The sequence below is a fragment of the Eumetopias jubatus genome, unplaced genomic scaffold (genome assembly GCF_037043125.1).
Source record: "Eumetopias jubatus isolate StellerSeaLion01/CBP00866 unplaced genomic scaffold, mEumJub1_p1.0 scaffold_9, whole genome shotgun sequence".
NCBI lineage: Eukaryota > Metazoa > Chordata > Mammalia > Carnivora > Otariidae > Eumetopias > Eumetopias jubatus.
Window position 1 is genome coordinate 57,900,230 of NW_028274815.1, and position 144,179 is coordinate 58,044,408.

At 38.4% G+C, this 144,179-nt stretch overlaps 1 protein-coding gene and 1 long non-coding RNA gene across 2 annotated transcripts; both read left to right on the forward strand.

Annotated features, from left to right (window-relative positions):
* Window positions 1-48,368: 48,368 nt before the first annotated feature.
* PELI1 (pellino E3 ubiquitin protein ligase 1) lies at window positions 48,369-105,798 on the forward strand. The gene is made up of 7 exons (XM_028093862.2): window positions 48,369-48,690; window positions 91,953-92,092; window positions 95,108-95,237; window positions 98,491-98,592; window positions 102,327-102,524; window positions 102,619-102,807; window positions 103,367-105,798. Exons 2-7 carry the CDS (start codon window positions 92,022-92,024, stop codon window positions 103,931-103,933), a joined length of 1,257 nt encoding a protein of 418 aa, XP_027949663.1. The 5' UTR covers window positions 48,369-48,690; window positions 91,953-92,021; the 3' UTR covers window positions 103,934-105,798.
* Window positions 105,799-116,647: 10,849 nt separating this feature from the next.
* On the forward strand, window positions 116,648-129,147 carry LOC114201273 (uncharacterized). The gene is made up of 3 exons (XR_003607617.2): window positions 116,648-116,797; window positions 116,912-117,032; window positions 129,066-129,147. It is a non-coding gene; the product is annotated as an uncharacterized LOC114201273 (long non-coding RNA).
* The last annotated feature ends 15,032 nt before the right edge of the window (window positions 129,148-144,179 follow it).

The following is a 144,179-nucleotide window of genomic DNA, read 5'->3' on the forward strand; positions in this document are numbered from 1 at the left end:
TTCCAACATGGGTCTGAGAGTAATAAATAAACTAATAAAAAAGGAAAGCATGGAGCAACTTTGATGGAAGTAAGCTGTTTGCCTTTGCCCTGGAAAGTTTATAATGTTTTAAACAATTGTAAACATGTCAGTATACATGGATACTGTTTCCATAGCAGCATAGCAACAGTTAAGAGTTTCTCCAAACATACCCAAAAGGAAACTAAAAATAGCTTGTCTTCAATATCAAAATACATACATATACATATTCAGACAACAGTACACAGAATGATGTGTAATTAGAAGTTCTGCAGACACCAACCTTTCACAAAAGCATACTGCAGGTAGCTTTAAAAACCAATGAGTTCGATACCTTTAGAAATGGGGAGGAGACCAAAGAGTCCAAAGGAGAGAAAGGCAGATGCACACTTGAATTCTAAGATCAGAGGCTCTTGACCCTAAATGCCTCCAACCATTGCTTTGCTGGCTTCACCTGACATACCCCTTGCTGCCAAGGGCCCTCGCATCCTGTTCACCTCAGGCTCCTACCAAAATTGGAACTGAGGGTATGATACATGGTCTTACCTCCATGTATCACAGTGTTCTCTCATCTTCTTAAGTGTTCTAACCAATGTTCTCCATCCTCCTGATGGGAGGGCGAACAGTAGTTGCATTTTTAAAAATAACATAAACCCAAATGCCACACTTTCCCAAAGAACTTACCTCACCTGACAAACAGTGACAGAAATAGTGATTCTGAGATGAAGACAGCATGTCAGTACATTTTTGGGGCCTTCACCATTTGTGCTTTTTATTTATAGCCAAGTATTACAAGTAATTCAAAAACATCATCTAGTGGCGGGGCGCCTGGGTGGCTCAGTCAGTTAAGCATCTGCCTTTGGCTCAGGTCATGATTCCAGGGTCCTGGGATCGAGCCCCACATCAGGCTCCCTGCTCAGTGGGGAGCCTGCTTCTCCCTCTTCCCCTGCTTGTGCTCTCTCTCTCTTTCAAATAAATAAATAAAATCTTTAAAAAAAAAGCATCATCTAGTGGGAAATATTATTATAGGGTATATATAACTTATCACACAAACTTGGACACTTTTTAGAGGGGGGGGCTATTTATAATTACACTGGGGAAACAGATGTAAACTAAGACAGACCAGGCAGGTCCAGACGAACAGTCGGTCCTACAATGTCACATACAAGTATAAGTGTGTTGAGGGCAGGGATGATGTTTTAGTTACTTTTGTATCTTCAGCAGCAATTGTCGTGCTTTACACTTAGAAAGAATGCAATAAATGATTGTTAGATTAAGAAATTCTATAATTAGGTTATGTTTTTGTAAAACTTTTAGAAGTACTTACATGTAATACTACAGTAAAACATGAACATATTTCTTTTTTTCGGGCCACAGACCATGTGTTGAGGTTAAATAAAATCCCACAGAGTGCTACAGTGTGAATCTTACTTCATCATCTAATCTTCTCCTTAAAAGTAAAGAGGATAAAAATGGGGAAGCAAAATATATCTCTGAGTCACAAAGAAAATAATTCTATCAGTCTGGGGTGGTGTATGAAAGCACTAGAAAAGGGTTGGAGTATGAATGCAGATAAGAAGCAATTTCATAATTTCTATAATGGTTATTATCCTGGTTTCATTTTCTCTGCCAGGAATGTTGATCCCTGGGGAGAAATGGAGATCAAGTATTGGATGAGTACACTCCAGCTGGGAAGAATGCTATTTGTCTTTCATGATGAGGAGTTGAGAAGAGTACTAGCCATTGGTTAACTCCCAGGAGCGAAGGTAAGAGCCTCTTTATTTTGTGCCCAGATCTCCCAGCAGCACAGGGAATGTCTTACGCAAGTCCCTTTCCCATCTGATGGACTGCCAGTTCTTGGTTTATAAGCTGCATCAAAGGATTGCCATGGGAAGTAACCATTACATTCAAGAGAAGCACTTAGCAGTCCTCCTATGAGAAGCGCAATAAATCTCCCTACCCCTCCGTGGAGAGGCAGTAGAGTTTGGCAGGTGGTGTGGTCTGTCGGCATCTGATTCTGCAGCTCTGGTGTTTGTTTGGGTTTGCAAGACAAATCACCCTACAGGATGTTGCGTCAACTTTCTCGGCCCCGATTTCTTCATCTTTTAAAGAAGGAAAATAATAATTGTACCTGCGTAAAGGGTTGTTTGTGAGGATTAAATGATATGCATGTGAAACACCTAGAACATGAATGTGAGCTATTATTCTTTGTTAGGCAAGGGAACTATGGGAGACAAATTTTTAATTAAAGGCAAAAATTATGCTTTTATGTTTCCAATCCCAAATCAACCCAAATGGGTATACCTAATGGCAGAAGGAAGCTGCCTGGCCGAGGTATCTCTCATCCCCCTTCCCAGAATTTAATTGCTTGTCACTCTAACATCAAGGGGGCTTTGCATTTATTATTATTATTATTCATTAAATTTCATTAGATCCAAGCCAGTTTATGGGCTGGGCTGTAACTAGACACCCCATTTCAAGGAAAGCTGAAAACCTGCACTAAAGGAATAATATCTCTATTGAAATATCTAATTTAGAGGTTAGGAAAGCTCCAGAGAAGTGAGGGCTTTTTTTTTTTTTTTCACAGAATTATGTAAGGCTTTATGTTTAATGAATTTCTGGTGTCTGAGCGGGGGGAGGGGGTGGGAAATAGGCCCTCTATAAATATCAAATCATGTTGTTGTCTATGAAGAGTGTGCCAGTTGGTTACATAGAGCCAAATTCTGTTCAGTTTGATAATTACTGAATATGACACTCATAGAGGTTCTTTTTTAATTCTGGAAATAAGAAATCCAAAAACTCATTAAATTATGAAATGTTTCAACCCTATTATCCTAATATAATCACCCCATGGGCTACACTGCCATAGGAAGTCTTTGGGACAGCTCCTGGTGTTTAGAAAGTCTCAACAACAGGGATTCAATTCATATAAAAACCACCACAGTGTGGTTTTAAAAATGAAACACCTGACTTAGGGTTATAGTTAATGATTCTAAGGAAAGATATGGTTACTCACACCCAACACAGAGTCTTCTGTCCAACAAATCCACACTGGTGTTCAAAGAGAAGGGCCCCCAAAAAATCTGTTTAAGAATATTTGGGGGCAGGAGAATTGGCCACAACATCTGTCTGTTCCTTTTGAGTAGTAATAGTAATAACTCATTTGCCTAGTTATATTGCCATTTCTTCCTTAGCCACATCCAGGGAAATCTATTTCTCACAAAATAGGAGTCTCTAATGAAACTTTTATTATTCAGCACATTTAATAAACAGCAAAGGTCTACATAGTACCTAGATTTTGTCTTTAGGAACCCTGTCTTCATGTCCTGCTTGAAATGTTCCTGCACTAATGAATGGAACAAGCATGGTAGAGAGAAAGTACTTGGGACAGGGAGTCAGAATTCTGTGGCTTAGAGCTACATACTTGAGCAAGTCATTTTGGCAGTGAAATGTTGGATATTCACATGGTCTCAAAAAATCACCCCATAAAGTACTTTATTACAAGGGGAAAAGATACCTGCATAATGGACACCATCTTAGCCTAATGATCAAACGTCATGGTCAGTAATGGGCAAACTGACATTATGTGACCTCATCCCATGCCCATGGCAGATGGTTCTCAGCATGGTTTCCCAGGAAGCCAGGGCACAGCCTCACAATCTTTCTCAAGACTGATGGCATCCTCCTAGAGAAGGAGTTCGAGAACCTAACATGGTGATGATGTCATCCCACTTTGGCCTGCAAATAATAAACACAGCATAAAGTAGTACCACTTCTAACAGTCACGAGGGCCTCCAGGACATCTCCCAGTTGGCTCTGAGGTCCTCGGTAGAGGAAGCATTGTAGATCTCAGGGCCTTACAGATAATATAGTCAAGATGGCTTTACTGACTGAAGAGAAAAGAAACTGTGTGTGTTTGTTTTTAAGCCAAAAGCAAAACAAAAACACAAAAGGAAAAACAAAACAAAACAAACAACAAAAGCAAAAAAACGAGCTGCCAAGTGAGACACAATCTATTCAATATCACCTGTTATCATTTTTGAGGCCACTTTGCTGACAAGGATCATGTTCCCATATCCTACAGAAAGAAAATTTCCTGTGGGAAAAGTGGGTTCTGCTCAGTCCATTCAGGTTTCAAAATTGTCCTCCAAAATTAAAGCTTAAAACTTACTCATTTGAATACTCCCAATGGTGGCAAGTGGACACCCTTTAATGCTGAATTCGTGCTTAGGTGTCACTTTTCCCATCTAACAAACTGGTTTCTTCTTGTTACTTCTCAGCTCAGCTCCTTATCTGTTTCCGTTTTTCCATTTATTCCAACTGGCAAGTGTTTTTTAAATTTGTTTGTCAGCATGTTGTTATGGGGGTGGTTTTTGTCTGTCTTTCCAATCACATCAACTCCAACAGAGCAGGGACTGTTTCTGTCTTGTGCATCACTGAATCCTCAGCTTCTAATACACAGCCTGGCACATGGGGCAGTCAGTGGATATTTATTGAATAAATGAATCAATAGATGAATGAATAACTGAGCAGATCTGATTTTTTTTTAATATCTCAAGTTATTTGGCATTAAGTCTATGGAGGAGAAAAAGAAGTAATCAACTTTCTGTGAAATGGCTAAAAATTGAGGTGAAACACTAAATAGTTTTACATGATTCCCAAACCCTACCCCTGCTTCTAAAGGCAACGCTAAAATAAAAAGTTCCAAAATGCTTTGAGCAATAGTGTCGTTGCTAGAATAAGTATATGTCTCCCAGTGTGACTCCCTGAAGGATAATACTAATTTGAATGTATAAATTGTGTCATTTTTTTTTAGTTGTGTCTGTTTTTAAAGCAAGTTTTATTCATTGCCTCAGAGTCCTGCATGCCCCAAATATCTTACATAACACATGGAGAGGAATGTTCTCACTATAACCCTTACTTTAGAAAACTCTCTGGTTGTCAGCTGAAGCCCATGAACAAAGTGTTCTTTCAGTGCCGAGCAGGACCACAGCTGAATAGCAGATCAGATTAACCAATGCCACCAGAGATGTAATGACATCCTTAGAAACACGAGAGTCCTCGCTGAGAGAACAAAGATCAATATTTCGTTTCTTGCGTTCCTTCTGGGCATTCCATCACATTCATGGCCTCCTGTTCTGCCACTTCCCTCACTTCTAGCTCCACATTGCTCTTCTGGGAAAATGAAAAGGTCAGACTAGAAATAATAGTCATACAAATATAAAAGCACTTTCAACAAAACGTAAAGTTAGATCACACAATATTTGTGCTTTGTTAACACCAAGGTTTGCCTTTTTTTTTCCTAAGTACATTTTTTGCCGATATATTTTCAAACCTTTCAATGTACTTTCAGTACAAGCCAGGTGGACTTTACTCTTGATTAACTCTCAGGTGAAAGGAAGAAGCAAAAGTTATACCTAATTATTTTATATCCATTTTATTCACCGAACCCCGCAATCCTAAGCATTGCAATTAAACTCCTGGCCTCAACCATTCCCAGATATAGACTTCACACACTGCTGCCAAAGTTCCAACTCACACAATACACCACCAACCTCCTAACTTTCACACATTTAATTTTTTACATGGGCTGAAAACATTCTTATTATTGAAAAACTATATCCAGACATATAAAAACTGTGTATTTATTATTAACACCTTTCATTTGACTTTAAACTCCTTTCGTTTATGTGACTTTACATAGTGTAATCCATGAACAGTGCTGCAAACACATCTTTAAAAGAAATAACACTGCACTTATTCATATCCAATACTACCATCCTTATAAACATCTGGCATGAATATTTAGATAATGTTAATTTAATTTTTTAATAGAACAAAAAGCTAAGACTAGTTTTGGAATAATAGAGTTAAACCATCCATCAAAACATTTGAGTTTGGAACTGATGGTGCTGGCGGCCCAGGAGGTCAGAGGGGACTGAAATCTTTAACTCTCTAATCACGTGGTTGGCTCCACTGGCAACCAGCCTCCATCTTTAGGTAGGATCCAGAAGTCACATCATTAACATAACAAAAGACACCTTTGTTGTTCTCATCACTTAGGAAATCTAGGGGTTTTAGGAACTGTGAGCTAGAACCATGGGCAAAGACCAAATATATGTGACAAATATATTTTGGTCATCCAAATGACCAAATACATATTTCTTATAAATCACAATATTATACAACATTTCCACTAATATCACCAAGAGGCTGCCAGGGTAAAAATGGAAGTTATCTGCCAAACAGAATATATTTAATGAATGACCAGTATCACCTGAGCAAGTCCACAACCAGAGGATGATGAGACAGGGCCAACCAGATTTTCAAAAGACCTGAGTAGCACATAGCACTGAGTGTGACAAGACTTCCCATCCCACATTCCTGTGGCAGATGCAGTGGAGAGCATGGAGAACAGCAGAGCTAATGGTTGCAACCTACTGCCTTCTACAACTCAGTCAGACATCACCATGGGCCTTTTTTTCTCTGGGTTGTGAATAATCATTTTTATGCCTTCATTATTTTCCACAAATTTATCATTTGTGAAAATAAATTCCCTGGTCATGATAATGAGATAAACAAAAGTGACAGACTTTTTTTCAACCTACTGGAGCATATTTCATTTTTTTTTATGACACAATCCATTTTTATGTTTTTAAAGTACTCACCTCTCAGGAGCCTAACCATCCTGTTGAGCAAGAGAGAGATAGGGTACCTTGCCTGAGGTGCTCAGGCATTAGCTGATTAGGCCTCTGGGCAATGGTACCACTGTAGCTCTGTCACAAGGTTTCCTTTCCACCTCTTCCCACAATGCCCTGTCCCCACACACCAACCCAGCACGCCTGTCTCTGAGGGCCTTAGATCTCCAAAATTATCCTTTTTTTTTTTTTAAGCCTCATACAAAGAGGCCAGCCATGTGAAGGGTCCAGCCTCATGCAAAAACGAGAAGTTGAAATGTTCCTTTGTTTCTATCCCATCTGCCCCCTCTCATATCCCTCTCCTCTGACATACCAACAAGGAGGAGGAACAGGCAGAGGGAGGTGGTCCTGGATTTGCAGGAACATAGGAATCTTTATGGTATCATCTCTTTCTTTGGGCCTCAACCTACCTCTTCAGAGTCTGCCAAAAGTTTTCAGTTGGCAGGAGGAGTCAGATAGCTCCGTGGAGCCAGAAGGTGGTCCCACTGGTTTAATGATTTGTTATCCAATTTGTGTTTGGAAATTAATTTATTGGTTTGCAGTTTCACATGATTGTGAATTGTCAATTAATATTTAGTAAGACTTTTAATTCCATTAGAGTATTTCATGTTTAACCATACTTTAAAAGAATGTTTTATATCTTGTTCAGTGTTCCCCACTCTTCAGTTTTCCACACACTCAGTTCTTTCAATTTCAGAGTATATTAATTAGGGTAACGCTAATGCTATACTAGATAACTATCAAAATGTCAATGGGTTAGTACAATATACTGGGCAGCCTTTGCTAGGTTCTTCTTCCATGACAAACAATCCCCAAATCAACAGCAAAGGCTTATTTTTTGCTCATGGTGTATGTTGACCATGTGTTAGCTGCAGCCCTGCCCCATATGTCTTCTTCATCTGGAATCCAGACTGAAAGCCTGCAGCCTGAAGGAGCAGCTTCTACGTGAAGCTTGCTGTTCTCAGGGCAGTACAAAGAATAATAGTGGAGTCATGCCACAGCTCTTGACGCTTCTGCTCACATGTGGTCTATATCAATTCTGCTGACATTTCACTAGCCAAAGCAAGTCATATGGCCAAGTCCAATATCAATGAACAGGAAGTACAACCTTTCTCCGGGGAAACTCACCACCATAGACCCCTGCTGTACAGCAGCAGATAGTTGGGAACAGTAGTACAATCTATCAAACAATAGAATTTTGTTTCTCACTCACATGACAGTTCAGTACAAGTGTTCCCCCTTTGCAGGCAGCTTTCCTCCTTGAGATCATTCAGACTCGGACTATTTCCATCATGTGGTGCCACCATGTGTATCCAGCCAGCAGATAGGGAAGAAAGAATGGGAAGAAGCTCGACTCACTTTTTAAAAGCCTGGCCCTAGAAGAGATACATATCCCTTCTGTCACATTTATTGATGACCACCTGGATGCAAGGAGTCAGAAAGATGGTGCACTCTGAAAAATGTAGCCTCCGCCTGAATGGCCGCCTCCCACAACAACTCCACTAGGGAAGAAGGAGGATGAATTTTTGGGGGCGCCTGGGTGGCTCAGTTGGTTAAGTGACTGCCTTCGGCTCAGGTCATGATCCTGGAGTCCCAGAATCGAGTCCCGCTTCGGGCTCCCTGCTCAGTGGGGAGTCTGCTTCTCCCTCTGCCCCTCCCCCCTCTCATTCTCTCTCTCTCTCTCTCTCTCATTCTCTCTCTCTCTCTCTCTCTCCAAAGTAAATAAAATTAAAAAAAAAAAACGATGAATTTTTGGTGATCTCTTCACCATTCCTCCCACACAAAATTTCAAGCTCCCTATCCTGGACATGCTTAGGCTTTATTTCTAGACCCACTTATGCTGAAATTGGAATGGCCAAAAAATATTCAGAATCTCATGGTTTGGTTTTATTTTTGTTGTTGTTATTAATACAGATCTTACTCAAATAACAAAGCAACAGCTACTTAGAAAATTGCTGTGTTCCTTTTCTAAGATAGATGTTTATCCTATCTATCATGTTCCAAAGACCAGTATAGAATTTTATGTTTCGCTGGTTCAGAAGGAAAATATTAGTAATGATTTTCACAGGTTGCCTGCTAATTTCCATCATCACTTTGGGGTAACACAACCACTAACATAGTTGTGTTTGTCTCCAAACCCCTGAATTTGCACATGCAATCACTCAGTTGCTTACCTACCCAAGTGAAAAGAATACTGATTGGTTATTTACAAGACTGGTGAGTAGGAAGAGGGGCCTCACAAAATCGGGGATGCAAATATATAGACTAAATTGAAAATTGGCCTCAAAGACCACAAATAGCTAGTTAAGGTAGTTGCTTCTGCCATCAACCGATAATCTCTTTATCACTAAATCCCCCAACTAACTGCCACTCACTCTCTAATGAGCCCTCTACTTTGGCCTTCTCCAAACTTAATGGTAACCCAGATGCACACGATATTGGCCCAGAGTTCTTTGCAGACATAGCCCAGGACTCCCAGAGAACTTTGTTTTTACCTCTTTAACAGCATAGTCACATTCTGTCTTGTACCTTAATGGTTTGTATACAACCCTTCCATCTCCTTCTAGATAACAAGCTCCTTGAAAGCAGGATCCACTCATGTTTATCTTCCTGTTTCCCACAACACTTACCTGGCACATAATCAATCCTTAATTTTTATTTGTTGATGTGAATTAGGTCAAGTTACAGATTAATCCAGGCCCAAACCTGCAACCGAGGCCACATTCAGATGGTGTTTCCACTAAGCTGCTGGGCGCCCACATTGCATTTGCTAGGTTGAGTGCCTCCAGGCTGCTCATACCCTCCACTTCTGTCTTCCTTTTCAACAAAGGTGCTGATGTCACTGAATCTTGCCTCTACAGCTTCACGTGCTAAGAAGAGGATCTTGAGAAGGAAAGGGAAATCTTTATCCAGACCTCACCCTAGCTTCCTTTTTTCCTTTCTTCGTTTCCATTTTGGTCGTGTAACAAACATAGGAAAATGTCTTGGAGTTCTCAGTATAAGTCTTCTGAAAACGTAGAGAAGCCTCCTAAACCTCTGGGCCTCCTTTGTGGTCTCTCTTTACCCTTACATTCAGAAGCCGGAAAGGTCATCCTGTTTCCTTCAATTCTTTAGAAACTTGGAATTTAAATCCAAACAGACCTTTCAAACTTCTCTACTGTGAGACTTTACACATCTCACTAGTATCTGTGAAGAAACCAGAATCCAACGTTACAACAAAGGAAAGGTAAGGAACCATGGGAAGCAGCAATGACATGATGGAAAGAACCATCTAGGCAGGAATGAAGGGACTTCGGGTTTGATCTCCGGCTCTTTTCTTTTTCATCTGGCTGACCCTGGACAAACCAGGTCACCCTTCTGGATCTCACTCCTCAGTATATAATGAGCAAGCTCATTAGGGTACCTCTACAGTCCTTTCTGGGCTAGGAAGTAGGAGACACTAACTAGGCAGGTGATGGCCATTATACTGGACCCACCATCTCCAGTCTACCAGAGGTGTGGTTTTCAATCCAAGCATCTGCCATCTGCCTCTTTGCATGCTGGCTGCCAACCCATCACCTGGGCTAGATGTAAAATCGTATCCAGTGAATTAAGTGACATTTCTCCCATTTTTCCATTTAGAAGAAGCACAAAAATACACATCCCATCCCAATAAAACAGATTTTCATTTTTTAAAAAATGTGACTAGTGGAACAATACCTTCCCAGCACCACCACTTGATAATACCTCTCCAACTGTTTATTCCGGATGGAACGATAACAAGGCCTAAACTTCCTCTCTTCTGCATTGAGCTCAAAAGTAAATAAATGGTCCCAAATAAAGAAAAAGCTTTAATTTCTGAGCTCAAGTTGGAGCAGGGGGTTCTGTTGTTTGGCAAGATGTTCTAGTGAGCTTCTCACAATAGGAGTTAGGGCATTATCTGGCAACAGGAGAAAGGAACTGAAAGTGTTCTGCATAAAAAATGTAAAATTCTATCTCCCTTGTGGGCACAGGGATTTGGGCATATATGTTGTATTTAGAAAGGAAACAGGGTTGGGGATGGTTCTTGCTCTTAATTTGAATTTAGGCTACTCAGTCTCTGACAATTGCTGTGCCTGCACTTTTGTAACGTGTTTGTGGTGTGTGTGTGTGTTGTGGGGAGGAAGGGCAAAAAGGAGATGCTCTCCTGTTCATACACCCAGAATCTGCAGGCAGAATAGAAAACATCAGCACATCCCAGCAGCGAAGAAATTGTGGAGAGTCTTTCCTGGAGGGCCAGGGCCTGCTATTGACCGTCCCACGGAAGTTCCTACAGGGCTATTCTTAACTGAATAACTCACACCTTGGGAAATGCTGTTGTGCCATCATTAGACTACGTGGTCAGACAAAAGGAAGCATCTGGTAGTGAGTTTAAATTGAATTTCCCCCTTTGGCGGGAAGTTTCACCCCTGAGGCCAGCTGGTAGAGAAACTAAGAAGGAGAACATAGGATTATTGATTTCTTAGGCGGTGTTACTGTTTCTCTTTCCATCTCATACCTTTTAGACCTGAGGGGGAGAAATGGGAATGGGTTTTCCTAAAAAGAGGAGGGTCAGGGAAAAGCTGGACTAAGCACTGGCAAAACTGAAGAATGAGCCCCCCTCAGAGAGAGGAGACAAGAAGAGTCTTTGAAACACTAGAGCAAGGTGAAGAACTAAAGTATGCCTACAAAGAAAACTTATGGACAATTTAAATTGCTTCAGTGATTTTACCTTACTCTGCTAGAACACGCATTTTCAGCAGGGGTGATATCACCCCAAGGGGGCAAAATTGGTCCTTGGTAGATATAAAATCTTGGTATAAAATCTTAGATATCACAGTGGTTTGGGGCCCTCTAAAAGGCTACGGTAAATAAACAGATATACAGTGTATTGTGGTGTTTAAATTTCATGGGCAGGGATGAGGGATGGGGTGGGGTGTAAGTAAGAGGGGAAAAAAGGTCTAAAAAGTCTCCTTCGGGGGTGATAAAACGCTCAGGAACGGAGTACTAGAACAATCATACTTACCTTCAGTTTCACATTATCCACTTCTGTTTGTAATTCCCTCTAGTCACTTCTATCCTTCCATTAAAAAACACACAAGTCTTGTATTAGAGGGAATGTGGGGGAAATAGGCCCCCTTCACGTGGGCTCCCAGTAGGGGCCACATAGAGGGAGCAGCTAGAGACCCGGGATCCTGCTGGGGATAGGCAGTGATAGAAGCAATGGCCCAAGGCAGAGATAAACGCTGGTGGGGAGGGCGGGGGCAGAATATTATGGGACAATTCAGGAGCTGACAGGAGGCCAATTGCTTTTGTTGTTCTCAAAGTATGGTCCCAAGATGGGCAACATCAGTAATCACTCGCAACTTGTTAGAAATGCAAATTCAAATTCTCTACCCGTGAAACAGAAACTCTGGAGGTGGGGCCCAGCCATCTGTTTTAACAAGTCCTCCAAGTGATCTATAGTGAGTCAAATTTGAGAGCCCCTGAGCTAGAGGCAGGTGACCCAAGGGAGTGGAGCCTTCCTTCAGGTGATAGAAGGAAGTACAAAGTGGGGGCTCAGTAAATGAAAATGTTCTACACTCTACTTTTTAGTCATCTTTTAAAATTTTCTTTCAGATCTGATTAATATAAACATTGCTCATTTTCATAGGCAAGGAAAACAACTCTGCAGTCATATTTGCTGAGTACAAAATGGAGGGAAGTCTACACGAAGCTGGCTAATTAAGACCACGTAAGTAATCAAGGCAAGCAAGTCAAGGACAATAAATCTCAGATGTGGCTGGTTCCGCTATCTTCACTGATCACCCAAACTGAATAATCAGCAATCGCTTCTTTATTTTTTGCTATGTAGACATTGACAAAATGTTCATAAAGTATTCCTAATTCATAGCAGAAAGATTAAGGTATTTGCTCAAATCTCTACTTTGGGAAACTAAGTTGCCTATTCAGGATCACACCATCACTGATGGGCAAGATCCAAGCTCCAAGATTCTGATTCTAAACTTGCGAAGTATCAAGTTCAATTTTTTCTTTCCCTTTTAATTCTTTCCTTCTTTATAAACTATAGCAATTTAATGTATAACTTTATTTGCTCTATTTATGAAACATTCATAATATTTGTCCTGAAAACATATTGCCTTTTTAATAAGAGGTAAATTAAGGTTGAATGCAAATAATCTGGTAACAACAGACTTGAATTTGGCTCATTCTGCTCCTTAGGCCCCTGCATATTGTATGAGCTTGCAAAACCTTATATTAAAACCCAGGTTCCTGATGATGCTTTTTCTCAGAGTTAACTTCCATCAGGGACCTGCTAATCACAGACTGATTATAGAAGAAACTCTAAAGAATGAGGACTTTCCACCAGCCACTCCAGTATTAGTCCCTCCCCCAAGTTACACTATGAGGGTGGACTCCAGTGAAAATACACCAAGGATTTTTTTTCTTTAAAAATTTGTTTGCTGTGATTAATGTTTAGGATATAAAAATTATGCCTCCACGTTATCCCTGGTTTACATCTAAAATGACCTTGTATCAAGTGTTTTAATTCCCATGGTAAGGGGGTAGTGAGGATTAACCTAGAAGGTTATTGGCTTCCCCTGCACTCCAGGATTTAAATTTACATTTACACCCAGGATTTCTTTTTTATATTGTTATCCCCCTTTCTCCTACTGGGCCAGGTGACATATCACTTTTACAATAACTTCTCCCCCCATGTTTTTCAAAGGCTCATCCTGGCCTAGATCACACACTGAATTTCAGATCTGTGCAGTTATCTGAAAGCTCACAGCATCTCTCTTCTTGTGGGCTTTTAACCAGATACTGTTATACCTGGGTACAGAGGTCTGCCTCCAAGCCAGCGCTCACTCCCAAGCCCCAGATGCAGACTGACCAACAACCTAATGAGAATGTATTCCTGCAGAAGAAAAGAACCCCTCGTGCAATGTGCACTCTTTTGTGAGTTCTTTAATTGCCTTTTTTTGAACAAGTGAGACAGTGAGTCACTAAATGTTCTATTATGTTATCAAGTGAGTACAAGTGTAAGGAAAGCCTTTTTTTGCATTCTTTTTATTATTTGTAACACCGAATTAGCCAACTAATACACACTTAATAGCAGGTGTAATCCTCCTTAAGGACATTTCTTAAGGATCACCAACCTCATGGTGTACCTGATTTTATTCAAACTATGAAGTGATGATATCCAGTGGAACCTCTATGCTCCCACATAGGTACCTTGGTACAAACTGTAGATAAACGAGTCAAACCACATCATAAAAGCAAGTTTGAGCTACAGATAATAAGAGCTAATGTTTATTGACCTTTTTAGTTTTTGGTTTTTGTTTTTTTGGCCAGGTACAGACCTATATGTTTTCCATATATGAATTTGCACTTCTTAACATCCTGATGACATAGGTGCTCTCATTATCCCCACTTTACAAATGAGGACAGTGAAGCCCAGAAAGGTTAACTTATACAAGGTCACACTGCTGGGGGGTGGCCAAGCCAACTCACTAGAGCTCTAATATGCCGCTTGCAAAGATCTCTCCCTCCCTCACTCTTCCTTCACTGCCTCCCACTAGCCCTCCTTCTCACCCCCACCCCATGCATTTTTTACTGTGGGGTTAGCCTGGAGCCCCAGTTGCCTCCAAGCCCGTTTGTCTCCCCAAGTCCTGTGTTCCTAGCCACATCCCTGCCCCTGGCTGGAGTCACGCAGAAAGCCTGAACATCTGACACACATTGGTCATGCCTCCTCCCTTTGGGGACTGATTTCACACTGTGCTTAGTGAGGCATACAAGAGCATTATCTTCTGCTGCAAGCAGCAGCCCCTAGGGTATCGTGTACCCTGCCCATGGCTAAACTTGGGGAAACTGAGGCACGCTAACAGTGCAGGAGCAACTTAATTCCTCAAATGCTTGGCAGATGAGGCAAAGATGAGATGGATATATTTGGACTTACATTTCAGTCTGGTGGCTCATCTACCACACTGCCCCTCCCCTCAAGGCTTTCTCCCCTGAGGACTTCTGGGTGGAGAGTTGCCCAGCCCACATCCAAGCCAAAGTGGACTGGCAGAGCACTGCCAGGGCACCACACCATTTCTAATAAAGGCAGGTGACTACTGCTCCTTCCTCTCTCCCCTTATATGAGTGCTCAGTGGATACGGGGTATCTGACCTGTGTGTCCTATCTTAAGGACCCTGCAGTATTAATTATCGTTAGCTGACAAAGTCGACAGGATGAAAAAGAAAAGAGCCTGTCCATGAATAGTAAACATGTCATCCTCCTCTGCACCCCACCCCACCAAATACTTGTGTCAAAAGCAGCTGGAGACCACAATTGTTCCATTCAACGTTTGTCCACTTGAGACCATCTTGGGGTCTGCCTTATCTCTGCCAGCATCCGAACCCATGGGGAGTTTTAGGATGGGTCCATACTAGAACGGGTTTATCTTTGCCACATATGACTTGGACCATCTTGAGGTTATCCTCCAAAACTTATTTGAGGAATGTGTCCTCTAACATCCAGGAGTTTTAGAGCCTACTTAGGGAGAGCTTTAACAGTAGGAGGAAGCACAAAGCCAGGCTCCTGGTATGGCTGAACTCTGGCATGAATAATTTCTCTTCATTCCACAGTCAACACAGATTTATGGCACCTGCCAGGTGCCAGGCCCTGGGCCTTCAGAAGTGAGGGCCATAGACAACGTTTCCTGTCCTGATGAGACTTTACGATGGCTTGTTCTGGGAGGATTCTTGGACATCAACTATTTACTTTCAAAACATTCAGTGGGAATTATTTTAATTTAAGAAATACTCATGACAGCCGGTTCGGGGGCAACTTTTCCAAACATGCTGTAACAAAATTGGCAATTTTAGCTAAATCACACCCTGTTCTTCAGACACTTGACTTGCATTTTTCTTTACTACGGTAAATTTGTGTTCGGAACATGGAAACTTGTAGGGACCAGCCACTCCAGCTCAACCTTAAAGACAGCTTTTCAGGCTAGGCTTCATTTTCTAGAAGAACAAATCCTTTAAATATTTTCATTGAAAAAAGACAGTAACTGACAGGACTGACTGGACAGGTAGACCATTAGTGACCACTGGTGAAATGAAGGGAAGTCTGCTCCCCTAACCACCACTCTTCCCTGCCTCCCCCTCCACACACAGAAGCCTGTGCAATGGGAACTCCTTCATGTAAAAAAGGTAGGTCAGATAGAGTCAGTGTAGGGTAATAACAACCTAGGACTCCCCTCGAACCAATGCCTACCTCTGGGGAGAGAATGAGCACATATCCTGATGAAAGCAGTCAGTGTGGGCTTTATAGCAAATTGAAAACACAATCAATAAAGCTCAGGGGCTTCAGGATATCTGCAGACTTGAATTTTGAGGCAGTATCTCATCCCTCTGATCACTCATGAAGATCTTACCTATAGGCTCAGGGAGGGATATGTGTCAGTATTTGTAGGTGAGATAAAAACCCTCAATACTGCATGGACCCAGGAGTTCTCCATGGCTCCATATAACGCACATCCCCAGAATGCTCCATAAGTATGTTACGTAGTGATTTCTGTTAATTAAATGTGTTATAATTTTGATGAAGGCCTGCCCCTAGCCTAATTCAGATGCTCTCAGGCACATCGGGTAAAGGGTGGGGGGAAGGATAGAGCTCAGCCATCTGGCAGCATTCCATAAAACTGAACAGATTTACCATAAAATATGGCACTGGGGGAAGTGGTAGATACAACTTTACACGCTTTTGAGGATGTTAGAGTGTATTTCCCTTAGATTCTGCCTGGATATTTTACCAGGATCAGGGTGTTTTGAAGAGGCATTGCCACCCTGACTCCAAACCCCAAATTAAAATTACAGCAAGTAAAATTAGAGTGTCACATGCTACTTTAATTCTGAGCTGCACTTCTTTAGTGGCTCCTCATTTTAAGAGTCCATAATTATTTTCAAATTATCATTTATCCTTTCATGGTTAAATTAGATTATCAGCTAGAACTTTCAGGGAGATTGGAATTCTACATGCAAACTAGGTTCTTCTGATCACTATTTATGCTCCTTTTGCTTGGCTTTATTTCCTGAACCCTCAGATCATCTGTTTCACAGATAACCATCCCATGACACTGGGAAATATTCAAATGTAAATGATCAGTACTATTTCATATGGCATATATGTAAGAGACATAATTTGTCTATAACAGAAACTTAGCATTCAGTGAATTACATTTCACGTGACCTCTAACTTCTTAATTATACCCAGGTGTGTACATGAGTTTTTTTGTGTGTGTGTTTTCTACACGTTATTTTAATAAAAGAGAAAGGAGCTCTTCAGAGGGTCTCTGCCTTTGGAGCTCTGCCTTTATACATGGAGACAAAATGACTTAGAAACTCCCTGGATATCCTCTGATCAACTGTTCTCCTTGCAATTTTGACAGCTATAATGCTTCTTAAAACACCAGGCTCCTGATATTCTTCTTCTTTCTTTCTAAAGAGAAACAGTGATTTTATTTACACATACAGTCAGTATGATAATTTTCTAAATGTGTTTCCACTAACCCTGCTTGATCTCTGTAGTGTCAACTGACAAAATCTGTCCCTTTCATAGGGCCAAACAGCTTTCAGATCCTAGGTCAGTGGTCACTTCTTTGGGGGAAATCAGAAGACTTTAAAGAAGTGGAAAAGCCTGGGTTTCCTCACAGAAATTGGCCACAAGGGACTGTCTTACAACCTTCATGTTTTCCTAATTCCCACCAGCTGTGTGATCATTTGATTGGTGTTCATCTACTCCATGGGACATTATAAACTCCATGAGGGTAGAGTCTGGGTTAGTTTTGCACACCATTATACTCCTTGTGTCTGAAACAAAGAAAGAGCTCAAAAAATACTTGTAGAATTAATGAATGTAAAAATAGATATATATGTGTGTGCATTGATAAATAAGTGAAGTAACGAAATTGCTCAAAGAGGCTTTATCCGTAATACTTTATAACCTCACTCTCCATTCAGTAGCCACTAACCACACGTGGCTATTTAAATTTAACCTTAAATTAATTAAAATGAATAAAACTAAAAATCCAGTTCCTCAGTTCCACTAGCCACATTTCCAACACTCAACAGTCACACACAACTAGTGGCTATTGGATAGTACAGATTATATTTGACAGCGCAGATTACAGAGCATTTCCATCATTGTACAAAGTTCTAGTGGACAGCACAGCTCAAATAAAGCTAAAATTCTAGTCCAAAAGGAGTATTAATTCTTCCAGGCCCAATCAGCTCATTATTATTGCTGCTATCACTAATATTAACTGGGTGACTTAGACCCCTTTCCTATAAAACTGTTCTCCACTTGATGATTGAGCATGATCTTCACCTCTTTTTCTTTTGAATCATCAACAAACCATTTGGCTGCTTTGATTTGTGAGAGTCCAAGCACCTATGTGGTTCTATATACTTTCCCAAGTACCCAAAAGAATCCTTGAAATTGAGAAAATCCACTGTTCTGAAAGTGCATTTATTATACAGGGCAGGTCTCTATGTGCTATACTGAGAATAAGAATGGGAAAGATCTAATGTGCTCTAGAAGTCATCATTAGTCTACAAGGAATTTGGATTTGTATTAATTTACTTATGTTAAGTGCATGATTGCACACGTTCTGAAATTGTAATTATGTGTTAAACTGGTATAGCCTTCCAAATGAATAATATTCAATATGTTTACCGAGATTTTTTTTATTTCCCCAATTAAGCATTTTTAAAAACGTTACGACTGTACTTATAGCCATCTTATCCCATACACTATAAGCAGATATTTTGTCTCTGACACCAGAGACTAGAAAGTTGCCAGGGGGTAGGATAACAAAACTATAACATTTATAATTAATTAAAAGTAATAATTTGATTTAAGTACCCATACAAACAAAAGCATCTTTAGTGATGGTACAAGTGCCAGAAGGAAGGTAAGAGACTGGTGAAGATGATATGATGTTCAGATTCAGGGACACAAACCAGGAAACCGAGCACACTGGGAGAAGTACACAAATTTCTAGGAAGCTTTGTCTCTTGTAATAAAAAACCAGGTTCTATGCCTCCTTTTAGCAAGCTAGACTCTATATAGTCCCATTTTTCTCCATATCCCTATTAAACAGGTGGTCTCCAATAAATACCATGGTTACCTTAACTACACCCACATGTTTTAAATTATATATCACAAACTTTTGTCAATCTGCATCGTAAAATACAAAAACCAGCTTTTGAACCAAATACATTTTACCACACCATCATTATCATGTCCCAGGTTTCAGTGACAGTTAATACATTCAGTGAATACTAGCACTATTTTTGACAGACAACAACCTCAATGCCAAACATGCTTGTCAACATAGCTAAAACACTATCATTTATTGTATTCTGATAACTTCAAATTTTTGGAACCACAGGTGTTCCAAACCATAGGAAATCAAATATTTCCCTAATACCACACTTTAATGCTTCAAGCCCTACAAACTGAAAAGTACACAATTAACTTTTTCTTAGGCACATTTGTGGGGATTGCACCTGTGCCTACCTATGAACAGCCTCAGATTCTCTGCTTCACTCTTAGCCTTTATGTCTCAGGACTTTTTGTTGACAAAATGCATGTCACGTTTGGCAAAGACGAAATTGTTTGGTTCCACCACTGGGCTTTTAAGCAACTCAGATCTTGTTTCTTAGAAGGTACACCTAGGAGTTGTCAGAATGCCACACAGCAAGTTTATCAATAAAGAACTTTAAAGAATGGGTTTGGAGGTGAGAGGCCAGATGAGTAGAGAAAAGAACTGCGAGGATTCATGCCCCTCATCTCTTCTGATTTCCATGTGGACATCCGAGACCAGCCCACTCCTTAGAAATCTGTCTTAATAACTGTTATTTTGCAGGAATTAGACACTCAAATGTCTTCTAGTTTAAGGGATGTAATATTTGATGAGTGAAATAAGGCTACTTGACAGATAAGGAGGGATGAGTGGGAACTGTGATAAGCTCCACCCGAAAACATTTAAATTTTTTTTAAAGTATGTAAAAGATAGCACAAGCCCATTGAGTACAATCTATGGAGGTGCGTATTTGAAGTTTCTACTTGAGCTTAGGGTAGATACCAGAGTTCCTTGCTGGACTTTGCATTCCAATAAAAGTCACAAGGCCACGCTTTAAAAGGGGCCAGAGAGTCCCTTTAGAACAAGTTTTTCAAGTTTTAGGTTGTAAAATTATATCTAATTACAAACTAACTTTAACCTTTCTTCACCTTTTCTCCATCTCTCAAATCCCTCAACCTTCTGTTGGCTTGATCAAAGCTGCTTCACCCAACACAGCCACATCCCAAGTCCTTTCTGACCACTGGTGTTGTAATCCATATCATGGAGAGCAGATTTAGAGCTTGCCCCAATTTTGTGTGAAACAATAACAACAGAAAGGGAATTCTGAGATCCTTTGCAAGTTTTGAAGGTGCTGTATCCCTGAAGATGATCCTCTGACAGGTGGTATTCCCACTTCTAATGGGAACAGAGTATTTAAAATGGTTGGGCTTACACTATTCCACTGTAAACAAACAGGTACTGTGTTCAAATCCTGTGAGATTTGGGGCAAGAAAATAATCTTTCTACTTCAATTTCCTCAACTTTTAATGTGAATGATGATGGTACCGAGCTCATAGGGTTGTTGTCAGCATCCTATGTGTTGATGCATATAAAGGTGCAGTGCATGTCACCTGGTAAGTACTCAGTAAATAATATCTATTTTATTATAAGACTTCCCACACCATTTGCTAATAATCCTGAACATTGATGATACAATGCCAATGACAGTGAGAAAGCTGGTATAGGGGTTAGTTAGAAGATACAACATAAGAGGAAATGGATTGAAAACAAAGGAGAATTTATTTATTGGGTGTTCACAATGTGTCAGATACTATGATAAGTGCTTTCTTTATATGTATTAAGTCTCATCTACTTTTCACAACATCTCCATGGGGTATGAACTTTTAATAACTGCATTTTGAAAATGACTCATATGGTGATTTGTACTACAAAAACCTGGTTAGGTTAGACTTAGGTTTCCCAGAAGCCACTTCCTTGTATGGTTCTGGGTTTGATTTGGCCAAAAGTGCAATTCACATGAGATTTGGAATGCAGAAGTCAAGCAGCAGCCGTTACTCTCTGGAGGTCACCATGGTTTGATGCAGCAGTGGAGACCCAGGGATGCCAGTAGGTTCTCCTCCACTCCACATCCTGCTCTTTGGAGGACCTCTGGCCCTGCTGATGAAATGCAGCATCACCAGATGCTTGCATGCAAAACTTCCAAGGCAGCAGCTCCCCGTGGACTTCTTTACAGGTCCCTACTCACAAGCCCATTCCAGCAGGTGGTCATGCCTGTTATCTCAGAGGGACTGATCTTCACTTCCGCAGGGTCTCTCACACCAGCAGTTCTGTTTCCCTAATCAAACCTCGACTGATACAAGGTAGTGGCATCAGGGCAAGATTAAGTAGCTCACCCAAGGTCGCTCAGTGCATGTTGGAGCCAGAATTGGAAGCCATAATCTGCCTCCGGAGCCCACACTCTTAATCACCACTATGCAGCATTGCCTAGAAAGAGGAAGGAGAAGGAAGGGAGGAAAGAAAAGAGGATTATAAATTAGGAGGGAAGGAAACAGAGGTAACATGGCTAGAAGGGGTGAGAAGGAAGCAGGAGGGAACCGATGAGAACTAGATAGTTAGCAATGGGGAGGGGGGAGGAAAGTGCAGAGGAAACACATACAAAGGGGGGACAGGGTAGCAGCCTTCCCAGCTCTACTTGCTCTGCCAATATATCCTCCTCAGCACAAAGAGGGAATTTTAAGCACGGCTAATATATGCCAGAGAACTGCAGTTCTAGTGCTCAGTTGTTAAGGAAGCAAATGCCCTTTTGGTTTTATTCTTCTATTAGAAACTGAATCTAAAGTTTCATAAGGGTTTTTTTTCTTTTCCAACAGAGGACCTAATAATGTCTCAAATTACTCACTCTTTTCTTTCTTTTAATTTTTTACAACCTTGCATCAGTCATTGGTAAATATCAACTTGTAAGCCAGCAACCTTTGTTATAGACTTTGTCCATAAGTTGAGAAATCAATTGGTTTTATGCAACAGAACAATGACTAATAATTTAATTACAGATCATCATGTTCAACTGGGGTGATAATCAATTTAACTATGTGATATTCAACATGAGGGATGTGGCAAACTTTGCACATAATTCCAAAATAGAGGTGTGAAATATCATTTTCCCCTGTGACTACTTGGTTTACCCTAGACATTTACTATGTTTAATATTACAGCTGCCAAGGAGGCATAGAAATTAATTTAGAATCTTGTTGGACTTTATTTTCTACTTTGAAACAGCTAATACTTTTAAAATACCCTGTTCAGGGTACAGAACGTGCTCTCCAAGTGTCCTGATGTGCATAGAGGTGAGAGGACATTATGCCTGACTTTGAGAACAAATCATCTCGTCCTCGCCATCATCCCGCACGATTGCCCATGCATTGCTCCTGACTTGCATTTTAAACATTGGTCAGCATGCTTTTGGCAAGACTGTGCCAGGAGAACAGGTTTTATGAGAGGACAGTGATAGAAGATGTGATAATCTTGCCCTAAAACCATCCCTTCTCTCCTTGGGGCCTTGTCCTCCCCTAAGCTCCATGATGTCATAGTCCACTCAAGGGACCAGGTTATAAAGGGACAAGGGGATGCCAAACTTGCTTTTACAACTGGTTGCCCTCTTCCTGCCCCAAGATGAGGTTAAGAAGTGCAGGCTCGAATCAACATATTTTTTTAAAATTTTTTAAAATACCGGATTCATTTCACTGGATTTTGGTGAGTTTTGCCTCTTAAAATGTTATCACAACCTCAAAATGACATCAGAAGGCAAATTTCCATTTATTATTTATATAGTACTTATATTATAAACCACTAACATAGGAAGTAATTATCTTATAATTATCATTATCATAAATTGTTCATTATTTGCTATCACTGTGAAAAGAAGGGGCAAAGTTAGTCCCCTGGAGCTTCTGGGGCCGGGCCTGGAAACCACCTGAACCCATCCAGCGCACCCATTCAGCAGCCATCACCACGTGCAACTGTGCACATGGAGCCCTAACACCTTCAGCCTTTGTCCTATACCTTTTTGTATGCCTCCTCTCATATCTTTTCTCTTTACTTTTTCTCAGCCTTCCCAGATTCTAGCCTCCTGGGTTACTTCCTTGTCTATCGCCGCAGGCATAGTTCTGCTGACCACTTCCCTGGTGCTAACATCTGCCTCTCCCTCTGTTCACGATTTGGATACCCAGGGAGACCATGGGTTCCCACTCCTTACCTCAAACCCTTCCAAATAGCAACTTACCAATTCACCCAGCAGCAAGGGGGACTTGAACACAAAGGTAGAAAGCAGAGAGACATGGTGTTCCCTTAGGTAAGCCTCAGTTCTGGGGGTAGCTATTAATAGCTTGCTCTAGTCCCTGCACTGGGGCTCTGGGGGATAGTGGGGCCATTGTGGTGTCAACACTATACCTGCACTAAGGTTTCTTCTACCTGAACCCTGGAATACATGACAGGGCAGTGGGGGAGCAGTGGACAGAAAATATGGGGGGATTGCAAAGCAGGGAGATGGACATTCAGAGATCAAGCATGTTTGCCTTGCCAGAGCTTATGATCAGTAAAGTTTTCCTATACCAAGGAGGCAGGGCCCAATAAAGATCCAGCTCTGCTACCTCATTCATAGACTTCAGTCAGGACTTTTTCTTACTGGATTCAACTTGTACTCAGCTTCCACATTTGGTTTTGTTCAACTGGCAATGGTTCAAGCTGTACCTCTTGGGTTAGGGTTAGAAGGTGATGGTGATCCTCTATTACAGACATTGATTTGCCTTCTCAGGAACACTTCAAACATGCTTTGTAGAACACATTGCTGTGTAGCTGGGCAACAGCAATAATCCCTACACCCACTCTTGCATGGGACTCTAGCCCTCAGCCCAGTCCAGTTAGCTCCAATCCCCAAGAAAGGGATTTGAGCAACTTTAGAGCAAGTATAGTAAGAGAGAGAGGGAAGGAGTTACTAACATTTATTAAGCCCCTGTTATAAGCCAAGTATTCTTCTAGGCATTCTGTTCATAGTATCATGAACATAGCATCGTTTTGTTCCTAGTATTTCATGATCCATAGTAACTTCCATGAAGTCAGAGAAATTTGCTGTTCTATCTCCAGTGCCCAGAACAGTTCCAGGCTGATAGAAAATTCTCAGAAAATATTTGTTGAGCTCACATAGGACCCAGATTTGGGTTTCTAAATGCCATTCCCTAATAAAAGGAACCAGGGCTCTTCGGAGAGATGGCTGATTTTAGAACTGGAGCAGAGAAAATTTAAGATGAGCCTAGAGCAGCTTATAGTACCAGAAAGCAAAGAAGTGCTCAAAAACACAAAAGGGTCAAAATATGTCAAAGGGGCACAGGAAACACCCTGAAAGGGCTCCCCATGGACAAAACTGGAGCAATTTGAACAGCAAAATAAATAACATAGCATTAGATTATTACCTAAAATATAAAACATACATGAGCCCATACTAATATAAATGAATAATAATTAATTAAGAAGAAAAAACAACTCTTCCTTACAAAAGAACTCCAAATATTATATATGGACATTGCCCCTCCAGGAGGCAGAGCTTAATCCCCCACTCCACACTCCCATCTTGACTGTCTCCAACCTATGCCCAGCCTGGTTCCCACAGCTCCCCATTCTAGCTAGGCATTTACAGCTTGTCATGACCTTGTCACTATAGGTGTCCCAAGTTAAGACAATCTTAATAACTATTTGCTGCTTCATATAATCAAGTCAAATTCTGCCCCTAATATACACAATTTATATTAAAGCATTTGAGTATTTTATACAGTTATCCAAGGGCTCAGAAAATATTTTCTCTATTGTCTTAAGGTTTGAGTAATAACTTATATTTATTGAAGTCATATGTGTGGGCATATTGTTCACTATAATCCTATAAGTATTATTATCACTCATTTTCACAAATAAGGAAACTGAGAGTCAGTGAGGGTAAAGGACTTCCCTATACAACTAGTAAGTGGTAAAGCCAAAATTTGAACTTACTCTGATTCCTATGCCTATATTTTCCCACTGTGCCATGCTGCCTCACCAAAAACAAAAACAAAAACAAAAACAAAAGCACACAACAAAACAAAAAAACAAAAAACAAAACAAAACAAAACAAACTAAAAGTTCTATAGATACAGTATTCCATATGCAAAGCACTGTGAAAACAGGTAGAGCTAAAATTATGTCTACCAACTTTGTTTCAGATTCTACATGTGTGCTGAGCTTATTGTTTCTTGCCTGATGATTTACTTTCTATACTTGCCTGACAGAGAAGGTAACAGATGTAGTGTGAGAGCAAAAAAGAAACAAAATGTGTCCTGATGCCAAAGTCAAAATTAACTCTAACAAGAGGGAAAAGTTGAAAGAGAAAATTTTCTTTTTGATAGAGTTTAGTTTGGATCACCCATGCTTCTATAACAATTTATAAATCATAGAATATTTTGGTACTGTACCTTGTTGTTTTTAAATTGCTTCTTTAATGGAAAGGTTTGCAGATCTTTAAAAAATAGATAGTTTAATGGTTCTCAGTTATTTAGTTTCATGCCTTTCTTTCTCTCCCAGGTTCTATGATCTGTGGAGACCACCATGTCTTACTCATCTTTTTCATTCGCACTGCCTGACAAAAAGTAAGGACCCCCAAAATAACGACTGAGTGAAGGAATAAGTGAATAAAGGAGCAACAAGCAAATTATTATCAAGTCAAAAATAGTCCAAAGGAAGTTGGGCATTCACAGATGAAGTCTTTTCTCTCCAACCAGAGAGTTCTTTCCAGTCCTCTATCAATCCTTTTGATAGGACAGATTTTCTTTCCTCAAGGATACAGGGTGCTTAAAAAGCAGATTCAAATTCAGTTAACACCCACTGAGAACCTGCTATGTGTCAAGATAGTTCATGTACAATAGCTTATGTAAAACATCTAATAACCATGTAGCTATTATTATCCCCATCTTTCAGATGAGGATGCTTAGGCTCAAGGAAGTTAAATGCTTTGCCAAGGGTCTCACAGCTAATAAGGGGCACGACTGGAAGCTGAACCTGGTCTCAATTAAATTTCGGCACTCACTCCAGTCCCCTGCCATTTCCCCACAGTGTACTAACCCAATGCCATATTTTGGTAGAAATTATGGCACACCTTTTTCAGAGCTTAACATCTCTGAAATAGGAATGCATTTTATAAATGATAGCCTTTAAAATTCCTTGAAATGTAGTAATGGTGTCTCAAAAAATATTGAATTCACCATCTTTATCCTGTATCATTACCTCTGACCAAAAACTAGTATTAGAGTCCTCTAGTCTGTTTGTAGTATCACAAGAAAGCTGAAAGAGCCTAACTGCAATAATTTAAAGAACTGTAGGAAGACAGATCTGATCAAAATCCTTTTCTGCATTATTTGTATTTTGTCACTTAACTATCAGAAATTCTTAGCTTAGTTAGTAGCAGTTTAATTCGCTAATTTCCTCTTAACCTCAACTGAGATCACCTCAGAGGCAGTGAGGGTTTTGATTGGGAATGGAGTGGAGGGCAGTGAGGGAGTTGATACCATTTGAGAGCACAGTGGGGTACTGTGGGAAAGATAAGAAGGTTCCTCAGGGACCTTAAACAATAGGGACAGGTGAAGGAGTGGAGTTTAAAATGAAAGAAACATTTTAAAGAAGGTAAATAAATACACTCAAAATAGAGATTTTTTTTGTCCTGACCCAGAAGTCCCAGATCAATTTCCAGGTCAAGACCAATGCATTTGTGCAACCAGTTCAATGCCCTGTGGGCACAGGATGGAGTACTCTCCTCTCACTGGCTTAAAGTGTCTGTATCCCAGTTTATTGGGTAAGCCAAAATGGACTTCAACCCACAATTCCTTTTCTTTAAGCATGGGTGGCTATGTTTTGTATCTCATGACCCAACATCATGGTTGTTGCTAATTGGACCAGGGGAAGGCATCTAATTCAAGGAAAGCCTATTTGTAGACTACTCAGCAGCCTACGTATTCTGGTTCAAGAGCACTTTTTGATGGTTGCCGAACTTGGACCAACCAAGTTCTCTCTTTGAAAGATGAATGATTTAGGGGTGCCTCTAGATACAATGATGCAGAGAAAGACAAATGGTCATTGGAAGTGGGAGGAGAAGACAGACACAGAAGAGAGCATAATGAAAGGGAATAACTAAGTTACTCTAGCGTAGAACAGTAGAGTAGATGTGGGCAACAAGGATCGTGAACAACCTTCCAGTTCTATTTTCTGAGGCAGCGGGCCATGGTTCTTTTTCTTGAGATATTTTGCTTATTCATATTTATCCTGAGTACTCCTGAGCCCCAGTGCTTTGGTCAGAAATGGTTAAATTTTAACCAAATGGTTAAGGTAATGTAGAACATGAATACCTCAGCAGTTTAACACAATGAAAGTTTATTTCACTTTTTGCAGAATTTGCTCCAGATTTAAAAGACTGTTCAGGGCATATATATGTTCTTCAAAATCCCAGATTTCCAGCTGAGAACTGATCACTGACTCAAATACTTCTCCCTACATGTGATGTTAACACTTCTGCTCCCAGTAATTGGCCAAAGCTTATCACATGGTGCAGTTGATGACACAGACACTGAGAAATGTGATTTTCCAAGTAGTAGGAAGAAGAAAACTAGAAATACGAGTGAATCAGGTACCTAAATATGGGATACCTTGCTACCATATCTTTAACCTTTTCTTGGTGCTTTGTGTTAATCATTTTACCCTTCCTATGCTTCACTGAAACCCATCAGGTAGTGTTACATTCATGTCATTTAACTCACCTTTGAATCACTGTCAGACACACCTAGTCATGCCTCTCTATTCACTAGCAAATTTGATGCTTCACAATAAATCTAACAAAACTTGTAGCAAGCAGGGACTTGCATTGTCGAGTAGATGCTTTCAGATGCTTTCAGTAGATGCTTTCTTTCCTTCTAAAATAAGAACAGTAGCAGAGAATGATGGATTTTTGCCATGTGCTGGGGAAGGCAGGGGCGTGGGGTGAGAAGATAATGAGAGTTACTGAGATCATCTCAGTGGGACCAACTACTGTAATTTATTTCTTTGTAATTCTGTAATTTACTTCTTCTCTAAGAAGAGTAAGTTCAATCTGAAAAGGAAAAAAGGGGGGGATGGGGCTAAAATTTACTGAGTATCTACTATGTGCCATTATCTCATACAGATATTACCTAATTTATTTACCACCAAGCAGTATCTATGGGCTAGATATTACTATCATCCAGCTGATAAAATTGAGACATGAAGAGATTATATGATTTGCCCAAAGTCACACAGCTATGATGACTGAGAATTCAATCGAGGCTTCTAAATCCAGATCTTCAAATCCATGCTTCTCACAATTTCATGAAAACACAAGCAGCAGCAAACCTCAAATACATCCTGGAAGAAACAATCCAGATTTTGGGGGGCTATTGCTAGAGGAAATAAAGTTCAGGAAGGATTGAATTGATCTTAGAAAAATCCCAGAGGATTTTGAAGATGGTGATCTTATGCATTTATATACTCATTCATTTATTCAAAAAGATGTAATAAATGATGATTAAAAGGAAGTGAAGATAAAAAGACAAAATGGAAAATCCCTGTTCTCAAGTTGCTCACTGTACCTAGGCATAGCCTCACAAGTAAACAAACAATTATGATGATATAGTGAGATAAGAGTTATTGTAGAAATAAGCAAGTGGTGTTGAGGGTCCTAAGTCAGTGTTGCTACTTAGTTCCCTGTGAAATAGACTCTAAGATGGAGATTTATGCACAGGAGTCTTGCTTTCAGGGTTAATCACCTATAGGGGAAGTGAAAGAAACTGAACTGAACAGAAGAAGAAGTTGGACTATGATGCAGTCACAACAAGGTCCTTAGACCTTTCACAGGAGAATTATAGGGCTAGGATGGCCTGCAAATTGTTTCAACGGGGGCAATAGGACCAGGCCTCTATACTTCTGTATCAACTTGTCATTGCATATGGGCTGCCCATAGGAAGGAAGGCATGACCTTAATCAAGTGGCTCTCTTCAACCAAGGTCAATCTCCAAAATGAGACTTAGCTGAGATCTATCTGTTACTAACACTCTCAGCAGTTAGGGAATGAATGTTTCATTCCTGAGGCGGTAGAGGAATCCAAACAGCACACCACTGGACCCACCATAGCCACCTTTGTGGAAGGTTTTCCAGAGAGGATGGCCCTGGAGCTGAGTCTTAAAGGACAAGTAAGAGTTATCTAGGAGAACGGCACATATGAAGATATGACAGCCTGGGGAGAGTACATTCAGGACAGTTTATCATGCCCTTGGGAACAAATAATGCATAAGGGAAACCAGCAAATGCTGAGGTTTAGACGTAGAGGCCAGATTCTGCAGAACATGACATACTATGCTAAGGCGTTTGATCTTCTTCCTGAAGGCAATGGGAGGGCATTCAAAACTTTTATTCAGGGAGTGATATAATCAGATTTGCTTTGTAGAAAGATCATTCTGACAACAGGTGAAGAATATATCAGATGGGGATGAAACTGAAGGAAGAGAAGCAGACTCATTAGGAAGCTGTGACAGTGATCCCAGAGAGAAGAATACTTGAATTGACAGGTAGCAGTAGCAGTGAGGATAGATAAAAGTGAATATTAAGGATATTGCAGAGATATTAAGTGGGCAAAACTGAGAAAACTCAAGAAATCAATTATGTGTTGTGGGTAGGGAAAATTTTAAAGTCAAGAGTAACTCAGAGGATGGTTCCACGTATTATTGATATAAATCCAGAGGAAAACATGGTAAGTTCAGTTTTAAACATTTGTGGAGCATTCATGTGGGGATCTCTGCCCTCTGGAGCTCAGGAGAGAAGTCTAGGTTGATGACAGAGTCAGAGTCCACGTATGGATGACAATAGAAGGTATGGGAATGGAAAAGCGTGTTCTAAAATGTACATAGACACAGAAGAAAAACATTATTTAAGGTAAAGAGAAGCAAACAAAGAATTGCTAAGAACGTAGGAGGAAAATCAGGAGAGAGGGATGTCTTGGAATTGAAAAGACGGGAGAGTGTTAAGAAGTTCCAAGTGCAGTTGAATGCCACTGAAAGATTTAAAAAAAAGACAGTTTTCCAGAATATTGAGTAAGTTGGGGGTCACTGGAGACCTTGGCAAGGAACAGTTCAATCAGTTCAATGACATGGAAAAGACAAAACAAAGAGACTAAAAGAAACATGACTGACCTTAAGGATGTTGTGCTAAATGAAATGTCAGTCACCAAAGCATGAATACTCTATGATTCCCCTTATATGAAGTACACAGAGTTGTCAAACTCACAGAGACAGAAAGTAGAATGGTGATTACCAGGGGCTGCAAGCAAGGAAAAGGAATAGAGAATTATTGTTTAACAGGTATAGAAAGTTCAGTTTGGGAAGTGACAAAGTTCTGGAGATGGATGGTGGTGACAGTTGTAGAGCAATGTCAATGTACTTAATGCCACAGAGTTATGCATTTAAAAGTTAAAATGGCAAGTTTTATGTATATTTTACTAAAAGAAAAAGAGAGAATGAAAAGATTAAATGAGAGATGAGAAAATGTAGGGACTGAATATAGCCCTTTCTGAAGAAGTTTGGTTGGGAAGAGAAGGAGAGAGAGAAAGTAATAGCTAAAGGAGGGTTTAGGGTCCTGGGGGGCATTTTGAGGCGAGAGCCAGTAGAGAGGCTCTCTGGAGATATCAGAGGTGCATCAAAGAGAAGCAGTTCTGTGAGCTGAGCAAGACAGAAAGATGGTGAAATGGGGGCTGTGAGAGCAACAGTTGAATCTCATTCTGGTGAGCACTGAGAAAGGTGGAGTAACGTAACAGAAGAATGACTTTTGGCCCATGAAGGATAAAAAAAGGTCTTACTCTGCCAAGATGATGATCTTCAGTTGAGAAAATTCAGTAAACGATTAATGCTCTCTTGAGGTTTAAAAATCAATATCTAGTTCATTTGACTGTTTTAAGCAGCTAATAGTGGCCACACAGTCTTTTACAGATTAAATTGGTCAATCACAAAATATACTGTGTCATATGCAGTGAGTAGACACAATGATAGTATTGTGATATGTAAGTTTTCATTTTCCCATTACATGTTGGGTGATGTTTTATCCAATAAAGGGCAAGAACATACACAAACTTTGAAGCTCACTAAAATGTCAAAAAAGAGTATTGTCTAAATTTTAAGGAAGAGTATTGTCTGAACGTTACACTCTTAAATATTTCCCCTTTTCACTAAATTTGTAAGATACTATATACTTTTATAGTATGTTACTTTAAATACCTACAAGAAAAATATATTCAAGTCATGGGTTCACTTGAGTCACAAAGAAAAAAAATAGTAAAGTAAAACAGCAAATTGTTTTCTCCAGTGTGAAAAACAGAGGGGTCTTTTTAGAAGCACCACATTTAATTCGTAGATTTTTAGTCTGTCTAAATGGTCTGTGCCAATTATTCTCCTACACATCAGCGATAATGCTCAAACATTGCACTGTATTTGTTTCTGTCTAGACATAAATGTTTATAAATTACAAAGGTAGAAATCTTTGATATACCTTTTTGTGAACATACATATACACTTGCAAGTGCTTGGGGAAGATCTGGCTGTTGGCCGTGATTATGTGAATTTGCATCATTTCTTAGTTATTTGAAGACACAGCACCAGGAAATCGCATACAAGCAGAAATGCTCTCTCACTTCCAGTCCTCTGATGTGAATTGAGTTTTGCGCTTTCTGTGGCAGTTTTTAGATTTAATCTATATGAATATGTAGATGGTCATAAGAGCTCTCCTGTTGGGTACATGTGTATGAACTTGTCATTAAAAAAACACCTTCAGGGTCACAATATGAGGTGGTAATAATGACACTAAAATAGAACTTTCTGTGCCACTATATGCATTAATCTCAAAAAATAAAGTAAATTTAAAATCTTTATTTGCTAAGAAGTATGTCATAACCATCACAAAGCATGTGTAACACAAGTATGACACAAAAACAAGTATGTCTTAGGAGCTGCCAATATCACACCCATTGTGTGTGCATGGGCATTTGGATATTGAGGATACACCACATTAAAAATGAGAGATCACATTGTCCCCTGAGGTCTGGAACATGTGAACCAATTAAAAGCTGTAAAGAGAAAAAGGAAAGGAAATTAAAGGATTAGTCTTTTTTGAGAAGCTGTCAAGTAGGTCGAGATAAGATTCCCTTTCAACATTTTCTTTAATAAGCAAGGAATAGATACATCCTGTCTTTACACTATTGCTGCTAGAATGCTTCCTTTCCTTCAAAGGGGAAGAAAACAGGGCATTGTGTTCTTTTAATGAATCTGCTATCTGAGCCTCATCTAGGTGTGTAAAGGACTGTTCTAGGCCAATTGCTCAGTTATTGCTTTGACAAATCCTGTCATACTGATTCAATATTTAAATGATTCTTAGAAAATAAAATAAGAGAAATGTTTTTAAAAGTAGAAGTATATTCTCTTACATGGCTGAAATGCTGTCCTAATAATAGACGGACTCTTCCCAACTTACAGACTAATCAGTACATATGTGCTATTTGAAGCCTTAAACTGGAAGAAAGAATTTTCAGAGTATCTCTGGCATAATAAAACTTCATAAATAGATCTCTCTATGTTGTTATAAACTCAGATCATATTTCATAAAATATTTGAAGCCCATCAGAAGACCTATTCACAATCAGTTACTCTTTATTAATTAAATGCTCTAAGTCTTCAATGAGTGTGGGACCCACCTATAAAAACTCTCTGATATTCCTAAGTACCATTTAGAAACAAAGCCAAAGTAAGATTTTCGTAAAAATATTAGATCGTTACCCTCTATGGTGTCCAAACACTTGAAACAAAAATCAAAATGAATGGTTTAGCATGGTTTTTAAATGGAATATTAAAATTGGAACTGTCTTAAAAACTCTACAAAAAGTAGTCATAGCTACACATCCTCCATCTGTGAATTTGCCCAAGAAAATATTTTCCTTTTTCTTTAAACTACATCCATTTCTTTGATTTTTTTTAAAAAATTAGCAAAAGGGCTTGAACAAAACTAACTTTATGCACAATTATGTTTTTGTCATTGACATAAAGCACCACTTCTGAGTGAACAAATATATATGTCTAAATTAAGTAATTATCTCCCACACAAAGTTTTCTTGCAATGCAAATAAAATGTTAAAGCTATTCAGTAATGAATGGTATTTTTTGTTTTTTGAATGTTGTCTATGATCATTAACCAATTGAAAATTTCTTAATGGCTATTTTAAAATTATTAACATTTTTCATTAAAAATACATCAAACACCTAAGCGGGACATGGGAATTTAAAAGAACATGCATGTCAATAAAAGTAATGTACCGTAGATGAAAACATGATTTTCTTATATTTCTAGGAATACTTTTCATAAATAGTTTTTTCAAATGTTCCCGTGAATAGACTGGAGAGTGAAATTTTGTGATTAGTATTTGAGTCATCTGAAAGATACTAGCTAAGCAATAGTTGGCTCATTTTTTTAAAAGTGGTAATTGAATGTATTGCTCTCAAATTACATTGAATGTAGTTTTTAGCTTTTTTTGTCTTTTTGTAGCTCAGAGAGCACACTATGGATCATGATTATCATCATGAGACCAATCATCAATACAGCACTATAGGGTAAGTATAGGAAATCCAGTTCAACATTGTATGTAAGACATACTGCTCTTTAAAGTAAACCGTTGGTTTATTTGGTGCTGAATGCCTGAATTTTAAGTTCAGAGATCTTTAAAGAACATCTGGTGTCCTATTTTTCTCACAGAAGTATAGAATGGGGATAAATCCAATTATTTTACTTTCCTAATAGCTTGAATTCCTGATAAATTAAAATTTCTTATAACTTGTAGAAACACATTTTAGATACTGTATGATTCAGTATTAACACATAATCCAAGTTGGTATTAAGTGCTGGGACTATTTTTGTTGGGCCCTATGACACAAAATAGTGTTAACCTTTATTTAATATGTCTATTTGTACTGTTTCCCAAGATAGGAAACTTTATTTATCTGGTATCTTTAGAAAAGAGGTATTCCACATAGGAAAATTTTCCAGGTACTTGAAGCTCATCCCTTTGAATGCACATTTTATTTTAACCATATCTATTTTTGACTTTTTAAAATATGTAATACTTTCCCCTGTTTTCTTAAACAGAGAGTAATGAACATAATGTCACTAGTTCTTGATTATTGGGGTCTTAATTGTACATATTTTATTGTACCATTGTTACCTTCAACCACTTTATGTATTCAACAAAACCCTCACAGGCTGGTGTAGTGTTTTCAGGGCCCTTTCCTTTTATACAGAATTGTAGACAAAATGCTTTATAAGTTCCTGTGTTTCTGGGGTTTTGTTAGAGTAGTGAGGTGTAGGAGCAAGAAATTAAGCTTTCATGTCAGACAGACCTGGATTCAAATCCCAGGTCCACTATTTACTAACTACGCAATTCGGGGGAAATTTATTTAATGCTTAGTAACCTCAATTTCTTCATCTAAAAAGGGGCTGCTTCTAAGTTACAGCATGGTTGCAAAGAATGAATTCAATAATAACTGTAAAGAGTCTGGTGCTCCCAACCCTCAGCCCCCTGCTGTTGTGCTGTTGGCCTCAGCTCCTACCAGCTCACTCCTCTTACAGTTCCCTGGCCCTTGTAGACCTTGACAGCAGGAGCCTCCCCAACCTGTTCATTGCTGTATTCACAGTCCCTGATGTCTGCTTTTAATGCCTAAAAGTGTGGTCTCTGGTAAAACGCTTGTATTTGAATCCTGACCCTTCTGGTTTCTACTGCGTGATCTTGGGCAAATTTAACTACCTCTCTCTACTTCCGTTTCCGTGTCTGTGAAATGAGGGGAATCATAATACATACCTCCTAGGATTAAATTAGCTATTTATGTAACTATCCCTCACACATAGTAAACACACAATAAATGTTAGAGTCTATAATAACTGGGGGTTAAAAAATTTATTGCTTCTAATTTTCTGTGACTAGGGGAATGAAATATCAAGTTTATTTAGATGAGTTTAATATTAGAACATTTTCTACTAATAAAGTTTGTGATCTTTAGTATATAGCTTTTTAAACATTTTTTCCTTTTTTTTTTAAGCAGCTCAGAAGTTTTACCTTTGGGTTATTGGGTCCTATTTTGATTGCTGGATAAATGATCTCAAGATAATTCGGATTTTTACCCTATACCCTAAAAATACCCTATATTTTTACCCTATAGGACTATGAGATAACCTATCTTTTTATTTCTTTTTTTCCTCCAGTATCATTTGGTTCCATTTTCTCTGTTTCATTTATGAAGATAGATTTGAAGTTTCTTCTAAGCTAACCAGTTTGCCTGTGTTCAGGTATAGAAATGTTTGCCTTTTATTCACGTGTGGCCAACCATATCAATAGCCTAAGTCACAATTGGGTATGTCATCAGTAAAAATTCATAGCAGTTATATTTCTAAACCTTAACATCTAACTTATTTCAAAATGGGATGCTTACATTATGTATTCCATTTCTTTATGTTAAGTATCACCTATTTGTCTTCAACTCCTAGCTCAGGCTAATCCTCCAGTTGAATAATCTGTTGGAATTTGGAATTGGAGAGTGAAAGATGAGGGTAGAGAGCTGTGGTTAAGGAATGAATAGCAACAAATTGCTTTGGATACCAAAATAATCTCATGCATGTTATTATGTGGTTCTAATTGAACAATGAAATTTAGAAATTGAGTAAACAAAAGTTCAAACTGAACCTGCAATTATGAAAGGGTTTATTTTGTTTTATTTCTTATCAATCCTACTACTTTATATGTATAGGACAAGGATTTTACTGAATTTCCTGTTTATTCTTTTCAATCAGCAAGACCACTTCTGAGTGGCAGAGCTTTCCTGAATTCTAGTTTTCTGGGAGATAAGAATTACTTTTCATGATTTTCCTAAACATTATTAAGTCTGGTCAGTAAGAAACTAAAATGTAGGTGTCTGTCATAGTAATGATAATCTTCATATAAACCAAGTTGCTTTCTTTAAAAGTATATAATACTAATGGGTTTTTCCAGTACCATTTCCCCCTCTGCATCAAGGGATTTTTTTTTTCCCACTTCCTAGAGATGATCTTTGAAATTCTTAAAACCAGAGAGAAACTTGTGAGTGCAGGCAAGATGTTCAATAAGCAAAGGGAGACCCAGGCTAGTGACCCATGGTTTAGAATATGCTATTTATGAGAGCGTCTTAGGAGAGGGAATTATAGGAGAGTTTTATGGGAATCCTGGTTGGGTCTGGGAAGGAGGCTGGAGTTTCTCACCATAGGGATATAAGTGTTGTGGTCAAGCACTATAGAATGTCTCTGTGACTTGACTTCAAGAAGTATCTTCAGCCCGATATCTGACCTAGAGAGAAGTTTTAAGGGTAAGTCTGAAGGAAAATGTAGTGCTATATTTTCTGCTGTTGCCGCTCAAGAGAATAGTATCAGGGATAAGAGGTGGGAAAGTAATTATTATGGTATATTTGGAAAATATGGCCAGTATCCTATGTGTTGCCTCTAGTATCTCTGATAATTCTTTACACCAGCATTTGCTTAATATGTGGAGAGCCAAATGCATGACTATAATTTACCGAGGCCTTGGGGAACAGAAAATCTAACTCAATATGTAAATCACCAGGCATTTTCAGTTTTACTTATTCTACTGATCTGATGTCACTCAATTAATCAGACTCTTTATAAATTGTTCTCTGAGGTTCATACCTAGAATAAGACAATTTTTTTCCATATTCTGGACTCACTTGGTCTATTTTTACTATTTTTCCATATATTTTATTGGAATACTATTTTATGTATTTTCTTATACATATACCCTCAAGTCCAAGTAAGAACTTTTTTACTTTTCATTAGTGAGGCAAAGGCTTTTCTATTTCTATTACTTCTCAGCTTCCAGGTAAATTGATTCTTCATCACCACACATCTTCATTAGGTAGTATGTCTCTCACTCCCCATTCACTGAAACATGTTAGAACTATTCTTTGCATTTATTATGTACTAAGTCCTCAGTCTTTTCTTTCTTTCTAGTTAGATTTTAAGCTAGTTTTCTTAGACACTTTTATATTTATCTTTCTAGACCTCATGCTGTTTCCACGTCTACATATGATATTATTTTTCTCACCCAAGCAGGGTTCTTTCTTAGTAAAAATGTTAGCATATCTAAAACCTAATTTATCTACATCTCCTACCACAATGAGTTATGGTTACACTTAAATCTACACATATTTTGAGGCAGGATACCCCCATCAAGCCTAGCTCTAATGGGAATATAGTCCCATTGAGCTTGCTAAAAAGAATAAGTTTATTCTTCTTTTTAGTTGCCCAATTTCTGGGGGATTAGAAAGAGATGCTAACCCTGTTTTACATATAAAGTTGATTCTCATTCCTCATGGAGTATGTATTCGTGAATTTGCCTACTAGCTAAAATTTATTTGTAACCCCCAAATCAATGCTCATCGTGCTTTCGCAGGTCATTCATGGACACGGGAAGAGTAGCCAAAAATTTGAGTCACCTGGCACTCGCATACCTAGCTGAGGCTGAACAAGGCAATGCTCTGCCTTCTTGTCTCAGCTCTCATAGTATAAATAAGTGTCCTTTTTGTGGTCATTTAGCACCACATTGTTCAAATTTTTGTGACTTTTTTTTTTTTTTTTTTTTGGTGATTTCAATGTTTAAAATGGCCCACAAACATGGTGCTGAGGTGCTGTCTAGTGTTTCTAAGTATAAGAAGGCTGTGATGTTGCCCTCAGAGAAAATATGTGTGTTAGATAAACTTCATTTAGGTATGAGTTATAGTGCTGTTGACTGTGAGCTCAATACAATATATACTAAATAATTTGTCTTTCAACAGAAGTACACATAAAATATGGTTATCTATTGCTCAGTTGACTAAGATGTTGTGACCAGATGCTCACAGGATCTTAATCTTGTATTTCCTCTAGGAGGCATGGTTCAGTATTCACTAATTCAGTGTTCACAGCAGCTTTATAGATCATAACTACTACGAATAATGAGTTTCAACTGTGCGTGTGTGTATGTGTATTTATTTCTATGTAGCAAAATTACTGCAACTTGCTAATACCTCACTGAACAGCATATTATAGTTTATAATGCACCCCTGAAAATCCTGTAAGTTAAATCTAGTGAAATTATATATACATTTACCCTTTGATCCAACAATCTTATTTCTAGAAATCTATCCCAAAGTTATAGTGGCAAATAAAAGAACACCCATCACTGTGAATCTTCTAATGGAAACACACGACACCACCTTTGAAACAGTCTTGACAAAATTGAATTTGAATCTTTTATGCCTCTAGATCTAACTATCAATTTATGGAAAATTCAAGGGACAGAGGAATATGTAAAACACATGTGGATGCAAGCAGTGGAATCCAGATTAGACATTCTACTGGACAAATGACCTGAATTCCTCAACAACAACCAACCCCCTACACCCAGGCACCCACCCACCCACCCACATGCACAAACACCACTTAGACCACTGAGACCTTAAAAGAGACTTAAGCACTGGTAGTCTTACGGAAGAATGTTCATAGCAGCTTTATTCTCAATAACGAAAACTTCCATTAACCAAATTTCCATCAACAGGAGAAAGGATACACATATTGTAGTAGTGATAGCAATTATAAGAAGTAGACCAAATGAATCTCACAGACATTATACTAAGAAGAAGCTGGACATAAAAGAGGATAAAGGTCTAGAACAGGCACTAATCTAAGGTTAAAAAAAAATCAACATAGAAGTTTCCTGTGAAGGGGTAAGAGACACAAGGGGACCATCTAGTGAGATGTAAATTCCTATGTGATGATAGGGATATAGGTTATATTGATATATCCATTTGTCAAAACTATACAGCTAAGATTTGTATGTTTAAATATATGTATATATTTTACCTCAAAACACTGTTGAAAAAAATAATGGAATGGAAGTTGGAGAGTGAGTGGAGGTAGAGATGATACAAGGAGATGGACTGCTGGTCATGGTTGAAGCTGGGTGGTGCGCATATATATTATACTGCTTACTTTGTATATGTTTGAAAATTTCCATAATACGAAACTTTTTTAAAAAGAGAGAATTAAGAGATAATAACAACCAATTGCATTTTTGGCTCTCAATTCTTAAAAACTGTCTGGATATTTGAGGATATTAAGGAAATATTCAGGGGATTATTTTTAGGTGTGATAATCACATTATAGTTTTGTTTTTAAAATAAAGATACCCAGTTTTTAAGAGACACATATGGATATACAGATAAAACTATATGGAATCTGGGATTTGTTTTGAAATAAACCAGTGGGTGTGGTGGAGGTAGAGACAAAACAAGGTTGACCAGGAGTTGAAAATTCTTCAAGCTGGATGATGGATACATGGGATTCATTGGACTATTCTCTGTTCTTCTGTATATTTTGAAATTTCCTATAATAAAAAGATCTATAAATAATGCATTAAAAACATACTCCCATAAACTGAAAAACTCCAGGCAGCTAAGTCTGGTCAAATGGATGGAAATGTGTGACTCCTCTAATGTGCAATGCTGATTTTATCAGAGAAGAGACAGGCTGGGGGCAGGAGCCCCGGCTGGTAACAGTAGGACGGTGCATGTGGTGACTCAGGTTGGGAGGCTGGGAGTTTTATACAGTGACACAGCAGGGTGGGGTTGTGAAGAAACTGATCTCTGAGAGGTAACTGTGGAGGCAGGACCAGCAGGAGACAGATGCTTAAGGCAGGGAAACTGAATGGGGGAATTATCTGAGAAAAGATTAAAGCAGTACCAGTTCAGGAGACCTCGCTGGGAGGAATCAATCCTGAAAAAGGCAGAACGTAACTAGGAAAATTTTATTGGCAAAGTCCAGGATTCCTGTACGCAGGCCTACAAAGAGATGTTAAAACAAAACGAAACAAAACAAAAACTGATATAGAGAGTAGACTAGAGAAGACTACCAAGGAGGGTTTGGGTTATGGGGCACCAACATAGCTGGGAGGGCAAAACAAGGAGAATGAGAGTGAGCACCATGTACTGCCAACTTTAAATATGGCTGTTTACCCTAAACCCCCTCCATACCCCAGCCTGGCTCCCAGCATTCCCTAACCATGCCTCAAAAGTGTCTATACTACCACTCCAGTAGTATAGAGTGGTAATGCTTCACAGTTAGTATATTTCTTTTGTACTTGAATGCTAAGAAAGTAGTATTTTAAGAAAGTCAGGTATGTTCTTAAAGGTATCAGTAAAAGATTTTAGAAAAGGAGGAATATAGGTAGTTATGGCAAAGTGTTTGAAACCGTTTTCAAAAATGAATGAAAAATAGGCTCCCATAACATGGCAGACTGGGCTAATTGTAGCCACATTTTCTCATACAAATACATAGACATCCTGGGTAAATATAACAACATAGCTGAGCTTGAGAGAAATCAAGAGAAATCCTTATTGCCAGAGGGGGGAAAAACGTTGTATTAGGAGAAGGGGACTCAAAGCTAGAGACCTAAATCTCAGCCTTAAGGGCCTGGGGCCAGGATTTTAATGCCCATATAGGGACAGGAGATGTGTACTGGTATTGGCAGTGCAGAGATTAGAACTGGGATCCCTGCTAACACCAGGACTTTCAAATAGCTGAAAGCCAGTATCCAAGCTCAAGGCAGTCGGGCAGAAGGAAATTTCCTCATTTGTGGAAGGATCAGCCCTTTTGTTCTATTCAGTCTTTCAACTGATCAGATGAAGCCCACTCACATTAGAGAGTGCAATTCGCTTTACTGAGTTTAGTGATTCAAATGTTAGTATCATCCAAAAAACACCCTCAGAGACACACCTAGAACAATGTTTAAGGAAATATCTGGCCCAGTCAAGTTGACACATAAAATTAACAATCACTAGTATTTATCTCATAGAGTTGTGTCAAAGATTAAATGAGATAACATAGAGCAGGATGCTTGGTCAAAGTAAGATCTTAATAATGCAATAAATGTTAATGGTTGTTATCGTTATTACTCTACACACTCTCCCTGGTGGATCTTTTTTTTTAAGATTTATTTATTTATTTATTTATTTGAGAGAGAGTGGGGCAGGGGGCAAAGGGGGAGAGAGAGAGAGAGACAGAGAAGCCGACTCCCCGCTGAGCACAGAGCCCAAAGTGAGGCTCGATCTCACAACCCCGAGATCATGACTGGAGCCGAAACCAAGAGCTGGACACTCAACTGACTGAGCCACCCCTAGGCACCCCTGTCCCTGGGGGATCTTACCCACTCTCAGGTTCAGGATGGCATGAGTCCTCAATATTTATCTCATGCCTGCTAGATATCAACACATTCACTTCAAACTCTGTTGTCCAAAGCGAAATTCATTATTCTCTACAAAGTTGCTTCTCCTCTTGTGTTCACTATATTAATGAGTAACTTCAGTGTATAATGTCCAGTTATACAGCCAGAGACCTCAAAATTATCCTTCTCTCCTCTTTCCCTCACTTCCCACATCCAATCAGCAATTGAGTCCCATTCATTCTATCTCTTGAATGTCTTTGGTGTCTGTTCTCTTCTTTCCATTCCCACAGCTACTTAGTCTGTCCATCATCTCTCACCTGAATTATTACATATTCTTTTAACTGGTCGCCCTGGTCAAACACAAATATGATTTATATCACTCCTCTGTTTAAATTCTTCCAACAGTTTCTCATTGCCAAACTCCTTGGCATGGCATGGCATACAAAGACTTCTGTGATCTGATCCCAGAAAATTTACCTAACTTCATGATTCAGGGTGCCCCCATCACAGCCTATGATCTGGCCTGAATTGCTTATAGTTCTGCAAGTGGGCCATGCTATTTCAACTTCCATGTTTTCTCTTACAGTGCAAGCTCTGCTGAAATGTCCTTAGTCACCTGGTGAGTACCTCCTCATTTTTCAGGACTCAGCTCAACCACTACCTCCTCTTTGAAGTGTTTTCTGACTGTATTCTTGTGTAAAATTGATTATTCCCTTGTCTACATATCCACTATTTCCAAAATATACTTCTAGAAAAGTGATTATAAAATTTTGTTGTACTTATCTACTCCCTTGCTTATAAGCTTTTTGAGGGTTGGAAACATGACTAATTAATCTTTACATCAATAGCTTGGCATTATGCTCAATGAGTATTCAATGAAAGAATTAATGCATGAAATTTGAGGTATAAAAATACAAGTAATTATTCCATGAGCAGATTAATCAATAGGGATGGAAAGACAATCTAAATCTTCTCTCAATGAGTTTTCCACTTCTCTCATTATTTAGTATTTTTTTAAAGTTTCAAAATAACTGCTTGCATATGTGTTGGTTGACCTAATACTGAGAATATACAGGCTGCATTCTTCGGTATATAAGCACATTCCTTTAAAACATTAAAATCTTAACTAGCTTGTCTTTGACATTTTCCAAATATATCTAAAATGTCAGAGACAGCATTTGGGGCCTACAAATCTTTTGAGTGAAAGCCCAGGCCTTCAAATTGTGTGCCATTCACAGGTTTAAAATAGGAACATGTTCCATGTTGACTGTGAGCTATTTGGAGACTCTGAGAACATTAAAAGAGAATAATTTTATTTTAGGGAGGACTATCAGAAAGTAGAAGTTTTAAGAGATAACCTACATAATTTATAAATATTAAAATGCATGCCTCCCTCCCCCACCAACACACATTATTACTTTCAAATCCGAGAGTCTTAGCAAGAGTTCAATATGCAGTCTAGGTCTTCCTGATCCCAAAGAGAAGACTGCCTGTGTTTCTAGTAAAAAAAAACAACTTTTAACATACATGAACTAACAGGATATAATCGTTTGTCAGTATAAAATATGAGAAATTTGGACAAAATATGAAAAGGTATGTTCATATGCTGCAGATGAAACATTTGCAATAAAAGGAGAAAAATAAGTTTGTAAGTTTTTTCAAGTCATAAGAAAAGATTGGTATATCCAATTCCCTCTACATCATTTACTAGCAAATTAGATTAATTGCATGATGTTTTGGAGAAAGGTATCAATGTTGTGATCTTTTCCTTATATTCATATTCTAAATACCATTTTCATGTATGTTTGGAAGGAGGGTAGAAATACAGTTTTAGGTAACTTTTATATAGTCAGATGTGGAGGAAACATTGGAATTTACTGAGCAAAATCCCAAGATCAAGAATTTTTTAGAATTTAAGAGATCTAACAAAACCTAAGTTATTAATCCCCCAGGATCCACTTTCTTACTGAAATGACTAGATATTTGAATATACCAAATTTGAAAGTGCAGATAAGCAACAAAAGGATAGCTGTTTTGGTCAAGGAAATGTTCAGTATTAAACTAGATACATAGACTGAGTAGATGATGGTAAGTGAAGGTACACTCATTTCATTTCCTGTGACTGAAATTTCCTGAATTCAAAGCACTGCAGATTTTGAAGAACTATATAGGAGTGTATGGTGAACACAATTTCAAAAAAGAGAGTCACTGATTTTCATAGATAAATGAATGCCACATTGATTTTCTACCCAACTTTGGAGTATGAACCCCATAATATGTCTAAATTGGGTTGTCTCAACCTTATTATGGTGGCTTCTTCAAAGTAGTATATATTGACTGAGCATTTACTCTATCCCAAGGACTTTACATGTATTTCCTCTTTTAAGAAAAGTTGATTGAAGTAATAGTAAGGGATGTTCATACAAAAGATAAACTATTCCTGCAACTCCAGAAGTATGCAAACTCCAGAAGTATGTTGAAGTTGCTGCCAATGAGACCAAATTTTGAGCAATGTGTGTGTCTGCCTGATTGTGGGAAATATACTTTATTTCATGAAACTACTATAAGCATGTAGCTATTCTGATTATATTCAGCTGTACATACATAGAATACAAAATAATAATGCCTATAAATAAGAAAGAAGTTTATTTCTCTCTCACTTAAAAGAGGTGAAGGGGTGCCTGGGTGGCTCAGTTGTTGAGTGTCTGCCTTCAGCTCAGGTCATGATCCCAGGGTCCTGGGATTGAGCCCCGCGTCAGGCTCCCTGCTCCTCAGGAGGCCTGCTTCTCCCTCTCCCACTCCCCCTGCTTGTGTTCCCTCTCGCTGTGTCTCTCTCTGTCAAATAAATAAAATCTTAAAAAAAAAAAAAAGAGGTGAAGAGATAGAAAGTCCAGAACTTATGTCAGCTCTATGGTCATTAAGAATGCAGATTTCTTCATATTTCTATTTCTACATTCAAGCATACTTTTTTAGGATTTCATTTTATCTCCACTGTTGACTTATTAGCTATACCCGTTTGTTTTATTTTTGATGGGCATTCTAAGATTTAGAATGCACATTTTTAATTTATCACAACTGACCTTCAAATAATAGTACAATATTTCACATAATATAAATTCTAACAATATAATTCCATTTCCCCCTTCCATCCTTTGTACTATTATTGTCAAGCATTTTACTTCTACATATGTTATGAACCCATAAAACAGTGTTATATTTTTGTTTAAGTAGTCAATTATCATTTTTTTAAAATTTTTAAGTGGGGGGAAGCCTTTTGTATTTACTTATATAGTTACCATTTCCAGAATTCTTCATTCTTTAGTATAAATCCAAGCTTGTGTGTGTGTGTATGTGTGTGTTCAATGCTGAAAAAGTTGCTTTAACATTTCTTGTTGTGTAGCTCTGCTGGTAACATTCTCTCAGCTTTTGTTTTCTTTAGCTTTCCTTTTTGAAAGATATTTTCTCTAAATATAGGATTCTGTGTGACAGATTTTTCTTTCTTTCAGCACTTTTTAAAATGCCCTTTCATTGTCTTTTGCATAGTTTCTGATCAGAAGTTTATTGAATTTTTGTCTTTATTTATACATAATGTGCCTTTCTTCCCACTGGCTGCTTTTAATATTTTCTTATCACAAGTTTACAACAATTTAATGATGATGTCTTTTGCAGTGGTTTTGTGAGTGTGTGCGCTTACTCTGCTTAGGGCTCATTGAACTTCTTGAGTCTCTGGGTTTATAATTTTTATCAAATTTTTAGCTATATTACTTCAAATAATTTTTCTGTCATCCTTCTCACCTTTCTTTTATCTGGAACTCCAGTTGCACAAAAGTTAGAATACTTGGTATTATCCTACAGATCACTGAGGCTGTTTTTCTTTTTTTAGTTTTTGTTGTTTTAGTTTTTTTTTTTTCTTCATGTGCTTTACTTTGGCTAGACTCTACTGCTATGTCTTCAAGTTTACCAATCTTTTTTTCTGAGTGTCTAATCTGCTTGAGTGTCAATCCCACCCAGTGAAATTTTTATGTCCATTGAAATTCCGTATTTTTATATCTTTAATTTCTCTCAGTATATGGAGCATATTTATAATAATTTTTAATGTTGTTGACTGCTAAATCTACCATCTTTGTCATTTCTGGCTTTGTTTACACTGACTGACTTTTCTCCTGGTTATAGATTACATTTTCCTACTTCTTTGTACGTTCTAGTTCCCTTGCTAGTTCCCAGGCATTTTCATGATCTTCCTGACTACTCCTTAAGTGCTGGTGTTCCCCAGGATGCTATTATTGATTCTTCCTTTTCTGCTGTACATACTCCCCGTGGGGTTATTTCATCCATTCCCATAATTTTGACTACCATCTATATGATGGTATATTCCAATTATAACTTCTGCTGTTCAGATCTCTTTTCAGAGCGCGCGTGCGCACACGCACACACACACGCACACACACACACACGTATATATATATTCCACTTCTCCACAGAGATGTCCAGAATTATCTCAAACTCAACATATCCAAAGTGAATTCATCAAATTCCCCCTCAAAAGCTGTTCAATCTCCTATATTCCCTAACTCAGTGAATGGCATCACTAGCTCAAAAATCTGTGACTCATCCTTCTTCTTCCTTGTAATAGATATTGTGGCTCCCCCCTTGTCAGCCTTTGTTCTTCGTTTTCTGGGCAATCACCTCAGTTTTCATTGGAATATCCACACCTCCTCATCACAACTTGGGGGAATCTGACTCCTTTGGGTCTAGGGGCAGGGCATATGTCTTTATCCTAAGATAATTAGACTCATGTCATCCCCTGGCCATGTACAGACACATGAACCAATTCTTGAGGCTTCTGGGAAAGGTGTTTTCTCTCCTTTCTCAGAGAGTTTTCAAAAATTTTATTCTTTTTTTTCTTTTCATGTGCCTAGATGGTTAAACTTAAAACAACAGGAATTTTTAAAACCACTGTCATTTGACCATAGGCTAATACTAAGTAAGGAAAAGCAGTGAAACAAGAGAGAAACATGACATCTTTGAACTGTGGAATCATTCAGCTCTGTAGCCCACCTTTTCACTGGACTTTCTGTCTAGATAGGTAATATTGGTTTATTGGTTAAGCCGGTTAGAGTTGGGTTTTTGCTGCTTGCAACCAAAAGCATCATAATTGTAACTTTCCTTCACCTTTCACCCCCAAACACAGGCAATTGCTCACTAGGTTCTATTAATTCTCTCTTTTAAATAGTGTCTGAGTACCCTCAGTTCTGTCTCCTGCCACTGTGAATGCCTTAGTTCAGGCTCTCCTTTTTTTTTTAAATGCATAAAATGCATTTCTAAAATACATATCTTACCAAAATTTCATCTGCTTACATCCTAGCATGAGTTTCCATTGCTTCTAGAAAAGAGTCCACATTCCTTAACATATTGTATAAGAGTCTTCATGATCTAAGCAGTTCCCCTTAATTTTTCTGCGTCTCCTCTCACTACTCCCTCAACCCCGTTCTACCGACAATGCTGAACTCTTGGCATAACCAAAATACTATAGTCTCCTGCCTCTAGCACTTTGCTCCTGCTGCCCTCCACCTCCACCTGCAATGCTCCCACCCACTTCTCTCTTCCCCCTCCTCCACCAAAGTGCACAAACGCGCTGATAGGTAGTCATCTTCAAGCTCAAATGTTCCTGGAAGCATCTCCTGACCTTGCTTGAGTCTGGGGCAGCTAGGTACCAAAGCACCTGGTGTGCTTTCCTGTTACAGTATTTATCACACTGAGTCCCTTTATTTACAGGTCTCCTCTATGCACAGCAAGCACTTTGAAAACAAGGAATGTTTCTTTTACATTCTTGTATCTCTACTTCTGAGAACTAATAAAGGGACTGAGACATAGTATACTCAATAAATTTTTTTTGAATGAGTAATTATGTGCTCTACAAACATAAGGATTTCTGTTCTTGAGATTCTATTTGAAAACCTCTAATTTCTCTTCCGTGACATGTGTTTCTGATTTATAAACATTAATCTTTTTCTTCCAGGGTATGGGTTTCTAGCTAGGCAGAGAAGGAAAACAAAAGAGCTTGGGACAGGTTGCCTTTAGTCCTTTAGAGATCCAGTAACTGTATCCTGCCTTTCACCACCCTCCTCCAACACCAGTTCACACCTGGGTGCCCAATATGGGTGTAGACTTAGCTGACCAGCCCAACAGCATACTCAGACCTTGGTTCAGACTTCTGTTATTGCCAAATGAAAGTTTGCCAATATAAGTACAGTAAACAATTTTCAACCTCCCACGTATCGTTTGAATTTATGTATATTTCTTTAAAAACCGTAGACCCTAAAATAAACAAACCTGGATTATTTTACACTGGGCAAGTTAAAAAGACCAGTCCTAATCCTGAACTTTTACCTTTACTGGTCTTAAAGTTTGATGTGACTAAGTGAAAAAATTAACTATGGGATTCCGACAGTGTTCCTAATAGTTTTATCACTTAATTGTTAAGTTACTGGAAGGAACTACATTTCTACAAGTCTTAAGTAAAAAACAAAACAAAACAAAACAACCTTGAATTTAAAGCAGAGAGGATTCGTTTGAGGGAAGGGAAGGAAATGGGTATTCCTGATTCAGAATTTTGAAAGAAAATGAAGCCACAGGGAAGACCGAAATACCGACAGGAAGTCAGATTTCACCGGGCACTTGTAGTGGTGAAGCTAGGAGCTGGGGGTGGAGCGAAGTAGGAAGGACTCGCTGAGGGCGGGATCCCTAACAGCACCTTAAGACAAGAAGGGCCTTGTTCAGCCCGCAGCAGCAAAGAACACGTTTTCTTTCTCAGTGTGTCGGTGACCATAGTAACAGTGGGAGCCGACCCTCTCTCTCTCTCTCCCCTCTTTCTCTCACGCGCGCCCGCGCGCCCGAGCGCGCTCCCTCTCCGAGCATGCGCAGTGCAGAGAGAGCCGGGCAGCATCCTCAACGATGTTTCCCTTTTTTCTTCAGTCGGAAAACTACAACTCCCAAGAGACCACTCGGTGTCGCGTCACCGCCTCCCGCTGTGGCCCTGCCCGGTCCCCTCCCTCCTGTCCCGCCCTCCTCCTAGTCCCCTCCCCTCCCTCCGAGTGTGTGTCAGTGACCCAGAGGCGGTGTGAGGCGGAGGGACCGTCGGGGGGCGCCGCCGCGGCCGCCGCCTCCACCAGCAGCACCAGCCGCGCCGCGCGTTCGGATTTGCCTCGAGCCCTCCGAGAGCGCACCACAAAGCGGGCCCCGCGTCTTTCCGTCCGCCCGCGGCCCCTCAGCACTCGGCTCCGAGGCCAACTTCCCTCGCGGGGCTTGGTTGGCTGCCGAGGAAGGCGGCGGCAGAACGCTGGGCTCTCTGCTCGCGCTCCTCGCGTACGCACACTTCACCCCCTCGCTCCGGATCTCGGGGCCGTGCTGGGATTGCGGTCACCAGCAATTGTCCGGTGAGTGTGGCCGCGGCGCGCCGCGGGAGGGATGGTGACGGGGCTGGCGAGGGGTGCGGGCAAGGCGGGCGCGCAACTTCCTCGGCGGCTGCCCGGGGCGACCGGCCGGCTCTCCCCGCCCGCCTGCGCGCCCCCGCGCTAGAGGCGGCCGGGAGCGGAGTTTGCGGCGCCGGCATCCCGCGCCCTCGCAGGAGGAAGAGCCTTTGTCAGGAGCCGGCCCGACGCTCCCTCCCCCTCCGCCCGGGAGCCCGGCGCGCGGCGGCCAACTCCGAGCTCCGCGCCCCGCGCCCGGCCGCATACTGCGGGAGGGGAGCTCTGCGGGGGCGGGGAGGAAGAAATGAAAGAGAAACAAAGGGGGCTGTGGGCTTTTCTTTTGTTTGTGCGAATCTGCTAACTTATTTCTCCTTATATAACGCAGACTTCCAAGTTAGTCATTTCTTTTTATTGTTGTGATTATTGTCATCTTCTCTGCGTGTCTCTCGCATTTCCTTTCATCTCTGGATCTCAGAGCGTTTAAAAACACTAATTAATTACACCTCTGGGGTCCCTACGAAACAAGTTAATACGCCCGTTTTCCTAAGTGGGTAAACTGAGGTCCGGAAGAGCTCTCTAATTGATGGATACTCTTGATCTTCCGCCTCGCCTGGTGTCTGAGGACCTGAAAGCATTTATGAGTAAGAACTCGTTCCCCAATGCCCCGTGGAAAAGTTAAAGATGCTCATTTTAGTTACAGGTTAACTGAAGTCTAAAAGAAGTCTGGGTAATTGTTAGGTAGTTCAAACAATAATTCTTCTTGCATAGTATTTGAATCTTAACACCTCAAGGACTCTTGAAAAATGCTTCGAGTATGGAAAATGCTGTAAATCATAAACTCACCTCACCATCTACTTTTAATTTTGTACACTCGGGTCTCTTATGAGGCAAGATGGGGAGCAGGAGGGCAGAGATTTTTTTTTTTAATGTAGATTTGACAGATATTAATCACTACACACAAGGAAATTTGTCTTGGTTTTAACAGCATCAACAACCTTCCCATCGTGTAGTCATCAAAGACTATGTTAACAAATAATTGAGGGAGCATTTTATCCATAAGGTGCTGATTGTGCCATGGACTGAAGCTTCAAGTTTGAAAAGGTCATCTGTTTGTTTTGGTTCAAAGGCTGTGTACTTTTCCTCCTCTGCAAAATGTTACTTTGTTTTTGTAGCAGCTGATCTTTTGTTTCAGAACTGGCTTTGTCTTTTTCTACATTGAATATGTATTATAATTGAAGAGGGATATAAGATGCTGGGTTTTTTGTTTTGTTTTTTTTTTTTGCACTGTAGTGTGAATTTCAATTTTTGAATTGTGGAGAAGGTTCAGTCTCTTCATTTCTTCTGTTTCAGTTTATGATGTTTCCTTTAAAACAGGAAATGTTTTCTCAGAGTGATCAGATTTACATCTCTCAAAACATTGTCCTCATTGTATAAATATATGAATTCCTTTTGTTTTTTTATTCACACCAACAACCTCTTCTGGAGGAAAATGCTTAACTCTGAGAACAAGCTTATTTATTTTGGTAGTTGAACCAAACTGGAGGGTACCAAAAATTTAAATCAAGCATCATTTCTAGTAGTTATTTCCTGAGGTGAATGATGATCAGAACTATAGTAACAGTGAGTACTTTCACTTATCCTAATTACTCTTGAATTTAACTTTGTGTAATATAATTGCCCCCAGATTTTAGATTCTGGTCGTCCCGTCAGAAAAGGAAAGTGAGACATTTGCTATTTTCATATTTCTCTCCAATTCTCTAACCTGTCCCCTTCCTGTTTAAAGAGGTCTTGAGTTTAAAACAAACAATTGGAAATAGAATAGTTAAGTGTATGGAAAGTTGCATGTAGTGAAGTGGTTTTAATGCCTAATCTAATAAATTTACACCTTTTAAAGAGAATACTGTCACCTAGGTTTTCATTAATGTGTTAGAGGTGCTATAATGCAATAATGGTAGTATTTATTGACTTAAAAAAAAAAGCTAGACATTGTGTCTTAGTGACAGATTTGGGGTGAAGGGATAGAAGCTGTGCTCTCCTTAAAATTGTCATTTCAGTGACCTTGCAGTTAGTTGGTTATGTTGAACTTTTTCTGTAGCTTTTACAAACCAGATTTGCCAGAGGCATTTGTACTTTAAGGAAGCTACTGACACAACATCTTTGTTCAATCACTGGAGTCCAAAGGCGGAAGTTAGTGTTGACTGAAAAAGGCTTGCACTGCAGTGTCCTGGTATCTTTGGGAACCCTTAAAGAAATGACTGAAAAGCACAGGTCAGGGAACGGAGTCTGGTACCGCTGAATGCTAATCAGGCAAGTTTCAAGGGGAAGCCTCCAGTAGGTTGCTATTTGACTTTGTTTCAGCTTCTTTTCAGGTTGTCATAATGTCACAATGTTATTATTCAGAATCCTGTAATTCAAAACATGCCTTATGGTAGTTGTCCAGTGGGTCAGATGATAAGGACTATACTATAGTAATCCTGCTTTGTGAACAACTGTTTGCAGACAGAAACTTCTGGGGCTGATGAAGATTTTAAGCCCACACTTAGAATTGAAAACTATCTAACATTCTCACACACATACATTTTACCATTGCACATCAGTATAGACCTACCCTAGTATTTATTAAACCTGAAAGATTTATATGGATTATTTTTTTACATATATTTTAACTGTACAGTACATAATATGTTAAAATTTCAAAATGACAGGTATATGATGGTATTAAGATAGTTCCAGGAGTTTCTTTGGAAAAATCATGTTATTCCAAAAGTTACATTTATGTCATTTAATTAAAAAGAATGAAACAAATTTAAGAGCCAGTGGAAAGAAGGAAGAAGAAAAACAACAGAAAGAAGGAAACCTGATGAAGATGTTTTTAAAGAGTATAATATAAAAGATTCCTGGCAACATTATATAAGGGACAGAATTCTAGCTGAAATCTATAAACAGTGAATTCCACTTAGCACTTTCTGTTTATAGATTTCTAGCCATCTTTTCCAGATTCCCTCTAAATATATTACACAGGAAAAGTAAACAGAAATCATTCTTTCAAGGGATTTGGGTTGTTGGAGATTGTTTTTACACATGTGGTAAGGGGGAGGGTGGGCTATTATTGTTTTTCTTTAAGTTTGACCTCTGCCAGAGAAGGTTTTCCCCACACTAATGTGTGGGAATCTCAAAACAAGAAATATTGGTCACTGAAACAACTAGATATAATTTCAAGTTATGCCACTAGCTTTTTCTTACGTTATCTTGAAAGACCACTTTTAACTTTCCTTTCAGAGGTTGAAAATAATTGCCTAACATATTACACTTAGTAGGTCCTACATAATTTCTGTTGTTGGTGCTGAATTAATTTGCAGTTAATAAAGAAGCAGCAATGATTTTTTGAGAGAATATCAGGGAATTTGTGATTTTTTATCCTTTTTAAATAGAAATAAGTAATCGAAACATATGAATGTCTGATTGGAGCCTTTCAGTTAGCATAGCTTCCTTCAGAAATAAATTTAGAGGAAAAGCTTCATCAGGTAATTTAAGAGAAATGAATTGTAAATGAGTCTAAGAAAATGTGATTATTTTTTCAGAATGTGTAGACGATGTTTTAGATTTTTTTCTTTGCTGCAGTAAACTCTTGTTTCAAAGAACTAGAATTCGATATAATACTCCTTGTATTACTCCTGTAAGACTTTTATAAACCTCAAAATACCATTTACAGAAAAATAGAATGTGTTGCTGTTGCCTATAAATGGGAAAATCCGGACATTTGTCATTCCCGTTAATCTTGACCATTCATGTAGTTAAAAAAAAAAAAATTCTAAATTCAATACACTTGTAATTTACTTCCTTTTCAAAGAATTTATTATTGATTTTTCTTTTATAATGGACCCTTGGGATGTTGCTAATTCTAAAAATACGTAATACCCCTAGTTTCCCACCATCTTCTGCAGTTTCTTTTCCTATCATTTTTTGGCTACAATTTGCTTTCTCCCCTAAATTGTCTAAAATAAGCTAAGAAATGTTTACACATACTTGACAAGAAATACAGTTACTAATTATGTTCAACTTCAGCTAAATTTCATTGTACAGGGTGCATTGAATGTGTTTTGGAGATAAAAGTACGCTTACTTTGAAACGGGGAGAGGTAAAGCAGGGATAGCAAATAAATTTCACTTTAGGTACCAAACCGGTTTCTTGGTGGTGGCTCCCTGCACTATATTTAGAAAACTGGGAGTGCTGTGATCAGCAATTTCTGCTTTTGGGTGGGCAATGGACTTTTGAGATGAACGCCAAATATTCATTCAGTAAGTATTTATTGGATGTCTTTTATGTGTCAGGCACTGGTCTAGATGCTGATATCACTCACACAGACTAAAAGTAAAAGCTCTGCCTTATGGTGTTTACATTCTAAACCAAGACACAGGCAATAAAATAAAAAAGTAAAATATTTCATGTTTTAAGGATAAATGATCCCATTTCTTTTTTTTTTTAAGATTTTATTTATTTATTTATTTATTTATTTATTTATTTATTTGAGAGAGTGAGCGAGAGACCATGAAGGGCAGGGGTGGAGGGAGAAGGAGAAGCAGACTCCCTGCTGAGCAGGGAGCCCTGATGCAGGGCTCCATCCCAGGACCCCGGGATCATGACCTGAGCCAGAGGCAGATGCTTAACCAACTGAGCCACCCAGGTGCCCAAATGACCTCATTTCTTCAAGAAGTAAATAACAAGAAATAAGAAAGGGAGAGGAAGCTCTAAGATTAAAAGAGACTTCAGAGGCATAGCCACCAAATGCAATGTATGGACCTTTGATCCTGCTTTGAGCAAACTAACTGTAAAAAGATGTTTATGAAATATTTGAGAAATTTAGACATTAGATATTTGATTAAAAGGAATTGTTAGTTTTTGTAGGTGTGATAATGTATTACGGGATTTAAACAAGAGTCCTTTTAGAGATCTAATGTGTTTATGAATTAAAATATCATGTCTGGATTATTGCTCTAAAATAATTTGGAGGGGAGAGGAGCATAGATGAACCAAGATTGGCCATATATTGAAAGTTGTTGAAGGTCGGGGCGCCTGGGTGGCTCAGTCGTTAAGTGTCTGCCTTCGGCTCAGGTCATGATCCCAGGGTCCTGGGATCGAGCCCCGCATCGGGCTCCAGCCCCGCATCGGGGTCCCTGCTCCGCGGGAAGCCTGCTTCTCCCTCTCCCTCTCCCCCTGCTTGTGTTCCCTCTCTCGCTGGTGTCTCTCTCTGTCAAATAAAAAAATATATATATATATAAAAAGAAAAGTTGTTGAAGGTAGATGATGGATACCTGAGATTTTTCATATTCTCTCTACTTTTGTGTATGTTTGAAAATTTCTGTAATGAATAGTTTTATACACACACAAGAGAAAATAAAGCAGAGAAGGGGGGAAAAGGGATAGGTGGGGTGTGATAGGAGGAAGTTGCAGAACAGACGTCATTGAGAAGGTGATAGAAATTGGAGTAAAGACCTGAAGGAGGTGAGGGAGTAAACCTTGCAGATAATCCTTGGGCAGGACATAGGCAAAGAGCAAGTATGATGGCCCTGAGGTAGAGAATCTTGACTAGAATGCAGGAAACTACAAGAAGACCAGTGTGCCTGGGTTAGAGGGAGAGAGTAGAAGGTGATTGGGCAAGAAAGGTACAGGGAGGTGCCAGGGCCTGGTTGGCTACCCATCCTTGCTTTAAAGTAAGGACATTGATTTTATACACTTAACTAAAGTCAGTCTACTTTAGTCACCCTGAAAGCTATACACTTATTTCAAGAATACTAGCATTATTAAAAATATTTTTGGAACTACCTTTTTTTGGTAATTGCCTTCTAAGCCAGTTTAGGAGCCACACATGAAAATAGCTCAGTACTTTATATTTACTCCTTGTTTTTAAGGAAAAAGGGGGTATTAGCCACATGATATCTCATTTCATTTATCAGATATGACTCAAAGGATTTTGGACAGAAAGAAGATAGGAAATAACTCCAGGCTGTTTCTAAAATTCACATCCACTCTGAGAAGGCAATTACTATTTCTAAAAATCATATCTTCCCATAGACTGAAAGGGAGTTTTAATAATGTTGTGGACAATTGTAGCATCATTTAGAATAAGGATCTAACCTCTGAGAGTGACTAATATGGAAGAGACTGTTATACTCACTGAGATATTTAAGTTTTGTCTGATGCATTAAAACACATACACATATACACACAAGACTGTGCACACTTCTTAATAATTAAGTACTCAAAACAATCATTGCAGATAAGTGTCCGTGTTAGGTATTCAAGACTGAAGAGATGGCACGTATAATGTAATGAAGTTGTATAACTTTCTTGTTGCTATGGCATATACTTGGGGCATTGAAAGACTAGCACACGTTTAGTGTTAGAGACTAATCTGGCTCTTAAGTCTTATATTCATGCTTCAGTTCTCAGATTAGTAGTTGCTTCCGGAACATGATGATTTGCCATAATAAAGAACTGTGTTTAAATCTTTTATTATTATAGAAAAATTGATCTCATCCTCCAAATGTTTGAGAGGCCCCCTCAATAAAACCCTCCATAAATACGGATTTTTAAAATCATCTATTCATAGGACAATATACATGTGGAGATTACTAGTTTTGAATGATTGTACACTAAAAGATTTAAAATGACAAATGATTTTCATTTTTGTAGGGATAAGTTTTCCAACCTGAGAAACTAAACTTATTTCAATGATTTTTACTTTGTTGATAACATTGAATTTAAAAAACCATTTTTTCTAGTTAATTATGCATAATGGGGGGCACAGTGTTTTCTTTTGTATTTTTAATCAATAATCTGTAGGATTTAATGGGATTAAGTAGAATTTGTGAACTTTTATTTTATAATAAATTGCAGGGGCACCTGGCTGGCTCAGTCAGTAGAGCATGCACTCTTGATCTCAGGGTTGTGAGTTTGAGCCCCATGATGGGTATAGAGATTACTTTAAAAAAATAAAATCTTAAAAAAAATAATAACAAAATGAGTTGCATAAAGTGACTAAGAATATAAGTATGTAACAGTATAAGGAATACTTTAACAAAGCTCCCTATTTTAAACATTTTTCAGAAAAATCTTTAATTTCTTTAATTCAATCAGAGTTTTTGGTCCTTTTAGTGTGTATATATGCATAGGTGTATGTATATATAGATAGAACCTTTCTTCATATACTGTCTATACTCTCAGGATTTAGATGCTAGACGGGATTATTTAACGTATTTTAAACACTAGCCTACTGGCATGGAACACAGAGCCCATGTTTAATTCTTATGCTTTCCATTAACTCTGAAGGTCTTTACAAGCTATCTTTGATTCATCTGTAAAATACAATAAAAAGTAATAGTTTTTCAAGAAGGACTTTGAAATTCTGTGGTGGGACCATCATGATGTGTGGCTCATTTTAGAAATTGCTTTCAGTCTCTTGATTTGGTGGTAGGATTATGAATCTCTTTCTCATTTACATTTTTGTGGAATAAATAAATAACTTGTGGTGGAGGAGGAAGAGAAGGAGGGGGAGGGGAAGAGAAGGAAGGAAAGAAAAAAATTGGCTGTCACAAAATAGTAAACATGTCCATAGATAATTCTTGTAACTTGGATCTACTTAAGTGTCCATGACTTAATGAGCTCTAAGACTCAAAATTATAAATTAAGTAGAGAATAGTAATAATAATACAGTTTCCATTTCAAGGAAAAAAAGTTGCTTTGCAAAAAGGACATCTTAAATTTCGTGTTGGCTTAAACTTTGTGACCATGATAAAGCCTGTACTTATTTTGGGAAGTAATAACAATAATGAATTGATAAAAATGTTAATAATGATGGTGGTGATAATTAACAGTAATGAAGAATTATTTGAAAATTCACTCTGTTGGGGCACCTGGGTGGCTCAGTTGGTTAAGCATCCCGCTCTTGATTTTGTCTCAGGTCATGAGTTGAGTCAAGCTCCGTGCTCAGTGGGGAGTCTGCTTCTCTCTCTCTCTCTCTCCCTCCCACCCTCCCTCCCTCCCTCTGTGCCCCTGCTCTCTACTAGTGTATGTGCACTTGCACTTTCTCTCTCAAGTAAATAAACCTTTTGCAAAAAAAGAAAATTTACTCTATTACTTAAACTCTAGATTTTTGCAGCATCAGGTTCCAGGATGTTCTTTTCAACTTGTGATTTGCAGGGTATTAGTATTCCACATCCCTGCAGCTCTCACTTCATCTCTCTTACTTTCATCTCTTCCTCACTTTTTCACTGGCTCTGTTTATCTTCCTTTGCTTGCTTTAGTGCCCATTGCTCTTCCACCGTGTTTTCTACGTGTCTGCCATTTTTTATACTTACAAAGTGGGCTTGGAATGAATGAAGGGTCTTAAAGAAGTAACAGGTAGATGACAAATAAAACATTTGTCCTATTTGTGTCTTACCTACTTAGCTTCTTTTTATCTTTTCTTGCCCCCCTTTTTTGGTGTGTGTTCTAGTGGAGAGATAGTATATCCCATCAGCTAGGCACTAAGAGATAACTGGGTGACCCAGAGGATATAGTACTTTTTGAACTGAATAATGTAGGGAGTAGTAGTAAACTCATTAAATTGAAAGCCTCATGAGTTCTGCATCCATCCAGAACTATACCTAAACTAGCAAAATTTGGTAGAATTAACAGCCTAGTAGAATTTCAAAGGCCATTTTCAGCTCTTGGTGTATGTTGTCTTTTCCAAAAACATCAATCAGGGACTTCATCATTACTGTAGTAATAAATGGCCTTGGAAAAAAACTGTGTCTGGACTTCTGATAAGGCGCTTTTTGACAGTTAAGAGGAAAGGATAGAAAGACCAGTAATATGGTAAAGAAGTTTATAACTTCTCCATCCTTTCATGGAATAAATTATAAAGTGATTGGCCCTGATTTTTTTGCCAGTTAGATGCTTGTTGTAGTGTTCAACATATCAGTTGGCTTAATCCTTAGAAGGCATCATAAAGTTTAATTTTATTTTTTAAAAATAGGTTAAAACAATTGGAGGTGCTTTGTTGGTTCCTCAAAAACCTTAGTGTTGCATTCCTGGTTCTTGGCAGATTATATCCACAGTACTTCACGTTCCTCTGGGTCCATGCCAGATTTAATGAACTGCATGTACCGGAAGTGCTAAAAGCTGATTTTCTTTAATTTAGACTACAGATAACATAATAGATTTTTCTTTGAATTGTTTCTCACTACTATTCTTTAAATTTAACAAAGGACCAAAACATCCACATTCCAAAACTAGTTAAGTTTATCTTTCATGAGAAAATGTGTTTAAATGTGTGTTTGTTTCATAAAGTAGTGGTTGCTTCTAATAAGAAACCACAGTCATATAGACAAACTTCATGTATCTGAAAGCTTTTTAAATTTACTTACTGCTTTACTGTAATTTTCATTTAAAGTGGGATGATTCAGCCTCTGAACTAAGTCCTATTGGTTCACCAAAGGAGCAATGAATTTTCAGTTAGGCCCTTAAACTGTTCAACCTAGATCATGTCTGTAACTTCAGTGACACCAGACCTTTTTTTTTAAAATTCATCACTGATTGTTAACAAAAAGAAAGTCACATTTTGTTAAAACTTGTTGGTTGTGTCTCTTTTAGAAATGGTACACCAAATTATTTGTATATAGTTCAGCTCTTAAAGACCAGTCTTTAAAGGCTTTAGCCAGAATCTGCCTTCTGAAGCTGTCTGTAAAATGGCTTCCAAAAGGATTTGCTACATTTCAGAGTAGGTTGTTAATGATTCAATATGCCCCCTCGTTCTCCTCCTACTTCTTAAAGTGAAAGCTTCTTCATAGCATCTAGGTGCCTTGAGTCATCCTAGCTAAACTCTAAAGAATTGTCACATGGAAAAACTCACCATGAAGTAAAATTGTCAGAAAACAATCTGAGTCAGAGATCATTCACTGATCACAACCTAGAGATTGTGGGCTTCATTTAAATCTTTGAATGTACTTACAGTGTAAGTCTTTGTTATAGGACTTATAAATTATGAGGACTTGTTTATTCTCAGTTAAATTTTAATTGGCTTGATTTTTGCTATTACATGAAAAGGATTTTCTATTTTTATTGAATAAATGTATCAGGAGGAAAAGCAAGACGATTCTGGATAAAAACCAGTATATCAGGAGTCAAGAGACCTAAAGTTCTGGTCCATTTATTTGGTATGTGACTCAGATATTTCATTTAACCTCTCTAGGCCTTAGTTTCCTTATCTTTACAAGGTTAACAACTTTATGGTAGCCCTCTTTGGAACCATCCCATGGCAGATATACCTAATAGCTGACCCCACATCAGCTCATACTCCCTTTTTGGTACTACACTGTCAGCAACTAGATAGTTGGCATTCTAGATGAAATCTGTCACCTCAACGTTACAAGGTCTCTTCTAACTCCATGATTCCATGATTTTAAATGACTTGCCAATAGAAAGTCTTTTTCTTAGTCTTTACTGTTTTTTCACATTGAATGATCAGAGTTGAAACTTTGTGAATTAAGAATTCTTTGTAGTCAGAGATAGCATGTTTGTGTTTCATGTAACACTATCGAGTCAATGTTTGTATCTCCCCAAAATTCACATGAAACCAAATCCCTAATATGATGGTATTTGGAGGTAAGGACTTTGGGACAGGATTAGGTCATGAGGGCACAGCCTTCATGAATGAGATTAGTGATCTTATAAAAGAACTCAGATATCCCTCACTCCTTCTGTCAATGTGAGGACAGTAAAAAGATGACCATCTATGAACCAGGAAGCGGGCCCTCCCCAGATACCTAATCTGCTAGTTTTGATCTTGGATATCCCAGTCTCCAGTACTGTGAGGAATAAATCTCTTGTTGTTTATAAGCCATCCATTCTGTGGTATTCTGTTAGAACAGCCCAAATGGGCTAAGATATATTGTGATGTTAAAAACATATATTGAAGGGGGCACCTGGGTGGCTCAGTTGGTTAAGTGTCTGACTCTTGGTTTCGGCTCAGGTCATGATCTCTCAGGGTCATGAGATCTAGCCCCAGGTCAGCTCTGCAATCAACAGTCAGTCTGCTTCTTTCCCTTTCCCTCTGCCCCTCCCACTGCTCTCGCTCTCTCTCCCTCCCCCTTCCTCTAAAATAAATAAATAAATCTTAAAAACAAAACAAAACAAATACTGGAGAAAATTCATGGGAACATTTAAAATTACAAATGAAGTGGAAACATTCAAAATGGTTAGTGATGACTTGTTTTAAGCTCAGTTCAACTCCTAAATGTTTCAGTGGCAAAACTTCAAGTCAGTGAGGTTCAAAGTGATGTGTCTGTTTGAAGGGCACATAGTGAAGCAGAATGAATACTAGCCTGAGAGGCAAAAGGCCTGACTTCTAGCTCTGCAAACTATTTTTTAACCTGGTTAGTGTCTTCATCTATGTAATGGTATCAGACCATTGCTTCTCAGACATAAATGTATTATGCACATTATCTGGGGGTCATATTAAGATTCATTTTCTGGTTCCATAAGTCTGGATGAGCCTTGAGATTCTACATTTTTAACAAGCTCCCAAATGTGTTGCTGCTGTATACCATGGAACATATTTTATAAAACTATTATGATGGTTTGATGTTCTTCTGGCTGGGTCTTTAAATCTTAACTCTACTTCTTTTTCTCCGACTCCTTCACATGAAATTTTATTAAACTTGTTTTTGAAGCCTCATTTGTCTAGGTTCATTCCCTATTTTCTCAGTCTGATAGCTCCTTTAGTTTGCTGTTTTTCCCTTCCCAGAGCCAACTTCATAGGTGGTCATTCAAGTTATAAGTAAGGTAGTGTATAAAAAGAGGCTTTACTATAAAGAAAACTGGATTTTTTTTTTAAAGATTTTATTTATTTATTTGTTTGACAGAGAGAGAGGGAACACATGCAGGGGGAGTGGGAGAGGGAGAAGCAGGCTCCCCGCTGAGCAGGGAGCTTGACGCTGGGCTCGATCTCAGGACCCTGGGATCATGACCTGAGCCGAAGGCAGATGCTTAATGACTGAGCCACCCAGGCGCCCCTAGAAAACTGGATTTAAATCCTGCCATTGATTAACAGCTCTTTTGCCTTGGGCAGTTGACTTAGTTTACTTAACCTCTCAAAGCTTTGAATACCTTCTTAATAGGGTTGTTGAAAGGAATAGAAATAATATATAAAGTCCTCAGCACAATGTCAAGCATAATGTAGGTGATCAAAAATTGGAAGCTGTTTTTATTCCTCCTGGCATCTTGATTTGTAGAGGTGGAAGAAGAGAGGAAAAGATCTGTTCCCCAACCCAGGACCTCTCTCCTGTGTGCCACATTTAAATTTTCAGCTGCCTAACAGACCTACTAATCCAAATTCTTCAAACTTACCATTGTCAAGGAGATCTCTTCATTCTTCTTTCAGTATCTGTTCTGCCTCCTTCAGTCCTGATGGAAGTTAAGGTTTCACTCTGTACATGCCCAAGCCAGGAATTTGTCAGTTCTGCCTTGGTTTCCTCAAGTACTGCTTTTCTCTATCCTCATTTCCACATTCCCCTTTGCCTGGGCTCTTTATCCTTTCACCTGGGCTCTTTTTATCTATCTTGTTGGTTCTAGTCTCCTCATGTTTTCCACATCCTCCTTCTCCTCACACATCCTCCATAGTGCTTTCAAAATTATTTTCCTAAAAAAATTTTTTTTTCTTACAACCAGTATTTCTTAAAGGCTTACTATGTAGAAGGCACCGTGCAGGCATTGAGTATATGGTGAGAGAACAGAATGAGACAGTTCCTAATGAAAATTACAGACTAGGAAGGGCAGTAGATATTAAAAACAAGTAAATATACAGGTAAATACAGAACAGGGTGCTGAGAGAGAATAATAGGAGGGGACCTGTGTTACACTGTATATTGGATGGTCAGAGAACACTTTCTAAGGAATTAACATTTAAGCTGCTATCTCGAGAATGAGGAACCAGCTAGGCAAAGAGCAGGGAATATTGCTCCAGGCTGAGGGTACAGCATGAGCAAAGATGCTGAGTATGTTTTAAAAGTGAAATGGTAGGACATGGTGGTAGACAGAATATAGAAAATGAGGGAGAAGGAGTTACTAAGGACTTCCACATCTCCAGTGTGAGCAATTACTGGGTTAATAGTGGTGCCATTTACTGAAATAGATTAGGGATAGGATAGGTTAGAGCAGGGGGTAGGATCATGACTCCAGTTTGTCAGGTTTGAGAGTCTGAAAAAAATAAATATAGTTATGTCAGTCCATTCTCGTTCTCCAGTTAAGCATTTGACTCGTGGTTTCGGCTCAGGTCGTGATCTCAGGGTGGTGAGATCAAGCCCCGTGCTGGGGTGGAGTCTGCCTAAGACTCTCTCCCCTTCTCCCTCCGCCTGGCCCCTTCTCCCTCCGCCTAGCGCCTCCCTCCCTCCCCCAGTTTGTGTATGTGTGTGCATGCACTCCCTCTCTCTCAAATAAATAAATAAATCTCCAAATTCTGTCTTGGCTTACAAAGTCCTTAAATTGTTGACTCTCCTCTACCTCTAGCTTATCTCTCACTTCCCTTCATTACTGTGCATAAGTCATAATGAAATTTTCATTGTTCTCAAAACAGTTTTGAACCTTTGCACATGTTATTGCATAGAATAAACATCTCTGGCTGAGGCCTTTTCATCCTTCAAAGCCCATCTTGAATTTTACTCTTCTATAGAATTTTCTCCAACTTCTCCATGTTTAGGTTAGGGTCTCGGGCTTTTTTACTTTTTATTTTCATTTGGTTAACATTTGGTTAATACCACTGTTATAGCACTGATCACATTGTATTAGAATTTCTCTTTTGACATATCTGGACACGTTTCACTAAACCATGAGCTATGTGGATCCAGAGATCTAAGCTTATTGTTTTTGTGTTCCTGGGATCTAGTGCATAGGAGCTGCTCAAAATGAATGAGTGGATATGTATCTTATACAAAGCAGTCTGACCCTACCCCCTGAACTGGGATGAGTATTCTTTGCTTCCATGGGGCCCAGACACTTTTACCATATTACATTGACATTAAATTGTTTTACATACATTTCTTAAGGACAAGAACTAAGTCTTGGTTTTCCTTATTTATCCCGATACTGTGCTTAATGTGCAATCAGGAAAATTGCAGTAAACTATAGTTTCATTGTAGAATATCTCACCAATATAGCCTTCCTTGGATGGGCATTATGGGGGCTGGAGGTAGGAAGAAGGCAGACCCAATATAATTATCAACATATCTCAAATGTTTGCTTGCTGTTCTTGATAAAAAGATACATAAGTGTGTTTAAAATAAAATGAAATCCTATTATTCCTTTGAAATGGCTATGGAGATCACTTACTATCTCCATATTTTTAAATTCAATGATACTTTTTTCATTTATTTATCTTACTTGACCTCTCAGCAACATTTGACATTGCTGACTACTTCCTACTTTGTGAAGCATTCTTCTTCACTTCCAGGATGCCATACACCATAGACCAGCACTTTGATGCTGTTGCTTTTTAAAATCTCTTTTAGGAGGTGCTACTGTTCTTTCAGATTCCTAAATTTTTGAACTTAATCTTAGGCTTTTTTCTTATACTCTATACTCATTCCCTAGGTAATTTCATTTGTACGTTGAAGATTTCCAGGCTTATATTTCCAGCCCAAGCTCCAGACCTGTATATATAATTGCTTCTAATGCTCCGTGGATGTCTCAAAGGCACCTCAGATTCCCATGCTCGAAGTCAAACTTATGGGAGCCTCCTGGCTACAAAAGTTGTTGAAGAGTGATTTATTACCCTTCATAAAAATTAATTTCCGGGGTTGTCTTTCTCCCCACCAAATTCTCTTTAACAAAAAATAGTTTCTATACTAAAATAATTATTTAATTGACAAAATAAATATCCAAGTAAATAGAAATTGACTATCAAAAGAACCATAACAATAAATCTTTATTGAACTACTACTATGTGCTAAACACTTGGTCTAATTCTCAAAACAACCCTTTGAGGTGGGTAATATTTTGTTGTTGAAAGGTAAATAGATTGTAGTGTTTATAAGTATTGACTCTTAACCAAGACTTCTCAGGTTAGCTGTATGACCTCTGGTAATTTACTGATCTGGACCTCAGTTTCCTCATCGATAAAACAGAGAAGATATTATTTATCTCCCAAGAACATAATTAGGAGTTAAAGAACTAATATGTAAAGCTCTTTCAAAAATACCTGGCACCTATTAAGATAAGCACTGCATACATGTTAATATTATTACTTATTATCTTGGACTTACAGGTGAGGGGATTGAGCTTCAGTAGGGTTGGCCCAAGACTTATAGCTTTTAAATGACAGTGCCACGAGTCAACATAGACAGTCTGACTCCAGAACTCCCTTAACCAGTCTGTTTTATATCATCTCAACTAATAATAATGTATCTCATCCTGTGGCACACAAGACTCCATATTAATGATCTCATTGTGATCATAGGAGTATTATAATTCACTCTAGTACTCATACCTGGTGTTTAAAATGTAAAAGATCTAAAATATGCAGTTAAGAGCTCACTTGAATATGTTATGAGAAACACAAGGATATACATCTTAATTCCATTTTATTCCACATGCATTGTTTTTCTCTTTTTCTTGTTAGCAGTTAAGTCACCAAAATCCCTAGAAAGTGGGAGTACTAATTTTATATATCACTCTAAAGTGTCTTTAGTTGTTGTGAATTACTTACTCTTTTAAATCTTCTTTTGCTGAATATTTTCAGAATGACTTGGAAGTCAATAGCATGTCATATTCACACAGTGTGCTTAAAATCAGTAATTTTTATGCTTATGATTAACTGTTATCTCTTTTGAAATCATGTAGTTATTTGCCTATTTTTAAAAGTCATAGACATTTCAATTTCCCAAGGAAAAGTTTTCCTATTAATTTTTTCAGCTGCTTTTGGAATAGGAACTTTAATTTTAGTATTTTGAGGTCTTTGTATTAGATTCTGTATGTAGTTGAATCTGCTTAATTGTATAAGTTTTAGTCCCTGACTCTCATCTAGGCCTTTAGTAAAAAAAAGTACATCTGGTTACAGTTTCTATAGATGACTTACTCCCCCACTTCCCGGTTGCCTGTTATTTCTTTTTTCCATTGTTGGTTTTTCATTCTTATTTTTTTGTGGCAAAAAAAGAAATTCCTTTGTGTTAAGACAATATAAAGGCAGAAGATAAAAAGTCTTCTATAGCCTTTAAACTTAGCAAGTAGGGGATCTTGAGAAGGAGAGTAGACTATGAAAAACAATCATTTATGAAGAAGAGTCTGTTTTACCATGTTTTTGGAACTGAATTCTGTGGCCTAGTGTGTTTACTCTTGGTGGGGAAACAAACTCTATTATGACAGAAAACTCCACTCAAACTGGCTTAAGAGGGGAAAAGTTTTACTGGTTTGTGTAAACTGGACCCGGATAGGTGTGGCTTCAGGACTGGCTCCACCCAAGGCTTTAATAATGTTAAAACTCAATTTCTGTGCTTTTTCCTGGCACTACTTCCTCCTTGTTGGCTGTATTCTCCAGCCTGATCTGAGTAGAAGATAACTTTAATCGCTTCAGCCCCTAAATCCCTGCAGGGTCATCTGTATCTGGAAAGAGTGACCATCTTTTTCCTAGAAGCCCTAGCAAAAGTCTCACTGCATCTTATTGGCTCAGACTGGCCCACTCTGTAGCCACAGGAATGTAAAGTTTGGATTGTCTAGGAGTGAGCCATATGCCCAGCCATCGAGTTTGAGGGCATAGTCAACTCCACCAGATATACATAAACTGTAATTTCCAAAAAAGGAAATGAGGATACCATTATATTACAGGAAGGATGAATGTGTGCTGGGCAACAGGAAATAGATGTCCTTAACTCTTGTTGTATCTTTTCCATTTTAAGAGTTAGGTCTCAACTAAAGAAGACCAGCCTGATTGGTTTTTTTTTCATTTGGTATTAAGTGCTAATTTGGAATTTGTATGACTTCCCTTCACATGACTGTTTTAAAGCAATATATAAATGGGAATTGCTAGGACTTCAACTTTGAAGAGCTTTGAGAATATCAAAATTTTAAAATTTGGTGCTACTTTAATAAATTCCATACTATTAATTTTCCTATTAGCTATAGTAATCACATTTGCTGATAACTAGTTCTTATGATATACAACAGTGTCTTTATGGATTCACATGTTTTTCTAGGTTAATACTTCTTTAATGCCTTAAGCAGGCTGGGCTTTTAGACCAAGAAGTTCATAAAGAACCATGAAATCTAAGGTTCTCTGCTAGACACTCAGGGCCTTGGGGAGAGGAGGAGCAGTGAGGGGTGATGAGGGACACTAAAAAGGCTTTCTGTATTCATTACTGTAACTGATTTTAGTCTGAAAATGGAAACTCAAGTTATTACTGAAAAGGAAAATAAAGTTTTGTACTTGTATTGTACTTTTATTCTTTTTAACATCAAAAGTGTGAAATGAAGTGGAAAATTATATTTACATTTCAGTCTCTAATATAATCATTTAGATAGCTCCTTTCATTTCTTTTTTTTTTTTAAGCTCTTATTTATTTTGTCAGAGAGAGAGAGAGAACGCACAAGCAAGGGGACCAGCAGTCAGAGGGAGAAGCACGCTCCCCTCTGAGCAGCGAGCCTGATGTGGGATTCGATCCCAGGACCTTGGGATCATGACCTGAGCTGAAGGCAGATGCTTAACCAACTAAGCTACCCAGATGTCCCACTTCTTCCATTTTTTACATTACATTCATATATATGTGAATGAGTACAAATATCCCATTAAGGCTCTACTATCCTATAGTATTTAGGAAATTTTAGGTTTTTTTCTTTTAGATTTTTTTTTTTAAGATTTTGTTTGTTTTAGAGAGAGAGAGCAGGGGGAGGGCCGGAGAGAATCCCAAGCCGACTCCACATTGAGCACAGAGCCTGACTCAGGGACTGATTCCAGGACCCTGAGATCATGACCTGAGACGAAGTCAAGAGTTGGACACTCAATCAGCTGAGCCACCCAGATGCCCCAAAATTTCTTGACACCATAGAAATATTTATGCTTTACTCACCAAATTAAAATGAAGACTTCAGGGGTGCCTGGGTGGCTCAGTCGGTTAAGCGTCTGTCTGCCTTTGGCTTGGGTCATGATCCCAGGGTCCTGGGATGGAGCCCCACATGGGGCTCCCTGCTCAGCTGGGAGCCTGCTTCTCCCCTCCCCCCTGCTCATGCACTCTCTCTCAAACAAATAAAATCTTAAAAAATAATAAAATAAAATGAAGACCTCATGAAATCTAACTTAAACATATATTTAACATTTTCTTTCCTTTTATTATTAAGGTCAGCAAAATGAGCAAAACAATTTTTTCAGTTTTATAGATGTTTTCAGCTTTAATAGGAGATGGTACAAGATCCATACCTACTGTAATGCAAAGCTGGATATAAGGATAAGTGTTTAGGAGGTAAGGAAAGACTTCCTCATTGGAAAAGGCATATCAAATGGGTCTTGAAACATTACAGGTAAATAGTGATAACATTAAAACAACTATTACTTACTGAGCATTTATTATATTCAGTTTCACTTTTTTGTCAAAAATATGTGATATATCATTTTAAATCTGGGGAAAAGTTAGAAGAATTTGAATTGTGGTGGATCCTAAAGAAACGTGGTTTAAAACTTAAAAACCAAAAGTAATAGAGCTTATTGGGACACATCATGTGAGAAGCTTTCTATTTCAGCCACCACAATAACTCTTTGTAGTATAAATAAAAGTTGAAAATCATTTCTAACAAAAATTACATTGTTTCTCAAGAGGTAATCAATGATTTGAATAAAAAATAGTACATACCTTGGCTTAGAAGGTTCTAGATTAATGTTCTAACATTAGTCATTAAAGAAATTCCTGTGATTATATATGGATCAGCAGTATTAGCAATTGTAGTCTGTACTCTCTACATCTTCTAGAATCAACAACATATCAATTTGCTTGGTTTTTATGCATGTATTAATGTGTTTTACAAATGTAAGATCATTCGTTTAAAGTGGACTTTCCAAAATACAGCGTGACTTTAAATGAGTGGTCTTGGAAAATTTATAAATACTCTAAATGTTTACTGAAGAACATTTTCATAACCACAAAGAGAATAATATATTTCATAGGTTATTAAGAAGTTAAGCCTTTTTTTGAAGTACTAAGAGGAATAATTAGACAAAACCTATTCAACTATTATTTTAATTGCAGTTTGAGTTACATAAAAAAGAGCCCAAATTAGTTTAAACAAATAAGATTTGAATCTGTCGTATTCTGAGCCTAGTATTTTTTCATTGAATGTTAAGGGTATGTTAAAGTTCCCACATTTATGTTTCTCTACAAAAGATTGTTCTGACAGTAAGTTTAAGTCATTTTCACAATTTATTGCTGTCTAAAAATTTCTCTTGACTTCACATTTTGTTCTGAATGTCTTGGTTTCTTTCTTCCACCTACACAATGTAGAAGGCAAGTGAAGCAGGAGTTGCAAAGTAACACAGTAAATTTAAGAACCCTGGCTTTTTTCCAAAACAAAATAAACCTTTATTATAAGAATGCTTTTTATTGATACCAAAAAGGGGGGGGGGGGCTTTTGGCAAGTGTTCAGTAAATGTGTGAATAACCTAATTGATTTAGCTGGAATGAATAGGAAGCTTTGCTGTTTGTCCTTGTAGATATTTGGCTCAGTAAACACAGTGATAGACCAAACACTTTATGGTCAAAGGTTAAGAAAAAAACAATCCAGTAAACTTTACTGATCCAAATATCAGCAATTTTATATCTGTGTCAGGGCCTTCAAAGAGAAAGAACAATATGTTAATTTCTATTATGAAAAATAACTGTTAACTTACATAAAACCCAATTTTTTGACAAATGTTAATATGTGAAAATATTAATAGAGGAGAGCCTTGCTGAGAATTGTAAGCTGTATGAAATTTAAAGATGTGTGTAGACATTTAAACAAACTGTCATATACTCTACAATAAAACTCCAGTAAAAGCAGGAATCATTATTAGGACAAATAATTAAAGATGACAATAGAAGCAAATTAAGAATTTTTTAAAAATTCATTATAGATGTCACATTAGTTTAGCTCAGTCTGTAACTCTTTAAAAATGTAAAATTTTAGGAAATTTTTGAGGTCCTGTAAAAATTTTTCTTAGAGGAAGAGAAGAAAGAAATGTTGATGGCAATTAAAATGCATACAGTACTTTTATTCATCCATCCATTCATTCATTCATTTATGTGAGCGAGAGAAAGAGAGAGAGTATACACAAGCCCAGGATGAGGGGGTGGAGGGGCAGAGGGAGGGAGAGAATCCCAAGCAGATTCCATGCTCAGTATGGAGTAGACACCAGGCTCAGTCTCACAACCCTGAAATCATGACCTGAGCCAAAATCAAGAGTCGGATGCCCAACCAACTGAACCACCCTAGCTCCCCTACGGTACTTTTAAAAAGTACATTTGCTAATCCATTTTTACAGTTTTAAAAGCATAGAAGTATATCGTGTATAACTTTATTTGCTTATAAGACTATTACATGATTTTAAAAGGATATCTCAGAAAAATTCTAGCTGCAAAAAAACATGTTTTTCCTAATTTTAATAGTTCCTTTAGGAGAGGAATATTTCTCATTTAATCTTTGAATCTGTAACTCCTTGCACAGTAGCTGAACCATAGTAGGCACCATGTAAATGTGTAATGAACTAACCTCAATTTTAGAAATTCCAAAATAGGACAGTGTTACCTTTCTGGGTTTTAAATCTATACTTCTCCCCTCCCCACACAACCCACTTTTGTATCTCAATTTTGGTACAGATAGGTTCTCAGTTTTGAGTGTGAAGAAAACTGGTTGATATTTTCATCTCCCCAATCTTAGCTTGAGCTGAAATTACTTAAAAGGGAACTAGATTTAACAGCATACCATCTTTTCAGGTGTCTATGGAATATAGTTTCTAAATTATATGAATGGGAAGAGTCTGTTTTTATCTGAGATGCCTGATGGAAAAAAGTCAATCAACCAAAGGTAGAGAAACTTTCTGCCAAAAGGATCTACTCCTATCTAGCGGTCAGTCCTAATAAATGTAGTTAAAGGTAAGCTAAATTCTGACTTTCAAATGTTAACTAAGGCAAAAGCCTAGATTTTCCAGGTTAGTTCCAATTTCAGGTACAGTAATCCTTTGACAACAAGGATTATGATTAGCAAAGTTGCAGTTGTTTCAGTCAAGCACTCATTGAAAATAGAGTTTGAGAAAAACAGTTAAAACAGCACTAAATGAATATAATATAGCACAGCAAAGTTCCAGAAGATACCCACTACCAATTCAAGCCTTATTCACCAATGTTAAAAACCCAACTCACTTAACATTGTTTAGGAAACATTGCTATGGTGTTGTAATCTACTAAAGCATAGTCTCCCAACAAGTGTATATGGAATCATGCCTCTGAAAAGTTTTCCAATCAACTCTTTTTTTTAAGATTTTATTTATTTGAGACAGAGGGATAGAGAAAGCGACTGATAGGGAGGAGAGGGAGAAGCAGGCTCCCATTGAGCAGGGCGCCTGATGCAGGGCTGGATCCCAGGACCCTGGGATCATGTCCTGAGCCGAAGGCAGAGGCTTAACCAACTGAGCCGCCCAGGTGCCCCTCAAATCAACTCTTAATAGCATGGAATTTGATGGGTTTTATGCTTTCATTCTACCTTGTTGTGTTGTTTTTGTTTAATAAGCATCGGCAAAAGGGTTATTAACAACCTGGGCTTTCGCAAATTAATATGGGAATGTTTTTTTCTGGTCTTGGTAGTCCATCATTGAAAAAATATGAGGTCAAGAATTTTCTCTCTTGTGAGGCTATAAAGGGGAATCAGTTGCTATCATACTTTTTGTTTGCACTGAACTGAATTTTTTAAAATGAAGTGTTTTATTTTGGTGTACAATACTAAAAGTCATAATTGGTGATTTCTTTGGTTTTCTTCCAACCTACCCCACCCAGCTTCTCATTCCTGTGAGTAAACTCAGACTTAGTCAAATTTGTCCTGGTTCTCAGTACCTAATATGAAGACCATGTCCAACACAGAACAGAGATTTTTTTTATCAGTTTTGACCTGGCTGGTTTCAGATAGTTTCATAAACATCTTCTAGCTGCATATACAGTTTCTTATTCCTTTTACATATTTGCATTGCAGAAGCATCTATGTAACTCATCTCACTTGGGGAGCCACATTACTGGCCTGTTCTTAATCCATTCACCCTGAGAAAAAATAAAGATATAAACCCATCCCTCTCCGGTAACCTTCTTTAGGAAAAGAGCCCTCCCTCTGAGAGATGTTGAACAACACACAGCAACACACAACAGTACACAAATGCTGAGGGATCTCACACCAGTCCCCTATATTCATCAATATAGATTTTCCTAAATAGTGGAAAATTGACAAGACATGTGAGGAGAATCAGTAACGTGCCTGTGCCTTTGGGGCTTTCCATTTTGTCTTAATGCATATGGCATATATTTCCCTCTCCATATTCAGATTAACTTCTCATTTTGGTTTACTGTATTCTGAAAGGTAACTTTCTTTGAGATGACTTCCCAAAAATCCCTAAAGTGAGTTTTATGTGTGCTACTGCAGCCTGTATTTTGGGTCATACTATCCCAAAATTCCACCTAAACTTGGCAAAAACCCATTTTTCCATAATGTGGTAATAATCCAGACTAAAAATATGAATTTGACATAATACATTATTTTTATCAGACATTTTTGGCAGACAGCTTCTGGCCCTGGTTTGATTGATTGATTGACCTTTGCTGTGTAGAATGGTGGAAAGGACGGGCTTAAGTTCAGATCATAACTTTTGCCAGTTAGTTTCAAAATGACCTTGAGCAAATTATTTAGCCTGTTTTCCTCATCTGTTATGAGACAGTTATAAAATTTGAGTTTAATGTGTATTAAGTTCTTAATACCTGCTACCCAGCAGATAACACGTTTGTTTTCTTCCCTCTCTGAAACCTTGTTTAAAGACTTTTGATTAACTCCAGAATAAAGTTCAGTCTCTTTACCTTACCCTGACCCTTAAGGCCCACTATATTGGGCACTTTTTACCTTTCAGCTGTATCTCATTCAGTTATTAGACATTTATTCAGTGCTTGCTGATAGTGACTGAGCTTACAGAGACATGCTCCTTGATTTCCACAGACTTACTGTTTATTGGTCTCCTAACCAGTCCCTTATTTCAGGGAACCTACTTACTTACCCTTTCTTGAGCACACACTATAGTTTTAACTCCTTGCCTTTTTTGTCTTGATGCATGTGTTTCTTCCATCTGAATTGCCATTTCTCTGCTTATCAAAATCTAGTTTGTCTCACGAGGCCCAACTCAAATACCCCTCCTATGAAGATTTCCCTGGATCCTCTTCCACTGAAGTGGTAATACTTTTCTTTGAGGTTTTACAGTACCTATGGTCTTTTGCTTTAATATGGTATCTGTCCTGTACTGATTTGGGTTGGGCTGATTGATTTATACCCCTTTTCCTAACAGTAAGGAAATAAATTTTGGTATAGGGAATCACACCTTTTGCATTCGTTTGAATACTCCTGTAGCTTCTGGTATTATAGTGAATGCTCACTGATAATTTGTTGGATTAGTAATTGCATTATTAGTTATTCTAGGTGCACAAAATTAAAAGTAAGGAGGGGGCGCCCCGGTGGCTCAGTAGTTAAGTATCCAACTCTTGATCTCCGCTCAGGTCTTGATCTCAGGTTGTGAATTCAACCCTTGCATTGGGCTCCACACTGGGTGTGGAGCCTACTTAAAAAAAAAAAAAAAAAAGTAAGGAGACCAGAGCCCTCAGTTTGAAAACTACTCAAACATCTAAGTTAATTAAATTGCAAGGGAAGCCTACAATTGCTGTTGTTAGTAGAAAAAATCATTAATAATCATTTAATGGAAAATACCAATCTAAGAATATTGGAAAAGGGATGGCTCTTTATAATCTTGTTGTGTAGAGATATCATTATCTGGTAACCTAGAAATAATAGTTTTTAAACTATTTTTAGTTATTTAACCAAATAGGACTGTAAGCTAATATTTGTAGCTAATATTTCCTTTTACAATAAGGTGGTAAATGTAAGTGAAGTGTATTCCTGAGTTGTGTGAGTCCTATTAATAAATTATGGAACATGTGGAGTGGGGCAAACCCCCAATTTATAGCCTGTTAGAAGTAGAGAGAGCCTGGGATTTGCAACTGGCATTAGAAATGGGATGGTCTTTTGGGACTGAGCTCTTTAACTTGTGGGAGCTGAGTGAACTCCAGATAGGTAGCATCAATTGAATTGAATTATTGGACACCCACTTGGTGTCAGAGAATTGATGAATTGATTGGTGTTAGAGGAAACACCATGCTCAGTTGCATTCACTGAAGGGTGATGTAAGATGTCAGCAAAACATAAACCAAAAAAACTCAGGTCTGCAATTAAAGCTAGATTGAAACAATGAGGTTAGAAATTCCAAGCCTAATTGTCAATTTTGTGATTTCTGATACAAAAAACATTTGGTTTGGGAAAGTCTTAAGCTCTGTGAAAACTTGTAGAATGTTCAAATAATTACTTCTCTCCAGTTCTCTGGTTCAACAAGTAATAGGAGTTAAAATATTTAGAATTTTTTTGTTAAGATTTTATTTATCTATTTGACGTAGAGAGACACAGAGAGGGACCACAAGCAGGGGGAGTGGGAGAGGGAGAAGCAGGCTCCCTGCAGAGCAAGGAGCCCGATGCGGGGCTCAATCCCAGGACCCTAGGATCATGACCTGAGCCGAAGGCAGATGCTTAACGACTGAGCCACCCAGGCGCCCAAAATATTTAGAATTTTTTAACTTTTGCAAGTTCTAAGGTTGCGTAAGTTCTGATCTTTTATTCTTCAGAACATTAGTATTTGAATTCCAGATGTATGCCAGCATTCAGTAATCTCAAGTATGGCAGGATTTTATTTTAATGTGGTAATATTTTGTTTCTTTGTTATTTATTGTAACAGCTTTATTGAGATATAATTTATATACCATACAGTTTACCCACTTTAAAGTGTATACTTCACTGGATTTTCGTATAGTCACAGAGTTGTGCAACCATCATCATGATCAATTTTAGAACATTTTCATCAGCTGAAAAAGACACCCCATAGCCTTTAGCCATCACTCCTCAAACCCCACTTACCTACCCTCACCCTGGTCAACCACCTATCTTTCTGTCTCTGGATTTGCCTATTCTAGACATTTCATATAAATGGAATCATATAATATGTTGTCCTTTGTGAGTGGCTTCTTTCATTTAACATGATGTTTTCAAAGTTCATCCATGTTGTAGCATCTGTCAGTACTGTCAAAAGTTCATAAAGAAAACAAGTAAAATCAGTCACTTAAGTAGAAATTAGTAAAAGTTTATTGAGTGCATATCAAAAAGACAGTTTGCAAACCAGGAGCACTCAAATCAAAACATGGAATGAGGCTCAGAGGTATATTGTTATAAAGTAGTTTATATAGTGTGAAGGCATGAATGTTTATTCTTTATGGTGGTTACTTGCAATATTGAAATTTTCTTAAAAGAAAGAGAACTGGTTACTGCTCACTCCTTATCAGTTTGGGGAACTATTTTGCTTATGATTTTTAGCAGTGACCCAGGTCAGGGTAACTTCACTTATCTTGCTTAATAAGCTAAATTAAACTTTGCTTGTATGACTGCTCAGGGAGTTTTCAAGTCTGGTCACCATCTGTGTTTGATTCTAACAGGTCTTTCCTTTTTATTGCCAAATATTCTATTGTATGGACACCACATTTTGTTTATTCATTCAACAGTTGATGGACTTTTGGGTTGTTCCACTCTGACCATATGAATAATGCTGCCCAATGCACATTCATCCACAAGTCTAAATATGGACATATGTTATCATTTCTCCTGGATATATACCTATGAGTAGAATTCCTGGGTTGTATGATAACTTAATGTTTAATCCTTTAAAGAACTGCCAGACTGTTTTCCAAAATGACTGCAGCATTTTACTTTCCTACCAGCAGTGATTGAGGATTCTACCTTTTCCACATCCTTGCCAATACTTATTATTATCATCTGTCTTTTACTATGGTCATCCTAGTGGCTGTGAAGTGCTATTTCTTTGTGGTTTTGATTTACATTTCCCTAAACGCTAGTGAGTTGAGCATTTTTTCATGTACTTATTGCTCACTTGTTTATCTGTTTTTAGAGAAATGTCTATTCAGATCCTTTATCAATTTTTAATTGGGTTTATATTTTTATCATTTAATTGCAAGAGTTCTTTATATATCTGTATTTAGATATAGATAGATCTATATCACATAAGTGATTTGCAAATATTTTTTCCCATTCTGTGGCTTATCTATGGCAGTACTTTTGATATCTAGGTTTCTTTGGTTTGTTTAAGGAGACTTCTAGGTTAGCAAAAGCCCACAGAGAGGGAGAGTGAACAGACAGTTCAGGGAGGCATAGCCCCTCTGATGAGCAAAAAGAAACCAATCTCCATGGTATGCCTGTCATCAAACTTTTATTTATCTAATTTTCAGCTTTCTCTTTATGATATAAATTATTATAACAACCAACACAGCAAATAATAAAGCTAAAGGTGAATACTTGGCTATGTCATATGATGATACTTGCACAGCACAGGTATGAGTTACTTGTTGGCTGACTGTTCTGTTCTTTAGTGCTTATAGTCTTGCCTCCAAAACTAATGAAACAGACTAACAGAAGTCAGAAGATCTGGGGGGAAAAAAGGAAGTCAAAGATCTGTTGTCTAGCTCCGCTACTTAGCCCTATAACTTCATCAAATGACCTAGCCTCTCTGGGTATAGATTTTTCTCATCTATAAAATGAGGGAATTGAAAAGAAAATTGTGCAAGTTGAATAGGAAGGATATATTTTAAGGTTCTTTCCAGCTTTAGAATGTGATTCTGTGGTGCAGTAATACCAGTGACTTTCTTCTCCTTCTCCTTCTTATTCCTTTTTCCTTCCCCCTCCCCTTGTTGAAAAATCTTAGGCCCCAATATATCTTTTTCTCAAAAGGATTGGAGATAGATGGATTTGGCAAGTAAAAAACCAGGTACATGTAGATACTCAGTAAAGACATTATAGGGTAGCCAATGCCATCTGTGTGAATTTGCTTATGTATTAGAAGAACATGACCTACACATCATCAGTGAGGCAGAACTAAAGGATGAAATAATTTACACACCTGCTGTGGGTGTGGCTAGAGGTAAAGGGACTATGAAGATTAAGTCCTTGATTCCTTCCGCGGAAGTTTTCAGAGATCATTAGAGAAGAAGCACGCTCTCAGAGGTTAGTTGTGTCCAGAGGGGAAATCAAAACCTAGACTACAACTAATAAGAAAAACAGGACCATAAGAAAAGAAACATCTGAAAAGGCCTAGAAATTGTGAGGTAAGTGTACTTTGTTTTGTTTAGCCTTTTTCCAGAATGATTTTTAAAAGTTTTCAGGGTACTAAAAGTTTATCATTGGTCCCAAAGCTCAACTGAGGTACTTGCCAGAAGTTCAGTCACTGTAGATAGAGACCAGGAAGTTTAAGACACCTGTAAACCAAGCTAGATATGGAAGAAGAGAGGGGGAAGGTCACTGAAATTCAGGTCCATTTGCCAACATTTGGGAACTTTGATTCCCACCAACCTAAGAAAAGTGCTTAAAGTTTTTGTTTTTGTATTTGACTGGTCTACATGATATTATTAATCAGACATTATTATAAATAAAGCACATGTGAAAAGCAAAAAGTAGGGACACCTGGCTGGCTCAGTAGGTAGAGCATCTGACCCTTGATCCTCGCGGTCATGAGTTCGAGCCTCACATTGTGTGTAGAGATCACTTAAATAGAACTTTAAAAAAAGGAAGAGGGGCGCCTGGGTGACTCAGTTGTTAAGCATCTGCCTTCGGCTCAGGTTATGATCCCATCCTGGGATCGAGCCCCGCATTGGGCTCCCTGCTCCGCGGGAAGCCTGCTCTCCCTCTCCCACTTCCCCTGCTTGTGTTCTCTCTCTCCCTGTGTCTCTCTCAGTCAAATAAATAAATAAAATCTTTATAAATGAATGAATGAATGAATGAATAGAAAAAAGTAGAATTCAGACTGGGAAAGAAGAGCTTGGAAATTTAATTCTAGCCTTCTCTCCCTTATGAATATGGGTCTTTGTCCCATTATAAAAATAACTCAACCATACTCAGAAAATACGGAGGTTTTGTCTTTAATGTTTTCTTAGAGTTCTTTGGGAAAATTATATTCCCTCAGGAGACTATATGGTATAAACACAGAGCTTGAAATACATAAGGAACTTTTATACTCTTAATGCTCTAATTTTAATCATTAAGGTAGTTCCTGAGCTACTGATATCTCAGTTACTTTAGTTTTTGAGCAAGAAACACACTCCGCAAATTTTAAGAGAGTTGTTATGTTGGTCTAAAGACTGTCAGATCCTCAGGTTTTGTTGTAGACTCAAGTTTAAGGAATAGTCACAACTACATTCTATTTAGTATGAGTATTGGACCTGTCATGTCCGGCTTCTTGAGCAGTTTCATCGGCCCAGAATCACATGACAAGGCAGGATTACCAAATAGCAAAATCTTAGAATATGCCCAGGTCATTTTTACAGATGTATTTCCTGAACTGGACATGCATCTACACTGGTTCCTGGAGCAGATTTACTTCACAGTAACCAGAGCGGGCCTGCTGCCAGCTGAATGGGCAGAGGAAACATTATGCAGATTTACTGAAGAACAGCTTCAGGGGATATGACACAGATATGGAATGCTGGGAAGCAACAGAAGTAAACTTGCAGCAATGACATGGGAGGGAGGGGGTATTTTATGCCAGGGTGTTAGGTGACAAGGTATTATTAGACTTAGGCCAATCAAAAGCATTTTTGTATAAGGGAGTATCTGGAGTAGGGCAAGAGTTTAATGGGTGGAGGGTATAGATGGTTTGCCTATGCGGCTCATTGATCAGGTATGAACCAGCCTTTACTCTTGTGACTTAATTAGCATGCTTTAAAAAAAAATAGATGAGTTCCATGCACAACCCTTTACCTTAAGAAAATACATTTCTTAAGAAGAGGAATGGGGGAATTTGGAGCTGCAGGGAGTTAACTCTTCAAATGAAGTTTACAAGTCAATAAGTAGGGTGCCCTCAGTAGCTCTTTGATGAATATTAAACAATCCCAGCTCACCACTGGGTATTGCTATCGATTGTCCCTGTTCATGAGCACCAAATGAATCTAATTTATTTTAAAATACAAAGCTAGAAATAAAAAAGCATGATCAATTGAAAATGTGATTGAATGTTCACCTGTTCTTATGCCTGTGATAATGTAGTGTTTTGTAACAAGACCAAAAAAATCTGATTCATTAGATAAAGCTAAATGGACACTATTTCTTTATATGTGAATTGCATTGATTCTTCTGGTTTTTTTTAATGGAATGTTCTTAACAGATTATTATACTAAATCTGTTAAAAATAGATATTACACTATCATGAGAAGGTAGTTCAATATCTTAGTTATACCTCTGACATTTCTAGAGCATTTATATAGTTACCTCAGTCAGCCATTTAAGAAATAGAGTATTGCCTTTTCAGGTACCTTATTCCATAACTTCAAATTAAGCCTGTGTTAAAAACTGTTCTGTGCTTCCCTCTTACTTCCGTTTCTTCCCTTTTGGGCTACAAGCTTCCTTAGGGAGGACGTGAGGGAGAACTGAGTTCTCACTTCAGCCAATAGAATTTAGAATTTTATAGTGTTTACCTATTTTGCGTAACGCAGGCCCACCCACACACATTATGAGGTGCTTAAGTGAAAGAACACTGAGCAGACAGCTATTCAGTATGTGATTCCAAGTGTGATTGGGAGATGCTTTAATACTGTCTGGATTTTTTCTACTGGTGAGAAGATTGTTTATCTAGCTAATGCTGATAGCAGTGGAATAAAGAGGTAGGTATTCTGTAGCTTATTTTAAGTGTCACATTGTCAGCGCTTCAGGTTAGAGGTAAGGTTGTAAGGGGAATGATTTGAATCATAATCAGATTGCTTATGTTTAATTTTTTCACATTCAGCTTTAGAAGTGTTATGTATGAATTACATTTCCTTCTGTCTTAGAGAAAGGGTTGAATAAATATTAGCTCTGAGGCTTCTGTGTTTTTAGGGAGGCTTTACACTGTTAATCTCACCTCCATCAGTCCTAAGAAAAATATCTACAGGTGTTTATTGCCTCTTGACTGCTGGTCAACAGAAACTTGAAAACTCTTCATGTGTAATATTTTCCCAATCCAAGCTAGTGTATGTAGGTGTTTTTTTTTTTTTTACATGCTTTAGAACTTAATGTTGTCCATTGTTTTCTTTTGAATTATTAAATTTGTGAATTATGTTGCTCTCTGAAGAAAATTGTTTGGAAGCCAGAATGATGGTGCTGTTGTTGTACTTTGGTTAGCTATTGACAGCTTATTCAGAATCTTGCTTTTTGACCATAAATCTCCTCTTGAGGTTCTCTCAAAGAGATCTAGGCCTTTGAGATAACTACAATTTACTATTTAGACATTTTCATAAGGTAGGGAAAAAGTAGAAAAAATTTTTTACAATATTGAGAGTCTTGCTTTATAAAGATTTTAAGTAATGTTCCTACCCTGAATGTTTTGTTGTTCTTCTTCTGATATGATGGGAAGAGATTTAATAATTTTAGATCTGATGTTTGATGAGATGGGACTCTTTCTGCTATAAAATCAACAATCATAAGTTCTCAGTATTCTTTTCTAAAGCATTGTGTTTTCATTAAAAGAAAGGGTTATAATTGAGTTTTATTTTTCTTTTTATAAGAAATTTATTAAAAATTGAATCTTTTTGCTAGAATATTGACATGCTACCCAGTAATGTGTGTGCATTTTTTGTCAAATTTTCTAATCTGTTTGTGAGGGGGAAGTATTCACTCTCTTGTACATGTATAAAATGGAAGTAACGAGAAAAGTTGCAAATTAGGAGGAAAAATTGATCATAGTAATTTTGCATAATTGGGGTATTTATAATGTGATAATATAACAATAACAGAGTAGAGAGAGGAAATTTGTAAAAATATCTCAGCTGTATGTATGTATCATTTTCCTAATGAAAAGAGTTAAGTAGGAATACCACACTGAGTGATTTAAAATAATCACTCTGCTAAAAAATAGATGTTCTTAGCCTCCCACACACAATGTCTCTAAATTATTGCTATAAAGATTTATGGGGAAAACATGATTTGGTCAAAGAAAGATCAGCTGCTACTTTTGAGAACTTTTTGTGAACCAAAGAGAAAACTAAAATTCTCATAAGATGAAACTTCTTTTCGTTAGATGATTAATAGTTGTCATCTTTTAATAATGATCTCTTTCTAACCTTACTGTTAGACACAGTATTGAAGATTCATTTGTAATTTGAATTTTCAACTACATTTTTCCCTTCCTTTTTTAATAGAATTTATAATGGAATTATGAAACTATAAAAGAGTTAAAGTTAACTTCCCTATAAGAGCAGGGAATACATATACTAACTCTGACTTGACTTAGGTGTATAGTTTTTCCCCATTTTGAAAATCAAACATTTATACAACATTCAACCTTGACACTAACTGCAGTGATTTTTGAGGCCTTTGATTGTATTTCAGGGCCTGTTACATATTATGAGTAGTAGAAAACTAGAACTTGTGTGGTGTCAAAGTTATCTACCAATAATAGATTATAAACATTTGTTTAGATACCAAAAAATAAAGATGAATCTCTGAGAAGATAAATCTAAAATGATGGAGCAGTATTATTAAGTATTAGTAAGACCTACTTTGTATGCCTAACTAAATACATAGTGGGTATTTAGCAAGTACTTTTAAAAAAAATTTTTTTATATTACATTAGGTCCTTGAGAATCCCTGGTTTAACCCTCACAGTTTGAAGAATTTTAAGAGACCCAAAAGTCTATGACTTACGTATATAGTGACTGAACCAAGCGGATTGTCCAACGTCCAAATCTCAAAGCCGCTTTGTTGTTTTCATTCAGCGCTGGTGACAAAATCTATGAAGTATGGAAAATATTGTCACCATAGGTAGAGAAAATCATGTGCTGCAGAATAGGTTTTGTAGATTCGAGAATTCATGAAGGACCCTGGATATTGCCCTCATGACTGTCAAGGGCCAGAATGCTCAGGTTTGGCCCTACACAGTCACAGCTTAGACTTTCACAGTGTCTTCTCTAGTCTGAAGAAAACACTATTGTAATGAAGTAATCTAGTGAATAACTCAGGAAAGTCCTTGACTTTCTAGCTTTTCAAGATTTTATTTTATTTTTATTTTTATTTATTTATTTGACAGAGACACAGCGACAGAGGGAACACAAGCAGGGGGAATGGGGGCGGGGAGAAGCAGTCTTCCCGCTGAGCAGGGAGCCCAATGGGGGGCCTCTATCCCAGGACCCTGGGACCATGACCTGAGCCGAAGGCAGACGCTTAACGCCTGAGCCACCCAGGCGCCCCTCAAGATTTTATTTTAGTGAAATGTATCAGAATTACAATTTGATGCTGCTTTTTCCTAATTCTTCTTCCTCCCAGCTCCCCTTCTATTCCTTTTCATAAACTATTTAAGACGAGGATTCATGTGTGTAGGTGGACAGAACTCAGATTCAAACACTGTTAAAGATTTCAGTTACATGTAAATGTACATATATTAACTGAATTTATACGTATTAACTGACTTAATCCTCAGAACAACCTAATGAGGTAGGCACTATTATAACCCTGACTTTATAGATAAGAAAAATAAATGTAAATACATTAATTCAGAAGCTATGATATTACTGCATATACAGAGTGTTTTCTAATAAAGCCACCTACAGTAGATTAATAATAAAGTTGCCCTTCTGTGTCATAACTTTTTTTTTCTTTTTCTTTTTTCTTAAAAATCCATGAAGCATGGTTCTGCAAATTCTAGTCAGTGTGGGAAATGGATCACTTTGGGTTTGGTATCACTCAGTCTGTTGAGTGGCCATACTTGTAGTAACAACCTTCTTGACCAACGGGCCGTGGATGGGCAGTTTCACATCAGAGAAAGGATGGGAGGCCTGGGTGGCTCTGTGACTTGATAGGACCAGCACAACGTGGAAATACTGTACCTTTAGGTTGTGAGAAGGCTGAAAGGAGGCCAACTTTGAATCCTGAATTCATTTTAATGCCTTTTATTAATTTAAGGGGCTATTTTTTGTATTTTGTTTTTATTGTCTCTTTTTTACTTTTGATTTTGAAGTAATTTTAGCTTATAGAAGTATTGGAAAACTAATTCAGCTAGTTTACATATATCCTTTACTCAGCCTCCTCTAGTGTCGACAATCTATATAATCAGATTATATTTATCAAAACCAGGAAATTAAGGTTGGTACAATACGATTAACTAAACTATAGACCATATTCAAATTTAGCCAGCTTTCCACTAATGTCCTTTTTCTGCTCTAGGATCCAGTTCATGATCCCATACCCCAGGCAGTTATTTCATCTCCTAATCTATTCCAGTCTGGGAGTTTTCCGGTCTTTGTCTCTTATGACTTTGGCACTTTGAAGAGTACTGATAGTTATTATGTAGAATGTCTGTCAGTTTGCATTGGTCTGACGTTTTCTGGTAATTAGATTGAGGTTATGCATTTTTTGGTAACATACCATGGAAGCAATGTCTTTTTTTTTTTTTAGATTTTATTTATTTATTTGAGAGAGAGAATGAGAGAGAGAGCACAAGAGGGAAGAGGGTCAGAGGGAGAAGCAGACTCCCTGCTGAGCAGGGACCCTGATGTGGGACTCCAGCCTGGGACTCCAGGATCATGACCTGAGCCGAAGGCAATCGCTTAACCAACTGAGCCACCCAGGCGCCCGGAAGCAATGTGTCTTTTGGTGCATCCTAATCACAGGATACTTGATATCAAAATGTTGTATTACAGATAATGTTATCCTTGATCAGTTGGTTAAAATGGTGTCTGCCTGCTTTTACACTGGGAAGTTTCTGTTTTCTCCTGTATAATTAATGTCTTGGGGAGATATTTTGAGACTATTATTATTGCCTTTTTTATTATTAATTTATTTGAGAGAGAGAGCATGCACACACAAGTAGTGGAGGGGAAGCAGAAGGAAAGGGACAAGCTCACTCCCCACTGTGTGCAGAGCCCGACTTAGGGCTCAGTCCCACAAGATCCTGAGGTGACGACCGGAGCTGAAATCAAGAGTCCGTTGCTGAACCAACTCAGCCACCCAGGCGCCCCTGTTGTTGCCTTTTTTAAAATGCATGTAATTTGGTCAGTGTTCCAATAAAAATAAGGACTAGAGAAAACCCAGGTTATTCTCTTTCTGGGAGTAATTTAACTTTCCAAAATAATTATTACATAATACTCTTTTTGGAAGGGCCCATAACCTACATAAGATTAATATTGTTTACTGCTGGAATATAAAAAGATGACGATAGGCTCAGTGTTCCATTTTTTTAATTTCATGGGTTAGTATACATTTAAAGTGGTTGGGGGCACCTGGGTGGCTCAGTCGTTAAGCATCTGCCTTTGGCTCAGGTCATGATCCCCAGGTCTTGGGATCGAGCCCTGCATGGGGAGCCTGCTTCTCCCTCTCCCACTCCCCCTGCTTGTGTTCCCTCTCTCGCTGTGTCTCTCTCTGTCAAATAAATAAATAAAATCTTTAAAAAAAAATAAAGTTTGGGAAAGAAACCATTTTATTCATTTTTCCATGTTTAAATTTTATCCAAGAGACTTTTAATTCAGCTTTAAACAATTAATTGAATTACTGAGAAAATTAAAATGGCTAGTCAGTATTACTTTATTCCCATTTTGGGACAATAGCATGTAACATGTAGCCTGTAATAGCGAGCTTGAGTTGGAACCTTAGTTTTCTTATCTATAAAGTAAAGGTTGTAATAGTTCCTACCTCATTAAGGTTGTTCTGGGGATTAAATCAGTCAATACGTGTAAAGTGCTTAGAACAGTGCTTGGCACAGGGACAGAACCCAGTAAGTTTTAGCCACTATGGAAAAAAAAAAAGGTAGCATAAGCATGAGTTGACTGCCAGTGTTGAGTGCTGACTTTAGAAAATGATAGACTTTTCCATGAATATACTCTTATCCAATGTTTTTGTTCCAAATAGCTGTCAAATCCCACTGAATTTGCTGCTTTCTGCAGACTTTTGTTTGGGATTTTAGTGGTTAAACCTAAGGGAATTTCTAGTCTTGCTTTTTGAGAAGCATATTCTCATTTTAGGAACTTTGGTAATCTGAAAGGGTTGCACACAGGCCAAGTATGGGCAGAGACAGTAAAAATGTTTGAGGCCTTATTTGTGTCTTTTAAAATACATTTCTGTGTGTAGGGAATTAAGTCATCATTTGAGGTCAGCCGATCAGGACCTGCAGTTTTTTCTTGATTGTTACTTTTTAGGGAGTACATGAAGGCTTCTGTCCATAAGCTGTTTTGACTCACTTTCCAATACATGTTTTTCTTTCCGATGGTACCAGGAATTTGCCTTAGTGAAATACCCTGCTTTTCATCTTGGCTTCCTTTCTCCCTTTACATTTTTTAAACAACCATGCAAAATCCACTTCATTTACTGAAGTTTTTATTGTTGGTCGCTACCAGGAAACAGGATTGACAAATACAGTGAGCAGTGAGGACGTGACAGTTTCCAACAATCTCAAAAAACACTAGTCATAGTTGCATAGTTGTTACTAGTCTATATTGGAGTGTAACTTGTTTAGTTTATTTTACCCAGGTATACTTTCTAGTCTCTCTCCTAAATGATCCCATAGTAGGGGCATCCTATTCTTATTTAGGAATTAGCCCCACCCAATCATGTATGGGATTTGATTTGTGGTATCAGAAAACCCAGGCTACTTAACTTCTAGGAGCCACAGTTTCTCCATTTATAAAATGGGGATAAATGAGTTAATATATGTTGAATTAATATATGGGTCTCAGTTCTAGCTTTGCCAGATATTACCTGTTTGGCCTTGAACCCAGTCAGTGGCCTTTCTGACTAACACGCTCAGTTCCCTTATCTGGAAAATGGAGTTAATAAGACTTTTCTAATTCACAGGGCTATTGTGAGGGTCAAATAAAATAACCTTATGTGAAAACTCTTTGCTAATTAACATTCTGTGCAAGTGCAAGATAGACTTTAATCCAAGGTTGATTCAAGTTGACACCCCTTTTGATTTAAAAAGATTCCCCTATGCTTTACAAAGCTTGCTTTTCATTTCTCCAGATACGGCCCCCCTAGGTCAAGAAGATACTTGCTTATCTGGCCTTCACGGATTAGCCTTTCTCTAAATGTCAGACTATCCAGCACTGGCCTATTAGACTACTGTGGCCACCCCAGCTCCAATCCCTTTCCTTCAACCACTTAAGAGAGGTTGCTACAATATTAAAATATTTTAAATGCACAGAAATATTAATAATTAATCACCATCAAGGTAAGATGATAGTTTGTCAATTTTCACTTCCAGCCACTCTTACCGATTCTAATAAAATGCTGAAACTGCAGCTACCTTCAAAGCCATTGCCTTCACTAACACAAGGCTTGGTAATAACCATTTAAGACATCAGTATGATGAGGTAAGCAAACATTTATTAAATATCTTACTATGTGCCAAGCACTATGCCAAAAATAGGGGAAATTCCCCTCCTGAGAACAAGCTGTCATCCTCAATTTGAGATTAGAACAGTTCTCACAGGGTGAAGGGTGGGAAGGTGGGACATTTTTGATCATCACAACTAGGGATGCTCCTGGCACCTCTGGGGTGTAAAGGCCAGGAGTGCTATTGAACCTCCTGCAGTGAACAGGCCAGCTACCCCACAATGTCAAAATATCAGTAGTGCCAAGGTTGAGAAACCCTAGTTTTGAGGAGCAAATACTGTCCGTGTGAAAGATGTTAACTGCTTTCCCATCAGGATGAAAATATGTTGTCCCTATAAGTAGTAGAATATCAGCATGTCTTTTGGGCTGTCCTGATGGGAAAGACTAGGTGTTCTAACAGGGGGTGCCCTGTATTTTGGGAAGGGGAACATGGACTTCGCTTCCTCCATTGCTGTATTAAAAAGTTTAAAGTCACTGACGGGCAGTATTATAACCTCATATTCCTGCAGGCTCCATTGTTTCTTCTATCCTTTCTTTTTATGGAAGAATGCTGCTTATTAATCCTGCTGATTGTGAAAAAAGGAAGAAGGTGATTAGATTTTCACTCTTATTTTCAAGAAACTGCTATAAATTCACCTCCCTTCAATCGTAGCTTAATTGGTTTCATAAAACGGCTCCACCACAAATATACCAAAACAGTTGTTTGAGTCATCCTTTTGAAATCAGCCAAAGGGAAACTCTAGTGTAGATGGGAATCTGTTTCATTAGAGATAATATATGCAGTCCACACCATTTTTCACCATAAAGAAGCATTTCATGTTTTAAAACATTTTCCTTTTTTTTTTTCCTCTGCAACCCTTTGTGCCTACTCACTTCCCCACCAAAATAGAAGTGTTCAAAAGATTATGTAAACATCTATGTAAGATCAGTTTTGTTCTTTGTTTAGTATTTGTTTTGCTTTTTATTTTTCAGGGCAGGAATTTTGTACTTGTGTTTAGTAGGTAGTAAGCAGAAGGCTGTGTGCAATGTAAATAAAAGAAAAAAACATGTTTGTTGAGGGAGCAATTTGAACAAAGATTGATTTCCCAGTTTTCCTTCTTTAAGTGAAACTGACAATTATATGTTACAGAAAGTCATTCCTTTGGGAAGAGTTGATACAATTGTTTTTGTATCAACTCTTCAATTAGAATCCTTTATCAGTCAAATTTAATGAGACTATTTCTAAGAAATATATATTTTGTGGCTCGTTTTTTATGTTTTCCAAGCCTACACCGAAAATAACAATATTCTTGAATGTGTTTCTTTAAAACAATTTGTTTAACTTGGGAAGGTCCCTGCTGATGAGAACATGCTTACTTTCTAAGGATCAAGCAGAGTTTTAAAATAATAGGTATTATAGAAAACAGCCTTATTATTAGCAGGATTTTTTTCTATCCTTTTTTTCCAGTCTCAGGTAGAATTAATGGTGCTATTTAATATTCTTTTTGTTAGATCATCACATTGGGATAGAACTGAATTTATGAGGTCAGACCAACTAACTCAATTGAGTATCAACAGATGGAGCCAGTAATTGAGGCATTAGAATATACTTTATATAGATACCCACTTCACGGTCTCAAGTGAATTTAGGAATGACTTTAGGAATTAATTTTGAAGAATTCTATATTTTATTCAGATTTTAAATATAGAGAATATACAAGGAGGGTGGGTACAGGAGCACCACCTAGTAACTTGGCTTTGTTAAAGATTCTAAACCACTGTAAAAATCATGACTCTTCAGAACATGTAAAGATTCTAACAGTTCTTTCTGACAAACACATGTAAACATGTATTAGAATTGCAATGAAAGGTTCCAGGAGAAGTAGCTGTCATAGCATATATTATTCATAGTTTAAGAATGCCAGTTATATATCACTGGTTATATGCCCATTTTGAATTTAAGAAAACTGTTTATCTTGGGTCATTTAAGTGTATAAACAGTACTACTAAAGTGTTTTATTACAGCTTTCAGATTATTAGATACAGAAATAAAAGCCAAGTTTGAGTGTGTTCCTGTATTGAGACTTTGATTTCACTGATAAAATATCCCAAAATCAGGCCTTCTAAGGAACCTAAGCAGAGTAAAAATAAGTGTAATTGGAAATCTATTGTTTTTCTTGGCTAATTTGGCCAAGGTCTGTATGGTGGATATATGCTAGCCCTATTCCAGTTACTTGTCAAAGCTAAAAATTGTTCCTTTTGCTATCGAGGTGATGGGACTAAATCTATAGTCCTAAATGTACATTACTTATAAATTCTTATGTTAGAACCAGATGGTCTCGTATTTTTTACAGCTCCAAAATTCTCTTCATTCTACTTTAGTCCCATCATTTTTAGAGATGAGGGAACATTGCTTTGTTCAAAGAGAGCCAGAACTAGAACATAAGCTAATATTTGCTAGCCCTGCTATACACGAGTATCAGCCAAATATGGGCATTCACATTTATCACTTTCAGATTTCACCCGTATCTGTGTACTTATTGATACTATTTAGTACTATTAAATTGACTTACCTCTTTAAATAAGTGTTTTTAAAAGGAACATTTTACTACTATAAATGGAAAATTATCACTTCCTAAAAATAGAAAGTAACTCTAAATGGGAGTACAAATCAAGACAAAGCCCCATTATTAAAATTTAATTTAAACTTTAATTCTTGTTATTACATTTTTAATTCTTGCTGTTCTTGGTCAGAAATGTATCAAAGCAATGTTTTTGTGTTTGATGACAGTACCTTAATTGAAGAAAAGCACAGTTAAAGCTTCTAATTAAGCTTTGCTTAGCTTTTTGTAATGGGATGCTTCTTTGAGGGGGGAATAAGAGGGTATGAATTCTTGTTTGTATAGTAAAATCTGATTTAATATAGATCAGAAGGTCTTGTAATATGGAACCAAAATTGTTCTTTGGTTAATTTGAATTAATTTGGGTTTTTTTTTTAAGAATTTATTTATTTATTTGACAGAGAGAGACACAGCGAGAGAGGGAACACAAGCAGGGGGAGTGGGAGAGGGAGAAGCAGGCTTCCCGCAGAGCAGGGAGACCGACTTGGGGCTCGATCCCAGGACCCTGGGATCATGACCTGAGCCAAAGGCAGACGCTTAACGACTGATCCACCCTGGTGCCCCTGAATTAATTTGTTTTAAAACTCTTAAATTTTTACATTGAAGGCTTTAGTTAGCTTCGTATTATTTCTTTTTCTAAATGGAAGATATGATCAGTATAGTTTATTTTCCTGAAATAAAAACATTTCTCTGGGGAGATGAGAGGATTTTATAGAGTATTTGAATGGAGGAAATGTGTTTTTTAAATAATTCTTAAGCATGTTTTGTTTATTTAAAATAAGTGTTTTTTAAATTTACTAACAAAAATTAGTGTGTCTGAATTGCTGGTTTAAATGTGTATGTCAGTTACAACGGATAAAAGAGGTCAAAATGGCTAAGCTTTTTCCTTTTACTTGTTCTTATTCATTGGGCTACAAATAGTCTGTGTTGCCTTCTCTCCAAAAGTGCTGCTATAGAGGCTGTATTTCGCTGTACTATAGAAAAATACAGATAGGCATTTTTCATTCATTGGTTTCCTATGGAACTTGTTGATGGAAGTATAAAATCAGGAGACTGTCATGGGTTAGCTAGTAAGAGTTTTGTTGTGAAAAACCTTTGTAACAGGTCTAACAGGAAGACGGTGGAGAGAACAGGTGTAGGAAATAACTGGTCCCATTAAGCTGCTGATGAAATAAACATGATAGTATTGTGGGGATTGTTTATTGTAGCATTTTTTCTGGCTTATCAGAAATATTTTGTTTTTCATATGTGTGTCAAATTTATATTTCTTAATTAAGCTTTTTAATTTGGGATCTTTGTAGATTCATATGTGGTCACAAGAAATAATACAGAGAGAGATTCTGTGTATCCTTTACACAGTTTCCCCCAATGGTAATATCTTGCAAAACTATAGTAAAATATCACAACCAGAATACTGACATTGGTAAAAATACAGAACATTTCCATCACCACAGGGATCCTTTCTGTTGTCTTTCTGTAGCCATGCCCACTTCCCTTTCACTCCCACCCCCTCCTTAACTCCTAGCAAGCATTTATCTGTTTCCCATTTCTATAATTCTGTCATTTCAAGAGTGTTACATAAATAAAATCATTTTCGTAACCTGTTGAGGTTGGCTTTTTTTACTCAACATCATTCTCTAGAGATTCAGCCATGTTATTTCGTATATACCAGTAGTGTGTTCCTTTTTATTGCTGAGTACTATTCCACAACATGGATGTACCACAGTTTAATCATTCACTCAGTAAAGAACATCTGGATTGTTTCCAGTTTTTGGCTATTATCAATAAGGCTGCTATAAACATTCATGTATAGGGTTTGTAACATAAGTCTTCATTTCTCTAGGATAAATGCCCAGGTGTGCCATATATAATTGGCTTAAATATTCCTTTACATATATTTGAAACCACATCAGACAGTGTTAATAATTTTTGCTTTGACTTTCAGACATCCTGTAGAAATTCAAGAAAAGGAAATCTTATTGTATTACCTGTATTTTTACTTACCATGTTCTTTCTTCTTTTCTGATGTTCCAGGGTTCTTTTTATCATTTTTCTTAGAGAATTTCTGCTAGCCATTCTGATAGAGTAGATCTATGGTGACAAGTTCTCTTTAATTTTCCCTCACCTGAAACTGTCTTGATTTCCCTTCCATTTTTGCTGGGTATAGGATTCTGGTTGACAGTTCTTTTCTTTCAGCACCTGAAAAATATATGCTACTTTCTTCTGGCTTCTATGATGTATCTTGGCATGGAATTCTTCAGGTTTATGCTCTGTGGGATTTGTTCAGTTTCTTGAATCTGTGGTTGTGTGGTTTCTCTTTCCAAATTTGGCAAGTTTCCAGCCATTATTTGAATACTTTTTCAGCTCTACTCTCTTTCCTCTCTTACTGGGTTCCAGTGATAAAAATGTTAGATCTTTTGCTGCGGTCCCACAGGTCCATGAGGCTCTGGTCTTTCTTCATTTTCTTTTTCTTCCTTTCCTTGCCTTGCCTTGCCTTGCCTTGCCTTGCCTTGCCTTGCCTTGCCTTGCCTTTCCTTTCCTTTCTTCTCTTCTCCTCCCCCTCCTTCCTCTTCTTTTAGTCTGTTTTCCCTCTGTCATTCAGATTAAGTAATTTCTCTCTTCTGGTTCACTGATTCTTTATAATGTCCCTTTTATTTTGCTGGTAAGCCCATCCTAAAAAGTGAGCTTTTAAATTTTTGTTTCTTTGTCCAGACTTTTTTTTTTTTTGGTCCTAAATATGTTTGCAGTTGTTCATTAAAGCATTTCACATTTTTATCATGATTGGTTTAAAATCCTTTTCAGGTAATTCTGATCTCTGCCATCTCAGCTTTTGTCTTTATTATCTTTTTGCATTGTCTTAAATCTTTGTAGTTCTTAATACAATGAATGGTTTTCTGTTGAAACCTGGACATTTTGGTGTTATGTTCTGAGACTCTGGATGTTATCTACACCTACTGTTTCCACTGTCTTTTTCTGTCACTGCCTTGGCTCGGGAATAGTGGCTGCCTCCTTATTACTGCCAGATAGACATAGAAGTCCAGTTTCCCTAGTCAGGCTTCATTGACACCCAAAGGGAAGGGAATCCTTGTTACTGCGAGTGTGGAAGTCCATGCTCCCCTGACACTGCTAGAGTAGAGGTGGGGGCATGTTACCAACCAGCAGGGTGGAAGTCTTGGCTCCCTACTTGGCTGCCCTGACAATACCCCGGTTGGGGGCAGGGGCTAGGCTTCTTCCTTACGGCCTCATGAGGTGGAAATCTAGGCTCCCCACTTGGCTCTTGCTTGTGTAGGCAGTGGTAGGGCCAGTGTTTTCTGTGGTGTTTGGCTACAGTAGAGTGGTTATTGTCAAAAGTTATTTCTCTTACTAAGGCAGCCCCTTCCTCATTCCTTTAACTAGAGAGAGCGACCTTTTGGGTGGATTTTTTTTTTTTTTTTTTTGTCTCTGCCGATTGACATTTCCAGGTTGCTGGATTCTTCAGCTCTTAATCTGGGATATATTAAGCATAAAGAAAACCCAGAGAAACTCAGCGCCGTGTCATTCCTTGTGCCCCAAGGTCCCTAGCTGGTCTATCTTCTCTCTACTTTTCAGAGTCTTCTTATGTTTTATATATAATATCCAGAGTTTGTAGTTGTAGTTAGTGGAAATAATAGGGAAAAATACTCCTACTGCATCTTCCTAGAAGTAGAAGTTACCAAATTTACATTTTTAAACTATTTAAACAGTTGGACCAAATATATAACCACTATTGGGGAAAATGTCATACACTTTGTATATTATATGATAACTTTGCATAATATTGTGCTTACAAGGACTGCTAGAAAATAACATCTTTATTTAAACTGAAATTCATTGTTCACATTATTAATGAAAACTTTTTCCCTCTAGGAGATAATGCAAAAGGTGTCCCAAGGCTCCTGACCAGTGAACAAAGATTTGAGAAAGACAGCCAAGCTCATGTTTTCTCCTGATCAAGAAAATCATCCATCCAAAGCACCAGTAAAATATGGTGAACTCATTGTCTTAGGGTAAGTTTTCTCCATCTGATGACACATAAAATTGAATAATATATAGTAACTTTGACATCTAGGTTAAAATTACTTTTTAGATTGTATATCCTATCTATGTCCAAAAATGATTTAAAGCTACAGGATAATATTACCTCAAAATAATATTGATAATGTTAAATCAAGAAACTCTTGGGGCGCCTGGGTGGCTCAGTCGTTAAGCGTCTGCCTTTGGCTCAGGTCATGATCCCACGGTCCTGGGATCGAGCCCTGCATCAGGCTCCCCGCTCCGTGGGAAGCCTGCTTCTCCCTCTCCCACTCCCCCTTCTTGTGTTTCCTCTCTTGCTGTGTTTCTCTCTGTCAAATAAATAAATCTTTAAAAAAAAAAATCAAACTCTTTTAATCCTCATTTTTATGCCGTCTCTTATAAGTGCTCACATATGCATAAACTTTGCCTCACCCTTATCCCCAGAAAGAATAAAGCTTCTTAAAGGTGAAAAATGTACAGTCTAAATGTCTAAAGTCATATAATTTTTCCATTTGTCTTCCCTATCCCATCTTTTAGAAAAGTTTGCCTCACCTGACTTTACCAAAATCCCTTCCCCGTTTAGGTCATTTCATGTAGGTTAGTATTTATTTGTTCCTTTGTCCTTCTGAGGTAGTTGTTGCTTTGTGCTTATGGTCCTATTCTTCGTGTGATAGAGTTGTACAGGCTAAAGATACGATGACCCTGAAGCCCAGAATCCCACTACTTGTTTGCTTCCAACGTATTCTCATCCATATAATTTAACACAGACACAATCTGAAGAATGAGGAACAGATAATTTCGTTTATTCAGTCTAAACTTGCATTAACTGTCAAAACAGAGACACAATATATATTAGCTAGAAATTTCAGAAACTAGAAATTGCAGATTTTACTTTCCCCTTGATGTTTCTTTTCTTCTGTCTAGAAAACAGCTCTAGGAACAATTATATGACTTTAGACATTTAAAACAACATGTTTTAGAGTTAGGTTGGTACAAGGTCTTGTTTAAGTGAGAATATGTCCCTTGTTTCAGAGCAGAGAGTAAGAGAAAGTCGGAAGATAATATGGAGTTAATGAGCTTAACTAGAAGTCAGGAATGCTAGATTCCAGTGCCTATTCCAACATTGCTAGTTATATGACCTTGGGCAAGTCACTTCACCATTCTGGGTCTTGGTTTCCTCTTTGGTAAAATGACAGACAAGATCATCTCAGGCCCTTTGAGAGCTAAAAATCTTTTTTCTCAAAAACAACTTAAAAGATTAGAAACTTATATAGTAACTACAATGTTACCAACTTCACATCACATAGATCTTAATGTATTAATGACAAACAGCTTTTAACTACCAAAAATTATTCAAAGTTAAATTCTTCTACCAGGAAATCTGAGTCATTTGAAGACTGGAATTTAAAATTTAGTATATGGTTTAAACTGCCTTTCTTAGCCCAGCAGTTTCTCAGTTAATCCTTGGCAATAGTGGTTGTCTCTGTGTCTAGCACTTGGTGTCTTAAAATACAAATAATACTTCTTTCCAGCCCCCTAGGAAAAATAAAGCTGGATAAGGTTGTCAGTTTGATGTTGTTGCTACTTTTTTAGAATAGAGTTTTGAGTTACAGAAACACAATGTTTGGGAATAGAGAGTATATCCCCAGGAGGGAAATAAGTCATATAACTAGGCAGACAGAACAGTCAGGACCCAAAGTGGGGCTGGTGGCAACACACAGTATTAGTACTGTATTAACTAAGGGGTGTGACTCTGAACTCTTACCAAAGCTAGCAAGATTGGCAAGGGCTTTCTCCAACAGAAATCAGTGTGTTTTATTTTTTATAAAGAATCAGTATAATTTCTGTATATGGCAGTGTGAGTAAAGTCCCTTCTTTTCCTTGTCAGCCATTGATGTAGGCCATTTTATAATCACATTCTCCTCCAACCTCAAAATTGTCCCTGGTCCGTGCCTCGTTTTCCCTCAGATTGACCAACTATAAATGAGAGACCAGGAAACAAACCAAAGATTTTGTCAGGGGGCAGGGAACAGTGAATGAGGAGAGATTATTATTAAGCCATTGCTTATGCCAAAATGAAGCAATAAAGAATTTTAAAAAGCATGACACAAACACCTGGATTCAAATTCTAGTTTTTCCATTGTCACTTGTGTGACCTTCAGAAAATGACTTAATTTCTCTGAGCTCTAAGGAATTTTATTCCCCTGGGGAATAACTTAAATTCCAAACTGTAAAAGCTGAGTGATGCCAATCTCAAGAGTTGTTATGAGGATGAATTAAATGAGGTGCTGTATGGTAGAGAACACAATAGTGCCTATTACATGGTAAACACCCAAATGTTTTGTTGTGAACTTCTTTCCTATCCACTCCTCGCTTACTTGCGTATTTTCAGCACATGTATATGGTATCATGGAGAAGTGGTCATAACATTTGAACAACAAAAATGTTTAGTCACTATTTAGCAGGCATCTCAGTTGGATAAGTTTTGCCAACATAATGTGAATGTGTATGTGCACATTCAAGTCCTAAGACTTATCAGACTTACCAAATGAGTCTAAAAATTTCAGAAGTTAAGCTATTTAAAGTATTTAGTTGACAATTAAAGGAGATTCTGTTTTAGACAATTCATACTGTACTTTTAAAGGTTGTATTAGCACATTCACCTTTAAAAAACATAGAATGAGTCATAAGGAATCAGATATGCCATTAATCAGCTCTTGATTATCTTGAATAAAAGAGGAAAGAAAAATACAGATAATTTAAGGCTATTTATAATCCAAAAAAATACTTCTTTGTGACTTGGAGTGTAACCAGAATCTCATTTTGTTTCATACTTAGACAGCTGGTCTAGGGATCAACAATTACTGAAGGGAATTTGAGATACTTACAGTATGCTAATAAGATGATTAATTGAAGATTGATCCATATTGTAAAGCGAAATAAAGCATTTATTTCAGAATTGTGTGGTTCTTACAAGATATCACCTAAACTTTTTTCCCTCCCATCAGGTATAATGGATCGCTCCCAAACGGAGATAGAGGAAGAAGGAAAAGTAGGTTTGCTTTGTTTAAAAGACCTAAGGCAAATGGGGTGAAGCCCAGCACTGTGCATATTGCTTGTACTCCTCAGGCTGCAAAGGTAAAAAGCAAACAAACCCAAATTAAACTAAATAAGTTAACTTGAGAAATTGAAAGACTTGTACATGTTGTTTCTGTTCTCTAGCATTCCCTTCACATTCTGTACCAGAAGTTTCCTTTTGTTTCAATAGGAGCAGACACTTTGGAGACAATATCTGAAGCACTGCCATATGGAAGGGCATCAAACTTTTTTTTTTTTAAATGACAAATCAGGATCAGTGGGTGGAAATTAGAAGGAAACATTCCCTTTTAATAAGAAATTTTAAAAATGTGGGTTGGGACCAGGGCTTTATCTAGTATTTAGAATTATACAACTGTCTACCCTGAGAAGTAGGGAGTTTCCAGTGTTACTAGAGGGGCCTTGCCTGGGCTGAGCAAGGAATGTAGTATATAATAAGAGTACTCAGGTACTAGAAGCATTGTTTGGATGAGGTGATTTTTTTAAACTAAGGGTTTAATTGTGTGGTTCTTATAAGAGATCCTTATCAAAGATTCTGTGTATGCTCTTATTTTTTGTTTGCTTGTTTTATGACCCTCAAAGCTTTTAACATAGTGCCTTGAACAAAATGGATCTCAGTTAACTATTAAATTGAACCAAAACTATAAAAGCAAATAGCCAACTGTATCTCCAGTATAACTTCTCAGTCTCCCAGTATATTTAATGCTTTTAGCTCCTTTTTCTCTCCCTACCAAAATCTCCAGAACCTGAGCCATCATTTCGGGACACTTGGGCTTTTCCTGGAATGAAAGACAATTTATAGGGAATTTTAAATCTTTCCATTTCTGTGAATTCCTCTACTTCCAATTTTGTAACACAAAATTTGTATTTGATATTGTGTTGAGTGAATAAAAATTACAAAGAGTCTCTCAGCTTCTGGAAGTAATTGTATCTTTAGCTAGGTAGCCCCAGGATGTGCATTAATATTTTACCATCTGAGGTATATCTTTGTAAGTTAAACAAGAAACAGAAAAATTGGCATATGGTGACTTGTTTTAGGTCATAGCTCCAGTCCCTGAAGTTAATTGAATTTGTTTTGTATCCAGCATGGTGACTAGAACAGTCCTCATGTCTTGATGAGGCCTCCTCTATTACTGTTTGAGACCCAGTGAATATAGGACAGTTTCTTTTTAAGTGTTTCTTTTTGCTCCATTGCAGAGAAGGGTTGTGCTAAGCAGGTGGTGAGAGTGAGTGCAAGCTAGTAACCCAGGCCAAGGAGCTCTGTGCCAGAACTGTCCCTGCAGCGTGCTCTTGCATTTGGGGTACGCCACTTCTCTGTGCAGGGTTGTCTCCCATGTTGTCCCCAACCGCTAATGCCATGTAAGCCTGCAAATCACAGCCAGAAAATGCAGCTACATATTTCCAAGTGCCCCTTTCACAGCTAATACTACCTCTGGTGAGAACCACTAGCAGAGGGAAAATAGTTATGATCCCTATTTCTAAAATACCCTATTCTGGCAGTCATCTGGGATAAGGTTAAACCCCGCCTTTCAGTCCAGTGAGAACTTAACTAGACATAGTTCTTATTCATAATCTAAGACTAGGTTTAATAGCTAAAAAGCCAGAGATTACAATCTCAAAGTACACAAAAACCTGTGTTTTTAAATCACTTTAGCCACTAAGAATACATTACTTCCGGGACACCTGGGTGGCTCAGTTGTTAAGTGTCTGCCTTTGGCTCAGGTCGTGATCCTGGGGTCCTGGGATTGAGCCCCGCGTCAGGCTCCCTGCTCAGTGGGAAGCCTGCTTCTCCTTCTCCCACTCCCTCCGCTGTGTTCCGTCTCTCCCTGTGTCTCTCTGTCAAATAAATAAATAAAAATTAAAAAAAAAATACATTACTTCCAAGGTTATGGGCAGTTATTTGATTAGAAAATCAATGCTTTATGCTAATTAAAGTAATTATAGTTTTTAAAATCTATAAAACAATTATATAATGTTTATTTTAAAAACATCAACAACGTGCATGGGAATGATCTACATTGTGTTAATGAGGTGTTGGATACCTCCATGAAGATAGGGGAGTGAGAGAAACATGTAAGCAGCCTTGACACTGCTGTTGAATTTAATTTCTTTTAAGAAACCAGAAGCAAAAATGGCATTGTTATGGTTTGATAAAGCTGGGTAGTTGGTACCCAGGTGTTTTATTTATTCTCTTTAAATATTTGAAAATTCCACAGCCTTAACTAATTTTAAAGCTATTATTTTAAGGCTTTATCTATTACAGATTACCTACAAATTAAAACCAAGTAAGGTTTTATAATGCCAGTGTTCTAATTAAGAAACATTTTTTTGCGGGCGCCTGGGTGGCTCAGTCGTTGAGCATCTGCCTCTGGCTCAGGTCATGATCCCAGGGTCCTGGGATCGAGCCCCACATCGGGCTCTCTGCTTGGTGAGGAGCCTGCTTCTCCCTCTCCCTCTGCCTGCTGCTAGCCTACTTGTACTCTCTCTCTGTCAAATAAATAAATAAAATCTTAAAAAAAAAAAAAGAAAGAAACCTATTTTGAATTTAGCTTCTTTGCTTTGTATAATCATTCTTTTGTGTCTTTGTATCTGTTTTGTATCTGTTTTCCTTTTACGCAACCTATTTCCATTTCCTTTGTGCAGGTTTCCCCCCTTTCTGATATTATCTTCAACTCATATACATAGAAAATGCCTGAAAACAAAACCGAAAAGTTCTTTTTAGCAATATTTTTAGTTTGGGATAAATCAAAAATACAGTCGTAAGCATTGTGTCCATTTCCTTTGGTAATGTTTAATCATTCTATGAATTTTTCTGTATTTGCCCAGCCTATGGCAAATGTTTGTCACCTATAGAGTCAGAATGATTAAGAAGACCATTTAACTCTGCTTGTTGGTAACTTGTTTATAACTCTTTGAGTTACTTTAAAAATAAGAATCGTCTTATCTTGCAAAATTCTGTATTTCCTCCTTATTAGAGCATGGTCGAGTACTATTTTCAGTTTCTGCATGGGCTTTGATTTTGATTACTTTATAATTTAAAATATTTGTAAGGGAGACCTAGATTTTACAGTGTTTTTATACAATGAAATTATGTTCTTACTGTATAACATCTTCAAGGTATTCTTGAAACCCCACTCAACCTGAGTAACTACTGTCACAGCTGAGGTTACAGAAGAGTTATTAGTGTCTACCTTAAATTTGGGAGGAAAATATGTCAGATGTGATAGATTACTTTTCTGAATTTGATTTGATTGGCCTACCAGCTAATTTTTGCTATTAATCTTTTCTTTCTTAGGCAATAAGCAACAAAGACCAGCACAGCATATCATATACCTTATCTCGGGCCCAGACGGTGGTGGTTGAATATACTCATGACAGCAACACTGATATGTTTCAGGTACTATAACATCTGAATTATTTTTTGTCTTAAAAAAAAAAACAAAAGTTGAAAACCTATTGTCAGTGACTTTTGCTGTGGTCAGTTTCGTGATTATCCTATTTTAGTCATGTATTACATTAAAATATATATTGATTTCCAAATCTCATATATAGAAGTCAGCGTAGCATGGTTAAGAAATGGGCTCTGGTAAACATTACTTAACCACTCTATGGCTCACTTTGCTCCTATGAAGTGCAGATAATAGAGCTTCCTTCATATGACATTTAGGAGGCTTAAATGTGTTGTTAGTACATGTAAAGTGCTCAAAGCTGGCCCAGGGAGCTGGTAAACACTTAGCTATTAATAATAGTGGTTATAATAATATCTCAGATAGCTATTATCCAAAAAAAAAAAGAACCAGGAAATACTCTGCATATATTTATGACCATTTTTGCCACTATTTCCCACCTTCCTCTATAAGTAGGAAAATGTACAGGCAGTCTCTAATTGTCTATATCATGTTTGTGATCAAACTTGTTTTTCAGCACACATTTGCTCCAAGCTACTAATGCGGTAAAAGGTTTTTTTTTTCTCTCCTTTTTGTACCAGTCCAGTGCTGATGTTTTTATAAACTTGATAGATAATAGAACAGTCAAACCCAAAGATGTAAACAGAATCCATGATGTCTTCTCCCTTGTTTGGTTTTGTAAAGCCCTGGATTTTTTGGAAACAAATAGGACATAAAGTACCTGATAATGTTGCTCTTATAATTACTGTCCCAGTGACTTTTCAATTTTTCTTTTTTTTATCAAGATTGAAATCTAAAGGCCTAGAGATGTCTTTAATTATAACCAATAGCAAAGTATTTCTCATTGAGGTCACTTATCACTCCCCCGAGCCCTTCTAGTAGAATACTGAATTTTTTAGAATAATGTCTCTATATCAGAATATGGAGGTATGTTTATCTTTCTTGCTGTTGCCAAAAAAATTTAAGATAAATAACACCCTTAATGAAGATGAAGGTTGGGATCTTAATGAGAACCTAACACAAGCTTTAGGATGATTTTCCACATTTTATTTCACTGACAACCAGTTAAAATCAAGATGCTACCTAGATGTTTGACCCCAGACTAGAATTTTAGTTTCAGAAAATACCTTGAATTAATTTGTTTACCCCTTATTTTTTGTCAGTAAAGTTATTGAAATCTTGTGAGTTAAAGGTTACAAAGTTAGTTGGGGGCAGAATAGGGATTAAACCAGGCATTCTGATTTATAGCACAGTGTCTTTACCATCTTATGAAGGTCCTTAAATAAGTTGCACCATTTTTGTTTTCTTCCTTTTCATAAAGGAATAGAGAGTTTTTCCTAAGTAGTAGTCATGATGCTCCTTCTATAAAGCATTATACCAATGGAAAATCCAAACATTTCTACATTAAAAACCATAGATATATCCAAAACTACCCTGATAAATTAGCCAGTCTTTGAGGAACTGGTTTTATAATCATTCTGGGATTGCCTGCCTTCCAAACTGAACAAGAACATTTATTGTTCAATTCATCAGCTGTTCAAACTCCAACTCTGCATTGGTTAACACTATGAAGTAAATAAAGACATTACAAGTTGATTGTATTCATAGGTGCTACACTGGCAGTCTAAATATGAAGTACAAGCTTCTGACTGGGTTGAAGAAGGGTGAGGGAAAGACTTCATAGCAGTGCCTTTTTTCCAGACTTTTTTTTTTTTAATCAAGTTGAGTAGGATTTTGTCAGTCCAGCCAGTAGAAAGGCATTCTGACAAAAGAGATGGCAAAGTACACAGTGTGGTAGAACATTGACAAGTGAGCTGCTTGTAGGTAGAATATACTTTTCGTGTGATTAACAATGATAGGAAATTAAGCTGGATCAGTGGGAAGCAAATTGTGAAGTCAGTTTCTAATTATTACAGAAATAAGAAACTAAGAAGTTTGGATAGTCTGTAAGGAACCATTAGGGTTTTTAATGAGAGTGGGAGGGAATGACATGATAAGATCTATATTTTTAAAGCTAATAGTAGCAGTTAGAAGAGGAATTACTAAAATTTATCTTAAGGCACAGTTATATTTTGGCATCTGATCATGATCACATAGGTTTTTTCTCTTTATAGATACTTAAGATTTCTTCCTTCTTACCTGTCTTGACCAATATTGCTTTGATGTCTTAAATCTCCTCTAAGACCCAGATCAAATCTCAACTCTTTTGGAATAATCTCTCCTTCCAAATAAGTCACTTCTGAATATCTTGATTCAAAAAATCAATCCTCAATCCATTCCTGGGCCTACATCTTTTGGATCTAAAATAGCCTTTTATTCTTAGAAATATTTTTAGTTTCAAAAGTCTGAGACCATTTTCTTTGGATATCATTATCTTAAAAAGCAGGAAAAGGGACATCCAGTCTTACGTTTGTTAACCAGCCAATTTTCTTCTGAAACTATCCAAACTAAAGAAAGACTTATACTTGATAGGACAAAAATGCTAAAAGGATTTTATCCGAAAGTGTGCAGTTATGAGGAATTCTTGAGGCTCAGCTATGCAAAGAATGACTTTGAAGTGTCGTCGTCATTGTAGAGGGTCAGTGTTTTTTCTCAGTATCCACTTTCTTCAATTTTATGATACTACTTTATAACAAATACATGAATGAACTCATCATTTTTAAATGTTTACTTTAAAACCCTGTGGCATTTGTCAGGTCTGTCATCTCTTCCACAGATTTCCTTTTTTCTTTTCATTTTTAAGTGTTTACTTTAAAACCCTGTGACAATCAGTTCTGTCACCTATTTCCTTTTTTCTTCTCAACTTTCATCTTTCAAAATGAAAATTAATATATTTCCTAGCTAGTACCTCTGAAGATGTTTTAATTTGCCAACCCATCCACCAGAACTCTTATCTGGGAACCTTTTTTCTCTAAAATATGGCCCAGAACCAGGAAGAAAATAAAAAGGACATCTAGGCCTATGAAATAAAGGCCACATAAGGCCACGCACTAAAATTCCTTTTCTTTGCTCCAGGGAGAATCCTTTAGGAACTTAACAAGAACTTTTGAAATACTGTTCTTTAAAGTTTAGTTTTTTTGATTTCTCAACCCACAGCAGAATAATAGTGACTAGTTAGAGGAGGGGTATGCTGCTAGAGTCAAGTATGCCCAACAGCAAGAAGTGATAGCTGACAACCTGACAGAACACATGAGAATATAAAGTATATATAAGACCTCAAAGAAAGCTATGTAAGCCCATAACGTAAGGATCAGCCTTCTTGTACACCTTTATAGCACCTGAAGACATCACTGCATTCAGTGTAATATAAATGGTACTTATAGTTTAATGTCCTGGAGACATCATAAAAGACTTACTTGTATGTTCACTATATTCTGTTAAAGAAGGCAGAGTAATACATGGTAGGCATATTTCTATCGAAAGGGGTTAAAATTAAAATCTGCAGCCATCTAGAAATCTCGGCCATCCTAAACTCTGTATTCCCTGAGGGTTTCATATATTCTGGATGGTAAGTTCCCATTTACTCCTATGCTCTAAATAATTATTATGTCAGAACAAGTTTGACAGATTAGTTTTCTAGGGTGTAGATGCTCTCAGAGTTAAGTATAAGTTTGAGCTTTAGAAATTTCAGAGGCTTAATGATTTCATCTTCTTGTACCTTTCTTGAATGAATTTTCCACTGTGTTCCTTTCAATAGGTTTATAGATATTTCTTTTTCCCTTAGATTGGTCGGTCGACTGAAAGTCCCATTGATTTTGTAGTAACTGACACAGTTCCTGGAAGCCAAAGTAATTCTGATACACAGTCAGTGCAAAGCACTATATCAAGATTTGCCTGTAGAATCATCTGTGAACGGAATCCCCCCTTTACAGCACGGATTTATGCTGCAGGATTTGACTCATCAAAAAACATCTTTCTTGGGGTAAAAAGCTTTTTTCCTAACTGGTGCATTATTTTTAACCACTTCTGTTTCCAAATTAAAAGAACTAGAAGCTCACTATTCTTATTGCTACTAGGAGAAGGCTGCCAAGTGGAAGACATCAGATGGGCAGATGGATGGTTTGACCACTAATGGCGTTCTTGTTATGCATCCACGCAATGGGTTCACAGAAGACTCCAAGCCTGGAATATGGAGAGAAATATCAGTGTGTGGAAATGTATTTAGCCTGCGGGAAACCAGATCAGCTCAGCAGAGAGGAAAAATGGTAAGTATTGAGATGTAGCCTCTTATTTAGCTCCAGTAAACACATTGGGTGAGTTGGACTGAATGAATTACATAATTCCAAAAACTCTCAAATGTTGACACAGAGTGCTTAAGTCTGACTATCAGAAACACTGATCGCTAAATATTATACTAGAGGGTAATATCTTAATGTTTCAATCAGGACACTTTAAAAATTTGTTCTTTCATATTATGTTAATATATTTTAAAACCTAAGCTTTCCTAAATTAAATAGCACTGTGTAGTTTCTATTTATATCTCTTTGACCATGATGTATATGGGAAATATTAGACTTACTGAGCAGCCAGATGTTTTAATCATAAATAGTCTTCACTATAAGGCTGAAAAGAAATATGTTCCTGCTCCATATTTTATCCTTGATTTTCAAACTTGTATTTTTCATGACTGCCATTAGAGTTTCTTATATTTAGTAACAATCATAGGAAATCTCGATTCTTGAGTAAGGAACGTGTAAGACCAAAACTCTCATGTAAAAATTGAAAACACAGTGTTGAATGTTTTTTGATCCTTGTTTCTTCTAGGTGGAAATTGAAACCAATCAGTTACAAGATGGCTCATTAATTGACCTCTGTGGTGCAACATTGCTGTGGCGTACTGCAGAAGGCCTTTCCCACACTCCTACAGTGAAGCATTTAGAAGCTTTAAGACAGGAAATCAATGCAGCACGACCTCAGTGCCCTGTAGGGTTCAACACCCTAGCATTTCCTAGTATGAAGAGGAAAGATGTTGTCGATGAAAAACAACCATGGGTGTATCTAAACTGCGGCCATGTGCATGGCTATCATAACTGGGGAAACAAAGAAGAACGTGATGGAAAAGATCGTGAATGTCCCATGTGTAGGTCTGTTGGTCCCTATGTCCCTCTGTGGCTTGGATGTGAAGCTGGATTTTATGTGGACGCCGGCCCTCCAACCCATGCGTTCAGCCCATGTGGGCATGTGTGTTCAGAAAAGACAACTGCCTATTGGTCCCAGATCCCGCTTCCTCATGGTACTCATACTTTTCATGCAGCCTGCCCCTTTTGTGCACATCAGTTGGCTGGTGAACAAGGCTACATCAGACTTATTTTCCAAGGACCTCTAGACTAACAGACAGTTGTCCTCCAGGACTACATTATAAATTTATAAGCTAAGTGAGTTGGGTTTTCCAACCTGTTGTCCATGTCACAGTTTCTCTGCTCTGGTCATTTGCATTAAGATGAAGAATTTTTTTAAACATTTATAATAAGTAGTAACAATTTCTGATCAAAAAATCTGGGAAACTCAAGAAAAAGAATTTCTGAAAGTACCAGACTTTGAATTCTGAGTTTTGAAAATATATTTTGAGGATAAAAAATGCAATCTATAATTTGTTGCCTTCCTTTTAGTGTTTTTGAATCACCCATCCTCAGTGTTGGAAAATTGTTTTTATATAACTGAGGGTACTGTTGGTTCAAACTATGTTAGTTTACAGTTTGTTGCAAACATTGTAAAATACAGCAACATGTATATTAACTTTTTTCTATTTATCTTTATTATAGAAAAATCTTAGAATGTTCTTGATAGAGTAGCATGGTAACGATGGTGTCACACTTTCGGTGTGAATGGTAGTTTAGCGAGCATAGCTCAAGGATTTACAAGCTTAGAAGGACAAGAGAGCCTCTCTCCCTGCCCCCTTCTAAATATGGAATTTGGTAAATTAAAATACTTTGTAAAACCAAATTCATATTAATTATTGTGTGAGAGCTGTTTGTTTTTAACCACATTGAATATAATCAGGAAAGTTTTTTTTCTTAATGTTCTCTCAAGTGTAGTATATAACAAAAACTTAATGCTAAGAAACATTTTATATGCTCCTTTGAATATGCAATTTAATCTAGATTATCTATTTTTCTCCCATGATAACTAATCTGTTTTTAGTACCAGCAACATTTGGCAAGTTTATTTTTTAGATATAAACTGTGGTTCATCTGTTCACTGTTTCTGGAAAAAAAAAATCATTCTCATGAGGAAAAGCATAAATTAACAAGGAGGAGAGTGACTTGATTTGCTTTTAGAAAAAGAAATACTTAATTGATCATTCTGTTTGTGGTCTTATCCAGGCATTAAGAAATGTGGAGAGATAAAGGATTCAGTGACAATAGTGCCCCCCCCCCCTTTTTTTTAACCTAACAGACCAGCCTTAACTTTGTGGGCTTTGAATCCTAAGGAGAGTTGCCACCATGTGACTCAAGGAAATGTTTGGTTGGCAGATGAGCACTAGTGACAGCCAAGTAGGGGAACATACTTGCATGGTATGTTTATTCTCTAATTCCAATAAGTTCTTTGCTTAAAGAAGCAAGAAAACGTTTCTTCACTCCCTCCCCTCCCCTTTTTTTAATGCACCACAAAGGAAGTATAGACAGTTGCACTACATCAAACCCTTTGTGACACTTGTAGAAATCAGTACACTTTTAGATTAGACAGAATCTTTTTTTTAATCTTTTGATTTGTTTTTCCTTTAGTTCACAAGTTGTATAATAATTGACTGTAGCAAATTTTTGTATGTGGTAGTATAGCTTTAATTTATCATAACTATTACTATACTGTTCTGAATTTTCTTTTGGTTTAAAAAAAAATAACAAAACCTGTTGCTTAGAAGCCATGAACTATTTTACTTTAATTCAACTTGTCAAAATTTCCTTGTTTTTAAAAATGATCATTTGGGTTCACTCAGGAAATGCATGTCAGGAAACTTGTATTATAAGTTTACTAGTTGTGATGTATCAGTAACTGCTGTTATCCCCTTTTCAAAGAAATATAATTGATTTTGAAGTTTTCTAGATAGTCACATGCTTTGTGACTAATGCAAGGAAATCAAGTCCTGTGTTGTATTTGTTCTAGTCATTTCTATTCAGGCTATATATTGTAGCTAATTTTTATTTGCAATTAATTTATTCAAACTAAGTAAATACTTTTCAAAATAGATACTTGAATTTGTCTCCGTGAGTTCGTTTTTGCATAACTGAGAATGGGAAACTAGAAATGAAAACTCTTGGACAAATCTACCCCCCCTCCACTTCAAAAATATTCACTTGAAATAGATGAAGAATTTGCATTTAATGTAACACTTTAAATCTCTGGTTCTCTTGAAAAAGCATCTCTTACCTCTTAATAAAGGAACTTTGTTTAGTGGTTGAATAATTGAAGCTTTGGTAAAGTCCTGCTAGGGAGTTGGCTCTCTGCAAGAGTGGGATACTAGACCGTTGAAACAGTGCTTCACTGACCATGAAAAGTTCATGTTCTTCCCAGAGTGCCTCAGTTCCCCTCTCCTCCCAACTATGAAAAGTCTGGTTCATTTTCTATCAAATTCAAGTTTTGAAAACTCAGGTAATTTAAATCATTAGGTGTTTTTCTGTTCAAGCATTTTGAATATTGGTTCTGTCATTTTGCTGATGCTTAATGGAACACTTTTAGTTACTCAGTTGTATTGAGGGAATATCAGTATTCTGGCCAAGGAGAAAAAGTTGTATTTAGGTCTCCCAAATGTACTCGAAAGAAAGATCATCTTTATGGCTTAACTCATTTATCAAAGTGATTTTACCATCTAAGTGTTCCTTAATTTGTATAGGGAATTTCCCTTCATCAAACACATTAGGGTCATGAAGTGAGACAGGGCAGAGACCCAGAAGGAGGAGTCCTACCAGACTATCTTCTTGAAGCTGTCTTCGCTCACTTCTACCATTTTAAGAATATTCTGGTATATGTAAAATAGGATAGGAATATATAAGAATGTAAATAAGTATATAATTACATCTAACATGAATACTCCTACTCTACTCTTCCTTCAGGATACCTCCAGAACCATGGGTGATGCATGATCTTCTGACACATAGACTGAGTGAGTGAGGGCACCAGTGAAAATCCATCCGTTACTTCTTAGGACTATATTTATCATATCAATTTAAACACTTGGGCCCCTCATCCTGATGGATCATCTTGTGCTATCCCACTTTAGAGACCACTGGCTAAGAGATCTATGATCCGTTCTTTCATATTTATGTTCCAAGCATTAACCCTGTGGCATATCAGATCACCAAAATACTGCTTAGTGAACTATACTATTCTGTCTCCCACTCCCACTTCCAGAAATAAGTATACTTTAAGACCATGCCCTCAAATTTTATCTACACATTCTTGCAACAGGTATTTGAATATCTGCTACACAACAAGCCACACTTGGTGATTTAACAGGAAAAAAATCCTTGCCCTCGTGGAGCTTATATTTTAGTGGGGAAGATAGAAGTGAGTAAGAAAAATAAAAGACACAGCATGATGGATAGTGAACAGCACTGAAGGTTCATATAAAGCAGGAAAGGGAGATACAAAATATCATGGGTGATGTGTGTGGAATGTTTGCAATATTAAAGAGGAGGGCAAGGGAAAGCCACACTTAGGAGAAGAACATTTAGGCAGAGGGAATCGCAATTGCAATAGTCTTGAAGTAAAAGTGTGCTTGGAATATTGCTGTAATGGCAAAACGGCAGTGTAGCTATGTAGTGTGAAAGGGAGGAGTTCATAGGTAAGACCAGAGAGGAAAAGGGATGAAACTAGATCATGGAGTGCCTCCTGAGGCTTGGCTTTTATTCTGGGTGAGATGGGAGCTATAGGAGGATTTTGAGCAGGGAAGTGACATGATCCAACTCATGTTTTTATAGATGAAAATAGACTGAACTGATAATGGGGGGACCAGTTAGACCCTTGCAGGAACCCTAAAAGGAAATGATGGAGACATGGGTCAAAGTGGTGGTGGTGGAGCTGGTTTGAAAAGTGGCCAGAACCTGGATATATTTGAAGACAGAGCTGGCAATATTTGCTGGCAGATAGATATGGGGTGTCAAAGGAGAGGAGTCAAGAATGACTTGGCCTGAGCAACTGGAAGAATAGAATTGCCATTTAAAGTGGAGATATGAGAAGAAAAGTTGAGGGGTAGGGCGCACTGCTTGTGGAATCAGGAACGTAGCCTTGGACATTAGGTTGAAACTCCCCTATTAGACAGGGTACTTGCCAAAGGTAAGCTGTCTCTGCTTTTTTTTTAAGCTGCTGTCAAAGTTCTTGACCGTCATAAACAAAGTTCTCCATACACGCTCTGTTGGCTTAGAAACAAGAAGTGTTCCTGATGAATGGCAAACTTCCTGTCATTAAATAGAGAGTTGGGACACCTCTCATGTTTCGCTCTTTGGTTTGGCTGCCCTCTGAGGAAATGAAGTTCTGATTTCAACTACAGTAACTTCCTTTAACCAATGTATTCTGATTCAGTTTTTCTCCCTTCTCTTCATGTACATCTTTTTCTGTAGCTCTTGCCTTTAAAAAAAAAAAAAAAGTCCTTTGAATCTTAATATTTTGCTGCTTCAAATTCTTTCTGGCAGTGGCAAAGCACAAGTTGTGTTTTATTTTTAAAAATTTTTTGAATATTCAGATGTTTATGGAAAACAAAGAATTCTTGAACCTGTAAGTCCAGATATCAATATTCAGCTTCCCTTAAAGAAATATGCCTGTATTTTTGATAATATTGTCAGCAGAAAATGGAGTAAATCTCAGAGTATCAGAGTTTTCCTAGTAATTGTTCTAAAGCATCATGTCCAAACATTCTGTTAGATGATAACGATGGGAATGCTGGTCTGTTTTGGTTGACATTAGATTGTAAACTCAGCTATGTATGTTAAAGTTAAACCACAGCATAAGATAAATTCCTCACAGCTAACATGACTACTTGTTATGTGTCAGGCACTGTTATAAATTCACAATTTTAAGTATATTATTTAAAGCTGAAACGTGCTCTGTGAGGTAGGAATTCTTGTCTCCGTTTCACGACAAAAACCAGGTAGGGCGTTATCTGGTAACTTGCCCAAGGTTCACATGCTCACGACTACAGGAGGTGGAATTTGAACCTTGGAAGTCTTGCTCCATTCCTGTGTATGCAGCCACCATGTTTGCTCCTTCCCCCTTTTTTATTGAGTGGGATTTGGAGTCTATTTCTTTAATAATTTTTAAAAAAATGATTTAAGGTAGCTAACCAAAATTATAATTAAGATTAAAACATCAATAGCAAAATTTTTTAAATGAACAACAACAAAACAAAGGTTTGGTATTATAACAAAGTAAGATAGAACCAGAAGTGGTGTGAGTACATGAATGGACTTAATGAAGACCTATAAACTTGCTAAATGTGAGTCACAAACAGTTTAGCACAAAGGTGTTTAGCAGGTTATTCAGTAAGGGGAACATGATCAGTTATAAGTTCCAGGCAGCTGCTTAGAAAGTAGCAGCAAATTCACTGATGCAAAAACTCATGATCATTTCTAGTCCTGCAACCAGAGAAGTTCACATCCAGGAAATAGAACCATTCCTTCATACAGGTGGATTCATGCAGGACTGTCTTTCTGTGACTGGCTTATTTCACTTAACATAATGTCCTTAAGGTTCATCCATATTGCATATTGCAAAATTTCCTTTTTTAAGGCTGAATTGTATTCCAGAGTATGTATATACCATATTTTCTTTATCGATTCACCTGTTAGACTTTTAGATTGTTTCCACATCTTGTTTCTTATGAATAGTGCTGCAGTGAACATGGGAGTACTGGTATCTCTTCAAGACCCTGATTTCATTTCTCTTGGGTAAATACCCAGAAATGGGATTGTGGGATCAAACAGTAGTTATATTTTTAATTTCTTGAGGAATTTTTTTTTTTTAATTTCTTGTGTTCCATAGTGGCTGCACCATTTTGCATTCCCACCAACGGTGTGCAAGGGTTCCAGTTTCTCTACATCCTTGCCAGTGCTTTGTTGTCTTGTTTTTTGAAACTAGCCGACCTGACTGGAGATCCTGGGTGGCTCAGTCGGTTAAGCATCTGCCTTCGGCTCAGGTCATGATCCCAGGGTCCTGGGATCGAACCCTGCGTTGGGCTCCCTGCTCAGTGGGGAGCTTGCTTCTCCCTCTTCCTCCGTCCCTCCCCACTGCTGTGCTCTTGCTCACCCCATCTCTCTCAAACAAAACATCTTAAAAAAAAAAAAGGCCAAACTGACAGATGTGAAATGACATCTCCCTGTGGTTTTGATTTGCATTTCCCTATGATTAATGACATTGAGCATGTCTCATGTACTTGTTGGCCATTTGTGTATCTTCTTAAGAGAAATAGCTATTCAAGTCCTTAGCCCATTTTCTAATCGACTTGTTTTTTTAACTATTGAATCATACAAGTTTCTTATGTATTTTGGAAATTAAGCCCTTATCAGATACGGTTTGCAAATAAATTCTCCCATTCCACAGGTTGCCTTTCCAGTCTGTTAATTTTTTTCCTTTGCTGTGCAAAAGCGTTTTGGTTTGATATAGTCCCACTTGTTTATTTTTGCTTTTGTTGTCTGTGCTCCTGGTGTCCTATCTGCTCCTTCCCCACTGTAATGATAGAACACACTGAAAGAATTCTTTCCCAAGTTGATGAGCTATCATGGTGCCTGGCCTGTGATAGATGCTCAAAAACTATTTCTTAGACAATTGTAGGAAACAGAACTCTGAACCATTAAGCTACCAAGACAGTTTCTAAGTAGGAGCATTAACAAAAACAGTCAAAAGAATGAAGGTTCCAGAAGCTATTTGATCAGAAAATGGTTTTTATTGGCTGAAAAGATAAAAATGGAAAACGTGGAGACATCACAAAAAGTGACAATAAGTAGGTGACTGGGCAACAAGAAGAAACCCAGGGGTGATGCCAGAAGAGAACAAAAAGGATTCTCCTGGAGAAAAGAGAAGGAATATTGATTACAGCCCAAAAGTATGTCATCCAGACTTGAGCGCCTGTCATTGGTAGGAAGGGCGCAAGAAGCAATTCAAGATTGAAAGGGAAAATTAATATCTGTCCACCTTGGAATTTCCTGAAGTTCCACTATATCATGTTACTGTGTAACTATTAATAAAAATACAGAATATGAAACTAGAAAGGATCTTGGCAGTCAAGTCATAGTTGAGAAACCAAAGCCTAGTCAGGCAAAGTCGCTCCTGACTGATAAATCTGATACTAGAACCTCTGTTTCCTATGTCCACATAATTCAGGGACTTAAGTCACCAAGATTCCGTTAAATTTCCAAGTTTTGTTTGTTGAAGCAGAGATAACGATGTTGCACTTTAATAGTTTCAACTATTTTTAAATTACAAGTGCCAATAGAGTCAGAACATCAACTATCGTTGTGTTATAAACACTGATTCCCAATTGTAGGGGATGATCTGCCTCAGAATTCTTTCAACAAGTTAGCACAGTTGTTCTGCCATACCACACCTCTGTGGGAATGCAGCACGTTCAGATACTCCTCATTTTCAGTTGGCTTCTTTGTCAAATGACCTTTGGAAAATGAGTTATTTGAAATGGTGATTGTAATATCTCATTAAAATGTTAAAATTACTATATTGCCAAGCAACTCAAAATCTTTTTTAATCCACGAGGGAACCTAAACTCTTAAGTGCCCGTAAAGTTGTCCAAAGCTTGAATCACAAAGGAGAGGTCCCTAGGTAGAGAAACGGGAGTTGACAGTAGTACCCAGCTGTACAAGGACAAAAGAAGGAATTTCCCACAAAATGGCTATCAAGGGTTTACAGCAGGTAAGAGCTCCCACAGCAGGGATGGACTCGGGTACAGGGGAAAAGGGGTAAGGGGAGGAATCCTTAGTAATATGTTAGGATCTTAGTAACATGATAGGATCCCTAAAGTGATTGCTTCCAGAGTTGAGTGTAAATAAGGGTTGGGGATGGGGTGGGGTGTCAGTATTTAGTGTGCATCCCTCATGAGAAGTCATAGTAATTATCCACATGTCCAGGTGTGGAAACCATAGGAAGGAGTCACAACATCAAGAGATTGGCACCTTCTTGGAGCCCTCTGTCCCTCTCTGTCACACACACACCAAACTGCTTCCGATGACTTTTTGAAAGAAACAGTGTTCAGTTGACTGTGTAAATTCTAACAAGTTTGTTAGTGTAATTTCTATATTAGTCACACTGCATGAATGCAAATGTTAATTATATTTTTGTTTGAATATATTCGAAGAACTACAGCAAGAATTCCTGAGTGAGGTGTACTATGCAAAGTTGGTATCTTGTTGCAGAGGTAACGAATATAGCTCTGAAATGATATCGGTGATGTGATGAAACGAAAGTCAGACACTACTCTTGAGACGTGGCCTTTTGCAGACAAGCACTAAAAGAACGTTTACTGCTTTGGCATGTGCTATAGGAGGTTAAAAGTTTGAGAGTTTATAATCAAGAGTTTGTTTAAAGGTGCTTTTATGGTTTCATTATTACTACTGACTTCAAATATGGCCATATTTATTTACCAGAGTGTTTTAATTCCTCTTTAAGTACAAAAGGACGATTGAAAATGTCTGGGTGGAATTTCACAAACACAAGGAATTCTTCAGACAAGGCATGAGTCCAAGCCTTAATCCAGTCTGGCCCCAGATACCAGTCCTTAGATGTTCTTTTATCAGAGTAGGTAACAATGAGCAGTTATTCGCTGTAAATAAACTAGAGACTGAGTGAGGGGAGTTCAAAAATACTGAGGTAAGCTGTCCGCTTTTGGAGAGGATCCCGTTTATACTGAAGCCAGCATTTCCTGCAATTTTGCAACATAGTTTTATGTTTAGCTTCTTGGCTCTACTGTGGTTAAGAATCTCATTACCTGCTAACCTATTGGAACAAGATAATCCGACTCTTTGGCATCAATGAATTAATACTCATTCTACTTCATCTTAATCCCTTAGGACTTTGGTGCTGGTCCTTTGTGTGGAATGAGACTTGTCAGAGCAGATGGTCCCAGACTAATAAAACTTAAGTTGAAGAGCTCAGTAGCCTCTTTGAAATATAACAGAACCAGAGAATCTTGAAGAAATTCTGAAATTATCTTCAGTTTAAGTATTTTTTAAGTCATTCAATGGCTAATGAAAAGGATATTTCAAATTATTCATAGCTGAAACACTTCTGAAAAGGGTCTATGTAGTTTGAGGGGACAGATTCAGTGCAGTGATGCAACATTTGAAATCCCCTAACAGATTCCAAGGAACTATCCCTATTAGCCTGTATTGCAATTTAGTTGTATGTTGATCTGTGACAACAGTTTGAATATCTTTTTGATCTGCAAAAATATTTGGTTGTGATGGGAATTTGAATAGACTGTTGATCTTAACCTTTTTATGTATTTCTTCATTATGATGCATTAAGCCTGCTCACCCATGAGATATACTACAAAATGGGAGACATGAATGAGAGAATGGGCAGGACATGAAGTAGTTTAAATTTTTACTAAGAATATTACATTAATTTGATATATGCCATTATCGTTGCTCATAATGGCTGACACTTTGAGCTACCAGTCAACCTGCTGGATTCTGAAATACCCTTGGTCTGATTTGGAAGTACACCAGTAATCACAGCACCCAGCATTCACTAGAGAAGATTTACACACAAACAAGTGAGAGAACCTTTCCAGAAAATGTTTTGTGACTTTGCTTTTTTTTTTTTTTTTTTACAGTTTCTCTTAATGTGGAAAGGTGATAGAAGTCTTTATTTGGAGAACTAGGTATAATTAAACAAAATGGAATCTTACACAGTGACATCATCTTCCTGGCTGGCAAACACTCCGTGACTTTTAAGGCCCTCTTTCATTTACTTCTGTTTGCATGCTTTATTTCCAGCTAACACAGCATTTCTGAAATGCCAACATTGGCTTTTTGTTTTCTGGTATTAATTCTAAGCAAACTCAACTTATATGGGTGCCAACAAAGTAATGCCATGTTTTTGGAGAATTCCAGGAGATGAGTTCTCTAAGTGAAGTTGGAGATAGTGGAATTGGTTTTTTAATAGCTCTAAATTTCTGGTCCTTTCTGAACCAGTTATCTTCTCATGAAGAAAATTATTTTAGAACCAGCAAACATGTATCAGGGGCTAATATATACAGATCTTCCTTGATTTACGATGGGGTTGCATTCCAATAAACCCATCATAAGTTGAAAATATCTTAAGTTGAAAATGCATTGAATACTACTGAACATCAAAGCTTAGCCTAGCCCAGCCTACCTTAGGTATTTAGTATTTAAATACCTTAAATGTGCTCAGAACACTTACATGAGCCTACAGTTGGGTGAAACAAAGCTTATTTTATAATAAAGTCTTGAATATCTTTTATTTATTGAATACTATACTATACTATACTGAAGGTGAAAAATAGAATGGTTGAATGGGTACAGAATGGTTGTAAGTATATTGGTTGTTTACCCTCTTAATTGCTGACTGGGATGGCTGACTGGGATGCTGTTGCCCAGCATCACAAGAGATCAAACTGTCCATCAATAGCCTGGAATAAGATCCAAACTTAAAATTCAAAGTACAGTTTCTACTGAATGCATATCGCTTTTGAACTATCATAAAGTCAAAGAATTGTTAAGTCAAACCATTGTAAGTTAGGGACCATCTGGAATGACTGGATCAGAGCGTGTAAGTAGTGCAATGCATCATGATCAATATGATTAGAAAAACAGCTCAGAGCAAAATTCTTTTTGGTGTCTTAACTCTGTAATGTGGTTTGGACTTGGATGACCGTGACTGAAACTATTTCTCTGATTTCATTCTGCTTCTTGAAGGCCAGGGGGCCGTTGGTAATAGAGTAAGGGCTCCCCTCTTGAAGGGAGGTCTGCGAGAGAATAAAATACTTGCAGGAGACAAAAGTTTGATCCTTCATAAAACCTGAGATTGTGACAAATAAGAGGGTGTCTTGCATATAGTCAGCATGCAGTTAAATATTCATTGAATATTTGAACAGAAGTGGACCCTTCATCCTTCATGAATGATGGAGAGCTCTTTTTAATTTTCTAGCAACTTAAGATCACAAGACAGGAGATAGGAACTCCACTCCTGAGTGGAGTAGGAAAGTAATAAGGGTCTATGCTAACAGTTAAGATACACCTTTTGTGTATCTCCTTATTCTGTGGGACTCCTGGGGAAACCTCAAAGAAGGAAGCCTGTTGACAGCTTAATTGGAAAGCAAGAGCTGATTTTAATTTGATCTTTTTCTCTGAATGAGCATCACAATTTACAGAGCTTTGTTAAACTTAGTAATTATAAAAATGTCTAAAGAGAGGGATTCTTTCTTTTCACTCACCATGAGAGTTGTTTCACTGAAGATCTCTTAATTGCCTAACTAGTCAGATGAGTTTAGCCACTGAGAAAAGAACACATGTATTGAATACCAGGTACCTACTTTGGATTCATGTATTCACTAAAAATATTTTGAGCATCTAGTAAGCGAGAAACACTGGGGATATAAAGATGAGTAAAATAGACATAGTCCCTACCCTCACAATGCCGAAAATCTAGTAAAAGGAAGTGGATAAATAAACAATTACAATGTGATGTGTAAGTGCTATGACAGAAAAAAGATCTCAGTCTTTGTGGTTGGCAGAGAGCATATAGGAGGGGTACTGAACCAAACTTGGGAGGTCAGAGAAGACTCTCTAGATGAAAGTGATAACAATCAGGGACCTGAAAGAAGGGGGAGGTAGCCAAGGATGAGGGAGGGTGACAGGTAAGGGCAGTGGGAATAGGATTCCCAGCAGAGGGAACAGCCTAGCCTGTTCAGAGGCTCAGCACCAATAGAGAGTAGCACGTATTTGAGGAACTGAAGTTGAATGTGGCCGAGTGGAGAATAAAAGGAGGGAAATGGCAAGAGAAGAGGCCAAAGCCACAGGCTGGAGACATATCAGACAGCTTTTGTAAGAAAGCCAAGATATTAAGCTTTATCCTAATGGCCATAGGGAATCAGGGAATGCCAAGAGCACATCTGCACTTTTGAAAGATCACTCAGCTATACTGCAGAGAATGGGTGTGCAAGACTGGAAGCAGAGCGAAAGTTTTAGAATATAGCCCCAGGGAGAGACGATGGGGAACTGCATGAGGGAATTAGCAGTGAGAATGGAGAGAAGTGAGAAGTGGATGCATCTGAAACATATTTAACACATTGAAGAGTAAACTTGGCAAGACTTTATGATTGATTAAAGAGGACCCATGACTGTCTTGGGCAACTAGACGGATGGTTGTTCATTTACCGAATTGGAATAACAGAAGAGCAGGTCTGGGGGTGGGGGATGAAGGTAGTTTGAGATCACTATAAGATATCCATGATGCTGCTCTGTGGCTTGTTGAATGTATGACTCTAAAGCCCCAAAATGAGATCCACCTTGGAGAGCGTAATGAAGATTTGGGGATCACCAGCCTGAGGTCCAATAAGTTAATGAAACTTCCCAGGAAGCCATGACCTAGACAGACAGGAAGATTAACATTTATGGGGTAGAGTAAAAGAAAAAAAAAAACATAACAAAGACTGAGAAAGAGATGTCACTGGGGGAAAAAAGATGAATGATATGGAAGCCAAGAGAAGAGAATGCATTAAGGAAGGGTGGTCAACATTGTCACATTACTGAGGAGCAAAGCAAGTTGAGGACTGAGAAATATCCATGGATTTGGCTACAAGGAAGGTGTTAGTAACCTTGACAATAGCATTTTTATGGAGTGGTGGGAGCAGAGACCATGCTCTGGAGGTTTGAGAAGATCCTGAGGGAGGAAGAGGTGGAGACCTTGAAACGTCAAGTAGTTTGGCTGTGGAGGGGAGGAGATAGGAAGGGAGAGGGAGAGAAGTGAAGGAAGGGAGTTAGAGAGGGAAGAGGGAGGGGAGCAGGAAAGCAGAGAAACCTGAACAGGAATGCAAGGCTGAAGGAAAGTTTTTGTGTGTTTGTTTTGCAGAGGAGAACTACTTGAGGATGCTTGAAACTGAAAGGAAGGTGCCAGTGGAATAAGGGAGGAAGATCGTGGACAGTAGGAGGGTAGTCCCTGAGGAGGATGGAAGAGACTGGATCCCTCGCACAGGGGAGGAATTAGCCTTCAGAAGCTAATCTCATGGTAACTGGAGGAAAGGAAAAAAAAATGGGTGCGGACATGAGTAACCTTGGAGGTGGGTGATTGAGGGGGGAAGTCTTATCTAATGGGTTTTTGTATTTTTCCCTCTGAAATAAGGAGAGGTCAACTGCTGAGAGGGAAATGGGAAAAGGAAGCGAGAAAAGTTTGAAGAGCACGAAGATTTGAAGTGGCTACTGGAAAGAACTGGACATACTGCTAAGCAGCACTGAGGACCGAGGTGAGGTTGGAGAAGGTAGTAGGTATTGGCCGTGATCTGCTTAGTCATGTAATTTGACCACCAGCATTTAGAGCCCCCAGGACTGGTATGGGGAAGAAGTTAGAATGATCCAACTTTGTTATATTCGTTAGATTAGGTTGCAAATGATGGAAAAGTCCAAGTAACAGTAAACATGAAACAGGTTGATTGCTCTCTTACCTAAAAATCCAGGTAAACTAATAAGGCTAGAATAGAGCACCAAGGTGTCAAGAGCCAAGATTCTTTCTAGCTCCTAGTTTTACTTGCCTCAGGATTTGACTTCCATACCCTGGTCCAGCAGTTTCTCCAATTCCACCCTTTTTGTTTGCTTTGCAGTCAGCAGGAAGAAGGAAGGGTGAGGAGAGGCTCACACCCTACTGATACTGAAATCCATTGGCCATAGAACACGGAATGTCTAGTTGCAAGGGACACTGACAAACAGACTTTATTATAGCCCAGTTCATTTTAAATGAAAGCCCTGAGCCCAGACCATAGGAGATACTAATAGGGTTTATCAAGGTAGGGACAACAGAATGGGGGTAGGAAGAAGAGGTATGCAGAGTCTGGTCAGATGCAAGATCTTTCAAATATTAATCTCCGTTCTCTTGGACTGGGGTTGGGGAGTAATCAGAATGGTTGGTAGCATTGTGTTAAGATAGCCCAATGAGGTTTGTATCAACTCTACTGTGTGGAAGGAGAAACTTAAGACTCACCCAAGAAAACGAAGCTGGCAGGGCTCAGTCCTGGTGAGTTTGACTCCAGTGCCCAAATTCTTTCCACTGCTTCCACACTGTTATTTGATGCCAAAGGAATAGAAATGTCCAGCATGAGGACAAATACCCCTCATCAATCCTTTCCATGCCTCAATCTAGGCAAGACTGGGTCAGTAGGGTTGTTTTCCCCTTTAGAAGTGATGGCCTATCTACTGGATGTATGATATGTGTTTGGGGTACAAAGCAGGGATGGCATAGGCAAGCTGGAGAGCCAAGATGGACAGCTTACAAAACCAGCATCAGTGCAAATGAAAGGAACAACCACACGGTGCATGGAGAAGATTCTTGGCAAGCTAAAAAATACTTAATGTCAGCTGTCAAGCATTCACTATCAGATTCTGTGCATCTGCATTTTTTGGTTTATTTATTTATTTATTTTTTAGTAAGCTCTGCATCCAACGTGGGGCTCAAACTCACAGCCCTGAGATCAGGAGTTGCATGCTTTACCGACAGAGCCAACCAGGCACCCCTGCATTTTTTTTTTTTTTCATTTCAGAAACTTTTCTTTTTCCCATTTTAATTTACTTTTTGAAAGTTAATGCTCATGCCTGGTACAAATGCAAAAGGTACAAAAAGTGTACAGTAAAAAAATGTGTCTTTTTCCCTCCTCTGTCCCCCAATTACCTTCCCTGGAGACAACCAGTGTTGACAGTCAACCCTCGCCCTCTTCTTTCCTGTCTCCCCCTCTCCCCATTATGGGCTGAGGTACATCAAGCTGAGCTCTCCTCATTCAGTAAAAAGATGCAGACTTTCCTAATGTAGCAGTCTTGAAATGTATGCACTAAAAATTAGATATACCAACAAAACAAAACAAAAACACTTTATTGTCTATAATGACTTCTTGCTAAAAAAAAAAACCCTGTTCCTGGTGTAGGTGGAAAGCACTTGATGCTGCTGCTTAAGCACAGCTCAGTCCCTTTAGGTTTAAAACAGTCCCCCTTGGTAAACGACTCAGTCCTTCCTCAGGGTTTGTCATTCATCCCTGGCTTCTCCCCTTCCCAGGTAGAAGGGAAGCTGTAGGAAAGGTGCAGGGAAAGTCTGTCTGCCAATATCCAGGCCTTCCCAGCTTCCTTTGGTCAGATCGGTCTCTCCAGGCTTTGGGCCTACACTGATTCCACATTCTACCGACCGCCACAGTCCCTGCCATAGCCTGTGGGGATAAAGAACTTCGCACCTTCTTGGCCCAAAGCCAGGCATCCTCCAGCGCATTCCTCCTGTTAGCCTTCCGCCATTCTCTCCCAGGGAAAACACAACAGACCCCAGGAACTGGAAGCATGATCACAAGGCCTCTTGTTGCCTACCACGGCCTTTCCACTTCTCTGTAGTTGGCCTGGTTCCAAATGGAAGGCAGGGTACACACCTCTTCAGCTTTAAGACTCCCCCACCACTCACCTGGGGCAACCCTGTGCTTCTACCCTCTGAATCTTCCAACTTCCCATCTGCTGCTTAAACTTGATCTGTCTTTCCTCTCATGGGAAAACAACTCTGACGTCATATCCTGTGTTCTTCCTGGCACTATCTACAATCTGCTCAGGGACAGTTCTCCAAGCTCTGCCTCATTGGAAGATACAATTACATTTTTTTTTCTTTCAACACAGTCTGGCTTTTGCTAGTCAAAAGCACTTGATTTCAAACTGTTGTCTTGCCATGAATTTTTTAAAATCCTACTTTGAAACTCAAAGCTAAATGATGACTTACCCATTCTTGGCTGTTTGGTTTTTTTTTTTTTTCCTCTCTCTCTCTCTCTGTGTGACTCAATGCATGCCACTGACTCAATGGGAGGGGGCGGGGCATGGGTACAAGAGTTTACTGGGAGGCAACATTGGTTGGATATCTCACAAATGCTATTTCCATGACATCAGCATAAGGTTTCCGGTGCTGGTTGAAGTGGTAACTTCCCCCCTAGCCAAACTACTTGACTTTGTCAGTGTGATAAATGTTTGCCTGTTGGGAACTGGGTACACCCGCTTCATGGTGTTCTAAGTGAGCGTGATCAAAACTGAGCTAGTGATTTCACCACAGTCCACCCCATTATGCAGGTGCAAGCCTCAGTCATCTGGCCTCCTCTTTTCTCCACACCCCACATTTAATCCACCTGGTATTTGGGGCCACTAAAGGGAAGGGGAGACTTCCTCATCTTCACAGAAGCACTGTATGGGCCAGTATGTCCTCTTTGCTGAAACCTTGGGCCAAGCCAGCGGCGCCTGCCATTGTTTCCTCTGGGCTATTGTCTCCCCACTTCTATGTTTAACCTCCTACAGTCCATTCTCTACAAAGTAGCAGACTTATCTTTTTAAAATATCATTTAGATTATATCACTTCCCAGCTTCCCTGCTTTAAATCCTCCATAAATTTCCTCTCCGTCTTTGACCTGGCTGGGCCTCCCTCTTCAGCCTCATCTCCTCCTCCCCTTCTAAGTCAACCTCTTGCTCTGCCCCAGCCCCACTGCCCATCTTTCTGCCCTTAAATACACTGGGTACATTTCTTTCTTTCTTTTTTTTTTTTTAAAGATCTTACTTATCTATTTGAGAGAGAGCGAGACAAAAAGTGCACAAGGGGTGTGGGGCGGCAAAAAGAAAAGGAGAAGCAGACTCCCCGCAGAGCAGGGGAGCCCAGCGTGGGACTCGATCCCAGGACCCCAAGATCATGACCTGAGCTGAAGGCAGACGCTTAACTGACTGAGCCACCCAGGTGCCCTATACCAGGTTCATTTCTACCCCAGACCCTTTGCACTTACTATTTCTTTGCTAGCAGAGCTCCTCCCTAGAAGGCCACACTGCTGCCCTTTTCTCAGCCTTCAGGTCTCAAGTCAGATGTCACCAAGTAACCACATCACACCTCAGGTTCCATCTGCCATATTACCCTATTTAATCTTCTTCATAGCACTTAGTTCCTGAAATTGTATTTATTTATCTACATGTTTATTACTTATCTCCTTCTCACTTGGAATGCAACCACTGTGGACAGAGACTTGGTTTGCCTTCTTCAATACTGTTATTTTTTGCAGCAAACAGTGTCTGGCACCTGGTGAACACTCAGTAAATATTTATGGACTGAAACCATCTAATTTCAATCAGAGGCAATATTTTTTTTTTTTAACTCCACAGGCACTAGTGGATACCTTTTCGTTAGTTTACCATTTACAAGAAATCATTCTACTAGTTTCTTTGTAAGGGAATCCTACAATTAATGTGACTTTCTAGTGAGAAATGTGGCCGCAAGACAGAACTGGCATCTGTATTTATGCCACAGAAAAGCAGTTTTTTTTCAAATAATTAAGTCAGATCAAAGTATAAATTGTTAGCCTTATTTGCCAGGTACGAAATTTGAATGATTGCCTGTGTGCGAGTGTGTGCTTAACTGGCTGGCGGCAGCCTGCTATTTTAGGGTCGCTGATTGCTGAACGTTGTTGTCTTGATTTCTTTCATTTAAGTACAGCTGAAGAGACAGGGCTGATCAGAGGCAAGATGTGAGAAAAGCGGCAACAGGAAAGATTTCTCAGCCACTATGAAACAATGACCAACAATCTTTAGGTATTTCTTGTACTTTCAGAACTGAACACTAGGCTCTCCTTGATACAGGCTACGAATTTTGAAAAACGGATATACTGGAAAGTCTTGGAAGAGCTGCAACGAAGCTGAAGCAGGGACTTTAAAGTTCCGCTCCAGGTGACACGTGTTAGAACAAAGGAGAAATTTAGGCCTCCTCTTCGTCAGAATAGAGGAGGTCAAAATCCTTCTCCTACCCTGGTGTCAAAGTCTGAAATGTCTACCTTCAGAGCTTCTGTTTTTATCCTGGGTTTCGCTTTTACAATGCATGTATTCCTGGAAATACAGGAGACTGATTCATGAAGATACTGGAACTAATCAGATCCGTGTTCCTTCCACTGGGAGAGATACCAGTAAGAGACCCTGAAAGAGAAAGGCAAAGATGCACGGGAGGACACTAGATGCACCAACTCTGGCTTTGCTGAACAGAGAATGGACCCAGTACAGTACAGTAGCTGTTGAACTACTTTGGAGGATGATATTGTGGGGCAAATGATTTGAGAGTGAGTTTTGTGATGGGAGTTCATCTGAGACAATGGATTTTTTAGACTTTAAGTGTTGCTATGCAATATGAATTTTGATGGGTTTTTTTCTAGTTAGGGTCCCAACAGGAAACAGATGGCACACTTAAATTAGGATAATTTCAGGAGAGTTTCTTTTCAAAGAGGCTATTTACAAAGGGCTGCTGGGGTATAGTGGAAACCCACTGGATAGTCTAGGAAGTAGGAGTTAGAAGCTGCAGCGTGGTTGACACCCTTTGGCCCTAAAGGAGTGATTTTTCAGAGCTTGGAAAGGGAGAGCTATTCGGAGCAGACCACAGTAAGAGGAGCAATGACCTTGACACAGCCAGCCAGAGGCAAGCCCATTGGGAAAAAGCTAATGGATGAACAGCTCTTCTCCCTTCTCCCTTCCTCTGGTCTTCCCCCAGAAGACTTTGATTAGCCAAACCCAACTGGAAGCTAAAGGGAAGGGAACACATTCCTACAGGACCAGCCTCCCTGGGCAGAGAGGAAGGCAGGCCATGGTAGAGAGAGGGTCTCAGGAGCATGTAGAAGACATCCAGCATAATGAGGCTTCCATTCATTTGACAAGAAGTTCTGAGAAAGAGCCAGCCAACATCCCTCCCTTTTCCCACTGCAATCTTTCAGAGTGCAGCTGCTGGGGGTGCTGGAGGAGAGGAAAGGCTGTGTCCTTAAAATCAGATTTGGAGTTTTGATTAATAGCTCAGACTTACCTAATTTCTGCATGGAGACTGTGTTTATAATGGAAATTGATAGTCTGTGACATCAGAGTGGCCGTAAAATTTAAGGGCCTAACAGAATTTTCATCCCAGAGCAGACAAAGAGGACCTTGCTCTCCCCCTGGACCACCACCTGACTTTATATATATGTAAAGTCAGTGGGGACCAAAATAAATAAGGTTGCATTTTGGTTAGGTCAGAAATTTGTGCTTATTCAGCATATCACTCACATCATCTTTACCAACATTTTCCCTTTATAAAAGGTAATGAAACCGCATGCCAGAGAGCTTGATTGCCATACTCTGTTTCGGCAAGCCATTTCACAGCCAAATCCCAACTAGAAGTATGACTTATGACATCTATAGGATATGCAGCTACAGGCTTACATAGGCAGTTAGCACGGGGGCAAATTTCAAACAAGGTCAAAGACATTGATTCGCTATTTTTCTGTCTTTTGGCTGCAGGCATTACCCTTAGATGGTACAGTAAATGGTGAATAGGGAAGTCTTACTGGCTAGGCCAGGCTTCCTTGTTTCAATGATTTGTACCTCTGCTCTGAGGTTTAGACCTTAGTTTTGTGATTCAGAAACTCCATTCATCTGTTCACCTAAGAGTAATAAGGTCCTGATGAATTGATACATTTGCCAACCTCTCTGCAGGTTTAAATCAAAATGTCCATTGAATTACCCTGAGAAATGTTATTGTCAAAAAGACAAGACTGGTGTCAGCTGGTCAACATTTTGTGGCTGAATTGTTTGGAGAAAGAACATAGATCAGACATTCACTTTCATTCTCAAGAAAATAACTCAAATTGTAAATACCACTGATGGTGGGTCAAAGACATAAATTCACACGTAAATGACAACATATACTATTAATAAATTGCTTTACTGATGATATGCCCTGCGTTTTTACAAATTCCTGGGTGTTTTTTATGTGTATATATGATGACATAGTAAAACCGTGGCATCATAAGCATCATAGCCAGAACTTAATTAGAACCCTTAATTTAAAAGGATTTCTTTTTGGGGACACCTGGCTGGCTCAGTCGGGTCGAACATGCAACACTTGATCTTGGGGTTGTGAGTTCGAGTCCCACATTGGAGGCAGAGATTACATAATAAATTAAAGGTTTTGGTTTTTTTAAAGAATTTCTTTTGATATATATTCTAGTTAACTATTTCTTCTCAGCTCCAAATCCACCCTTCACTGCCCTGCTTTGTGATGCTGCAGCTGAAACTGTAAACATTTCTCCTGTGTAGCTGGCCTGATGGTTTGTGAGTAAAGAGCACTGGAGGGCCACTGCAAGGGAAAAGTGCTTTTCTTCCCTGTCCTGAGGTGGCTTTCCTTCCCCTGTGGTGCGTGGCAGCCATGGGCACCAGAATTCCAGGTGTGCTTAGCCCTCCAGCAAGTCTCACAGGCACCCCCAGTAGGTGATCTCCTGCTTCCCTACCTGCCTTCCAGCACCTCGCTACACCCTCTCCAGTGAGGTCTCAGCATCTCCGGCTTCCGGGGGGGTGGGGGTGGGAGGGCTCTTTTAAATGTGTTCCTTCCTTGGGCCTTGGGCCTGCAGCCCTAGCCCCAGAGCAGGCATCCTCAGGGGGCGGGGGGTGAAAAGTGCTTCTGGGGGGGGGGGGTTGTGTGAAATAATCTCAGGTATTACCATGGTGTGTGCAGATACAGTGTATCTGCAGTATTAAAATTTAATGGAAGGGAGGCACAAAGGAAAAAAAAGTCTAGAAAATCTCCATAGGGGAGCAATAATGAAATAAAGAGTTAGGTAACAGTGCCCTAAAAGCATCAACAGCTCCCCATACCCACTATCCCTGCATTCTTTAGACTCCTCTTGACTCCATAGTAGTTAATTCCATTTTTAGTTAATATAATTTATATTAAACTTTCCCTGCCCCAGTTATTGTATGGTTTCTGTCATCTAACTGGAGTTTGATACAGTACACTTGATTTCTATGAAAAAAAAAGCAAATCGGAGGCTGAATTAAAAAAAATTTTCAAGATATTTTCTAGAACCTGCAGAGATTAATGTCCAGCTACTCATATTTTGTACAGCAGGGATATATGTTCAGGATGCTGATCTTGGGACCATAACAGATACAGAATGAGCAAAGACAGGCTGTTAGTCTGAACTTGGTAAAGCAAAAAGATTGGTAAAAACCATGGTTGAAGCAACACGGGTTTTCTGGATAGCACTTAACTGGGTACCGCACATACCATCGCTGCTGAACATGTTTCTCACTTATGACTATTTTCTTAAGTGCCAAACTCTGTAATAATCACGATGATGATAGTAATAGTAATGAGAGCCAGCATTCACTGGGTACTTACTAAGCTCCGTCACTCTGACAAGAGGGCTGAGAATGGCTAGGAAAAAGCCCAGCCTACAAGCAAGGAGGTCAGTTAGGAAACTGCCACACAAGTCCCGGCATGAGGTGATGGTGGCCAGGACAAGGGAGAGAGAGGGTATGCAGCAGCCTCACCGGTGCCCAGAGCAGAAGGGGCTGTCTAGTCTGTACCAGAGCAACCGTTCGGTTAACCACCAAAGAGACAGGACTTGAGATGGAGATAGAAAAGATGGAGATAGAAAAGTCTTTCTTTGGTAAGCTCCTACCAGGCGGCCAGTACTATGTTACCCAAAGTTAGGGGTACTCTATAATAATAACCACACGTTCTTAAGTAACTTGTGACCCCTTAGAAATCTATAAAATGATAACGCTAATAGAAGAACATGTAGAATATATTTGAGACTTTGGGATGGAAAGAACTCTGTAAATCAGACCCAAAAAGCACAAGCCATAACACAAAATTTTGGCAGGTTTGGCCACACCAAAATTAAGGATTTCTGTTCAGTGAAGGCTGTTGTAGACAAGCTTATGCAGACAGAGGACAGACAGAAAGAAAATATTTAGAAAATATTTATATTTCAAACCAACAGAATTAAAACCCAGCATATATATTATTTCACCCATATGTGGAATTTAAGAAACAAAACAAATGAGCAAAGGGGAAGGGAGAGGCAGACCAAGAAACAGATTCTTAACTCTAAGAGAACAAATTGATGGCAACCAGAGGGGAAGGTGGGTGGGGGGTGGGTTAAACAGGTGATGGGGATTATGGAGTGCACCTGTGATGAGTACCATGTGTTGTATGGAAGTGCTGAATCACTATATTGTACACCTGAAACTACTATTACACTGTTAACCAACTGGAATTTAAATAAAAACTTTTTAAACCTAGCATATATAAGGAGCTCTGGCAAATCAAATAAAGTACCCAATAGAAACTGTTAAAAAAGAAAAGTACTCAGTGACACTTGTTAAAAACAGTAAGGCAGACTGTACTGAGGACGACCACCGTGGGGTTGTACAGTAAGGGGAATTGGGCTCAACTCGGAATACAGCATGGCCAAGTGGGAATTTGTAGCCTGGGGGGGGGGGTGGGGTCGGGGTGGAAAATTGCTAAGAGGAAACGTCAGGGGTAAGGGGGCATCTTGCTAACCCCAGGTCCCAAGATTCTTGCTGAAGGCAGGCCAGGGAGACAGACATCACCTGGGGGCAGTGGAGGATGAGGAACCAGATCAGATATGGGGGAGGCGCGGGGGAAGCCTTGCTAAAACTGGATTTTATGAGGAAGTGCATATAATGGGCCTAGGAGAAGGTTCAGTAGACTGAGTAGTTTGGTCAAGCAAAGAATTTTGTCAAAACATCAACAGAGCCCATGAATAGCCAGTTCTCAGAAGTGGAAAGCCAAATGACCCGGAAGAATTGAAGAGACGTTCAATGTTACAAGTAAACAGAGAACTGCATATTAAGACTAATTACTCTCACACCCAACAGATTTGTAAAAATTAGAAAGTCGGACAATGACTTGGCCATCTTGGCAAAGATGTGGGGAAGCAAGAACCTTCATGTGCTGCCGGCATGACTGTAATTAGATATGAGCATTCTGTGGGCACACGTGCTTGCATACATGTGCACATGCAATGGATGACTCGGGAATCCCTCTTCAGTCAGGTTCATTAGGAGACGTGTATAAAGGTGTTTATCACAGGGTTGTTTGTGATACAAGGGAGTTGGAGGCAGTCTGGGTATCTATCACTAGAGGAGTGGATGTGTTAAAAGTATTGAACACCTAATATGGAACCTTATGCAGCAGTTCAAAGAAATTAGCTACATGTGCATAAAGGAACATGGAAAGAACTTAGAAACAGCATTGTGTAAAAAAAAGCAATAAACACGGGCGCCTGGGTGGCTCAGCTGGTTAAGTGTCCAACTCTTGATTTCCGGTCAGGTCATGATCTTAGGGCAGTGAGATCGAGCCCCACGTCGGGTTCCCTGCTGTGCATGGAGCCTGCTTAAGATTCTCTCTCTCTCTCTCTCTTTCCGCACCCCCCCCAGAAAAAAAGCAATAAACAGAATAAGAGCCATTGAACAATACAGACTGAATACACATACATTCATAAAACAGCATTATAAAATCCAACTTGGGGATACATGTATTTCCAAGCACAGAATGGCTGCTGATGCTGGAGATGAAGTGGGGAAATGAAAAAATAAAACAAGAAAATAATAAAGTAAAACAAGAAAAGGCCTCCCATGGATGATTGTGTACCATGAGCTCTAGAGGGTGATTAACTCAAGTCTTTGCAAAGTCCAAAAGAAAAAAAAAGAATCTAAATCCTATATTTCTTGAAGTTCTTTCATTTTGCAAATGAGATGTGATGTTTGCTTTTTTAGGTAATCCATGTAAACAGCTGTGTGAGTAGCTTATCCATCTAGCCAGGCTTCCCAGGTCTCAGGGCACATTTGAGCAAAGCAGACATCCCTGGGGCACCTGGGTGGCTCAGTTGGTTGGGCGACTACCTTCAGCTCAGGTCATAATCCTGGAGTCCCAGGATCGAGTCCTGCATCGGGCTCCCTGCTCAGCAGAGAGTCTACTTCTCCCTCTGACCCTCCCCCCTCTCATGCTCTCTCTATCTCATTCTCTCTCTCAAATAAATAAACAAAATCTTGAAAGAAAAAAAAAGCAGACATTTCTGAAAAGCCAGTGGGTGAGAACAGTATGGAGGATGCACCTGTAAACTGAATTCTAGAAACCAAAGCCTAAATGCAGCCTTATTTATGAAACTAGAAGCACAGTGCAAAACCCATAATGAACGTGCTGTAGTAGCAAATCAGTGACCCAACTTGGTTATTTCCATCCAGCAAAGAGAAAAATTATTTGAGATGTTATTTAACTATGAAAAACAGAATAGAGGAGACAAACAGGTAGCTCCCAGACATCTGCAAAGACAATTCAGTTGGCAAAGGGGGGAAATGTGGCATCAGCAGGCACCAAAAAAATTCATATACATATATGCCTATAAAATTTTTTAAAGTGAATTGACTTCAGGATTCTGTTTGCTTCAAAATGCCCGCAATCAAACAGGAAACAGCCCTGGTTCTGTTGATGTTTTGACAAAATTCTTTGCTTGACCAAGCTACTCAGTCTCCTGAACCTTTTTAAACCTGCCAGGTCTGTCCTCTTGAAGGGAACGAGAGCGAACGAGCCTGAGTATTTCTCTGTTTCTGAGGACTGCATACACCACCTGCAGAATCAATCAGTTTGCCCTTTTTCAGTTCATTCTTTCTCATTTTCAACTGCCTGCCTAGACAGTGGGTTGCTGGGAATTCACGTGTCTTTTGTTTTGGGTTTTGTTGGGTTTTTTTTTTGTGTGTGTGGCTTTTTGGTTAGCTTTAAAATTGTAGCCAACTAACTTAAATGACACTCTAAAGTTAGCAGATTCTGCTTTCCAGTAAAATCCTGAGGGGTGGGGAAGTGAGAGAATGAGGAGTGAATTCTTGATTCTTTAGTGCTACACCATCACTTGATCCTGCCTCTGAGTTATCTCTGTACTTAAAAAGCCCCTTTCTTTGCCATTAGAAGGAATAAGTCTATAAAATGTATTCCATCAGGATACTTAGTTATTTGAAAACTTTTTTTGCCTACCATTTAATTTGGCTATAGACAGGTGAGACAGTAGACTCACCTGCAGCTTTCACTGAAAGTACATCAAGATAGCCTTCAGCAGCAAGCCAAGTTTAAAGAAAACTCTAAAATGTATGTATGCGTGAATGAATATAACTTTTTAAAACTATATATCGATATACTACTAAAGTAAAACTATCACAAATTCTTAGAACATTATAGGAGAAAAGAACCTTAACAATCAATGATCTCAGCTTCTTTCTTTTCTGCCTCCCCTGCAACATACTCAGTAACAACGTTTCGGCATAAGGAGTCCCACCTGAGAAGGACAAACATCTATACCATAGCTTGGAAAGCTCCTCTTTCTCATTCTTTCTTCACACCAAACTTATTCATGTTTAGAGACCATTTGATGCTGAGGATGATAAAAGCTTTAGTGTGACTTATAGACTTTTCTTGTTTTATTGCCCAGACTATTGCTTCGTCTTGAACTGGAGGACATAAGGCAGCCATCTACAGGGCCCTGGAATACAAAACGAGTCCCCACCTGCAGAGCGGCTGTGAGTACCTGTACATTGTTTACTGCCCTTTTTAACCTTACAATTAAATGCCACACTGCCTCTGCTATTGATTCAAGTATTTAGCATTCAACCAAAAGGTTTCTATTGGCTATTAGTATTAAAGTATTTGCTATATTATCAAAAGCCTAATGGGGTGCCTGGCTGGTTCAATTGATGTGGAGCATGGGACTTTTGATCTTGCTGTTGTAAGTTCAAGGCCCAGGTTGGGTGTAGAGAGTACTTAAAAATAAACAAACGGGCGCCTGGGTGGCTCGGTCAGTTAAGCAACCGCCTTCCGCTCGGTCAGTGGAGCCCCATGTCAGGCTCCCTGCTCGGCGGGAAGCCTGCTTCTCCCTCTCCCTCTCCCTCTCGCACTCCCCCTGCTTGTGTTCCCTCTCTCACTCTCTCTGTCAAATAAATAAATAAAATCTTTAAAAAAATAACAAATTTTAAAAATAAACAGCCTGAAATATTGTTAATCAAGTAACGATTTTTACGATACAGTATCTGACTGGTTTTTCAAAAGCCAGTATCTGGCTTTTGGATTTTTTTAAATTTTATCACACATATTCATGTAGAAAAGTTGCAAAATACAGCTGAACAAAACGAGACAATTTTTCATAATCTCACCACCTACAGAAAATAGCATTTTCCCATATATACTGCTAGTATTCATTTTTGTCTTAAGAATATTTTACTTCAAAATTTTCACCCAAATAGACTTGTTTCTACAAAGGTGTGCTTCTGAGAAACCAATTTCCTTTGTGCAGACAGCAGATTTTGCTCTGGAGGGAAGGAAGTGGCTCATATCCTGGCTAACAGGGTATCATTGTTTCTCTATCAGAACTGGCATAGCGCCTTCTTAAGCCAGAAAGACAATTATGTGACAGAATCCAAGAGTTAGACCTGCCTTAGGAGAAAGTGGCTTAAAGGCAAATTTTACTCACGTATGGAGTATGTTAGGTACTTTCCACGCCTTCTTTCTAATTATTACAATCCAGAAAAAGTTGAGTTTGAATCCCAGCTATTCCTTACAAGCCAGGTAACAGTGGGTAAGTTACAAAGGCCCTTTGCCACAGTTTCTTCATCTGTTAAATAGGGACAAGAATACCAACCTCACCGGGTTCTTGTAAAGACCAGTGAGCTGACAACAGAGTCCTTAGCGCCTGGCCCGCTCTAAGATTTCAACAAATGTCGGTAGCATTATTGTTGTGGTTGTGGATTGCCATGGGGATTATATGAAATGCTCTATTTGAAACTCCTGCCACACTTTGGAATTATTATCACAATACCTAGTATTACAGGGAGGGTTTGTTTTTAACCACCCACATTTTCCTTTGGCAGCACTCCTCGGTTTTTTGTTTTTTGTTTTTTTTAAGATTTTATTTATTTATTTGACAGAGAGACACAGCGAGAGAGAGAACACAAGCAGGGGGAGTGGAAGAGGGAGAAGCAGGCCTCCCACTGAGCAGGGATCCTGATGCGGGGCTCGATCCCAGGACCCTGGGATCATGACCTGAGCTGAAGGCAGCTGATTAACCGACTGAGCCACCCAAGCGCCCCACTCCCTGGTTTTTGACTCCAGTCCAGTGCTGTTTGGTAGAACTTTCTGTGATCATAGAAATGGTCCATAATCTGTGCTGGCCAGTATGGAAGCCATCAGCTAAACGTAGCTGTTGAGCTCTTGAAATGTGGCTAGTGCAACTGAGGGGTTGAATTTTTAGTTTTAATTTTATTTAGTTTTAATTAATTTAAATAGTCACAGCTAGTCCCATGATTTCTATGTGTTCCTACTCCTGTCTGATCGCTTCAATTGCCTTTAGTTAGGTATATATCTCCCAATTCACATTAAGTTTTGAATAACGTCATTTTCTACATGGTACGTTCTTGATAGATAAATTACAGTTAAAAAAGTAAAAACAAACTGGATATATTTCCAGTGTCGAGCTTCTCCACCAAGTCTGGCTTTCTATAAGCACTTTGGGTTTTTTGTTTTTGTTTTTGTTTTAAAGAGTTATTTATTTATTTTAGAGCGAGAGCATGGGTGGAGGGGAGGGGCAAAAGGAGAGAGAGAGAGAAGCAGATTCCCTGCCAGAGCCTGAGGCAGGCCAATCCCACCAGCCCCAAGACCACAACCCAGGCTAAAATCAAAATTCCAATGCCCAACCAACTGAGCCACCCAGGTGCCCTGCCATATGCGTTTTGTAAACTTGCATAAGAAGAACTCAATAACCTTTTTAAAAAAAAAAAAACATTTGGCAGTTTAGTTTAAAAGGCTGTTTCATCAAGCCCCACACTGAGCATAGAGCTTTCTTTAAAATGAAGGAATGGGGGTGCCTGGGTGGCTCAGTCGTTAGGCGTCTGCCTTCTGCTCAGGTCATGATCCCAGGGTCCTGGGATCGAGCCCCGTTCCGGGCTCCCTGCTCTGTGGGGAGCCTGCTTCTCCCTCTCCCACTCCCTCTGCTTGTGTTCCCTCTCTTGCTGCACCTCTCTCTGTCAAATAAATAAAATCTTTAAAAAAATTAAAAAATAACATGAAGGAATGAATGAATAGCTGCTTTACAGATCTGGAATGAAAAGGGGGTATCTCTGCTGTCAACTACTCTCCCTCACAGTCCACAGCAGGGTGATTCTTGACCTGCTCTGATTCTGTGTCGTTGGGTCAGTTCTGTGCTTCCCAGTGGACTCTGGCTCATAGCCCCCTTCTGGGCCTCAGGCTGACAGCCTTCTCCCATCCCTGGTGTTGAGTCAGAACTTGAGTTGGCTCCCAGAGGGCAGCCACTGACTAACTCGAAGCCAGTGGCTCGCCCAGAGGTGAGCTCACAACATCTTTTCCAGGTTCCAGGGTCCCTGCTTCTCTTCTCTATTATAAAGCCAATCTGAACTTCAGGTTCTAGATAAATCACCTGACCCTCATATCAAAGAAAAGTTATAAAACCAAAACGAAATTTCCATAGGGAAGCCTAGCTCTTCCCTCTCCTGGGGAAAGGCTGCCACCTGCTGTAATACATCGGCGTTGGGCTTGTCCAAGGTCCCTGAACGAGTGTGTGCACAGCCCCACCCACCTTCCCCTCAATGTGTCAGGAGTGCAAGGAGGAAAACCAGTAGACATTCCAAGCTGGAGGGCACCAAAGCAAACTCATCCATGTGAATGGTGCCCAGAAGGAATTGGCATCTCTCTCTGATTAGAAGAGCATTTATTCTTCACCACTCAGCAGCACTATTTTTTCAAGTTAGCTCATAGCGACCTACATAAAATCTCCGTTGTTAAGAGGCTGATTATTTCCTCGATCCTTCCAGCTCTATGTATCTTGATCTATTCTTCACAGTCCTGGCAAGTATTTGGTAGGAGAAAGGATGATAAGAGAATAAAAACTGATGGTTTACAAGGTAGCATCCTTCAGCCTTGCACTCTGACTTTCTTCAAAAATCCTAAAACTAAAAGAAATACTCCGTAGTGATGAGCACCGACTGCTGCTATTGGAGACATGGTTGAATCTTAGAAGCATGATGTTGAGTGAAGTAAGCCAGATGCCAAACAATATACTATTTACAGATATAAAGTTTGTAATGTAATTCTATGTCTGTAAAGTTCAAAAACAGGCAAAACACAATGAAGCTGATAGTGGTTAGCTACGGGGTTGGGGTAGTGGTGGGGTTTAGGACACACCATCCCCAAAGATGGCATCTTGGCATGCTGAATATTTTAAGCTGAAAGAGTTTGAGAAAAGACAGAGCAGGAGGGTCACTCTGACCTCCCCTCCTCATCATTCCCCCTTCTTCTCTGAAACAGGTCATAAAACTCATGTGAGAGGTGCCCTCCCTATATACCCAGAGGAAAGACTCATCCTTATCTTGGAAGACAAAGAGATGCCAGAAAGAATCCTAACAAACAGGCCTTGCTAAGTTTCCCCAGTTTACTGGAATTACCTCACACTCTAACCTATCACACTCCCCCATAACTGCCCACTTGTCATCAAACCTAGCATAAAAACACACAACTCTGTTTTTTTTGGGAGGGGGAGGGTCTTTACTTCCTGATGAAGGTTCTTATGTAAAACTTATATTAAATAAATGTGTATGCTTTTCTCCTGTTAATCTGCCTTTGTAAGTTTAGGGTCCCTAAGAGGGTCGAGGAAAACCTTTTCTTCACCTACAGCAGTAATCTGGAAAGGAAAAAAAGGGGCTTCTGAAGTATTGGTAATGTTCTATTTCCTTCTTTTTTTTTAATTTTTATTTATTTATTTATTTGTCAGAGAGAGAGAGAGAGAGAGAGCACAAGCAGGGGGAGCAGTAGAGGGAGAGGGAGAAGCAGGCTCCTCACTGAGCAAGGAGCTCGATGTGGGACTCGATCTCAGGACCCTGGGATTATGACCTGAGCTGAAGGCAGACGCTTAACGACTGAGCCACCCAGGCATCCCTAATGTTCTATTTCTTGACATGAGATGTAGTTATGTGTTTTCACTTTGTGAAAATTAGTTGAGCCATAAATTTTAAGGTATACATGATATACATCAATAAAAAATCCTTGTTCGAGAAACTAAATATTCATGAGTAAAATAATACGATACATGAGTTGTTTTTTTTAGAAAACTTCAGAAAAATAATTAAGTATGGATAGATGAAACAAAAATATAGAATTTAATAATGTTAAGCTGTAGGATAGATACATGAAAGTCCATTATTCTATTCTCCCTACCTTTGTATATGCTTTTATAATAATGCTTTTATAATAAAAAGGTTTTTTTTTAAATTATGGGTGAAATTTTAATCTGAGCAAAGAGGACAACATAAAACCCAAAAGTCAAAAAGAAAAAGAAATGAGGCTTCCACATCCATTCCAGCTCCTTCCTTCCATCATAAAGGCTATAAAGTAAAATCCTGGCTTTGCTAGCCCTCTGACACTGAGCCCGTCTATGTGACTGACCTTATGCCAGTAATGAAGGTATAGGCAGAAATCATACATTATAGCCACATACATAAATAATATAAGTCAAAATAACAGTGAGGTATCACCTATTTTTCACCTGTTGAACTGATAAAGATCAAAGAGTTTGTTAGTACCAAATGTTGACATTTTGAGGACACAGTTGATCTTTTCTACTACTGGTGGAAACCTACGTTTATATAAAATATTTTGGAAGAGTAATTTGGAAATATCTATCAAAATTCTCCTGAAAGCAAAAGCAACATTTAAGTGGCAAGAGTGGGAATGGACTTGCCATGGTGAGCACTGGGTGACGTATGGAAGTCTTGAATCACTATATTGTATACCTGAAACTGATGCAACACTGTATGTTAGCTAACTGGAATTAAAATAAAAACTTAAAAAAAATTTTTTCAAGAGAGTGTGGGTATGGAAAGGAGGCAGCAGGTAGAAGAGTCTAAGTAGAGTCAAAGTTGATTAATTGTATGACTGACTAAATATGGAGAAAAGGCTCCAAAATTACTAAGGACGTTAACAGAAATAGGGAATCAGGGGGAGGCGCTTGTTTGGACAAGCAGATAAATAATTCAGTTTGGAATATGTTATGTTTTCCGATACTTTCACAACAAAGATAGCTTTTGTTATCCCTCTAGATCTAGAGTCTAGATGTTAAGATAAATGCTCATATAGCAGATTAATAATTTCATTAAGTAATAATCCAGGAACTCACCAGAAGGCGAACTGAGAGAATGCCATTTTAGCCTCAACTGTAAGTTGAGGTACATTAAAGAAAATGTACTTCAAACAGTGGCTAGACTTTCTTTTTCTCCTGCCCAACTGGCAAAGATTTTTTTTAAATAACTTAGTTTGGCAAAGATGTAGAGAAATGGATACTTGTCATTTATATAGGCTGGAGTCCATATAAGTGATGGCAACTTCTGGAAGACAATTTTACAGTATTTAGCAAAAACCTAAAAAGCGTTAGGCCTTCTGAGCCATCAATTCCAATTCTACCTGAAGAATGTATGTAAATATTTTTTATTTAATTGTTTTCCATGAAAGTCATATATGTACATGGTACTAAAAAATATTCTAAAAGACATATAAGGATACAGAATGACCTCTCCTCTGTCTCCTACCCATACTGCTCTTAAGAGGTCACCACTTTCAACATCTAGCTGTTTTATCTATTATTTACCTCTTTGTGTTTAAATAATTTGTTCATTCAACTATTTCTTGTCTTCTTTTTTTTTCTCTTTTGAGTATAGTTGGCACACAATGTTACATTAGTTCCAGGTGTATAACATAGTGATCCAACAAATTTATACATTATGCTATGCTCACCACAAGTGTAGCTACCATCTGTCACCATACAAGTCATGACAATATCATTAACTATATTCCTTATGCTGTGCCTTTTATTCCCGTGGCTTGTTCATTCCATAACCGGAAACCTGTATCTCCCACTCCCCTTGGTAACCATCAGTTTTTTCTCTGTATTTATAGGTCTGATTCTGCTTTTGTTTATTCATTTGTTTGGTTTTTTTGGATTCCATTTTGAGTGAAATCGCATGGTATTTGTCTTTCTCAGTATGACCTGTTTCACTTAGCATAAGACCCTCTAGGGCCATTCCTTGCTGTCCCAAATGGCACAATCTCATCCTTTTTTAAGGATACATAATGTTCCATTATGTGTTTGTATATATATATACAGCACATCTTCCTTAAGTTGTTTCCATATCTTGGCTACCGTAAATACTGCTACAATAAATATAGGGGTGCATATATCTTTTCTAATTAGTGCTTTTATTTCCTCTGGGTAAATACCAAAGGAATGGTATTATTGCATTGTATGGTATTTCTATTTTTAATTTTTTGAAGAAACTCCATACACTTTTCCACAGTGGCTGCACCAATTCACATTCTCACCAAGAGTGCCCGAGGGTTCCTTTTTCTCCACTTGCTCGCCAACACTTGTTGTTTCTTGTGTTTTTTATTTTAGCCACTCTGACAGGTGTAAGGTGATGTCCCATTGTGGTTTTGATTTGTATTTCCCTGATGAGTAGTGATGTTGAGCATATTTTCATGTGTCTGTTGGCCATCTGGATGTATTCTTTGAAAAAATGTCTGTTCAGGTTCTCTGCCCACTTTTTTTAATTGGATTGTTTTTTTGGTGTTGAGATGTATAAGTTCTTTATATATTTTGGATATTAACCCCTTATCAGTTATATCATTTGCAAATATCTTCTCCCATTCTCCCATTTTTGAGAGCTTTTTGCTTTGTTGATGGTTTCCTTTGTTGTGCAAAAGCATTTTATTCTGATGTAGTCTCACTAATTTATTTTTTATTTTGTTTCCCTCGCCTTAGGAGACATATCTAGAAAAATGTTGCTATGGCCAGTGTCAGAGAAATTACTGCCTGTGTTCTCTCCTAGGATTTTTATGGTTTCAGGTCTCTCATTTACGTCTTTGTCATTCAATTCTTTTTTGATTTATCAACTGAAAACATAGTCTATCGGCATCCTGTTATGGTAGTTGAGAATTTAGCTTTTCATTCAACTACCACCTCCTCCGCTTCCTCACCTCCTCCCACTATGGTTTTATCAAAATCTTTAAATGTCACGTAGCAAGACTTCTTGGCAAAAACATCATAAGGCAAAAATGTTTTGATTAATTCATTAGTCAATATTTACATAATTATGAATATAAATATTTTCAAATGTCAAATGGCTAGCAATATATTTTTTTCAAACCTACAAACACAAAACCACAGAACAATTTATCAGTTCTGTTTTTTTTTTTTTTTTCAAAAAAATCCCTGTCCTCTTTTTTTTTTTCCATACTGAAGTCTAGTTGACACACAGTGTTATGTCAGGTATAGAGCAGGGTGATTTGAAAAGTCTATTCATTATACCATGCTCACCACAAGTGTAACCACCCTCTGTCCCTCTGTGCCATTGATCTAATCAGAACTGGCTGCTCCCTAAGTTTTGAGGCATGGTGGTCACTCTAGGACTTCCTCTCATCCTCTAGCTTAGCTCTCCCATTTCCCGGGTTCTTTGTCTTCTTTCTCAGTTGACTCTTGTATCTCTAAAACAGTAATTTCCTCAGAAAGGGTACATAAGATGTAAATTTTTGAGACCCTGAATCTCTGAAAATGTCTTTATTCTACCCTCACACTGTATTGATGGTTGGATATAAAATTCTTAGTGAAACACAATTTCACTTCAGAATGTTGGAGGTAATACTCCATTGCATTCTAGAATTGAGTGATGCTGTTGAAAAGGCTCAAGTTATTGTTCACCCCCCCTTTTTTAATGGTTTGTTTGTTTCCCCTTCATTTTGATGCAGTCAGTTTTCTCCTCTTTGGATGCTTTTATGTTCTTTATTCTCAGTGTTGTTTCATAATCATGTCCTTGTTATAGGCCTTTTTTCATTCATTGGGCTGGATAGTTCAACCTGGAGATTTATATTCTTCAGATCAGATAAATGTTCTTAGATTTTGTGTATAACTTTTTCTGCCTCATTTTTGTTCTATAGTCTCTGGCACTCTAGTTGAAATGGATTTCTGTTTGATGTTTGTTAAGTTTCCTACCTTTCCCCCCAGTTTTCCATCTCGTTGTCTTCTTGTTTGATGTTCTGGGAGGTATCTTCAATGTTCTCCTGATCCTTTTTTGGACTTTTTGTTTCAGTGATTATATTTTTAATTTTCTTTTTCTCCTCCTCCTCCTCCTCCTCCTCCTCCTCCTCCTCCTTCTCCTTCTCCTCCTCCTCCTCCTCCTCCTCCTCCTTCTTCTCCTTCTCCTTCTCCTTCTCCTTCTTCTTCTCCTTCTCCTTCTCCTTCTCCTTCTCCTTCTCCTCCTCCTCCTCCTCCTCCTCCTCCTCCTCCTCCTCCTCCTCCTTCTTCTCCTCCTCCTCCTCCTCCTCCCGCTCCCCCTCCTCCTCCTCCTCCTTCTCCTTCTTCTGTTTTAGTAATCTCTGTGCCCAATGTGGATCTTCAACTCATGGCCCGTGATCAAGAATCGCATACTCCACCAACTGAGCCAGCGAGGTGCCCTGTATTTTTTTTTTTAAGATTTTATTCATTTATTTGAGAGAGAGAGAATGAGAGATAGAGAGCATGAGAGGGAAGAGGGTCAGAGGGAGAAGCAGACCCCCTGCCAAGCAGGGAGCCCGATGTGGGACTCAATCCGGGGACTCCAGGATCATGACCCGAGCCAAAGGCAGTCGCCTAACCAACTGAGCCACCCAGGCGCCCTCCTGTATTTTTAATTTTCTTTTTTTTTTTAAAGACTTTATTTGAGAGAGAGAGAGCGAGTGAGAGAGAGAGAGAGAGAGAGAGAGCACAAGCAGGGGGAAGGGCAGAGGGAGAAGCAGACTCCCCCATTGAGCAGGGAGCCCAATGTAAGGCTTAATCCCAGGACTCCGGGATTATGACCCGAGCAGAAGGCAGATGCTTAATTGACTGAATCACCCAAGTGCCCCATTTTTAATTTTCAAATGCTTTTTTAGAAAGGTTTTTTTTTTTTTTCCCTGCATCCTTCATCATGTTTGTTACCTTTAATATTGTGGGGTTTTCTTTTTTTTTAAGATTTTATTTATTTATTTGACAGAGAGACACAGCGAGAGAGGGAACACAAGCAGGGGGAGTGGGAGAGGGGGAAGCAGGCCTCCTGCCGAGCAGGGAGCCCGATGCGGGCCTCGATCCCAGGACCCTGGGATCATGACCTGAGCCTGAAGGCAGACACTTAACAACTGAGCCACACGGGTGCCCGATATTGTGGGGTTTTCTTAATTGTCTGGTCTCTGTTCTTTTTGTAAGTGGGAAAAATCAACTAAGAAAGCAAATTGAAAGCCCTTGCTGGGGTGAAGGGGGCAGGTCAAATGGTGGGATTCTCTTAGGGTGATCATTTGGTACACTGGCCTTTTTACTGGCTGGTTATAAAATGCCAGTGTAGGAAAATATTTTTTTCTAAGGGTATTTAGTTTCTCCTTTGAAGAATTCTCCATTCCCCTTTCTTAAATGTTTTGTGATCAAGGTGTAGAAAAGAATGTGAGTAACATTTGAGTTATTACTATGTACTGACCTTGTTTGTATATTTAGGCTGTTGCAACCAAGGAAATTCAGGTTACATTGTAACATGTACACCCACATGAAAAAATAGTCTGGAATACACAAACCAAAACTTGAAAGTCATTATCTGTTAGTGTGGATTCATGGGTGATTTAAATTTTCTTCTTTTTTCTATAAAATGAATATGTAATTTTCAAGATTATTTAGTAAAAGCAAACCATAAGAAACAAACAAGCCAAATTCTCAATGAACAAAAAAATTTCAACAGATATTTCATCAAAGAAGATATACAGATAGCAAATAAGTACCTGCAAAGAGGTACATCTTTGGTCATTAGAGAAATACGGATTAAAACCACAATGAGATACCACTATACACTCACTAGAATGGCTTTTAAAAACAAAGCCAATGCCTGGCTGACTCAGTCAGTAGAATATGCGATTCTTGGTATCAGGGTCCTGAGGTTGAGCCCCATGTTGGGTGTAGAGTTTAGTTTAACAAGAAATAAATATAATCTTTAAAATAAATAAATAAAAATAAAAACAAAGCTACAATAACTAGTGCTGGTTAGGATGCAGAGCAATTCTCATACATTGTAAATGGGGATGCAATGTAGCAACCTCAGGGACACCTGGGTGACTCAGTTGGTTAAACCTCTGCCTTTGGCTCAGTCATGATCCCAGGGTCCTGAGATTGAGTCCCATGTTGGGCTCCTTGCTTGGCAGGGAGTTTGCTTCTCTCTCTGCTTGCCCTTCCCCCTGCTTGTGGTCTCTGTCTCTGTCTCTCTCTCTCTGACAAATAAAATCTTTAAAACAAAACAAAAGGCAGAAACTTTGGGAAACAGTTTGGCAGTTTTTACGAAGTTATGCACTTACCATATGACCAAGTAATCCCACTTCCGTATGTTTATCCAAGAGAAATGAAAGTATAAGTTCACACAAAAACCTGTATGCGAGTATTTATAACAGATTTATTCATAATAACCCAAACCTAGAAACAACCCAAATATCCTTCAACTGTAATACCTCTATACCATGGAATACAACTCAGCAATTAAAAGAAATGAACTATTGATACATCAGCAATATGGATGAATCTCAAATGCATTATGCTAAGTGAAAGATGCCAGACTTAGAAGGCTATGTGTTATCTGATTCCATTTATATGACATTCTAGAAAAGGCAAAACTATAGGAACAGAGAACAAGTTGGTGGTTGCCCAGGGTTTGGGGTGAGGGAAGGGCTAACAAAGGGACAGCATGAGAGAATTTTCTGAACGGTGGCACTGTTCTGTCTTTTGATTATGTGATTATGCATTTGTCAAAATTTATAATGCTATGCACCAAAAGAGTGACTTTTATTGTGTGTAAATAAAAATATTAAACTCTGTGTTTTAAAATCATAACAAAATACTTAAATTAGGAGGAGCTAGGTATTTCTTTTTTTCTTAAGATTTTTATTTATTTATTTGACAGAGAGACATAGCGAGAGAGGGAACACAAGCAGGGGGAGTGAGAGAGGGAGAAGCAGGCTTCCCGCCGAGCAGGGAGCCCGACACGGGGCTCGATCCCAGGACTCTGGGATCATGACCTGAGCTGAAGGCAGATGCTTAACAACTGAGCCCCCCGGGCGAGGTATTTCAAAAGGATCCTAAACATGGTTCCTCCAGAGAGCAAGACTCCTATGGCATTAAAATATAATTAAATTTAGAAAATAAATTCATGTGAAGATTTTGGAATATACCTATTGTATGCTGTCTGAATACAGGCAATTCTTAGCCCATGAAGTCATAAGAATTGCATCTTTAACCTTTGAAAAGATGAGACGTTGTTCAAAGACATCAATGCAACTTCATCCCTACTATCTCATTCATGAAACACGTTTATAATTATTTATAAATATTTGTTGGTTGCTTACTATTTTTAAGAAAGAAATGATAATGTAGAAAATACAGAGATAAATCATGAATCTTATGGTTCAGTTCTAGTGGGGAAACGAACCACGTAATATATACCTATATTACAAAGCAAAATATGACAGTGTGGCCTGAGGTATGGAAGAGGGATGAAGGGTAAAGACTTGCTTTTACTTAGTAGGGAGGTCGGAGATTGTATCCCCACTTCCAGAATTTGGATATGTAGAGTTGGGGGTAGGGAGGGTTGGAAAGGGCCCAGGGAAGGTAGACCAAGGAACGGAGAAAAACAAAACAAAACAAAAGAAACTCAGAGCTTCTTTTTCCCCCCCCCACAAATATGGGAAATAGCTGTGAACACACCAGCTCTCATCATCATCATCATCATCATCATCTGAGCAGATTTGTCATATTGACTGCTTTGTTCACCACGCTAATTTGCTGCCAACCTTACTTATTATAATAGCTATCATTCTGTTCTTCCATCAGGCTCTTCAGTGTTTGCCTGCAAGTTCTTATGTTCTAATCACTGGAAACTTGATTTTGTTGAGTTTGTCATTCAGTGCTAATATGTGTGATCACTCAGTTAAAAAAATACATCTTATTCCAGTCTTTTTCTCCATGCCCCCCTTGGCCATTGTGAATAGTTCCACTTTAAAAATGCCGCATGAAATCATTTATTTCTCTGGTATTTCCATTAATATTAAACTTCATTTTAAATTCTCTCGTTCCTGTATTGTTCAACCAGATAAAAAGGATGAACAGATCAATTTTCACGTGCCCTCTGTAATTGCAATTTTCAGTACTTCAATCACGTCCCTTTATATTCTTTTCATTTTTACAGGCTAAATAATCACATTGAGTCAGTTGCTACAGTGAAACTTGAAACCTGATCATTGAAGAAGCTTGCAATTTAGCAGAAAACAAGGTACACCAGGATCTTTCACTTCAGCTGCACCTTGAGGATTCTGGTCTCTTTTTGAAAATGCCCTGACATGTCTAGTTAGTTTCGTTGTTATAATCCTTTCCTTAAACAAGTTTGTAAAGTTGTTGTATTTTAAGGAATATTATACTTAAAACTCCTAGGTAACTCACTATATCTTATGATATAACACTGCTTAACTATACATAATTTGTGGGTGCCTGGGTGGCTCAGTTGGTTAAGCGACTGCCTTCGGCTCAGGTCATGATCCTGGAGTCCCAGGATCGAGTCCCGCATTGGGCTCCCTGCTCGGCAGGGAGTCTGCTTCTCCCTCTGACCCTCCCCCCTCTCATGCTCTCTATCTCTCATTCTTTCTCTCAAATAAATAAATAAAATCTTTAAAAAAAAACTATACATAATTTGTGGAAAAGACATATGCTGGGTAAATGAATTTTCTGGTGAAACCCTTGTATCTTTCTCATGGCACAATTCAGAATTTTGAGTTGCTTCATTTTTGGAAATGATACTGTTATTGAGAGGAAGACACATGCTTCTAGTTGCTGTTTTGAATGCTCCTTTGACAACATTTTGTTACTGTTGTCATTTGTTGTTGTCATTTGTTGTTGTCATTTGTCTCTTTCTACAAGGACAAATCCTCTCCGCCCCCCCCCCGTGTGTGTGTGTGTGTGTGTGTGTGTGTGTGTGTGTGTGTGTGTGTGTGACTGGAAATGGCAGTTAATGCCAGTTAATTGGGTCTGGTTAATTTGAGGTTTTACTGTTAGCAGACCAAATTACCTCAGCTCTAGAAACACCCAAAATAAATTCCCTTATTTTTCTTTTCTTAGTCAGTAGTCCTTCTAAACTAAATACTGTTCACAAGCCATATCTTCAATGTATTTGTGAAACCATGTTGTTAACAGCTATCAAAAGCCTCTTCTATGCTTCAATTTGCCAACTCAATAGCTGGTGGTTCTGAATGCATAAGACCCCTTTGAGTATCAAGAGAGAACCCAGGCTATGGGAGATGAGGATGATACAGGATATGAGGGCAGATTTAACAATGATTTGCACAGTCATAAGCCCTAGACAGCAAGGAAAATGGGTAGCATACCAAAAAGGCACCACTTCCAGCATTAAGTCAACAAGCAATTTTTCTATTTGTTTGTTTGTTTACCATGTGCAAGTCACTGTACTAGGGCCAAGAAGACAAGCCATGGTGTAGTAGTCTAATACGGAACCTAAGAGGTCCACTAATAGTTTGAACAGGAGCAAGTGTGTCATAAATGCCACATCCACGGTTCAGGAAATAAATGACATTGAGAGGAAGAGGAAGTTGTCACTTCTGATTAAATGATAACAGAACATTTAGTAAAAGAGATGATGATATCTGAGCTCTTCTTGAAGAAGGGATAAGATTTGAGTAGGTGGAGGAAAACCCAAGTCTGTTTCAGGGTAGTGAGGAAAGACATATGAAGGTCAATAATGACAGAAAGGCTTAGGAAGGCAGGTAGGATCCAATTAGGAAAATTTTTTCCTTTGCTCATTTTGTTTTGTTTCTTAAATACCACATATGAGTGAAATAATATATTTGTCTTTCTCTGACTGACTTATTTCACTTAGCATTATACTCTCTAGGTCCATCCATGTTGTTACAAATGACAAGATTTCATTCATTTTTAATGGCTGGATAATAGTCCAGTGTGTGTGTGTGTGTGTGTGTGTGTGTGTGTGTGTGTGTATACATACATATATATACACAATGATATATATATCACATATATACGTTTACATAATACATATATATAATGCAATGATATATATATATCACATCGTTTTTGTTTGTTTGTTTGTTATTGTTTTTAAAGTAGGCTCCACGCCCAGTGTGGAGCCCAATGTGGGGTTTAAACTCATCACCCTGAGATCAAGACCTGAGCTGAGATTAAGAGTCGGATGCTCAACTTACTGCACCACCCAGGCACCCCAACCACATCTTCTTCATCCATGCACCTGTCAATGGGCACTTGCGCTCCTTCCATAATTTGGCTGTTATAAATAATGTTGCTATAAACATAGGGTATTTACCCCCAAAATACAAAAACAGGGATTCAAAGAGATACATCTTTTGGGCTTATTTCAAAGTCAGAGAAACAGAGAAGTGATGAGAGAGAGTACCCAATTCTCAGCTGACAAAA

Bases quoted from the DNA above. Each gene is read 5' to 3' on its own strand.
- PELI1 (XM_028093862.2), top strand. From the start codon at position 92,022: ATGTTTTCTCCTGATCAAGAAAATCATCCATCCAAAGCACCAGTAAAA. The intron at 95,238-98,490 runs GTAAAAAGCAAA...TTTCTTTCTTAG, and splicing joins GTACTCCTCAGGCTGCAAAG to GCAATAAGCAACAAAGACCA. The intron at 102,808-103,366 runs GTAAGTATTGAG...TGTTTCTTCTAG, and splicing joins CTCAGCAGAGAGGAAAAATG to GTGGAAATTGAAACCAATCA.